Source organism: Saccoglossus kowalevskii, chromosome 18, assembly GCF_978046115.1.
Source record: "Saccoglossus kowalevskii chromosome 18, keSacKowa6.1, whole genome shotgun sequence".
Lineage (NCBI taxonomy): Eukaryota > Metazoa > Hemichordata > Enteropneusta > Harrimaniidae > Saccoglossus > Saccoglossus kowalevskii.
This window is the reverse complement of record NC_140658.1, coordinates 16,073,439-16,209,916: the sequence shown is the minus strand read 5'-3', so window position 1 is coordinate 16,209,916 and position 136,478 is coordinate 16,073,439. Positions and strand designations below refer to the sequence as shown.

General features: G+C 37.5%; 7 protein-coding genes and 1 pseudogene across 13 annotated transcripts; 2 read left to right on the top strand and 6 right to left on the bottom strand.

Annotated features, from left to right (window-relative positions):
* The first annotated feature begins 24,108 nt into the window (after positions 1-24,108).
* Positions 24,109-26,803, top strand: LOC100371002 (galactosylceramide sulfotransferase-like). The gene is made up of 2 exons (XM_002734350.2): positions 24,109-24,203; positions 25,708-26,803. The coding sequence occupies exons 1-2, from the start codon at positions 24,109-24,111 to the stop codon at positions 26,801-26,803; spliced, it is 1,191 nt and encodes a 396-aa protein (XP_002734396.2).
* A 3,505-nt stretch (positions 26,804-30,308) lies between these two features.
* Positions 30,309-38,575, bottom strand: LOC100371153 (ADP-ribose glycohydrolase OARD1-like). 3 transcript variants are annotated; one of them, XM_078008888.2, is made up of 5 exons: positions 38,461-38,575; positions 36,612-36,777; positions 35,201-35,354; positions 34,444-34,502; positions 30,309-32,333 (listed from the first exon to the last, which is right to left on the bottom strand). In XM_078008888.2, the coding sequence occupies exons 2-5, from the start codon at positions 36,759-36,761 to the stop codon at positions 32,118-32,120; spliced, it is 579 nt and encodes a 192-aa protein (XP_077865014.1). In that variant the 5' UTR covers positions 36,762-36,777; positions 38,461-38,575; the 3' UTR covers positions 30,309-32,117. The 3 variants fall into 3 exon arrangements, with proteins under 3 accessions (XP_077865014.1, XP_077865015.1, XP_002734397.1); XM_078008889.2 differs by having other exon boundaries at positions 38,465-38,575; XM_002734351.4 differs by lacking the exon at positions 38,461-38,575 and adding an exon at positions 37,581-37,886.
* A 7,877-nt stretch (positions 38,576-46,452) lies between these two features.
* LOC100371308 (tubulointerstitial nephritis antigen-like) lies at positions 46,453-65,200 on the top strand. 3 transcript variants are annotated; one of them, XM_002734352.4, is made up of 10 exons: positions 46,453-46,713; positions 54,524-54,764; positions 59,018-59,084; positions 59,210-59,314; positions 59,853-60,085; positions 60,508-60,658; positions 61,038-61,194; positions 61,670-61,715; positions 62,109-62,263; positions 63,898-65,200. In XM_002734352.4, exons 2-10 carry the CDS (start codon positions 54,533-54,535, stop codon positions 64,108-64,110), a joined length of 1,359 nt encoding a protein of 452 aa, XP_002734398.2. In that variant the 5' UTR covers positions 46,453-46,713; positions 54,524-54,532; the 3' UTR covers positions 64,111-65,200. The 3 variants fall into 3 exon arrangements, with proteins under 3 accessions (XP_002734398.2, XP_085348791.1, XP_085348790.1); XM_085492665.1 differs by lacking the exon at positions 46,453-46,713 and adding an exon at positions 46,752-46,810; XM_085492664.1 differs by lacking the exon at positions 46,453-46,713 and adding an exon at positions 51,644-51,860.
* Positions 64,930-71,672, bottom strand: LOC100370406 (IQ motif and ankyrin repeat domain-containing protein 1-like). Its single transcript, XM_002734347.3, has 5 exons — positions 71,369-71,672; positions 70,605-70,704; positions 68,864-68,998; positions 66,633-66,761; positions 64,930-66,327 (listed from the first exon to the last, which is right to left on the bottom strand). The coding sequence occupies exons 1-5, from the start codon at positions 71,481-71,483 to the stop codon at positions 66,165-66,167; spliced, it is 642 nt and encodes a 213-aa protein (XP_002734393.2). The 5' UTR covers positions 71,484-71,672; the 3' UTR covers positions 64,930-66,164.
* A 1,153-nt stretch (positions 71,673-72,825) lies between these two features.
* LOC100370553 (IQ motif and ankyrin repeat domain-containing protein 1-like) lies at positions 72,826-76,865 on the bottom strand. The gene is made up of 5 exons (XM_002734348.4): positions 76,557-76,865; positions 75,252-75,354; positions 74,268-74,402; positions 73,760-73,888; positions 72,826-73,358 (listed from the first exon to the last, which is right to left on the bottom strand). Exons 1-5 carry the CDS (start codon positions 76,663-76,665, stop codon positions 73,196-73,198), a joined length of 639 nt encoding a protein of 212 aa, XP_002734394.2. The 5' UTR covers positions 76,666-76,865; the 3' UTR covers positions 72,826-73,195.
* A 7,311-nt stretch (positions 76,866-84,176) lies between these two features.
* Positions 84,177-100,113, bottom strand: LOC102805047 (von Willebrand factor D and EGF domain-containing protein-like). 2 transcript variants are annotated; one of them, XM_085492856.1, is made up of 15 exons: positions 99,768-100,113; positions 99,158-99,357; positions 98,056-98,136; positions 97,057-97,410; positions 94,693-94,772; positions 94,209-94,272; positions 93,820-94,065; positions 91,743-91,963; positions 91,227-91,539; positions 90,928-91,086; positions 90,415-90,798; positions 89,955-90,209; positions 85,656-85,716; positions 85,345-85,435; positions 84,177-85,175 (listed from the first exon to the last, which is right to left on the bottom strand). In XM_085492856.1, exons 1-15 carry the CDS (start codon positions 100,054-100,056, stop codon positions 85,118-85,120), a joined length of 2,856 nt encoding a protein of 951 aa, XP_085348982.1. In that variant the 5' UTR covers positions 100,057-100,113; the 3' UTR covers positions 84,177-85,117. The 2 variants fall into 2 exon arrangements, with proteins under 2 accessions (XP_085348982.1, XP_085348983.1); XM_085492857.1 differs by having other exon boundaries at positions 90,415-90,783.
* Positions 100,114-103,820: 3,707 nt separating this feature from the next.
* Positions 103,821-116,284, bottom strand: LOC144350820 (von Willebrand factor D and EGF domain-containing protein-like). Its single transcript, XM_085492962.1, has 15 exons — positions 115,983-116,284; positions 115,152-115,348; positions 111,318-111,398; positions 110,368-110,721; positions 109,717-109,796; positions 109,302-109,365; positions 108,940-109,188; positions 108,310-108,530; positions 106,702-107,014; positions 106,431-106,589; positions 105,916-106,284; positions 105,393-105,647; positions 105,033-105,093; positions 104,746-104,836; positions 103,821-104,534 (listed from the first exon to the last, which is right to left on the bottom strand). The coding sequence occupies exons 1-15, from the start codon at positions 116,281-116,283 to the stop codon at positions 104,474-104,476; spliced, it is 2,856 nt and encodes a 951-aa protein (XP_085349088.1). The 5' UTR covers position 116,284; the 3' UTR covers positions 103,821-104,473.
* Positions 116,285-120,370: 4,086 nt separating this feature from the next.
* LOC146731623 (von Willebrand factor D and EGF domain-containing protein-like) lies at positions 120,371-128,912 on the bottom strand (annotated as a pseudogene). The gene is made up of 16 exons (XR_014927007.1): positions 128,618-128,912; positions 128,038-128,234; positions 126,714-126,794; positions 125,742-126,095; positions 125,115-125,194; positions 124,595-124,658; positions 124,234-124,479; positions 123,670-123,890; positions 123,284-123,554; positions 122,988-123,146; positions 122,473-122,841; positions 121,950-122,204; positions 121,586-121,646; positions 121,480-121,486; positions 121,299-121,388; positions 120,371-121,087 (listed from the first exon to the last, which is right to left on the bottom strand). The product of XR_014927007.1 is annotated as a von Willebrand factor D and EGF domain-containing protein-like (transcript).
* Positions 128,913-136,478: the final 7,566 nt, after the last annotated feature.

Sequence of the window (136,478 nt, the reverse complement as noted above, 5' to 3'; positions counted from 1 at the left end):
AAAATTATTATAAATTATGCGTTTTATCATGAGACTTACACACTAACATTTTTTCATCATGTTATTGATGCATGCGTTGTATGAAACCAATTAGATGTAACTGTTTTTTTTTTTTACATTAAGATGACGTAACTATTTTGTTGTTAAAAACTTTAAAGAAAAATATCGAAATTCCTAGCAAAATTCATATTTTGTGTATTAGTCTAATTAATATATATTTCATTTCAGAATATGGTACGTTTCCTGGTGATCGCCAAGCCAACAGGTGTCCGTAGTGAGTACGACCATCACACCAGTTTATTAGGCGAGCTTAGATCATTGCACATTCAGGTGATACGCCCTCTCTCGGGAAAATTTATGATTGCTAAGCGGAAAAATAGTGCAATATTTCGGTATTCGGCAGTGTTGTGCACGCAACGTGAAATACAATCACGCTAACAGCGAAGAACATTATTATAACATTATTATTCAGTTGTAGTTGAAACTAATAGGTGATTTTCCATACAACTGCGAGATCTCGCGAGATGCATGAAAGACGCGCGTCGAACGTCTGCTGTAAAAATCGAACGATTTGATTTTGAACTCGAATTTCTTTATTTCGTAGCTTACATTGACCGGCCGATCTTCGACATAGGAATATTGCTTCCGAATACCCTTACTTAATCGAAATTGCCTATCATCAAATGTGGACAGCACATTATTAAGCAAGGAAATGTCCCCGAAATACTTTCGCGTTTGTCGAATCCCACGCGATGTTTGACGCCACTACGACGCTATGACCTTTGTTTGTCCTGTTTTTACGTTCGATTTCACGCATAACGCGTGATTCTCGCAGTGAACGGAAAATGGTCTATTCATTCGTTTTTTTAAAAGGATTCAAAATTTACCGCGAACATTTGTGTGAACTATTCTTAATTACAACCCCACAAATATCTTTATGCAAATGAGGATCGTTCGAGCTCGCCGATGTGGTTTATTTGCCATTGGTGGCGCTGTTCCATTGCCAGACTGCTGGAATACAAATATACTATAATACACCACACTAACCACACATAACTTGCGGACATAAATACACATCCCAAGATTATGTTTATAAATGCCACGATTTTGAGAATATCAAAATGAGAATATCATGGAATCAGAAAAAGTTAAAGGTTGTCTGTTATACACGTAATATGCGAAAATATAATAACTATACAGTTTGTATGATACGATATGACGTTTGAAAATTACGACATGATGTCTGAAAGTTACAATAACCAGTTTATATGTTAAGATATGACGCTTGGAATTTATATATGGTTTTGTGTAGAACGATATAACATTCGAAAATTAGAATATGAAGTTTGCATGTTACAATATTTCGTTTGTTTGATACGACATGCCGTTTTTATGATACAATATGACGTTTGAGTGCTACGTTATGAAGTGTGTGTGTTACAATATCACGTTTGAGTATTACCATATGACGTTTAAATGTTACGATATCACGTTTGAGTGTTACCATATGACGTTTGAATGTTACAATATTACGTTTGAGTGTTACGATATGATGTTTGAATGTTACAATATTACGTTTGGGTGTTACGATATGACGTTTGGATGTTACAATATCACGTTTGGGTGTTACGATATGACGTTTGAATGTTACAACATCACGACCGGGTGTTACAATATGACGTTTGAATGTTACAATATCACGATTGGGTGTTACGATATGACGTTTGAATGTTACAATATCACGTTTCGGTGTTACGATATGACGTTTGAATGTTACAATATCACGTTTGGGTGTTACGATATGACGTTTGAAAGTTACAATACCACGATTGGGTGTTACGATATGACGTTTAAATGTTACAATATCACGATTGGGTGTTACGATATGACGTTTGAATATTACAACATCACGATTGGGTGTTACGATGTGATGTTTGAATGTTACAATATAACGATTGGGTGTTACGATATGACGTTTGAATGTTACAATATCACGTTTGGGTGTTACGATATGACGTTTGAATGTTACAATATTACGATTGGGTGTTACGATATGACGTTTGAATATTACAACATCACGATTGGGTGTTACGATATGATGTTTGAATGTTAAAATATCACGATTGGGTGTTACGATATGACGTTTGAATATTACAACATCACGATTGGGTGTTACGATATGGCGTTTGAATGTTACAATATCACGTTAGAGTGTTACGATATGACGTTTGAATTTTACAATATCACGATTGAGTGTTACGATATGACGTTTGAATGTTACAATATCCCGTTTGGGTGTTACGATATGACGTTTGAATGTTACAATATAACGATTGGGTGTTACGATATGACGTTTGAATGTCACAATATCACGTTTGGTTGTTACTATATGACGTTCGAATGTTACAAAATCACGATTGGGTGTTACGATATGACGCTTGAATGTTACAAAATCACGATTGGGTGTTACGATATGACGCTTGTTACCTGTAAAAAGCTCATTGACTGATTTTCTAAATATGCCCAACTAAATAACTAAAATAAATAATATAAAATTGAAATAATGTTCAACAAATAAATAGCACATACTATAAGCATGAGAAAAAAAACGAGTGCAGTTTGAGAAATTAGGTGAGAGAAAGTTAGGAGTGTGTGGTATGTGTTTACCCACAATTCAAAGCAATAGGTTATATACGGCAGAATAAGAGCATAGTATGAGAAGGAGAATTAATCGAGGGATCATAATAATGAATCTTTGATTTTTTGAATTTGTTAAATAATTTTCCATGCTACATTTTAAATGTGCGATTTCCAATTGATATGGGATTTTGATCCAGAAAAACTCCAACGTATTTTGTTGCGAGTATTCCCTCTAAAGGTGATAGTTCGAATATCATGTAATTTTGTTTTTAAAGCGGGAGGATCGTCACCTGCGCACGCGCGAGAATTGAGTCCCAAGCGATGATAACAACACACACTAAGAATCGTGGGCATACGCTTGTTTGTAAACAACGACACGCTAAGGCCATCTGACGCATGCGCAGGTGATGACTCCCCCGCTTCAAGTTGTAGATTCGCTGACACTGCGCCATTCACAGAATCTTTGAAAACGCTCATTTCGGGAAGGTTAATCACACTGTGTTCGATTGATTGAAACGAAGTGGCATCGTCAACAAATACACGGAAGCTGAAATAATTTGAGAAGTGCAAATGTAAACATTGAAAATGTCCCAACATATTGGCAGCGTATTCCAAGTCAGTGTAGGCTGTTGAAGAATAAGAGTCACAAACTCGTGTCTCTTGGTATTCAGTTGTATGGCAACTAGTTCAATGCTTGGCTCCAGTCGAAATTCAAACATCACTGTGGAGATACATGATGGGATCTGCCTCCCAGTGCCGTCAAACGTACCCTGAGTCACACGAGTAAAATGTTGTGAAAACTCCACCTGGGGAGAATTTCTTCTGCAAGCTTTCTTCGCTCTCTGTTCAGGTAGATGATGGTCATGGACTCCCCAGACATCTGGAGCACTGATTTAAAAGTTTGGCGAAAACATTGTGCGAGTTTGTGCCACCTTTTAGCTCTGTTCAGTGGTGTCCCAGAAAATCCCGTGTGTGCAAATCAATTATGTGTGGCTCCCACCTTTTGTTCAATGCATGGAGTGTTACATATGACACACGACCTTCCGGGCACGACCTCTCACAGGCGTGTCTACAGCACACATGAGTTGGCTCAGTGTGGACGTTGACTGCGCAGCGAACTGTCACGCATTTCCCGAGCTTGTCTGGTTTTGTATGAGAAGCGAAAGACCATTGCACATGTGTCTGTGGCCATTGGGTTACTCCTAGATTTACAACACCCTTCGTTAATTACAAACGCCAACCACGCACTGTATAGGTCCAGACAAGAGGTTAAATAAATCGGTCATCTACATGTGGGTAGAAAATGGTGTGTGGCTGAACTACCACTGCCTCGTCTCTCATCGCAAGCTTCTCTTTCTTCGACTTAACAATAAATCTGTAAATCCACATCTGCTAGAAGTGGTGCACAATTCGTGTCCATTGGAATACAATAGTCTGTTAAAATACTAATTCACAGTACTTGGGTATTATATGAGGTTATAGAAACTGTAATTTTTTAAAATCCACGTTACAGCTTGAAACAGACGATTCGGACTAATGATCACGTGATAATCAAATAAATACGTCTAATATTTCGATATTCACTATTTGGGAAGCCATCTTGAATACGGCGTGAAACTAAAGAAATGAACAAGTTGAGAAACTGGTTTTTCCGATTTCAACAAATGAGGCCGGGAAAAAATACAAAACTTCCACAGCCAAACAACAAGACAACCAAAAAATCACTTGCATACGAACACCTAATTACATGAAGAACCTAGAACATTTTCCCCGTTTTTTTTCACACCAAAATCGTCATCTAACTTAGAAGCCAAACAGCGACGGTCCTGTTTTGCTATGAAAAAAAATAACGGACTGGTACTAGTATATATCAACATGTTCTCATCAGATGAAATTCATTAAATAAATTTCATCGCTTGTAATAATTTGTTCAAATTAATGGGAGAACAATTACAAAACGCATACAGGCAAGTTTGCAAAGTTAAATCGGACATTAATCGGGAATCAAAAATAATTAAAAAAATAATATCCAGACACTACGTCACGTGACCATTACTATAGTACAAACTTTCTAAATGATACGGCCTTTTTCTTTAAAAGTAATATTTCAACAATATTAAGATTGCTACTTAATATAGGACTTTCCCATCCCCGTCACCGAGCATTTTGTTTTAGATACGAGAAAATAATCACATAGAAACAAGTGTACAAATGCCGATTTTGACCATTTCCCACGGCATATCAGACTCTTGTATCTAGAAATACTTTTTTTTCGATTTTTGTGTCTTGATGAAACACAGAAATGTCATAGTTTATATCTTTGTCAATAAAAGATAGATTACATGATGCCGAAAGTATGACGAAAATCACACATAATCCTCAATTCGGCTTCTTAGCAACTGACCACGTGACTTGCGACAATTCCCTCACAGATCATCATCGAAACCAATTTGAGTGACTAGCGCCACCTTGCGACGTGATGTGGCAGTTAAACCATTTAAACAAAGATTCATTTCAGAATCCGTGCTTTCCTTGATGTGAGACATCAGGGGCGGATCCCCCAAAATGTATTGGGGGGGGGGGTCTAGGCCTATAGGTCGAATACACGGGACCGTACGATTCGGACGATGCTATGCGTAATCCAGATGCATTTTCATGCGTTTGGAGGGGGTCATGCCCCCCTGCCCCCTGGATCCGCCACTGTGAGACATGGTGTTTTATGATTTGTGTATTTTATTTTATACCAAATAAAAGTATTTAGAGCGATACACATTGGTCTTTCAGACCGAGGTAAATGCATTGTGGGTTTTTCGTTGTCCAATATTTGTATTTGCCAGGGGGCAATTGGCACGAGAGGGCGCCATCCGATCTGAATGGAACGTTTCGACGTCAGTCGCCCGTAGCCCATCGTCAAAGCAACAACGTCCCGTTTTCAAACAGATGAAATAATTTCAGCAATTTCTTTACAGAATAATCCACAACAAAACTTAGAAACATTTCATAGACAAATACAGGTCCCAAAATTATGTCTATTGCAAAACAATTCAACCAACAACCAGTTTGACGGGTAAAGAGAAAATCTGTGCTTACTTTCAACAGTTAGCTGGAGTCCGATCGAAAACGTGTCTCAAAAAATACCTTTACATCATTTTTCCGATAATTTTTCCAGCTCGTAACGATATAATCAGTCAATTTAGAACTAACATGTATGCTATCGGAAAGCATTTTGGCACAATTTTACTGAAAAGACGAGTTTGTCATTGCTCATGAATATTAATTTGTGCAAATGAGACGAGTATTTCAACCAATCGTGTCATGCAACTCCCCCCCCGGTGTTTGCACAAAACTCCATGTGATCGTGAATACCCGCCCTATCCTCGGGGGCGGAATTCCGGGCAACCCACGGCGGTAAAAACAAAGGCCCAAAACTCGCAGAAAACGGTACTTTGGGATGACTGTTGAGACTCCTCTGAACAGTGTAACAAGATTATCCCTACGTGTGTAACATATATAAATTTGGTTGTTCGGGATTACATCAAAGTTGAGTTTGTGTTGTTTCCTCGAATTTTCACCGGCTCGACCGGCGTTCCACAGCAGCGCGCACAGAGCCTATAGAAATGCATGTACAGTGGTGCGCGTCGTAGCAACGTGGAACGTCTTGTGACGTAGCTCCGCCCTCGCATTGACGCTGCAGGTCGGCGTCTTCTACACCGATCTGACGCATATCGCGCTAGGTGTGCCGGGAGTTTGTTCGAAATTTCGAACGTTTCGAAGTCAATCGTCGATTGCCACGTATTTTACGGATATATTAAATCGTTTCAGAGACCTGTTTACTAAATAATGATAAATGAAACTTGGAAAACTTGTAAGAACAAACTGGGCCAAAATTGCGCAATAAGTTTACGCTGCTAGAGTCTGGTTCGGATGGAGTTCTACGCGTGATTTTATTGCGCTCAAGGACGTTCTATTTTCGAACTAGTTGAAACCGGAAATAACGCAACTACTTTCGAACTTCAAACACAAATTTGATTATCGTTATTATGTGTTAGTTTATGTTGTTTCAAAGATTGAATTATGCATGACAATAATATTTCACTCTATAAACAATATTTCACTAAAATATGTGATTCAAAGGCAACCCAAATTGTAAAAAGCAATATCAAGTTCCGCGTATAAACACTGTTGTAAAGAGGCGGCGGAGCGGAATTTTAGCCAAAATCGGCTAGTAAGGCGTCATCATTGACGCTGCAGGTCGGCGTTCTTTCAACACCGATCTGACGCATATCGCGCAAGGTGTGTCGGGAGTTTGTTCGAAATTTCGAATGTTTACAAGTGAATCGTCGGCCGGCACGTATTGTACGGGTATATCAAATCGTTTCAGGGGCATGTTTACTAAAAAACGATAAATAAAACTTAGAAATATTGTAAGGACATACTGGCCCCAAAATTGGACAAATTTGCAATAAGTTTACGCTGCTAATGTCTGGTTCGGAAGGCGTTCTACGTGTGATTTACTTGCGCTCAAGGACGTTCTAATTTCGAACTAGTTGAAACCGGAAATAACGCAACTACTTTCGAACTTCAAACACAAATTTTATTATCGTTATTATGTGTTAGTTTCTGTTGTTTCAAAAATTGAATTATGCATAACAATAATATTTCACTAAATAAACAATATTTCACAAAAATATGTGATTAAAAGGCAACCCAAATTGTAAAAAGCAATATCAAGTTCCGCGTATAAACACTGTTGTAAAGAGGCGGCGGAGCGGAATTTTAGCCAAAATCGGCTAGTAAGGCGTCATATGACACAGGTTTGTGCTGGAACAGCGCTTCCGGTGACGACACAACGAGGCGTCATATGACACAGGTTTGTGCTGGGACAGCGCTTCCGGTGACGACACAACGTCCGCCCTCGAGGATATGTAACCATCTGTTGACTTCAGAAAGCTATATCTCATCGAACGGATTTTCAATTTTATCGGGAATAGTCTCCACGTACATTTTACTGTCCAAGGAACCAGCGTAAACCAAGGTAGAGTCGAGAAATTTCGCGACCTCACGGACGAACAAATTAACTTAATGCTGCCAATATATATATATTTGTAATCGTGTAATAATTGGAGCTTCAATTCCAAAATAAATATCGACTTTTGACCCCCACCCTGCATGTGTACAGCGCCATCAGGCAATAGTGACAAATGCTAGCTTTAGTTTGTATTACCCTTCCAAAAAAAGTTATGTCAAAACATAAAATTCTATTTAGGAAAAAAAGTACTATCAGAACAGGTCGACCTTAAAGCGGAGGGATCGTCACCTGCGCACGCGCGAGAAGAGACGATAACAACGCGCTCTGAAAAACGCACAGGCTCTAGGCATGGGTAGACTCATGTTTGTAAATTCGCTGGTTCCCGGCGTCCTTTGCGAATGGCAGGTAGGACGCAGGTAACTAATAATCACCATATTGTTCCACTGGGCCGGTATTCCGACCCAAAGACACTTAACCCATGACGTAATTTGAAAACATACTAATATTCGCTCCTCTTAAAAAACGCCATTACCCTACAGTCTGCCAGCAATGACTTAATATTTGGGATGGTTCTGGCATTTCTCGTTGTTTCTGTACACATTGATAAGAAAAGAAACAGTTTTTAAAAGGAAACCCCTGAACGGTCACGAACGTAAGCGCTGACGTCAGGTAACCAAGAAAAATAGAACAAGCAACGGGAAAATTGATGGAGCAATCAGAATGCTGTAACCGTTACTAGTTACCGGTCTCTTGTGGCTAGGTACGCCATGACACTTAAGGCGGGAACCAGCCAAGTTTGTAAACAACGACACGCTATGGCTGTCTGGCGCATGCGCAGGAGACGACACCCCCGCTTTAAAGGGCGTTGGTCGTGCGCCACTCATACACGAGATATGGGTTGATCAACGAGTGCAAACTGAAACCTTACTAAGCTTTATCGAAGTAATTTATTTGGTGATTGCAAGGTAGCGAAGGAGTCACTGACGGTAATCAGTGCATGTTGTACCCAAGTCAAAACTCGTTCTCGTGATTTACATTAGAAGATCGCATTGGATTGTGGTAAAACCAATATTTATCAACACAGATGTCGTACTTGCGTGGCACAACATCCACCGCCCTTTAAACCAGTTAGATACCATAATTACCATAGGGAAAAGCGTGGTAATTCTCACGCACGCTAATAACCTTTCCGAACTTCAGGATCGATTTTTTGAAAGGGGTAATCTTTACATTCTTTTTGGCTAATGAAAGTAATCATACAAATGTAGACTGCAGTACTTCGAATGTAAGATTTTACATATTTTACACTGTGTATTTACAAGCTACGAAGAACCAGGAAAATGCAGCCTGAATGTTGTATTAGTATCTTTTTATTTGGATTTACATTTTATTTCGGAAGGCATGTTTATAAAAAAAAAAATGAATCACACTACTCCATGATCGCTGAATCACTATTCCATTCAGCTACAGCCGAGTTATTTCAGGGAATGTACCAGAAATGTTTGAAACGTCACATGTGTTATACACCGGCCGTGAAATTGACAACACGAGTGGGCAACAGATGGTGGACATTTAAGAATGACTAGTTGTTGACGAAATTACGTCTACCTTGCTTTCTAGTTTACATTAATTAGTGCAATCAGTGTATATGTATCCACAAACAGCTGCCGCACAAGTGATACGAAACAAAATACGATATTTACAATAAGGAGCGCCACCTTGAATGCGGCATAAAACTACCGGTAAATATATAGACAAGTTCTAAAACGCGTTTTTCAAATTCCCACAAAACAGGAAAAAAAATACAAATCTTTCACAGCTAAACGATCCGTTGGGGGGGGGGGGGTAATATCAGGCAAAAACAAAATTAAAACAAAATTCGCCCGATTTCATCGTTTTTGTGTGGAAAAAAACCCCTTGAATACGAACACCTAATTACACGAAGAACATAGAACACTTTCCCGGGGTATTTGAAACCGAAATTGTCATCTAACTGTAAGGCCGTCGATGATTGGCTGCTGAGTGGCAGTGAAAATACAATTAGTAGTCGACGAAAACATACACTACACACATCGCGATGAAAAGAAGAGAGAGCAATCAATACTATTCGTAGATAAATTTGTAAAATCTCACAGAAATAAACCGGCCAGGATAACAACAGTTTCTGTAAATTAACAAGCAAGGTATAATACCTGAAGACCCGGGTACCCGAATTCCCAACGAATGTAGAATGTCGGGCTTGGCTATGGTAGTAAATAAACCAATGTATAAATATATGTGTATGTGTCCCTATTCAATAAAAGAATCATCAGTTGTTTACAAGAAACATTCGAATGCTGGGTGACAACATTCTTTAGACAAATGACGTCACAGTGCGACGGTCTATACTTACTATATTTATCCGAAGAGACATTGTGATTAGTTAAATGCCATTTAATCCTAATTTTAAATTCAAGAATAGTTTTTTTAAAACAATCACATTTTCTTGAAAAAAGATGGCACACTTGTTCATCAAAATAAAATTAACAGTACAACAATTATCAGCAATAAAGGAAATTACAACGATCAAAAGTCAATTTTTGAATAAAATTATGTTGATTTTATTTTAATCCTCCACATTACATCATCATTATATTAAGTGAAACTATAATAGAATATAACTAAAAAGTCATTATTATTATTACGACATACCAGCCGTTGCCTCAACACAAATGCATACAAACATAAACATAGCTGAATTCAAATATTAACAAATATTTATTCTTATTACAGACTCCAAGGAACAATTCGTTATGGTGTAATTCACTCTGGTGGGAGAAAACGGAAAAGTCAAGGATAATTAAAAATGGCGACAAAGATTATGTTAATTAGTTTTTATCGACGATGACGTTTTTTTTCGGCGATAGCTACGTGAATTTAAACCAAAACGTTATCGAAAAGCCTCAGAAGACGACAGTGACAGACATCAAACGTAATTGAAGGGAAATAAACACGTGAAGCAAAAAATACCGTTTTGAGTCGTCGCGTAAAATACGAGACGACACCATTGTTGACTTTTGAGGGGAATGGAAATCGGTTAATTTGAGGGTGTCACAATAAGCGAGGAAGCAAATCGGTTTAATTCTATGAAAAAGTGAAGAACTTGAACGTACTTTTGATACTTAAGTACAATGTCATTTTTGTTTGATTACCTAACGCTTTTAGGTTTATGTGCTGCAAGTTACAGAGTACATGCCTAAGCGGCCGTTCCTCAGCAAATAATTAAGTCAAGGCATTTTCGGTGTCGAAATCGCGAAACTATATATCCGTTTTTACGCAATCTGGGAAATTCGAATGACCAAACTAAGTACAGGAAAACGAAGTTGAAATATCCAAGAACCAACACATACCAATAATTATATCTCAAAAGTGAATATTCGTGGTGTATTTTAAGTCTAACCCGACCAGAAGTGGGAGTTTGTTACTGTTTCAGTGTAATCACTGTTTCTATCGTTGTTTCGTGAGAAACTCTTTATATGTGAGTTTCTTGTGGCATATTTCTTCATGTTGTTTGATTGCAGTCTTTATTTTTAGAGCACTGACGTCATCTTCGAGTAGCTGGCAATATTTATCGTTGTAATTCATAGTTCTACATTTGTCCGCACTCTCAGATAGCTTCATACGAAATATAGATAAATCTGTATACAAATCACCATCATAATTCTGTATTTTACGCCACAGGACTGGTTGAAATGTTCGTATACTCGCGTATCGAGAGACAATCTCTCCCCAATTACTTGCCTCATTTCTTTCGTCATGGGTGGTCGTTGTATCTCGGATACTTTTTGTGAACGATATATTATATCGTCAAATGTCCAACACATCATCTTTTTCAATAGAACTAGAGATTCGTCCATATATTCTGTGATCATCCCCAAATCAAATTCTTTTTCCATTTACAACTCAACCAACGCCGATATCAACTAACAAAAAAAGCAGCATTTTTGGTCAAAATAAACATTAGTTGCCACTATTCTGGTGAAAAAGATTTTTTTTTGACAAAAAGCAATCCATAGCAACCAGTTCTTGAAATTTTGTTGGTGGGCGTGTCCCCAGCGACCACTAATGTATTCATAGCAATGACGGCCCAAACCGATCATTGTTGCTTGCATCTATTTCTTTTATTGTCTTCGATGTCTTGTGTACATGCTGCCTCAATCATACTTGTATATAGAGTGTCCTTTTTTATATGTGACACAATTATGTGTAACACTACAAAGGCACACTATCCTCCACCTCGGTCTGCTTCTCTGACAACAAATTTGAAAAACAAGGCAATGTAACAATAAATTACTCTATAAAAACTGGAATTGGCTGCATGAACTTTATGCTGATATACACCAATAATAGAAAAAGTGCAAGTTGAATCATGAGAAATACCTTCAGAAATTTCCTCATCACGAATGTGCTCTGTGAATAAACGATACAGAATATATGAAGTGATAAGCCTAATGTAACGTGGTATGTCAATAAACACCCATAATGCACCTTCCTTACAAATCGCGCAGTCTAGTGACGAACTAATTATATTGAGTATATGGATGTCAGGGAGGCTGATCAAAACGTTGATGTCGTTTTGATTTCTATTGTTGCGCGTGTAGAAGGAGTCATGTTACACTGTACACGAGAGTCAAAACAACTACTAGTATCCCAAAGTACAGTTTTCTGATTGTCAGTCGATGAAAATACCCGGATGTCCGCCCCGAGAATTCACATCTGCCAATAGTTTTAAATTCGATATGATTTGTAGACTTTATTAGACAATGTGAATTATGTTCATGATTTTTTTTCCTCGGTGAAATTCGGCCGACAATAGTGAGGTACAGCGCTGTAAAATTGATTGGCGGTACTGAGTGTCAAATTTGCTACTTTCACGATCGCGGCACGTGGCAACATTCTTAAAACCTTCGTTTTTGTAGACGGACCGCATCGGTTGCGTTCACGTTAGCCTGAGCCGTTCGGCTCGTGCCGAAATTACGCTCTCATTCTTGACATGGAAAACGATACGCATATGATGATAATAATAATAATAATAATTGCTATAATGAAATTATATTTATTTACGGTTATGATATTTATTATTAGTCATCGTGCACATGAATTGCAAAGCAGATTCGAAAAACAATTATTTTTTCACTTCGAGGTAGCATTGCAAGAAAATAGCGGTTGCAGAAGCTCATAAACACGCGTCACTGATGACGATATGTAGCTGCACTATCGCCATCTTCATGTCACACTAGTATGAATCAGTATATGTTTTCTTAAATTCACCACCGAGGGCGTGATTTTGGTTCGTGCCGAGTTTTCAGGCAGCATCGGGATCGAGATCGAGTTTCTTCGACACGGTCCGACCCGGCTCTAACCGTTTACACGCACGTTTCGGCACGAGCCGAGATCTCTAACGTGAACGCCACTAGTGTAAATCATTTGGTTGGTACGGTAACGACCATGACTTTCACTCCCTGGTGATTGCTTTCACCAAATACATCTGCACATAGTGATGACTTTCGAAACACTTATCTTTCAAAAACAGATATTTTTTTTATAAAATGCAATTTTAAAACATTACCTGTAATGCTCAGCTGCCACAGTGATGCAGATTCAGTGAACCATAGAGTGACGTGACAAAAAGTTGTTAATATTTTCTGAAATGCAGGAATTTATTCCACACATAACAATGAAGATCTGATAAATAAAAGCATTGGATTTACAGTACGAATGAACAATGAGTATGCAACATATGGTGAACATTAAAATAGTACGTATTACAAGTTACATAGTACATATGATATAATGTGCAAGGATTTTTTTTGTGGGCAATTTGATTTTGCTGATCACCAATATTACCAACTTTTCTAGCTTGTAAAACTCTTACGACTTGCCTGAAAAGATACTGTAAAACATGTTGAAAAAGCGGCATGCAATTTTACCGAATTGTGGTAAAATGACGTATTAGCGAAATGTTGATTTTGCGAATCTCTCTTGTCATTGTTGATTTCCTGTTTTCACAATACTTGTTTGTCGCATGCCAAAACAAATGCACAGTTATCATCTCAATAAAAACAAAGAAAAACTGTCAAGTGTAATTAGGAAGCGCCACAGATTTTCTATGTTCCGGATTACTGTATACAAATCTCCAAGCCTTGGCCATTTTGAATTTATAATAAAGTCATTAGCGACATCTTGAATTAGCGAATCAGTTCTCTCGCTAAATTTGCTAAAAAGACATTCTCGCGAAAAAGACATGTTTTACAGTAGTTTATTAGGTAAAACACTGTTTATGCTTGATGTGGTACTCTTTAGTGCGTCACAGCGCACAAACGTTGATACACAATTAGAAAGCGGTGAAGGCGAAGCCACGATGAAAGGGACAGAGAACATATAGTTGTAAAATCACACAGATTGGAATAAACTGGTCGGGATAGCAATAGTTTAATTAATTAACAAACATGGTGTAATAACTACAGACACAGCTACACGAATTTACAACGAATATCATGTCGTGTCGTATAGAAACAATACGACAGCCAGCAGTTGGGCATCCCGTGCCTGCGATAGACGGCTGGAGTTCATACGTTTCGGAAATTTCTCCAACTTCATTCTTCAATATATTCACATACGTTTTCAATTTAGACACCCGGTCATCTAACCGTGTACATTTTGTTTGTATTATATCTTCAGTATGTTTCATATCTTTTAGTTCCTGTCGAATTTCATAACCACTTCGTTTAATTTCAGCAAGAAAGTCACTTTTTATGTCTTGCATGGCCTTGATGATGTCTTCTTCGGGACCTGGATTTAATTCGATGTCACCGGCACACTGTAGAAAACGTGCAATAAATGGCTGCTGTTCAACATCTTCACAAATACCTAACACAGTTCTGAATGACAAGTTCATTTGAAATTCTAGTGTCATTTCATTAATGAATACACTTGTTACGTAATGCCAACTCACACAATAGAATGGCTTCATGTTCAAAGGCAAACTCATGTACCCGTACTTCTGGTGTCGATTTTACCAGTAATTTCTAGATAATACTTAATATGAGTCAAACTTTCTACCAATGCAAAACCTCCACCGATAGTGATAACACCAACAAATAGACACCATACCAATCAAATCGTTGGCTGGGGACCATCTTTTATGTTGCGCGTAGACGTCACGAAACAGATCTCCAATGTTTTGGTTGGGAAAACGTCATCAGCAGCTCTCCATACTGATTTTCGTAGTAAATCAAATTATTAAATTATTAATTTTTTTTTCATCGTTGTTTTGTATGAAACTCTCTATATTTGAGATTTTTGTGCCAGATTTCTCGATGTTGCAATTTTTGGAACCACTGGCGTCATTATCGTCATAATCGTCAAATTCTTGATCCAAGTCTGTAATATCCCGGTAAAGCATAATGGTATGAAAACCTATTAAAATAATATAAGATATCTGTATGCAAAGGATGCATTTGTGATAAAAGTGCAATGGTTATAATCTCAAATTAGTTAGGCCCATCGTATTTTACCAAAATTGACAAATTCATGCTAAATGAACGAGTCTTCGTATTCCAAATTTAATTCAAGTTATTTGCGACTCCAATTCGACCAGTAATAATGTAATTGTGCCAAATTCCACGTTTCTTCTCGTAACTACTACCCAAACCATTTCCCAAATGCAATCTATCGCAAGCTAACCACACGTGCTTACACTGATAAACTTTATTCCCATTAAATTTATCTCTCTGAATCTCATTTTCTTTAATAATTCACGTTCAGGTTTGATTTAAATATTGTGATCATTTTGTAAACGCGTTGGAATATCTCGGCCATTTTCAAGTACATGTCTGCGCAATCAGTTCAGTGCCCCATATAAGTGGCTAGTTTTTCTCAAAAATCACTGTTCTGTAAACGCGTGTCTAGTTTATTGTTCGTTAGATGTCAGGCCAGTCAGACAAGTTTCATTTATAATAATTATTTGAATTGTCGCTCTATTTACGTACAATAATCGCGATCACATTGGTATGTATGCGTGCATTGGGTGTATTGTTTGTTAATAACAGCTTCCTCGATTGGAAACATGTGGCATACATATACACAATAAATCTATATTGAAAAGAACTAGGGATGTAAATATGTTTCTATAGGACTATTGTCCAAGAAGCAACATGTGTGCTTGGCATTTTAAACGCGGAATGAATTCATGCATTTTAGACAATATCCGCGACGTGACTTTCAACCAGTCACGTCATTACGCCGAGTCCGTACTACTGTAGCATCATCACGGGTAATGTTTTACAATTGCATTTTACACAACAAAGAAAAGATGTTTCGAAAGTCATCAATATAAGCAGATGCCTTTGTTGACAGCAAGCACTACACTGTAAGCCTAGGTGTTTTAAAATATGACACATTTGTGTCCGTACTTTATTTATAATTAAACACGTTAAGTGTTTTTATTTTATACAACACTACTATTTTAAAATAAAATATTGTCACTGTTTTGTGATAAAACATTTGAAGTATCTGTAAGCTTGTATCCAATTTAAAACCACTTAACGTGTTTATAATCTGAATATAATTGCGAGAAGTGTATATTATGAAAACACTTGCAGCCTGTGTTTTTATTGCAACATTTGAGGGATGTTTTTGCACATAACACATTATGTAGTGTTTCCATTAGAAACACGTATTGAAAAGTGTTTCCATCAGGGACATGAATAAACATTTCTTATCATCACAACAATTTTAAAAAGTTATTTTACTAGACACACATTACAATACGTCGAAGAGTGTCTCAACCGAAGACATGTTTGATAAAGTGTTTACTAACACTACTCTTTGAAATGTGATTTCACTAGACGCACATTTTGAAAGAAGTTTCCATCATAAATATGTATTGAAAAAGAGTTCATCATCGCAACACTTTGAAAAGTGCTTTCTCGCAAAATATAAACTGAATATTGACAAGTACTTGTAACAGAGACACAATTTAAAATGTATTTACACCGATGGTAAAAAAAACTTATTAACATTATCATTTTTGAAGCGAAAAGATCAAGCACTTTGCACTATTGTACAGTAATCATGCATAGCATACGATGAAAAATAACATAATCTAAATTACCCAAATATAAACATTAATAAGGTAAATTCGAGTATAACATTAAAAAAACAGACATATATAGTTGTAAAAAACATTATCCATCGCATGAAGAAGATACTTGACCTGTGTACAACTGAAATTCAAAGCTTTCGTGAAACTGTAGATACAATGAACAATGACACTTCGAAACAGATGAGTAAAGAACTTAAACGAACAATAACATCTTTAAACTCTTTTCCACTGACATAAATAAAAGTGCCCAAACTCCTATGTGATATTGTTGTCTCGAATGCAGTCTCTCTGGGCACATCAAATCCCGGGAACAAAAATAGCGGAATATACAAAATCAGTAATTTCGTTTATTGCGATCCCATTCACACTCAATCCTGAAATCTGTAAAGTATAACACTATCAAAATCCAACGAGTTTAATTAGTTATCATTGTTGTTTCAGACAATGTGATATTTGAATCAGCCTGACATATGAGATGTAAAATATTATTATTGTTATAAACTAACGTGCATGTAATATGAAAACGAAAATATGACCACACACACACCATTAACACGAAATGAACTGCATTTTTCTATTAAACATTTCTATGATTTTATTTGGTAACTCATGGGGATGTCGGCAAAGACGTTATGCAGTATGAAATTCTCTGGTCCTGTAAATGTATGAACTTGCGTTTAATCAGTTATCTCGCACATAATTAAATGGAGGCCGCTGCAAATATCAATGCAGTACACAACTGCCGACGCTGGCTCTATCAATTACACTTTCCAGACGCTTCGTAACAGAGTAACAATATCATCATACCTCCAGATTTGTTTAGAAAAACTTCCAGTTTCCTTCTTTCCTCAAAAAAAATCTAGAAAGGCATCATTCGGTTCAAGTTGTTGTTGCTTCTTTAACAAATATGTCATCTGTCGCACACTCCCGATAGTATAATTCAATCATTGAATGAAAGTGCGCATTACACAAGTTACAAGTCAACATATAATAGTGTTCATCGTGAACACCGTCGTTTACGAAACGTATATTATCAAAAAGTTTGCAAAGAAGTAGTAAACTAAATAATTGTTCAATATTTGTTTTCATATAGTATTTATTGTATTAATGACATTTCTAAATAACAGTTAAATGGTTATGTATTATTAGAGACTTAGAGGAGCTTGTTTAAATTTGTGTATTTTAGGAGGTGCTTTAAAATAAAACAGTTTTGTTACTCATATGAACTTGTAAACATGTCGTGTACATAAACACTTATGAAACATGCAGAGTTGTGTGTTTTACCTTGAAACATTACATGTGTGTTTGTTTTAGGAAGGGTTTCATAAAAAACTATTTGTAAGAAAAGTGTTATAGTTACTCTTATGAACATAAATGTGCCTTATACAATAACACTTTGCGAAACATTTATAGTCTGGTGTTTTGGGTTGAAACATCGTTGGAAATTTTGTTTTTTGGAGTGTTTCAAATTGAACAGATGTCAAGAATTGTTTTTTAAAACACATGTGAGAATGCTCAGATGTGATTGAAACTACAACTACCGTTCACCAAATCCGTTAGGCCACGAGGTACTTAATTCACCACGTGTCTCGATTTCTAGTTGTACTTAGGTTGGTAAGACCAAACAGGTTGGTAAGACCATAAAAGCATACATACAATTAACTCTTCCGCAACCTGGTGCTTGACATAATATGTAAATAAATATCCGAACACATGCATACTAATCAATAGTCGACGCAAAGGCAGCCTGTACCAGTCTTGTTCTTGACTAAGATATCAAGTCTGTATTAAAATATGGTCGCTTTGTATTGAATACTGTACTGGCTTTTAGGCCAGGAAAAAAATTCTCTATTTCTCGTTTTATGGAAATTTTAAAATGAGGCGGTGAGGCGATTATTTCAACACTGAGCTAAAATGGGGGGAATTTGAGACAAGTGCTAGTACAAGAGAATTTTGGAATGCTTTAGAAAAAAAACAACGTTCGAGGCGCATATTTTAAAATGATGCGCGCGGAAAGGAGAAACATAGATATTTTTTTTCTCATCCTTAGCGAGCGAACTGATTCGCTAATTCAAGGTGTCGCTAAAGACTTTATTATAAATTCAAAATGACCAAGGCTTGTGGATTTGTATACAGTAATCCGGAACATACAAATCCGGGGCGCTTCCTTATTACATTGATAGTTTTTCTTTATGGAGGTGATAACTGCGCATTTGTTTTGGCGCGCGACAGACAAGTATTGTGAAAACAGGAAATCAACAATGACAAGAGAGATTCGCAAAATCAACATTTCGCTATTACGTCATTTTACCACAATTCACTAAAATTGCATATCGCTTTTTCAACATGTTTTACAGTACTATATAACAGCATTTAGTCCATATCACCAATACATTAATAGTCACTGCATATCATACACGCTTCAAAGTAATTATTATATATTGCGATAGTCCAACTCTACAACGCGTTAGTTTTTAAACCAACTGTCAACGCTATCTTGAAATCATTATGTGGGTAATAAATCAGCAAATCAGCGACTATGTCAGGGAAGTTTGAAAAAAAAATGGTACTTCAGAATGAGTTGTGGAATTTTGAACATGATCGGAAGAATGTAGCGACAAAACTGTTCTCAGTTGTGGTTTATAAACGGGAAAACCTGTTACCCATAATTATATTATTACAAGAACAGATGTTGCGTGTGTAGTCTTTGTCCGTTTTATATGTTATTCTAATCCGACCAGAGAAAAAAATATAAAGATTTTGAGAACAAATGTTATAACTGTTAATTATTATAAATGAAAAAAAAACAACAGTTAATTAAATCGTCATTATTTTCGTTATTTATCGTCTTTACATACAATAATCACGATCACATTGGTATGTATGCATAATATTAAATGTCTGTTTGTTAATAACAGCTTCCTGATTTTGAAGCTTATTGCACTGCATACAAACCATAATCCATATTGAAAAGACCCAAGGATGTACGTTCGGTTGTTTTGTTATCGTGGATTGTATACTTCTTTATATGTATCAGATGTTCAATCTATCGGACTATTGCGTAAGATGCAACATGTGTGCTTGGGTTGTTAAATGCGGAATATATTCATAGACTCTAGATAATATTCTAAATATTTTAGTCACGTCGTTACATGGTTCACTGAGTCTGAAGATAGCAGCATTAGAGGTAATTTGTAATATCTATAATTGACACAACATTTCAATATAATTTCGTAGGTCATCAGTATATGCAGATGCTTTTGGTGACAGCAAGCATCAAGGTTTCGGAAATACTCAACATATTAATTCCCACAAACATTATGGCTTGGCATCTCATCATCATCATCGATCGACTTACACCGAGTAGAGACTTGATTGACATAATTGACATTATTTAAGGTACTTAAAATCAAATCTCACTATTTTGGCGACATAATGTCTTTGGGTATTATTATTCGAAACTTTTGTCTTTGTCTCAACCCGCACTTTTCTCTCTGACATTACTGCACTTGTGACGTTCTCGCGTACTTTATAGACCGTGTCCTACATGGTCCGTTTATAAGTTGTCAGTGAAATTCAAGATGGCGATAACGTCAGTGTTAAGTATGGATGAAATTCATACATTTCTGTCATTATTATTGCGAGGCATGAATACGAACAACCCTATTTAACATCAAACATAATTATTTTTTTCCGGTTCATGGCATGAACAGAAAAGAATGATACTTAATATATATATATATATATTCGTAACACTATTTTAATCAGTCTGAGATCTAATAATAATACAAAAGTGGCTTTTAATGTAATTCACCATAACTTGATGAGTTCACATGTATCTCTAATATAACCATACATGATATAGCTACTTTCTATGTTTTAGCATATTTTAATAGGATTCCATCAATGAACACTTCTACTATGTTCTAATACTATTAATATAACACATAACGATTACAAAATATGAAAATCAAATAATTATATTAATAATAAAATAGTAATAATTCATTGTCAGTTGAAAATTATCAGTTGTAAGAAATTGTAAGAAGTATGTCTGTGATCGTACACTGGAATGTAGTTGTATCACCTGCATGGGGCAAGGTCACATAAAGGTCTTCCTCTTCATAAACAATTTCTAGAACAGTGTTGTTTATATTTGTCCAAGAAGCACAAGTCGAACCCTGCGATGATGACGATATCCATCCTAATTCAAATGGATGCGGAATAACTGGGATGGCTTCGCCACGATGCAAATCTCGAGTACGTGTTATTTGTACGTATCATTTGTAGGGGTATTGATTTGATGTCTGGGTTTCTCACATATAAATTGTACTTAAATTCATTCAACTTACACTGATTTTAGAAAAAACAGTTGATACTCTTATAGTGTCGTAAACTAGCTCTCTTCGAACATTATTCTACCGTTCCAGCTATATATACTCGGCTTTTCTGCTACACCAGTGGATGCCTCTATAAAACAACAATTCCCTCAACAAAGAAGAAGCTATTGATATAGCAACCACTTAGTTGTTGAGCGAGTGGGTTGACAGTGTCGTGGAAATATAGTATTTATTTTTGATAAACAATCATCTTAAATCTTCATCAGCTAGCATTCCAAAGAGATATACAGCTATCTGTGTGATATCAGTATCCGATGATCGAATGACAGTTGGCCACATCCTTTGTAAACACAGACAGCTGTATAAAGTGCGTAACAACACAAAAGTCTGCTTCGTTATGTGTGCTTGCAAGGAACCAATGGTCAATATATTAGTGTTAGGCATGTCACTGTTTTGGTCTTGATATTGTAAAGTAGTGACATTTTTTCTGTTCTCAAAGCCTCCAGCAAGAGTAAGTTTGACACCAGCGGGTAGGATGTCAGAGCTGTCTGACCAGGAATTGATGAATAGTCTGTCACAAGCTTGCTCTGTTGTTTGTTTACAAAATCATCCCGGTGTTTTACAGTCTTTCTAAAATTTACTTGAAATTCTCGTTTCTCGTTCACTTGAATTTTACAGATACAGGATTTTCATTGGAGTATTGTACATTATGAAGTCCATCATATTTGTCTGGTACTTGATGCATGTCATCACAGTAAAAGTCGCCTAGCATAACTCTAACTTCATTGTTAAACGATTCATATTTTCTGACAAGTCCCATAACATCAACAATAACACCAGTTTTGCAGTTACAATCAGATATAATGATTTGCCATTCTTGGAAATAAATAATCTTCTTTAATATACTCTGCAGAGCTGACGTATTGTCACTGCAAATTAAAGCCTCACTATTTGATCTATCTCAACCGGAGCAGGAAGGTAGTTGTACAATTCACGGTGAAACGTATCGTTTAGTTGAACTTCACCAATGCTTCCTTCCCTTTCCAGGAGAACTCTTTTAAGTACAGACGATTCTTCAGTGTTTTTGAACTGTTTCAGTGTAGGGCTCTTCATTCCCTTTTCAGCCCATCAAATGTGTGTGTACATACATTCAGCGTAGGTAAAAATTTCTAGAGCATTTCGACCAGAATGTTTATGCACCAATAAAATCTTATACTATTCATCCATCTGTTATGTTCAGCATATATTCCTTGTTTTTGTGTTAGTGAAAGAATGTATCCTTTCACCTTCACTGAATGTTCGTATTATCCTCTTTCTTGATTCAAGTTATGTTTTTTGCTGTATATTGTGTATCCTGATATCACTGATTAGCACAAACTGATCCAAGGACATTGGAAAAGAGGCGACGCTGCTGCAAAAAGTAGTTAGAAACTGCATCACAGTTCTATAGCGCCATATTTGTCCAAATATTATTAAACTTTCGTGTAGATCTCTTTACTGCGATATATCCACCTCATATTCAGATTGTACATAGGCGCATTATCTGGAATTATAATGCCGTGCTTTGCTGTATCCTGAAATGGCGCGTTCTGATTGGTCAGACAATACCATGTGAAGGCGGTATATCACGCGATATACGGCAGATCAGTTGATCGGATCATAACATAAAGCAGGCGACAATAGTCTAAACCTGCGTCACTTTCGGACGATACCACAATATGGGGGAAGGAAAGTATGCTAAAGCAAAGTTTGATCTCAAGTTTAATTAATACTGATGACTTGAGTGAGCCAGAGCCTCAGAAGACGATTAATAATTAATTGAAAGAACATTTTTAAGGCTGTCACCCAACCTTGTATATATAATAAATTTCGCTTTTCTTTAAATCCTATTTAAAAAGAATAGAGCTGTAATTCAGACATTTTGTTTTGCAAGCCAATATAATCTTGTACCAAAATCGACACTTTTACAGGGTTATCAAATTTTACATCATCAATATTTCCAATCATTAGTGATATAGAAATCAGGCTTCTCTAATCAATGCACTGTTCAACACAGACACAAATGCCCTTTGGACTTATAGATGTAAATAGTAGCGAATTTGGGAATGTAAAATATGTTCTTTGTGATAACATTCGCCCAACAATTTTGTACCAAATGACAGCCAAAATGCTATGTCTCCTGTGTTACCTAATCAATAGACAGATTATCAAATATTAAAACGTCCACAGGTTGCTGTCAAAACTAGTCATATGTGAGTCTGGGTTTTGTTGAAAATGTCAGCATTGTTAACATATACTGACTCACCCGCGCGCACTGAATTGCATTTTCTTTCAACTCAGATTCCGTGTAACAAAGAAAAGGTTTGTTGACATGAATTTCCAGTCCTTTTCCGCAGCGTTCCATTTTTGCTATGGCACTCTTCATGACAACTCTTTCGAATATTGTATTATATAGCTTCTTTGCTCTCTTTTATCATCCACTTTCCATTCTAGTTAAATCATCAAGCAAGCCGTCATTCCCACGAACCCACCCAATGCAACACAGTTTGTGTTCCTTCGAATCAAATAGAACGCACTCTAATTATTTCCCCAACATATAAGTTTTCTGTATAAACACATTTCAACAAATTCTGCACATTTTGTTGATCATATCGCAGTCTCTAGTGATGACACACTTCTGTGGAGTCAAACTTACGTGTATGGATGGAATCAATGTCGCATGTCGTTCCTATTACCAGATCTCTCAAAATCGTAATCTTCGGTGACAGGTAACTAAAAATCAAAGTGATATCGATGCTTGGATTGGTCTTTGGGTCATTCATTTGCGTCATAAAGTCGCCACGCCACTAGAGGTGCATTAAGGATGTCTATTATATACTGTTATATTACATTATATATTAGACCTAACACTTCATAGTATATTCTGTATCATTTGTCGACAGAACGCATTCGTGATGGAGAGGTTTCTGAAGTTATTGATCCTGATTCAATTGGCACTTTGTCCACTGTTGGTGTATAGAGGAATGAACTACAAGAAGTCGATTCCAGAGTAAGTTATACATTAAATACATTGTCCAAATTTATCAGCAGAGAAGCCGAGATGGTAGATGGTATTGCCTTTTTTAGTATGAGTCCGCAGAACCTAAGATAATAAGAGTCAGAAATAAATTATAGAAATTCAGAAATAATATATATTCATTATACGAAAACGATTCATTATGACGACTTGATTTTGATACCACTCTTTGTCCCTAGCCTGTTCTCTGCATAGTGTTTATTTCTGGTAAAGGGCAGTTTTTTGTCTTGTCAGCATTCATTGCCAGCATCTATGAAGAAAGTACTTTTTCTTTGTTCTCTGGCTTCGAATCAACATTTTCCAAATCAGCAAACGGTGTGGACGCTATGGGTGCATTGTTACACTACTTAATGAACTGAGCAGTTGATTTTTGATGGAATACAATATGTAGTTCACTATGATACATACATATACCAGGTGTAATATCTACAGGTTTATGACCCATTGTCTATAACAGGAATTACGTAACACGCATATTCTGTGACACACTGCCTGTAATTAAAAAAAATAAACAGTTCTCAAACAGTACTCTCAATTGGCCAATATTGTTACTTAATAGTGTTCTGTACCTTGGATAGGTGCGCAACCCGAACCCTTACCACAGAGCTCATCCCGAAATTTACTAATTTGCATTTTGCTAGCTCAGCAATAATTTAGTCAGAATAACTACTGTGTAAGATGTTAATCTGGCTTCTCAGACGTTCTGTGTCTTGCGTCCAAGAGTTTAAGCTTAGTCAACAGTTTTCGAGCTTACATATTACTTGTATATATCGTTTACTTCAAGATGGAAACAATTCAGATGATTTGCACGTGAGATTACCGCATTGTTAGTCGATTATTAGATTTTGAAATTTAGCTTGGATGGCAGTTGTTTAACTACAAACACAATGTTTATGCCGGAGATAAAAACTACAACGCCATCAACGAGCACCAATGCGACGATGATAGACATTTTTCAATCATCGTTTTCCTACATCGATGATTCGGTAGTTAAATCACGACCTTTCCGTTATTTTATTATATTATTCGGTAATTATCTGAGAGAATCACGATTAGATTTCTAGGACCCTATCCTGTTATTCCTAGTCTATTGGACATTCAGACCGAGATTATTTTTATGATGACATATATTTACTTGGGGCATAGGGTGCAACGTCTTCATCAACTTTAAAATATAATTTGTCCTTGTTGTAGGAGACTGAAATCGGTCTCTCAGTGTCTTTCGATCAACCATGAAGCAGACACACTATTGAGTTAAGATCGTGGCTTTATTCATTTCTGTAAAAGGGATACCATTTTAAAACAAAACATTCACAAGCATGGACAAATTTTATATATATTCGTATTATACATTGTACTTAAAGTGTAAAACCGAATGATATTTATGGTTCATTAACACTATATTTTATTCTGTCTCCCATTCATTCTACACATTAAACGTTTCACACGTGAATTTGCATTTTATTTCTTTTTTTAGATTAACCAATGAACAAGTCTATTCAAATGAAGGCGATTTGATTTCATTAAATAATCAAGATTATAAAGACTCATTCGAAGAAATGATCAACTACTATCAAACAAATATCAAACCGACTCACCGACGACGTGTATTCTCCAGAAAACCAAACACTTGTGAACCTTACAAATACTTCATATTTCGTAAAACTTCCAAAACAGGTAGTAGCACTGTATCATCGATATTCTTCAGATATGGCTTGTACAATGACCTCAAAGTTGCGCTTCCAAATCCCATGAGCAGCATGATGATAGGCATTGCAAATTCCACAGTGCGAGTTCACCGTACTTGCAATGATCCATCGACTGAATTCAATTTTATGGCGAATCATATATTTCGGTACGACTACAACGTGCTTAAGAACTTTATACCAAGAGCTAAGTTCATAACCATTATCCGTTCACCAATTGATTCATTCGAGTCTAAATTTTATTTCATGAACTATGATAAAAGGTATAAGTTGGATAACCAATCTAATCCACTTGAAACATTTCTATTGGATAACACTTATCAGGAATATTTAGATAGCGTGTTAGTATCTCGAGTGTCAACCTGGTTTAATGTAACGAATGGTGTTAGATTGTTGGAAATGGAAAAAGAATTTGATTTGGTGATGATCACAGAATATATGGACGAATCTCTAGTTCTATTGAAAAAGATGATGTGTTGGACATTTGACGATATAATATATCGTTCACAAAAAGTATCCGAGATACAACGACCACCCATGACGAAAGAAATGGGGCAAGTAATTGGGGAGAGATTGTCTCTCGATACGCGAGTATACGAACATTTCAACCAGTCACTGTGGCGTAAAATACAGAATTATGATGGTGATTTTTATACAGATTTATCAATATTTCGTATGAAACTATCTGAGAGTGCAGAAAAATGTAGAACTATGAAAAACAACAATGAATATTGCCAGTTGCTTGAAGATGACGTTTCTACACTCCAAAGGAAGATTGCATTCAAACAACATAAAGACTTATGCGATAAGAATCTCACAAATAAAGAGTGGCATTCCCGACAACCACTAAAACAACTGATTAAATAAAGCGGAGGGGTCGTCCCAAGCGACGGTAACAACACACGCTAAAAACGCAAAGGCTCATGGGTAGACGCTTGTTTGTAAACAATGACACTCACGCTATGGCCATCTGACGCATGCGCAGGTGATTTAAATACTAAAAAGTGACACGTAAAACCGTGTAAGTGCTGTTGTTACTGCATCTGATAAATGAAGCATGCGCAAGAAATTACTATACGTTTTCATAACGTAAATTAGTATTTGTTTGTGTGAATTAAATCATATTTACACTTCTAAACGTATACATATTCATACTGTGGGTAAAAAGTAAAAGTAAAATATTATAGATTTGCTAATGATTATTACCAATAAGACAAAAACATATTTTATTTGGCATATACGTTTGTTATCGCAGTGTCGCAACACAACTAAAATTCGCCACATTCACACAAGAAACACAATGCGTTGATCTTATTTAAATATTTACGTTCAATATTGCTGGCCAACTATTTTCACTTTGTAAATTACATTGAGCTAACTCACTTTACTGTCTTGTACAATAATTAAGTCATGTTCATCTAATTAGTATGGATAATACATTAAATGTAACAAGAAAAAAATCTGTATCGACTGGAAAAAGTATAAACTCAATTCACACCCAAATACAAATGCCCCGTTTGTTTGTATTATAAACCTCTGGTCACCAGCGTGCTTATAATCTAATGTCTTGATTAGAAACTCATTCAACAATGTTGCCATTATCCAAGCTTAAAGCGGGAGGGTCGTCACCTGCGCACGCGCGGGAATTGAGTCCCAACCGACGATAACAACACACGCTAAAACGCAAAGGCTCATGGGTAGACGCTTGTTTGTAAACAATGACACACTATGGCTATCTGACGCATGTGCAGGTGACGACTACCCCGCTGTAATCCATTGCTGAACCGCTACTGTCGTAAGTGTATGTGTACAGAGCGCTGAATCGTATGAAAAAAGACCCCCTTTTAACTGAATGTGTTTCAATGGCACGTATTTGTTTTTGTAATTTTTTTCAAATGCACGTCACCGCGACTTTCCTACAAATCTCCTTATGCATGTTCATTATTATTCTCTGTGAGTAGTACATGTGTATTTTATAATATATCTCTAGGAATTAATATGTGCATAAATTGGTCACATGACCAGCTAATATGTTATTCAAATTCATTCATTGATGTATGACATACCGAAAACAGTAACGACGTCTGATTGAACTGCAACTCCGTGTGGAGGCATCTGAATGGTAGATTGGAACAACGCCCGCTGTGCATGTCATTGTGTGAAACTGTGTGGTGACTCCCGGACCGGAGTGGGCGTGTTTCGTGTGCAGGCGAATTGTCAATGCCTGCTTGTCTGCATGTGACTGTGAAGGTATTTAAAATTCAGGGATGGGGTTTATTGTAATGAATTGTTTTGTGAGAATTCTTCATAATTTAAAACGCGGTGGTCGTCGCGCAGCACGTGTTCAAATTCGAATTTCATGTAAATAAAAAATGTATTTTACACGCGTTGTATACGTCGCTATGAGTCCCATATCGAACAGGACGCGGCGCGACGACTGCCGCCTTTTAAGGTTCAATTATATACTTATATTACGTTGCTATCTGGAATAGTTGTTATTTTGTTTGTTCATTAATGTAAACGTGTTCATTGCATCTGTGTAAGAACTGGTCTATATACTAATCTCTGATAACACTCTGTTGTACAATGTGTGTCATTCTCATTATATTATATATGCGTGCTTAGTTATGCAGTAGCCAGAACACACACTTAGGGTTAATAAAGCGGGAGGGTCGTCACCTGCGCACGCGCGGGAATTGAGTTCCAAGCAAGTTAACAACACAGGCTAAGAACACAAAAGCTCATGGGTAGACGCTTGTTTGTAAACAATGACACGCTATGGCCAACTGTCGCATGCGAAGGTGACGACCCCCCCCCCACCCGCTTTAATGTACCTGCTGATCTGCACTGGCTCGGAAGATGAATTCTGATTGGCTAAAAAAACAAAAGACTTGTGGCGTTGAATGCACGTTCATTCTCAGTAATGTTATGCAAATTAGAAATTCAAACTAGCTAATCATTTACCTTCCGAGCCAGTGCAGATTAGCCCTAATGTACTGGCAGCTTTAGTAGTTGGAACCGTTTGACATATATAAATGCATATAATTATTTAGGTCACATGATCAGCTGAATGTTTATATCAAAATATCTTCATCCATGTGCACAATAGTAAATTACCAGCTTCTAATTTAGTAAATGTGCCTGTGTTATAAATCTCTTAATGCAATATGTGCATAATTAATGAGGTCACAAGTTCAGCTTATTCAACTTCTACATCTATTACCAGTTAGTATTAAATGCAAATGTACAATGGGTTGCTAATAATCATATATGAACAGTTAATGACGTCACATGACCAGCTAATATTGTATCCAAATTGTGATATCTATGTAGTACATAATATACAGCCAGTAGAATTGTAATTAATGTCAAAGATTTAGATAAGTTCATACAAAACACAGTAACTTACATCATTCAAAAGGGTATAGCAAACGGAATACGGATATTTATCATTGGAGTAACTACCAAATGTCAACATGCCTATCAATAGATATAGTTGTTGGTTTCTTACTTACTCCAATAAGTGTATTGGAAAATTCAACAGTTAGTAACAATAATGTGAATACTGAAATATATAAGCTGAGTAGAATGAGCTATGTTTGAGGTGTTTTATCACAAATTTGTAGGAGGTACATTTGGCGTTAAGCTATCCAAAAAACAGTTTTTTGGCTGTTGCTATGGCAATGGTGGGCCAACATTTTTTTTTTCAGATTTTTCCAAATAACTAGGGGGAAGGTGCGACTTACCTGCCAAGTTTGAGCACAATTGGCCAAGCCAAAAAAACATCACAGAAGAAATAATATGTAACACACACAAACCCACAAAAGTGATTTTAAGGGCAATCCTAGCAGAGCGGATCGCCACCAAACGACATCAAATAAAGTGACAATGTAGCAAGTATAAATACAAACTGCACCATTTATGGTGACATGACAAAATCAAACTGTTTTCTGTTGGAACATTCGCTAAATAAGATTCCTATTAATTTTTCATAATTTTGAAGATAATTCCAATGTGCAACATTATAACTATGTCACCTTTTTATTAAATATATATATATACATGTATATATATATATATATATATATTATTTTTTGTTTAAGTATGCGTGATAATTGGTATAGGCAAGTCAAAAACAGCCACCAGGCGGACATTTCGAATCTGTAAAAAAATGATATGCATCAAAGTACTTAGCTTCAATAAAATCGATTGAGATTGACACCTAGAAAGGGAATGAATTTGCATTTTAGAACTAATCTGTTAAAAAAAATGACATGTAGAAAGGACACTTGATGTTCAGTGTAAGCACTAGGTTTCAACAAAATTCAATTCATACAGTATTACTCAAATTAAGACACATTTTAACACCAAATTTATTTATATAGTCAGTATTTATAGGATTATATGCCCTGTCAACAGAGTTCATTTACAGAATCGGAAATGCAGAACAAAACATCCCGAGCCTACACAAATAGATTTTTTATGTGCACCGAGGTCAGGGACATTACACAGAGTCGACAGTTTAACATCCCCTCTGAAAGCACAGCATTCTCTAAAATACAAAAGCCACAACCTGGTAATTAAGCAGAATATACTTATCCTGCATTTCTGAGTATTCAGTCAACAGTGGGAGTCACCCCCATAATCTCCCTGACGATGGACGGACACAGGTCCATAATGGACACCATTCAGCCATTTTGAATTGCATTACAAAACAAAAGTATGTGCAAATGTGACGTTATGTACGTATGAATTACTGGTAGTTTTTATATGGTCGGTAAAGACATGTCTAACACACAGACACAGACAGACAGACAGACAGACAGACAGACAGACACACAAACAGACAGACACACAAACAGACAGACACACAAACAGATAGACAAACAGACAGACAGATAGACAGACAGACAGACTGATGATTCTACAAGTGCCCATTTTAATAGTATTAAAAAAAGAAATAAAAAAAAAAAATATCAAAAATACCATAATCACAATGTCTGAATATACGGTAATCTTGTTTACTTGACATTATCAAACACAATAGCAGAATATTGGTGCACCATGAAAGATTTCTAAAGCAATATAGTGAATTTCACAAACACATGAAATATTTATAAATATTTTATGAATTACATATGATGGTCAAAAACTTGACAAAAAAAAATTACAAATGCATACATATGTATTGTAAGAGTTCTCAGTATGAGATGGATTGTATCACCAGGAAGTACAAATGCATATACTGTGGAATACTTTATTTTCGCTTGAAATTAATGTTAGCTATTTTCGCTGAAGGAATGATTCAGTGAAAATAAAATCTAGCGAATATACCTTTTTCTTATGTTTTACATTCAATTTGTCAAAAATCACTGAAAATAAATTCCATACAAAACACAAAAAAAGTCTATTCAACGAAAATTAACTTCAGCTGAAATAATGTATTTTACAGTATATAAATATATATAATATGCATACAGTAGTCACATGGTCATGTACTTGTATGCTACACTCAGTGAAAGACATTTGAGACATAGTAGAAAAAAAGACCAATTCTTTAAGTAGATGCAAGATAAATTAAAGATGACATGTCACGTTCATCATTCTTTTACTTTTATGGATTCATACCATCAGAATACCAAAAACCCAAATAACTTTGGGGTCACTGGATTATTTTTCGAGATACAAGAGTCCAAAATGTCATGTATAATGGTCAAAATAACATTTTCACATTGGTTATATACACAATTTTGCTCGATGACTTAGGAGTAAAAAGTTGTTTATTATTATTTTTGACATGAAACCTAATATTGATAAATATTTCAAAAATTGATGTAAAATTTAGTGAGTTTCCAGTGTGATAATAGTTTTCCATTATATACAATGGGAAGTTATCTCCCATAATGCATTGCATATAAGTGCAGTAACATGCTCAGTAGTGCACCTGCCTTAACCTTTTTAACCACCAGACTTTCTCGCACAAACCTTTTTGCACTTTTCTTCTAAAAAAATTCAATATTTTTGGAAACGAACCCTAATTTTGCAGCCAACAGACTAAATTTGAGTTAATTTTCAGTTTTTACTCAAAAAATTTTGCAAATTTGTGATGAAACGAGGGAACTGGTGGTGAAAATGTCAATCATATCATCGCAGCAGAAACTAAATATAAACGGTTTCATTACTAAAATGAATAAACTGAGATTGTTATATCAGTATCTTTAAACAAATCACGTAGCATTTGAGATACGCGCTTCCACTCCAATCCATCTAATCCACACCCTATCCGTGGCATGGAAAGTCCGCTCACATTGTGAGCTCTGCAGTGCTTTTTCATAACTTCTAAGCTGGACTCTAAAGACTTGTAAGTCGGTCTTTTAGAGTAAATTTCTTTTGTAACCTAGAGATATGGAAAGAAGTAGAAATAAAATTATACCCAATGCCATAATCTTATGAAAGGAAATTACAATTTAAAACTAATGAAAATTAAAAAAAATTACAGAGTGCCAAAACTTATTTCAGGAAAACACGCTATCCTACCTAACCTTAAACCACCAGACTTTCACGCCCAAATTTTCCTGCACTTTTTATAAGTCAAATAGCAAAATTTGGTTCAACTTTCAGTTTTTCCTCAAAAAAATTGGTTATTTCTGTCCCAATATTCCAAAGGAAATAAACTCCAACATATTTTGTGAATTTGTCATGAAACGAGGGAACTGGTGGTGAAAAGGTTAATATGTGGTTCCCAATGTTCAAGATCATTTCTTTAATGAAATGGTTTTTAACATAAAAGCCAAATTATTATTATGGTTGTCTGGTTGGGACATTACATTATAATATTTATTACCCAGTGTAATGCAATATGAGAGTGATGAATGTGCAATTGTTAATGACACAGTCCACGTCTAAAATTTTGTGATCTGACATATCAATTTGATGCTGATGAAGTCATTGAGATTAGATTGAAACCATTATTAGGAGATGAATTTGTAAAAAATTATGATTTAGTTCTTTAACACGAGAATTGAACATTGGGCAGTCATATTAAATCAAATTACAAAAATAATGTCCATGTTGATGTATCTATTGCTATACTGTCTTTGTACAAAATTTAAACAGAAATGTTGATTGCATTCATGGGAAAGTAGGCATGACATGCAACTATAACCCAATATGTATGATTATCATACCAGCTTTGATCCAAATTGGTCTAGTCATCTCTGAGAAGCAGCTCCAGACATGTAAAAATGACGATTTAGCGCTTTTACATGAAAATTGGGCGTCGGCCAGCCATATTGAATTGAATCACAAAAATCAAGTTGGTGCAGATGTATCTCTTGGTATACTATCTTTGTACAAAATTTAAACAGAAACAATCGTTGCATTCAAGATAAAGTAGCATGGGTACCATGAAAAACAAGATGACCGCCAGTCGGCCATATTTGTTCAAATCACGAACATGACGTGCACCTACAACCCAATATGTATAATCATCATACCAACTTTGATCCAAATCAGCCCAGTCATCCCCAAGAAACTAGTGCGGACACGTTTAGGTATCAGAAATAGCAAATTTTACATCGAAAATGGCTCCGATTATAAAGTAACTTAACGTGTATATGTAAGACATTATGTATTGTCTTCATGTAAGTTTGAATGAAATCCATCAATGGGTGTCAGAGATATAGCTCCGGATGTACGGATGGATGGACGGACGAACAGACCCAAATTAATAGTCCCCGTTTTCGGACTTCATACGACGAGTCAATACATGCAAGCTGAAACTGTGAGTACTTCAGAAATAGACGCACTTAATTAATTATGATAATAATTTTGATCAAGGCGGGTTGCCTGTATTTTTTATTTATTTACTTACCATATATATTTTATTTTAGTTATAATATTTTTAATTACTTTTTGCTGATTTTCCATTATATTATCTACATCTTATGAGTTATTTTTATGGTAACTAGTCTTTCACAATTACCAACATTAAAAAAAACTACTATTATTAAATGATAAATAAGATCTATGAAAAGTAAATAACACATCACTAAAAAGCACAAGGGAAGAATTATATAGGTGTGGCTGTTCATCAAATTCAAGTTGGCAACTTGATGTCTGTTAAGGAAAACAGTGTATTTATGAGCAGGTGACAAAATGTAGCAAAATGCTACAGACCGGTGATTTATAAACAAGAGTTTATTTACTAGGACATTTTTTCTCTGCCCTCAAACTTAACTATGTCAGTACTATGATATTCATAATTCATAATTTTCTAAACAGTAAAATGTGCACACTCACTGAATCTTACACCAGAGATGTAAGATTATAGTTCTAGGTTCGGGGAGGGGGGGGGTGTTAGTAACCATTGGCCATATATGCAATATGCAAAATATCGGTTATAGCACACATGCGAAACAAAAGCCATTTTTGCGCATGAACCAAGATGGCAGCCAAACCATTGGTATTTAATAAATAAAAAAACGCAAACTGTTATATATACTCACCATATAATATACATATCTACCATCTCTTTCAAGTACTCCACATCCACCAGTTTTAATACCTGAAGTATAAAATCAAATGATATTACATAATATGAAGTTATCATGAGAATACCAGAAAGTATGAACAAAGGCAGTACAGTGATTGTATCAAATGATCTATAGTGGAGTATCGATGCGACTAGTACTGCCTGAGTTCATAATTTTCAGTATTCTCGTAATAACATTATTATTATACATTATAAAATATTACTGTATAGCCTAAAATGACAACAAAAAACGTTTTGCGCTATGCGAACATTTGCATGAATGACAGGATTCAATTTCCATCACACTATAACATGTCAGTGTCCAACATACACAACAAAAACTGTTTGACTGCGACGTCAATAACATGGAACACATCAATGTTGGTAATGTAGTTCATCCCCATATAAGGGAAAATTTGAATGTTTGTCACTATAGGTAGATGGTCATTATATAAAAGTGTTCACTATGGGCAGGGGGTTCTTGTATGAAGGTGGTTTTTCTATAAATAATCACCAGTGTGCCGTCAAACAGGACTGATTTTGTGGGAATCCACAAAATGGATTACCCAAAATCAGGTCATGTACGTTTTGATAGACCGGAAGTGTATTGACCCCAACGATTGCGCCGCTTATGGTGGGAATGGAATAAACTTATTCTTTACAAAGAACTTGGAAATCGTCAATTCTACAGATATTGACGTATTCTACAAATCTTGTAAAGAATTTCCTACCTTGTGAGATGAGCTCATCCACTCCGCCAAATCTCTTTTTAAATTCTTTCGCGATACCTTTCCCCATCTTGCAATCTTCACTGATACAATGGGCCAAAGCATCTGTTTGAGGACATTTGAATAAATCGCCTTTTACCTCAGAAAAAACAAATCCCTGTAAATAAAGATAGCAATTTTTATTTAGTTTTTAAAAAACTTATGAACCATCAATGTTTATTCATCGTCAGTTGGACCCAGAATAACAAATATAACATGCATCTATTTAAATACTATATGCAGCATCTTTTTTGGCCAGAATTGTAGAAAAAATTAAAGAAAGAATCTGTTTTCATGAAAAATAAAAAGGTGCCTGTGCATGTCATTTTAGAAAACAAGTTACCAGTAACCAGCAGTATCTTATTTTTCATTCATTTATTTATTCTTAACTATCATGAGAGACATGTATTGAATTGATTTTTGTAATTCTCACATGAAAAATTACTTAATTAGTGTTTAATTGCTTTTAGATGTGCATATGCTCAAAACTGATCCAAACACACTGTCCCTGAAGGCAACTTGAACAACATGTACTCTCAGATACAGAGAACCAAATTTCACACCACATTTCTCATCTTTATCACACAAAGGTAAGGGTTGATTTAAAGCAAGAGAGCTGTCACCTGCGCATGCGCCACATGGCCATAGCGTGTCATTGTTTACAAACAAGCATCTACCCATGAGCCTTTGCGTTTTTAGCATGTGTTGTTATGGTCGCTTGGGACTAAATTCCCTCGCATGCTCAGGTGACACCCTCCTGCTTTAATTGCACATGAATGTAATCAACGCTATTTGGTATGGCAAGTTTGCACTTTAAATGGTTTTTACTTAATCTTTTCACCACCAACTCCCTGTTATTATCACAAATTCACAAAATAGTGGTGTTTATAGCCTGCACTGTCCTTCAGAAGTTTGGGACAAAAATAGCCAAATTTTTTGAGGACAACATAAAAATTTGCTTCAGAACTGGTGAGATGGATTTTAGCAAAAACAAAAATGTGGTATTAATTTTTCATGTGATATGTTTAAAGTGACTTCTAATTTACTGCTAATACCAGTGTAGTTGAATTGGCTCTATTTCTGAGAATATATTATTTGATTTGAAAACCTACATAAATCACTCTTTAATTTTTTTTTTTATTTTGGGTAGTTGACTTATTGACTTCAAGTGTAGCACAACTTGATTAAAATCACAGATAAGAATATGCTCAAATTTACTTTTTTTTATATTTCACTTTTTGGTGTTTGACGTTGTGCGTTTTTGATAAATATTTCTTCAAGACTATCAAGATATATATACAAGACTGTATTTTGACCAAAGACATGTTATTTATGGAAGAACATGCACTACTAATAGTTTGCTCTGGACAGTTACCTTCTTCTTGGCTTTTTCAGGCTCTGCTCCTTTTTGACTTGTTTTTGAGGTAGCTGCTGCCATAGCGCCCTCAGAGTCTTCTTCATCACTCTCATTCCAAGGTTTGAATTTTTTGCTTTTCTTTGCACTGACAATATGTGACATTGACATTTTTGTCAATAAAATACTGTGGAAAATGATAAATAAATACTATTAATTTCATACATTAAACACATTTTTGAGAGATGGCAGGAAGACTGAGGCTGGTGTGAATATTCGTTCCACGGTCTCATCTGTAAATTTTATTTTTTTGATGAAAGACATTTGCATTTTTTGAATACAAATTTATACTGAAATTTTTAAAAAATATTAAAATATGACTTAAACCATGGCTCGGGTGTATAAAAGAAAAGATGGCGACCAGACTCCAGATTTCAGTATACAATTCACGCTCCGTGGTGATATAATATCTGGAGTGTTTTCAAAATTGTTATTTTCGACACAGTCACTCTATCCCGGCTGGATAGACTGTGGCACGGAGTACTTTATTTTTCTATCACGCAAATAATGAATATTCGTAGAAGACAATTTCAACATCAAGTTTACTATGACAAGATTCAAGCGCATTTCTAAATGTTGACAAGAAGGCACCGATATGTTTTAAATAATCCTTTTTTTCCTGGAAATTCAGAATGCTTGTGTGTATCCCTAACTGACCAGCCAAATCGAAATACACTCCTTAATGTTATCGAGGGACGCAGCCGCACCAACACCAATACCTAGATCGACTGAGATAACTTTGAACTTAGCTGAATGCTGAACATGTACTAAACAATCACAACTATGACAACATAAGATGCACAGACGCGGTCCCTTTCCACGATGAACTTCCGGAATAACTTCCGAGTGCCGTTCAAAGTACGACGCATGTTTGTTTTATTCGTAACCGTGTACGAAGTAATGGAAGTTCACCCAGCTTGTTATACTCACTTATTCTCGGATATGAATTCATCTGAAAACTATCTTTAGAAATGACAATCTTCTATTCCAGTACAACTTCGAGTCACCGAGTCGTTCAGCCGGTCTTAGTCGAGGATGCGCGGTAACCCCATGAGATGAGGTCATGTTAGGTCAGAGTCGGTCACATCGACTACCCATAATTCCCTCCCCAGACTGAATCGAGCTACGAAAGGTAGCAGCACAGTCAGCTGGCGCACACGTGATAATAAAATAAATACGATATTTACTATATGGGGCCGCCATCTGGAATGACGCATAAAACTAAATAAGAGACAAGTTGTGAAACTAAAAATTGGCATTCCAGCACAGCAGCCAATCAGCGACGGCCTAACGCATAGATGACAATTTCGGTTTCAAATACCCCGGCTTAGTGTTTTAGGTTCTTCGCGTAATTAGGTGTTCGTATGCAAGGGATTTTTCCACACAAAAACGACGAATTCGGCCGAATTTTGTTATCGGTTGGCTTAATATAACCCCAACGGACCGTATTTTTGTGAAAGATTGGTATTTTTGTCCTGATTTGTAAGAATCTGAAAAACGCGTTTCATAACTTGTCTCTTATTTAGTTTTATGCGTCATTCAAGATGGCGGCCCCCATATAGTAAATATCGCATCTATTTTATTATCACGTGTGTGCCAGCTGACTGTGGGTAGCAGGGCTCATACCACTAATTGAATTTCCATAGACGACAATGTTAACATATGACGAGATTGCTATATGAAAATGACGAAGAAAGTTGAAAATATGGCTCAAAAATGGGAAATCAACATGCCAGTAATCAACCATATGAAAAAAACTAACATGTTGGCCAGCTCAAACTCTTGCAAATCTCAGGTAAACAAGACACACCTACTGTATTTGGATTGCACCAAGAGAAATCACTGGAAAAACACCAAGATTAGAACATCCATTAACACACAGAATAAACCCACAGGTACACAGCCGCTAAGTAGTAAACAAAAGACCACATGTTGGTCTCACCTCTGACCCAGGTGATTACGCCCTCAAACAGGGAGCACCTGAGAAAAATAATATTTAAAAAATTTCATTGGTTCTTGCTGGGCATTTAAATTGAGACCTAGCAGGTACATATAAACGTAGAACCGGAAGCGGCACTTGAATTGGAACTCGGTAAGCATCATGAAGCTGCAAAACAAACAACGCGTATTAAATTATTAACGCATTATCAAAATACATTCCTTGGAAAATAAGTTTTGCGTTTGGTGTTTTTTTATACTTTAATAAAATGGATTATTTTTGTACTTGGAATGGTTATTTCTTGTACTTAGATTGTGTCAGTGTTTGTGTGCATTTACCAGACGTTCGGAGCAATATACTTTTTATCAATGCTTATATATTGTGACGTCATAGCTAACATTAGCATACGATAATATTAAAGGGTGGCAGTCGTCGTGCCGCGTCCTGTTCGATATGGGACTCATAGCGACATATACAACGCGTGTCATTTTAGTAAAATACACTGTTTGTTTACATGAAATTCGAACACGCGCTGCGCGACGACCACCGCCGCGCTTTAACCTCTATTCGCGAGTAAATTCATTTCAGCAAAAATCCCCCAAATTTAACTAAACTTGTTCATTTCTGACGGTGGTAATTTATAACAACAATAATGAATCCCATAGCGTCATATTGGATTTTTAGAAAGGTCTAGACACGTCTTGCCATACACTCTTCTTTTCATTAAAGCGGGGAGTCGTCACCTGCGCATGCGTCAGATGGCCATAGCGTGGCATTGTTTACAAACAAGCGTCTACCAACGAGCCTTTGCGTTTTAGCGTGTGTTGTTATCGTCGCTTGGAACTCAACTCTCCCGCTTTAAAGTAAATAAATGTTCGACTCTACTTAATAGGACGAATATCCACAAACGTCATAATACTGACACGCCTACCTATCAACTCGTGATACGAGTACATTGACTTTTTTGGATGATATACGAGTTATTATTATTTAAAGCGCGGTGGTCATCGCGCAGCGCGTGCTCGAATTTCATGTAAATAAACAATGTATTTTACACGCGTTGTATATGAGTCCCATATCGAACAGGGCGCGACACGACGACTGTCGCCCATTAAATTTCTTCAAACTTACCCACACACCTGAGATAGGGGACATTTCTTCGTTCATTGTTTACTACTTGTTCCTAACAGTACCCAGTACTAGAAAATAATTGTTTTTTTGTTTTTTTTGTCATAGAGATCATGTTCTCACATCATCCAGGTACAATTTGCCTCTCACGATTTAAAAATAGGGAGATTTTGTTGAAGCATATGGTTCGGACCAATGATTTAAAGGTCGATGAATGGTCATTGAATGAGCTAAGTAGGTGACTTGAATGAAACGCGCGGTAGTATGACACGTACTTGAATCGGGTACGAGTTCTACAAAAGATTGTTTTATTGTCTTATTATCCATGCAAAACGAGTTACGTAACACACGTACGTTGTGACAACACACAACTAGGGAAATCTCACAGTATTAATATTACTTCATCGAAGTACGGCAACTCGAACGCTGACGGCAATTAACGGTCTGTTTGAGGTTGGGGTTTTGGTAAAATATCCTTGTTACTACGAGGTTTACTATAACCTCGAACCCAAATAGGCCGTTAACTACCGTAGTTATTTTCGCTTGCACGTTTTTTATTATTGTTATAACAATCCGCTAACTTACAGATGGGTTTCCTTAGCATTTTTTTCTGGGGAAAGTCCTCTTTCTGTGTTTTAAAGAGTACCCACTGGGCCAGTGCCGGATCTAGAGAGGGTTCTTTGGGTCCGACCCCCCGTTGAAAAATGTATTCAATTTGTTTTTGGATAGTATAAACAAATCATTAACTATGTCTGACGATTTTAAAGTTTGGACCCCTCCCCCATAAAAAAATCCTGCATCCGTCCCTGGTATCCTTTACTAATTTCTTTGTTCTCAACATTTACTAGGAAAGTAATTTTTCCTTGTTCCAAGGAGTATTCATAGTATAATAGTCTGGCACAGTCTGCTAGTGGGCGATTTATTTCTTTTCAAGGTTTAAATTAAATAAAAAAAATATCGCGAAATGGAGGTGTTAACGTGAGTTTTTTTTATTATTATTATTATAATTTATAATAAGTGAAAAAAATGCTCAGAAATATTCATTCACTAGGAATTCATATTTAGAACCCGCGAAAAGGCTAAAAAAATGCACATAAGACTCGCCAAATTCGCAGTATTACTCTTAAAGTACGGCAACTCGGATGCTAACGGCGTTTACCATCGTAACCGTCTTCGCGGCAGTTCTTTAACTACCAGTAAGAATGCGCCCTCATGGTTCCGAAACACGCCTCTTGGATGACATACTTTGAACCAATCACCTTCTCGCCCTCTCTGATCACCAGCATGTTTCGTTTCAATAATAATGAAGGTGATAATGCACAAAGACAAATGAAAATAATTGATTGTTTTAATTTCACGCTATAGAGATATCGTGTGCTGATGGAAACCTTCAACGATAACTCCAAAATGGTTTCGTCCAGCCAGTGAGAGTGACGTCACAATCACGGCATGTAGTACACCTACACCATTAACTTAACTACACTTCATATATCCCTGCCCACGCACCTGGCAGCAAAAATAGTTCCTTGATGAAGCAATGTCATCAGGTTTCCTGATATCATCATACCGCCCACATGCAATTAACCGTTTCGTATCTGGTATTTTATTTGTGTTTTCAACCCCCGTAACAAATGAAGTCATATAATTAAAGAGTAATGTTCAAAAGTGAAATCAATATTTACTTAATATTTTGGGCTATGAGGTCACGTACCACATTATTACACTGACTAAATGTCAAAACTTTAGTTTATTTTTCGTCCATTTAGGCGTTGTGTTTATTGCGTAAACTAAGGCGTAACTAAGCACGGACGCAGACCAAGTGATCATCGCGTAACACTTCTATTATAGTGTCGTTCATCACAGTCCCTCAACTGTGGGACTGTGCGTTCATGCCGATCTCTTTAAAGCGGGAGAGTCCCAAACGACGATAACAACACACGCTAAAAACGCAAAGACTCAAAGACGCTTGTTTGTAAACAATGACAAGCTATGGCCACCCGACGCATGCGCATGTGACTACTCCCCCGCTTTAACCTAGTATCTGCCCAATTTTCGGAAGCATGGCCAAATTAGTTACACTAGTGAACCAATTATTTTTTTTATTTGCACACGGTCTCATGACAATTTCAGCAAGAAAATATTTGGGTTATTTATAAAATTCCCAAAGAAATAAACAATCTTTAAGGCTGGCTCATTCTTAGAAAAAAAAAATAGCCTGAGGGAGGGGCGATGACGAAATAGCAAAAAAATGCACAGAAAAATCATGCAGGGATCTATAATAGAAATAAAATATACACACCGAAATCTTAATGAAGAAATATTTCACACAGTGGACGGAAAAAAACATAACAGCAAATTCATCATGAAAAGGAAATCAGCGCAAAACTAAGTGAAGAAAAAAAGCATCGCCCCAGCGATACTAACGGCAAATCTTTACCAAGATGGTACCGTGATGTCAGTCAGTGACGTCACAGTCTCGATACACACGGCATGTAGTTGTTTATACCACACACCTACAACATTTACTAAACTTCACTTATCCATGCCCACGCACCTGATAGCAAAAATAGTTCCTAAACGCAACAAATAATGTCATTAAATTTCCGCCTGGCATCATCTTACCGCCTACATAGAATTAACCGTCCTGTAGTTGGCAAATCATTTGTGTATTAAGCCCTCGTGACAAATGAAGTCATGTTAACTTGGGCGTAATGTTTCACAATGAAATGAGAATGTAGTTAATCGCATAGCTTTGGAGACATGTTCGCCAGTATTAGATCGGAATGTAAGAAAGTGAAGGCGATCACGTGCTGTATTCATGATATGATATACGCATGGATACATTATTATAAGTGAGTGATGCGATAGAATGTGATTTAAAGCACGATTCGATTGCATGCTATCACGTGTACCCCTGGATATCATGTTAGAAAATGGTGCCACTACTCCGCATAGCTGGCCAGAACAATGAAACTCAGTGACGCTATCGGAAATACTTGGAATAAATTGAGAAAGTAATATTTCGCTTTTATTTTTTATAATAACTGATCCTTTTTTTCGCGTGTAATAGGTTTTGGCGAATAACACCAGACTGTAAGTCTGACCATGAACACAATTTAGATAATACAATATTTGGTATACTAGTATACTAACGTTATGTCTGAATTATATACACGGAGAGAGTAATGACGAAACCGATCATTCCCCATGTAGTGTTGGTACATGATGATATTTGACATCGGCATGTCTTTACTTGCATTTCTGTCGAATCCGTGAGTAGGCAACTATAATCGGAACAAGTTGCATCGGCTTGTTGACCTCATAATAAGACAAACCGATTACGGGATCACTGGAGGTCCGAGTCGATGGATTGTATTTGTTTTGATTTGTTTGTTGTAGTATGACCGCAAAACCGTCCAATGTGAGAATAATCGACAACTCTCCTGACGCAGAAAAACAATGTTGTTTCATTATATGTATCTGAACTGAAAACACAGTTCTACGAAATAATAATCAATGAATACTTTCATTCAAAACTCGCTATACCGTTTTTTTTTTCAAAAGAAAGACCGCAAACGACACGATCTGCCAAAATGGTTTCGTCGATCGTGGTCAATTTCAAGTTCGAACGTACAGGCTTCACACCACAATTAGAATTTGTGACGATGTGTTTTTATAACAGTGAGGGGAATTTTAGCGACAACCAACGTTTTTTTAATAACGGACGTATACGTTTATGGGGGGGGGGTGGCTTAATTTCAACTTCTGCGATGATTTTTTTTTTAAATATGTATATGTATCATTTGCATCATTGGTTTTACCACAGTCCCCCTATCATAGAGGGACTGTGGTTTTACGTGCAAAATAAATCAGCCTCTGAAGTGTTCACATAGTCGTCTAAATAATGAAAACTTCGTTGATGGCACGTGAATAAATAATTAGTTAGTTATTAAAGTAAATATGGGACATAATAACTAAATACATAGTAAAATGAAATAAAACAAACTAAAGTCTTATATTAATCAGTTTGGTCGTCTAACCGACTACCGCCTCGGAACATCCCGATCCCCGACGTCTTGGATCATTCCATCAACTTGAAATCCTCTGAGTACTCCTCCGCTCTGTACGATAGCCTGGAGTGACGGCTCAATTATATCGGTTTCACTAAAGGGGTGTTTTATCTGAGCTCGATATATTCTTTGAAGGTTTCAAGAACACTGTTCCATTACTTAAGTGATCAAGAAGTAGAATTCCCATGCATTTATCCTCTTGCCTCAATCGACCTTGGACTCTTAGACCACTATTTATAAAGATTTATAAAGATTCGTTGTTTACGCGTCAGTGGTGCTACTGAACCGATAGTGACAGAATAGGCTATTACGGGGGCGGTTCGTTTCTGTTCATATTATTAATTTAGAATGTGCGTAAAATGGACTTACTACGAACATAACAGTCGCAATTGTAGTTTCAGGTGATAAAACAGGCTAAGGTGGGCAGTTGCTTCAAGGTCACCATGGTGATACTCGCTTGTCAACGATAATACTTTCATTCTATATTAAAAAACATAGTTCCCAGTGCATTGTTCCATTGTTTCGAGTTTCAACAATTGAAATCCAACGACACAATTCTAATTAATTAAACCATGTTTTTTATTTTCTCCACATTGAACTTTTTTGTGTTGAATGTCGACTTCATTTTCAGTGCACGTGCAGATCCGGTGGCTCAAAAACGGACCATATTTGGTTACACGCTTCAAGTGCCATGCAAAATGGATAAATAGGCTCAATAAAATATATTGAAGTGATGCGCTCCATTAGACTACGTCGATGCCGCCATTTGGAACAGCTTAAAGGGCGGCAGTCGTCGTGCCGCGTCCTGTTCGATATGGGACTCAAAGCGACGTATACAACGCGTGTGAAATACATTATTTATTTACATGAAATTCGAACTCGCGCTGCGCGACGACCACCGCGCTTTATACTTCGTTGCCTCTGTCAGGGTCAGGGCGTCAGCCCGTAGCCGACAAAGCAAAGTAGCTATAATAAGATTAAAATATTATTATCATCATAATAGGTGTGACAGACTGGCACCGTCACCGCTGTGCAGGAACGCAAAACGCGATTTATATACGAGTGCAGTGAAGTGCAATTGAATATTAACGATCTATTAATTGACGTAATGGCGCCCCCAGACGTGCCCCAGTTGTGGAGGTTTGAGCTGAAAGTGTCATGTTCGTCATAGTTCTATTATTATGAGTTCATGCCATAAGAATATTAAAAATTAAATACATGAGGTCACTGTACAATTTGTCGATATATCAGTTTCGGAATGTCATAGAAAAAGGTCATAATGGTCATTTTTACATTGATATCATCATAATTTTTGTTCTGTAAAGATGACTTATAATTTGGCCAGTTTCCGTCATTTTCCTTAGGTACTGCTCATTTCTTTCTAGAGTAATGGTGTTTTTGCATATACAAAAGAAGGCCATGTCTTTTTACTTCAAATTAGTAACCCCCTCCCGGCCGTGAGAAAAGGACTAGTCCCTCATAAACAATGGGTATAGCTTTACAAACATTACACCAGAGTGTTGTGTCTTGTTGGAAATGTGATCTCAATTGCACAATATAACAACATTCGTGACCCCGATCAATTTTCAGACCCATGCTGAGTTGAATCATTTTAGATTAAAACGAAGTTAATTTACAATTACGTTGTAACGTTGGAGTCCAATCATGTAATATACCCACATCGCCGCCGTCCTCGCTGTAATAAAGCCACTAAGTTAACCCTCTATATTTTCCCCTGATATAACACCAGTTTATTGGCGAATAAACGTTCGACTTATAGAACGCTTGAACTTGAAATGTGCAGTCGCTTTGTACATAAATGAGTAAATCTGATCCGGTGACGGCGCGCGTCAGTTCCGAACATCAAACGAGCCCGCAACGTTGCTGATGTAACCAAACAACAAATCACTTTACTACAGCTTGAACAATGATGAACGTACGCTGTACGGAAAATGACGAAGCATTGAAATGTAAATCCGACTTCTTTGACTTCATATGACCTCACATGACAGCGAGAACAGTACGTATTCTAATCTGGGCCCTTAGCTCAACGTTTCCCATAATCCCACTGGCCTGCAGTGATACTTATGGCGTGGTATTTTTTTCTTCGGTAGTTTTGACGAGCTGATCATAGTTTGATAACAAATATTTGTAATTCCTGAAATAAATCAGATGAATAATAAGAAATAAAAAATATATATCTAAAATTTCTGCCATTTCTCCGTATTTACACGTTGGTTTTGATAAAACACGATGGCGTAAAATGCATAACCGTCCTTACTTTCTATTTATTTTAAAGTGAAAAAACAACATATGTTGAAACCCGATTTGTGGAAAAACAAATTACTTTGTTTTTAGTTTCGACGAATAGAGCATCAAACATTAATGACTTCGATTTAGGAACGGACCATATACGTTCGCTTCGTTCCGTATACATTATTTTTGTTCTGCCACAATACGCTCATGTTCGGTGTTACTTTCTTATCTTCGCGGGGCGAGATGAACTCGAAGAATTGTTGTGTTAAAAGATCGTGTTAAGCAACTATATGAATTGTATTTTTTTAATTATCATTGCCTTATCTTCCCAGCACCGACCCCATAATGAATATTAGGTTGATCGGACCCTTGTTTAGTGCGTCATAATTTAGGTGTAGCGCCGCCGTGACCAATTCACTCATACCCATTCAACCTCTCCACCGTGTAGCTTTATCACTGGGGCACACAGCCAACGAGCTGAGACAATTGCATATAAAAAACGCAGTTATAGGCAGGGCTCATTAATTCGTTGATACCGGTGGTTAGAAACGCGATACTCGTTTATTGGTAACTTCCTTTCGACGTACGGTAGACTGCGTGACAAGTAAAGCGGCGAAACACGCGTACTAATATTAGAACAAAGTGTTTCCGAAGTTATTTCTTCGCATCGGTAAGTAATCTCGTTCCAACGTTCTTGCTCGATTTGATGACTGGTTGGTTTGCAGTCAGGATAATGATCGCGTAGCTGCCGATTTAAAGTAAACCACGTAAGTTTCCCTGGTTATACATGTGTAACAAAACAAGACCAACAGTACCAATCACCTTTGGCAGACCTATTTGTCCACCATTTCCTGTCCATTTCAAACTACGTATTGTTCCTATATGCGTACGCGAAGCACTTGTGAATTCATTGCATGGCGTGAGGGTGAGGTATTCTTGATAAACAACATTGAAGACATCGTCAGGGCGCTTTAAATTGCTACACGTACAGACAAATTAAATATGTATATTCGAAATTTTGATTGAACTGTCATCATCAGTAATTAGGATACACATAGTAGTTGTTTGATGCTTGTTTAAGGGATTTTCTAATGGTTTTTCGGCAGTGTTTCATTCTGCTTGCTAAAATTCGGCCTCCGCGTTGAAGTCCCCGAGTAGCGAATATCCGTCTTCAATTGCCCACTTATATTGGCTCTTCATCGTCAACAAATTCATCTACTTTACGCCACCCATCTAAACAATTCACAATGTACCTTCACCGACAACGTTCAGCGAACGTATTTTGTTCAAACTAAACAGTAGTGTACAATTTAATTCAATGATTAAATTTTCTCGTAGAATACCGCTTCAGGGGGCGCTTGACTCGGCACGTTCGTTGTCCGCATTCAAGAGTGGTATGCTCATTCCATAACCCCCTTTTGACTATTGTTAGTTGGCGATACTTGTGGCTTTATTAAGCTAAGACGGCAGAACAAGGGATAGTCTCCGGTAGCTTGTTTGTTTTCGAGTCTGCCAGCAGCGAAGGTGAATCGATTCCTGCTGGGTGTCAGCGCACCCATTCTGAGATGAAAACGACATCCCGCGTTCTTTCAAATTAATTACACTGCCTATCGTTATTTAAATGGTTTGTGTGAACTCGAAGATGTCGTGAACGTATCAAACGCGCTTGGATTGGGGCAAAGAATTTTATTTAAAGTATTTTGCGTCGAGTGCGCGTTTGAACACATCACATCCGGACACAGAACATCCAGTCTGTGACATGTTTGTCTTATTTTATTCGTTGAAGTAAAGACTATGTTTGAAGTCAAGAGGCTGGTTATGTCTCGTTGAAGAGGCTATTTATAGCATTTCCGTTTTGATGCGAGGTTGTTGTAGAGCAGGGACACGCAGAGGAGTGATTTCTTGTATTAAAGCAGGTCTTCAAGCTCCCATTTAATAATAAACTCATTTTCCTGCTAATATGAAATAAATTGCGCGAGCTAGCTGATTATGCTATGGGATAGATTTTGACGTCATCTTCAGTTAAGACGTCACATAAAACACGTGAGCACCGACAAAATGCTTCACTTTCAACGTCTGCGTGTCAGGAATATTTTGTTTTCAAAATGACGACGAAGTGAGGAGATGTGTTTGATGTGTTACTGTAGTGGATATTTCTCACTGATGCCTCTACCGAAAAAAAATAGGACGTGAATTCGAGTGGGACGTCCTCTAGTGGCAAAGCGTTCTATGACGTAACAGCGTCGATATCGTTTCGATTTGTAGTCGTCTGTCAATGGAGACTGTCCTATTGGGATATTCTAATATATCCTAAATTACAAGAGACTATACAGCCAATCAAAATTTTCGATTTGAACGACATGGCTTTTATTGTGACGTCACAGAATCACTCCACCACAAGAGGGCTCGACTTGTAATCCTCGCGCGAAAAAGTAAGGTTTATTAATCCAGACGCGCAGCATTTTGGTGCCACATCTCCAATAACCTCACCCCCGTCAGGTGGCATTGCCAGGATTGATTGACAATCACCTTGACTACAAATTAAAGTCAAGAGACCCACATCAAAAGTACAACTGCTACAGTACCGCGGTCCGAATTGCTCTCACGTTTGTTACATTTCGTTAAATGTTAATATGCCAAATTGAGACAAATAACGATACAGTCGTATTATTACATAAATGATTAGGGGTTTTCATCAGAATTTTTGCTGAAAATCAAACTTAAAAGCAAAAGGTTTTCCGAGGTCTGTACCTTTTGCAATCCGGGCAGAGTTTCTAGTATGATTGTGACTACGTACTGCGGCACGTAGATACCACATTTATAAGAGGGACTGCATACCTACGGTATTTGTTTCACAGACGCACCTAGATGTCGACATTTTAGTACAATGCACAGTACATACCGAAGCGTATGCCATCTTAAACAGTTTATTTATTTTGTTTTTTTACGAGTCAGTTAAATGTTACTGTTTTCTTTTCTAATCTAAAAAAATATCAAACGGAAGTGATTGACTGTTTTCACGTTAACATTTGTTACATGGTGTGGCTGTGCCATGCATATCATTCCGATACTTCCGGTGTGAAATATACATACTTGTCATGGAAGTGAGTAGCACGTATACCGGCGATTGACACCAATACGAGTGAGTGAAATGGGCACCTACCGGCGGTAAGTGAATCTCACATAACCGCGGAAATAAAAGTTGATTTCTTACGAACATATTCTTCAAACCGATGAAAAAACATAAGCAGCGTTACACTTATAATCCCCGGAGCCTGAGGCTGTGTCGTTTTATTGCAACTGTTTGGCGTCACCGCGCGCTTATTATTATATCGGACATAAAAATCAGATTAAAGTACAGTTACCTTTTCAAGCACATTCCGATTTAAGCAGCTGAATTAGAGTAAATGCTAAGTTATTTAAGATTGTGTGCGATTGGCTGCTCAACACGAACACCTGGCAGTCAGGCCAATTAGAGAGCGGCTTATTTGTTGACAGTTTTGTTTTTTTCGACGTATCTGGAGAATTATGACACTCGGCATTCTCGTAGCATCGGAATGTCCATATGACGTCACTGTCTCGATGTGTGTAGGTATGGGTTCACCGATTTGCCAGACTGTGATCTTTCGCAAAGGTCACCAAGGTGCATAAATTAATGACGACCTTTATTTGACACACCTTCGTACGTCATGATGGTTGCTATTATTCGACGTGTACTCCAAATGAAAGTTTGTACATGCTTGAAAATATTACACAAACTCATTAAGAATATATTTTTAGGCTTCTGTTCAATTTATTTGTTAAATCGATTCATACTATTCAACCCAAAACGTGCTTTGTTGATTCGAATATTACAATAAACTAAAACAAATGATATGACTGGCACATTTTAACCGATGCGCGCGATAACGAGGAACGCGTGACTTAAAGCGGGAGGGTCGTCTCCTGCGCACCGTGACGCGCAGGAAGTCCCAAGTCCCAAGCAATGATAACAACACACGCTAAAAACACAAAGGCTCATGGGTAAACGCATGCACTGGCGACGACTCCCCGCTTTAATTTATTACCCATTCATGTGTTTTAAGATTATTAGTGAAACGTCTTGCATAAATAGAACAATGAGGCTATATTTGCGATCTGATGCAAAACGAATAACCTACTCGCGCCACTATGTTACAAGTCATATGACAGTGCGGTATGGGATTTGAAATTCCTACAATTAATTTTCACTGAATTCAATAGTGATCGTCACGCACCAAAGCTAAATATTTTATTTAAAGCGAGAGAGTCGTCACCTGCGCACGCGCGGGAATTGAGTCCCAAGCGACGATCACAACACACGCTCAAAACGCAAAGGCTCATGGGTAGGCGCTTGTTTGTAAACAATGGCACGCTATGGTAATCTGTCCCGCATTAACAATTTATGTATTTATTTATCTTTTTTTACAAAAAAATACTGCGTTTTATTGCTGTTAGTTCGCAGTCCATATTCACGGAGAATAAGACCACGCATCATGGTTGACGTCCACGTCTTTTGCGTCCAGGCTTCTCATCCTCCAATCATTTGATATACCATTCTTCGCAAGCGTGACTTTTATTGGCCGGGGGAATGAAATAGAATAGAGAGTATATGCCTGCTGTAGTCTCTATTCAACACTAGCACTAGGTGTCTCTAAGTCGTATGTCACCAAATGGCTAGGCTTGTGGCGGTATTAGATCGGTGTCTTCGGAGATGTTATAGCACGATTGACAGTATTAAATCCACCTTTTCAAGGATAAACTTAACGATGCGCAATCTTACATGAATAGGCACTTTACAGAAATGAATTCGCAGTATGACAAGTATACGGGTTTTACTACAAAGAATCGTTAAATTTATAAGTTTCTAGCAATTTCTGCTGTCAGCGTATTGAAAGTGTTGGCACAGTAATTAGTGCAGCCATTCATTCTACACACTAATTAGTGGAGACCGTTATACGCGAAACAATTACATCCACTGTTTAATAGTGAAAGTCAAACGTGATTAGTGGATCAATTCGACAAAACAAAGAATTGGTAAATTGTTTTTTTGTTTTTTTTATTGGAGGGGTAAACAGACAAAGTGGAACGATTCTCGGGTGGTGACATAATGAAAATCTATTTACATGCCGGGCGTAAAGAATGAGACTGGACAATCTTACATGATATAGTTCATTTCTTGTCACGTGACAAGACATAACGTAGTTCTGGTTGATCGTCGATCCAGGGTTCCGCTGTTAACGGGTGTGATTATGTCACATAGGCAAGAAATAAACATATTTTTGCTTATCGCTGCATGTCGAAATCTGTCAGACGAAATTATGTAATTACTTACTGCCATAATGGCGAAAGCCGGGGCGATGGCGGGTTTGAATTTCAACTACGAAATGTTCGTATTCCTATAGCCGGTACTAATCCCTCAATCGACGAACTTTTCAACGCTAATAAATCAGCACGCATACATCTAAATGTATAGCCATGATGTAATATCAGGTACTCGAGGATACAACAACATAAAAATATTTTTCTTGGACGAGGACATTGATCATACTGTTAGTGTACCTTCCGCTGGAGGGCTATTTGTGTAGTAACGAGACGCCTAGTTAGGGGAGTGAGTCCGAGTGGCTTTACGTGTCAGTGAAAAAACAAAACAGCGCTGAGTCTGTTGTAGAGTGAATAGAAACGACCACAGTAACAAGTACGTATGCGAAGCCGTGATAGTTTAGCTTGGAGAAACTACGGCACAGACAAGAGGGAAAGTGAGTTTTATTCTCGAGTCAACAGGTATTCGGATCACAGGTAATCATATATTGGTTTATAGTTATGTCATCTGTGTGTTGAAAGAACAAAGTTATTCGCATTCTGAGCACGTACATTGGGCGACACCGTGAGCACAGTGCTGCTCCGTACGTACCATTTCTTGCAACTTGAAAGTTTGCAAAATTCCACAGGCTATTCTGATTCTCAAACGTCATTGTAAATAGTGACCGTAATCAGTCAGTATATTATCTAACTTAAACGACGCATAATGTAATGTAATACAATGTAATGTAATGTGATGTGATATAATATGGTGTGATATTACATAATGTCATTCTATCGTGGTGTAATGTAACGTAATATAATGTAATTAACTGCAGTATATTGCGATGTGACGCAGCTTTGTGCAATATAAAGTGATTTTTTGTAACGTAACGTATTATGAGGCACTGTGGTATAATGTAATGCACTAGAACGTGGTGTAACGTATTATAACAGTGTAACGTTACGGTAGTGTATTATGACACGAAACGTACTCCATATTTACACATTGACTATTTTCATTATCCTACAACATTGCAAAGACACATAACTGGTATAGTGTTTCACTTATAGTGACATCATTCAAACTAATATACTATTTTCCGTTCACTGCGCCAACAAGTGGGATTCGACAAATGCGAAATTATTCTGGGGATATTTCCACGATTAATAATGTGCCATACATATTAATGATGGTCACTTTCGATGAAATAAGCGTATTTCAAAGCAATATTCCCCTCTCAAATATCGGTATTTCGGCATTGAGTATGAGAAAAAAAAATTCAAGTTCAGAGTTAAATTTTGCGACAGGCGCTCGGTCCGCACCTTTCACTCATTACGCGAGATCTCGCGATGAACATATTGGGAATTGTCACCAGAATACTCTTATTCAGTGACATTCCATGAAGTATCGATTGAAGCTTGCCACTAGGTCAATGACCTTTCAACATCGGGCAAATATATGTTTCGGATGGACGACATCACGTTTCGTTGTATCCTTATATGACAATCTCAATTGAAAATATATGCTAAAAAGATGAGGTCACTTGTTTTTTAAAATAATGTTTTGTGGACGGGGTTGGTGTGGGCAAACATTTGGATGCATGGTCCAATTAACCCAACATGTTCTGGGACACGATATCACTACTGAAGTTAAATTCAAAAACATTCAAGTGAGCAATTTCAGTTCACGTCATGTGGGCTTCATCAAAGAGCGCGACTTTCACGACCAGCGCCCACTTGTTATTTAATGTTCAAAACACTTGCGATAAAATCACTCCCGTACTTCCCGTGTTAATTTGTTTTTAAGACTTTTCATTATTCGTTTTCGTGCAATACGACCCATGTGTTTATTGTTATGTTTTCGTACTGTTGCGAGCTCTTTAATGACAGGGAGTCTTGTTTAACGGACATAAACTTTACGGGCCATGGCCGTGCAGTTACTACACCAACAAAGATCCCGGTGGAAACTCGTTTTTTTTCGGCTAATCTGTAGTGTACCGGGACAACAACGTAAATGTTTTTATTTAGTTATTTCTTGCCGTTGTTATAACGGTGTAATATTTTATGTCGTCAACGTTCAGTGGTTATCACTGCTTGTTCAAACTTACCGATAGCTATTTATACGAGTACAATCATATGAGATAGCGACTTCGTCTTATTAGGAAATGCACCTTCGTATATAGGCCGGTGCATAATGACGTCATTTCCGTCACACTAAAATTAGAACTTGTATCAAGGCGCGGTACTTTCTGAAATAGGTGGCATACTTTTATTTTCAAACTATTTCATTGCACGAGATACCAAAATGGCGATTTTTTTAGCGAAAAACCAACTTGTTTTGAAATGACAAATGATACATTCAATTCAAAGTGAGTTGCCACCTGGTTCTATTTCTTGCGAGTAACATTGTGATTGTGTCTGTCTCATTTTCGAACCTTCGTCGACTGATAACAATTTTGGAAATTTTCGGTAGTAAAATCATTTTTGGTAGAAGGTTTTATTGTGTAAAATGTCCCTGCTTTTTGAAGTATATTGGAAGTTAAATTAGTAATTATATGAGATCTAAACTTGCCCTTTGTAGTTTGTAGATTGTCGTCTATGGGGTATTTGTCGTTAGAGTTGAAAACAACTGCGTCCATCATGTTACAAAATATAGATTTGTACTATTAGTAAATTACTAAATAGTAAATTAGTAAATAAATAATTATAAAATAGCTTCTTTTAACATATATTTGCCAATCGTTTTCCCAAGTAACTCCAAAATAGCTAGACAATTTGGGGAATAAATCCTTAGTAGAATCTACCTAGAATCTGCAAATGATTTTTAGAAACCAGGAGGTCACCATCTTTAAAAAAAACTAAGCCACGCGCTGCATTAGTTGTAATTCGGGCATTGAGCGTGGAGAAGTAAACTAATGTGTGTGATAACATCAACGAATCCAATATTTCCCGATCGATCTCACCAACTGTGGCCGTAGAAGATGGAGCGCGCAGGTCTTCTTTCAGACTAGCACAGTCGGACCATTTTTGTTTTATCTAATATTACATGCTTTTGACAACACACAAAAGTCTCGACCGTTCGACAGTCTAGCTTTTGACGTTAAATACCAACCCTCGTCCCAACCGTAAAACTAATGTGTATGTTTTTTTTTATCTAGTGGTACACTATGATGTCTGGTTCATGTCTGGTTATCGGTATATTGTTCCTATTGGTAGCAACGTGTTTGTCTCAGTATTGCAGTGAGCGTAGTACAGAATGCTGTCCGGGTAGGGATGACGAATGTAGCATAGAATACCGAGGCACTAAGTGTTACTGCGATACGTTCTGCAACCATACAGCAATTGACTGCTGCCCAGATTTCTGGAATCTTTGTCTAGGCGTGGAACCTCCGAGCTTCGGTAAGTGAGTGACCCCGTCATATAAAGACGTGATTAAAGATTATTGTTATTGTTTTATACTCTTTTAAAAAAAAAAAAATTAGGATACATTTGCTAACAGGTTTCCCGGCATTCGTAGGTATTTCACGTCATTACATGTGTCACGTGATTGAATATGTTTATTATTGTTTTACACTTTTCAATTAAAAAGTCAAAATTCGAATACATTTACTGACATGTTTCCCGGCATTCATTGATATTTCACGACATTACATGTGTCACGTGATTGAATATGTTTGTTATTGTTTTACACGTTTCAATTAAAAAGTCAAAATTCGAATACATTTACTGACATGTTTACCGGCATTCGTTGATATTTCACGTCATTACATGTGTCACGTGATTGGATGTCAAAATAAATCAGCCAACACATATAGCACTGGGCAAAAAAAAAATAATAAATAAAAATAGGATTTCCTTCACATCTTAAATGGGCTATGATCTCAGTATGTTCATTGCTGCCTAGGTTTTACAAATTACTAATTTTAGCGTTAATTATGTATATACTCGATCGCGGATCTGTCGTGTGAATTTGGGGGTTGACAGTAGATCCTTCCGTTTGTATTTTGAGTTGGACGTGGATCGCTCCGTATATATCGGGAATGGACGCTGATTCTTCCTTCTGTATTCGGGAGTGGACGCGAATCCTTCCGTCTGCATTCGAGGTTGTCATAGCATTGCTTTCTGTTAACGCCCAGGGGTTATCAGTGTGGCGATCGAACGGTCATGGGAGAGCTAGCACGTGACAATATCGTACAATATGGCTGTCATAGACTTCCCAAATGATGATGGAAAGCGTTTATAGAGAACTTTAGGGACGGACCAACCACATGGTATATATTCAGTCGCCTTTTAACATTTCTCGCCCTCTGAAGTAGGCGTTCTTTTCAGTGTGATCACTTGATGATTTCGAAAACTAGGTCAGGTTTCTGAAGGTCATTTAGGCCTTCCCACGTCCTACGCCAGCCCCTGCCAGAAACCATCAGAAGCTGACAGATATAACCAAAAAATTGTAATACGCAAAATTATTCCCATAAATAACAACACTCAACCACTCGGCGTACTGAGTATGACTATCGTTTGCCGGTAGTCAACTTCTAGAAAAGAAGGGTAAACAAATAACATAAGTAGCGTTCACGCACAGATAGCACGGCGTCAGTGGTCAGATACCTTAGCTCGTGCTAAGGAAACGTGAACGCTTACCACGGGCTAAGAAACCCTAAATATGGAATTAAACCTGACCCGTTTTAAGACCCGGTTCAGATCCTTAGCACGGGGTAACGAAGTGTGCTTGAACGCTTAGCTCATTGTATTCAATATTCGTTTGGAAAATTTACAATTATATTCATTTCGGTATGCCATTTCCGACATGGTAATCAATCTAGAGATATTGTTCTCAAGAAAAATGAACTGACGATGAGTCTTACTACTGGTAACCTTAGAACTAACATATATACCTTCCTAGTTACTTTACTGAGTAATGATAGTTAAAATGATCGAAGATATTTGTATATTCTTGACAAGTTTGTGCGTTTGTTTGTGCGTTAGCCCATGCTAACCATTGTTTCCCGCTGTGCGTGAACGCCATTTGATCCATCCGATATGCAATCAGAGGGATTAGCTTAAATCATGATCTTAGCCCGCACTTCGTGTAGTGTTTACCAATCACTGGTGATGGTGGTGTAGTCATTGTCGTTGTTGTCACGATTATTAATCTACAAATCCTAATCCATGATGCGTTGTAACCATTACAATGATCGATTAACGTCGGAAAAGTGCATTTTATACACTTTTCCTAAAAATCGCGCCCTCTGGCGACGAATTGCTTCTATGACGTGATGGGTGAAAAGAAGGTCGTTAAAACCGTCGATATCGTATCGTTTTGATATGTAGATATTTTTAAGAATTGTTTTTATATTCCTAATTACGAATGACTTACACCAACAAAACACAATTGTGAATCTGAACGACAGTGCTTACGTCATTTTACGTAGAGGGCGCGGTCTATTATGCCAGTATTATGAAATAAGACAAGATTCACAATAGTATATGTGATCTTCGTTTTCACTCGAAGTTTGTACATGAAATGGGTCGAAGTTACAAAAGTGAATATCCGAAATTATCGTCTGGCACAATCATATCTTTAAAAAAATAACCATAGTTTGGCAAACACGAAGAATGAAATATCGTATATTTCTCAAGAACAATATCGTCCATATTTTTTAAAACTAACTTTGAATTTTTGGGACTTGAGACATGGGCCCTAGCTACAGGTGGTTCTGTACCACAAGGAACGATGTCTTCTTTTATCGGTATTATTAATGGTGATATACGAGACGAACTGCGGGGCAAGGTAAGGTCAGCAATTAGGGATGTTTTTTTCTCGTAGCACGATCACGAAGATCGATCAGATGTTTGATCTTACCGCCCGTGTCGTCAATAACGGGTCTAATTATTTAGACTGCAGTCGAAGTTAGCATCTGTTGAAGTTTCTCTGGTCAAGTACGAGAATTTATCTCACAATCCCAAGTTGGTTACAAGTAGAAATCGCGTGACTTGATGACAAAGAAACTTAGAGAGGAAGAGATTAGGGGGGCATTAAAGGGGGAGGGCACATGTAATCAACTTCGAATGCAATTGTTATGTCACCAGTCACATACCTTGCACCGATTTCACATTTCGAGGATCAGCCAGTTCAGGCGTCAGCAACATTAATCATGTGGTCGAGGGGCTGTTAATGAATACGCACACACAAGTGTGTGACATAAGTGCCAAGTCGTAAAACGGCGTGCTTTGATAACAATATTGCCAATAGGTCGGTCGTAAAAACACACACACAAAAAAAAAACGGCGTACTTTGGCGAGAATATTGCCAATTTTAAGTAGTTTCGATGGATGTGTATGTGACAATTTGCCTCTTGAAACTACTGGTGATAAGCGAACAAATGACATTGAATGGGGATATTTACTATATAAGCTATGGTCCTCTGCTGTTGCGGCGCTAGTTACGTCCGATTTCTGCATTTGTACATACCACACAACAAAGACGTAGACACCAAATCGCAATGTGAATAGCTGCCGTTGTTTATGCGACAATGCCGACATCAAACCACGCCAGTGATGACCTGGATAAGTGTCAGGTGCGACTGAGTAGGTCGCACACAAACGAAGGTGGCATAAATACGCAGTCTATGCTAATACAAAGACGACTTTCATGGGATATGTCGTTATTTTGATTGCAAAGTTGCACTGGAATTCATACCTCAAACTACACCCTATCCAATGCACTCTACCCATGTCAGTCCGCCAGTGACTTCAATAATTCCGTTAAAGGAACCCTGACAGTGAGCGTTAAAGTCATAATGATAATCATAATATGCGCTGCCGTTATCTGTACTCAAAGAACCCACTAAATTACATGAATGTTTCATTAGAAGATGAACATGACCACAGCTCATGATCGAGCAAACAGAACAAGATAGAATTTCGTATACAGCTAACTAAGTATTTTTCACGCGTTGTTATAGATCGCGTATCGTTACGAACAGACTGTAATTTATTACTGTGACGTCATCGACTCCGAAGCCTGCGTTTTTAGATGTTTTAACCCATAAAATCAGACCCATTTCAGACTCATCTAACACAGTAAATTTTTGTTTTAAAGCGATCGTCTCCATCAGTAACTTTGCAGCCGAGTACTGCTTGGTGATTTCTCAAAAGATGATTGCCGGCGACGTATACGTCATTCCAACCAATCGCGCCCTCTCGTGCGGCTTCTAGGAAAGGCGTGTTAGATTTCTCCATTGTGAACATATCACCACCAGTGTGTTTCAGAACCTCCCAATTTGCTGATTGATTGTACATCACAGAAGTATATAATTTCAATATCACCGAACGCAAATGAAACCGAACACGCGAACCTTGAGATACATCATAAATACGATTCCGGCGTTGGTTTTAGTTATTATGAAAACAAACAAACAGGGAATTTGAAAACAGCATCGTCAAATTGAATGAGTGACCATGTGATATCGGATTGATAAAACTGGCGGTCATTTTCATGTGTCATCTTCCAATTAATGGTAGTATGCAATCAATGAGTCCGGTGTGGTAGTAGTCCCCGGCCTCACACGGGTCACTTCGTTGATGACTTTGTTACCTTATCCAGAGGGCGTCATTCTACAATAGTTAACCTTGACTATTATTGATTTCAGATGAATGTTATCACAATGGAGTTGGTTACCGAGCTGGTGCTGCGATTTACATAAACTGCAACAAATGGTAAATTTATTTATTTAGTCAATTTAATCACTTGTTCCTGTATTTAGTTAGTATAATAATTATTTCCTTAATCATTTTTTATTATTTTTATTCATCAAATGTTGTTTTATTGATTCTAATTACAGTACATGTCAGAGAGGTGTAAACGGAGATTCAGCATTCAATTGTGAAAATAAAGCGTGCACGGTTCGACCGTCTCTCATTCAAGCAATCAACCATGGGGGTTTTGGGTAAGAGCGCCCTCTATTATTAAAGCTTTATTTTTAATTTTATTTTTATTAAACTGCAGTCAGCAGGCAACAAAAAAATCATTTTCACAAAAATTACATATAGAATACAATTACAATTTAACCTGAAAAAGATTTAAAGTAGGGGAGTCGTCACCTGCGCATGCTTCAGATGGTCATAGCGTGTCACTGTTTACAAACAAGCGTCTACCCATGAGTTTTTGCGTTTTTAGCGTGTGTTGTTATCGTCGCTTGGGACTCAATTCCCGCGCGTGCGCAGGTGACTACCCTCCCGCTTTAAATACAACACTAAGAAAGCATAGATATCACTATGGAGAATATGTAGCTAAACAACTCTAAAAAACTTTAAAACGACCTAAAAAATATCAATTATTACCGCTGTTGAACGATTCTTTAAAAAAAGACAGAGCACGTGGAATGAAAGGTGAAATTCTTACATTGAGACGACATTTCATTTTGTGAAAAAAAGCAAATGTTGTCTTGTAGAAGGAGACATGAATATTTTTATTTTATACCGTAGATGGCGGGCTGCGAATTATACGACCTTCTGGGGAATGAAATTGACGGACGCGGTGAAACACAAGTTAGGTACATTGAAAGTCGAGAGAGATGTTCACACGATGACGGAGATCGACATAAAGATGAAAAAGAAAATTCCTAAAAGTTTTGATGCCAGGGATAAATGGGGTAGCATGATAACTGGTATCCTGGACCAAGGCAATTGTGCAAGTTCCTGGGCTTTTTCTACAGTCGGTTAGTTTTTGTTTTTAGTTTTTTTATGGCTTTTATTTATCTCACACAGCATCTCAACATTTGTTGTTATTTCTACGAATGCAATATCCCTATCCGTGTTTCTAATAAGCGCGCCCGGACGACAGGCTGCTGCTTACATTGACATTAGTGTTTCCAAGCGTTGGTATTCGACTTAAAAAATAGAGGCAAAATTGTATTGATTTTTTGTTTTGTTTCAAAAGTGTTATATTATTGATTTGGAACTCGGTCGCTGTTTACAAACAAGCGTCTACCCACGTGTCTTTGCGTTTTAGTAAGCGTTGTTAACATATACTAGTACCTCGTATTTCCCTACTATAACAGCCGACCTATGCATGAAGAAAAAACTGAACGAACGAATAAAAGAATGAATGAATAACCGTACGATATTTCGTTTTATACAGGGGTGGCTTCTGATCGTCTCGCTATTCAATCCAGCGGTGAAACTGGGATGACGCTGTCACCGCAACATTTACTGTCATGCAACACTAGAGGGCAGCGTGGTTGCAGTGGAGGACACATAGATAGGGCCTGGTGGTTTATGAGAAAACGAGGGTAAGTTTTATTATTATTATTCTGCTGTTTACACGGTCAGATCAAACTGATCAGATTAACCCGACGCCAAAGTTTAAGTATGTCTGATTTTTTAAAAAATCTGGTCGTATTTTGTGGTTTACACGAATCGATTTATCTGAGCGCATTAATCTGATAAGATAAATGGCGTAACCCGGTTATTTTCACACATGCGCAGTTTTAGACTCGCAGCTTAGACTCGTTGCTTGTACCATGGTTCTTTGCGCAACATCCACATGTATGTGACGTTAGGCGACAAGGGCGTAGTCTAGCCATGTATAAAACAAGTACAATTGTTCTATATTTCATAATGATGCGTTTCACGAAAGAGCGTCTTTGTATTCTATGTTTTCATACACAGAGTGGTTTCGAATGACTGTTACCCGTACACCAGTGGTGACCAGGATAAGAAGGGTGTGTGTATGATGCCCGGAAAACTGCCATCCGACTGTCCGACAGGAAGGGAACGTAATAACGAATTGCATCACAGTACACCGCCTTATAGGATTGCAGCCAACGTAAGTAACGATAATGTATACATGTACGTTTCTGTGGCATGTGATATGTCACGTGGTCAGAGTACGTCATCAAACCCACCATGTTGTTCATTAACGTCTTTCACATACGTGCATGTCACGCCATGACTTGACTGGTAAATTCTTAATCTTTAAAAGTCGCTCACCACCCCGCTAAAAACTACTCCGATCGAGCCTTCACAATGAAAGGTTGACGTAGAATCTTACAAACATGTTAGCGAAATTCACGAAAAACTTGGAACCCAAGACGATTTAATAAAGACACTTGCAATGAATACTACATTTTGCTATGCATTGATAGTATGGCTGCATACAGAGAGGCTATTGTTAGTCAGGGACACCAGACTACTGCCTCGCTTGCAATGCTATATCCGCTAACGTCCGAAATCGGATCAATATCTTTGTTAAATATCCCATGATGTTGCAGACCCATGACGCTGTGTCCTTCTGATTTCAGGAGAGAGAGATTCAAGTGGAAATCATGGAGAACGGCCCCGTGCAAGGTGAGTTAACGAGTATTTACGTTGCGACTGTAAATGTGCAACTGTCAACCAATCTCTAGTAAAGAAACAACATATAACAGTCCCATGATTGACGCCCTCTACAGACCAAGCGCTTCTATGACGTAGATGGTAGTGAGGGCGCCGTCCACATCATCGTTATTGTTTTGATCTGTGCTAGCCCGTCAATAATTCAACAATACGAACGTCTGTATATTATGTTTTTGAAAAAAAGCTTATCATCAAATCCTAATGTCTATCCTGATTGGGAAATGCTGAAAACGTGTTATCACGTGACAAATCATCTATATTTGATTACTAGTACTCTGGACTTTATCGCATCAAGACTATTGGCGACTATGTCAATTACAATGTTGTTTCATTGTTACATTTAAGCATCATTCGAAGTGAAGGAAGACTTCTTTATGTACGGTAGTGGCGTCTACCGACATACCCCTATTGCGAGTAACGATGCTGAGCAGTACCATGCCAGTGAATGGCATTCTGTGAAGTTACTGGGATGGGGAGTTGAAAACGGCATCAAATATTGGGTAAGAATCAGACAATTGTTTGGAACTGTTACAAAATGCTTTATATTTTGTTGTGAATAGAAATCAGTATTACCACGCAAACTTACGCTAACACTGGCTTCTCCTTCCATGCCTGCTAAATAATATTGTCGGAAACACCTTTGTCTTATTTGTCCTCAAAAATACTACTCCTAGCAGAGACATCCGCTAAACATCATACTTCCCGCAGTCACCCTAACATGATACGACCCCGCAAAAGACATTTTCCGATGATTAAAGCGTGGTAGTCGACGCGCAGAGCGTGTACGAATTTCATGTAAAAAAAACAAACAATGCATTCTACACGTGTTGTGTACGTCGCTATGAGTTCCATACTTATTAGGTGATTTTCCGTTCAACTGCGAGATCTCGCGAGATGCATGAAAGACGCGCGTCGAACGTCTGCCGCAAAAATCGAACGATTTGATTTTGAACTCGAATTTCTTTATTTCGTATCTCACATCGACCGGCCGATCTTCGACAGAGAGGAATATTGCTTTCGAATACCCCGACTTATTCGAAATTGTCTATCATTAAATGTGTACAGCACATTATTAAGCATGGAAATGCCCCTCAAAATATTTTCGCGTTTGTCGAATCCCACGCGATGTTTGACGCCACTACGACGCTCATTATCCTTCCCAGAGTTCCTTGCGGTTAGATCACCGAAAGTATCTCTGCCACCACATACCACCATTTTGTGGTGAAAATCCACAAGACTTTTACTACGCGTATCATTTGCGTATTTTTGTTATTAGAGGGATCTTGTGTTGATTTTTTCCTACTGATAAACAAGTTTTAAAATATTTCATTGATAGCTGATAATGATTTTTTTGTAAACGCACTTAAAACGGTGAAATACGTGTAGTTATAAATTAAAAAAAAAAAAAAAATTCTATTGCGTAATAACCGTTACCAAGGTGTTACTCGGTTCATAAAACTTCTTCAACTGTCGACTGCCAGGCGAAGAATTACAAGCTAACTTAAGAACTTCGTAGTATTGACGACTAAATCTTCCTACTGCCACACCGTTTGTGTTACAGAAAGAAAAAAAGAAGCTTCTAACTTTGAAAACAGCCAAAATCTGCAAACAACGCGTACACATTTGTCGGGTTCGAAATTCGAACACTTTCATGACAATGTTTTGGTGAAAGAAGTACCACTGTGACGCATCGACCAATCAACGACGAGCATAAGATCGCGTGGTGGCAGAGATATATTCGTGGAATAGAACTCTGCCTGGGAGATTGTACGACGCCATGACCTTTGTTTGTTCTGTTTTTACGTTCCATTTCACACATAACGCGTGATTCTCGCAGTGAGCGAAAAATGGTCTAATGACAGCGCGGTCTGGTCGGATTCTCAGTGCGTGGTAGGGATCAGCACCTGTATTCTTTTTGGCGTATGCACGCATGAAACGTGTTACACGATTCAAACAGAGACCATTCAATACATATTCGTATTGTAGTCACATAATGTAAAAACAACCATACTGTAATCGTCTCTGTTCTGGTATTCTTTAATCTGGATTTGTTCATGTTATGCCTTCCAGCAGTATACGTACACACACATATCACCACATTTAAAGTTTTTCTTTTTTTTCTTTTCCCCCTCAGCTAGGTGCAAATTCATGGGGAACTAAGTGGGGAGAAGATGGCTACTTCAAGATCCTTCGCGGCGAAAATGAATGCAACATAGAATCGTACGTTGTAGCAGTCTGGGGCAAAGTGGACACGAGTAACAAGCCCAACCACAGGGTGACTAAACGAACAGCGAACACGAGAAAAAGGCGTTCTGAACTCAATCTATTTCAATGGCTGTTTTCCTAATTCAGTTAGAGGGCGCTTAACTGCGTCAGGTAAACCGTCGACTACTTTTCAACAGTAAACGCATTCTAATTATTTTGTTTGGTCACAATACTCCTCAATAAGCGTTGGCAATCTTGTTTAGTTTTGGAGTTACCGAAAAAAATACCCTGGTTAGTGTGTCCGTAACATCAAGCTCAATTATAACAATAAATTGTGGAGACATTTATAGTAAACACATTTCACAGAATTATTGTTATTCTTCATGTATATACATATTTTTTTCAATTGGGATTCCTGTAATTTTTACTTGAAAACGAACACCCCCCCATTATTATATTTTAGGGATTATTTTATGGGTGCTGATGCATTCAATATAATAACACCTAACGTTAACTTAAAGTTTCAGATATGATCACAATAGCACTTATTTTTCAACAATTTGTTACTAGATTAGACTATTTGGTGATATTATGAGTATTTGAGACTAGTCCCAATTACGTGGGAGCCATTTTTATTTTGACGCTACAAGGCTATTTCCTATTTCGGGGGGAAATCAAAGTTTCCATCGTATACACATTTTTTAAATCGCGCCCTCTAGCGACAGCGATGCTGTGACGTCAAATGTTAATGGCTACTGCAGATCAAAAAGATGCCGACGCTTTGATTGGCCTTTGCGTCATTCATTTACGTCCTACAAGATCTTCGTCGATAGAAGGCGCGATTTATTTGAATGGTTTAATTGTAGTCATCGACTGAACTTGATGAACAACTACATCAAAACATGTCATGTTTTTCAGATTCGATTATAACCTTATCCACGACTTTTAATTAAGACAACTATTTCTCAATGTATACATTTTACTTTTGTCTGTTTTCATATTTCTTTTTACATTTTTAAATAATATAAAATTCAATTTACATCCGATTCTTTGCATCATCGTCACCAACAAAAACAAAAGCAGCAACAACAAACGCATAATATAATTGCATCGAAGAATTACTACTTCAATGCCGGCAATGTCCATATCGGAACACAGTATATATGTAAACACTTTGCATTCAATCGCTATCTAAATCACATACTTTGTAAAAATAAAATTGTTCAAATACATATTATGTGTGGTAGTGTCGTGAATTGCTAAGCAACAAAGTGGTTCCCTACACAACACAGCCAACCACAACATTAAGCTGTGTGGCGAGATCGTTTTCTCTTAGTTGCTCAGTACTGAAAGAACATTGGCGAAAGCATGGCCACGTTCAATCTACTAATCCGCAGTAATTAAAAGTCAAAAACAAACTGCCAGGCACAGCTAGCGCATTGCGAACAGTCTAGAAGCTGAGTATTTCCCGAGGTCTCGGATACCTCGACAATAACTCTAGATGGCGCGGTTTCAGTACACGAGGCAAAACATGAAGCAACGCAACAAGCAACACATGAGATGCATCGCTTATATAATATAATTGTGTCGCCAAGATGATCTTTATGTTAATTAATTAATTAATTTTATGTTAAAATTAGCCAACTAAGAATGTCTTGAAAAAACTTGATATACACATACACGTAGATTAGTCAACGCAGAATTCGATACATCGAAAAAACAAACAAAAGCTCCTCTCTGATTGGGCTTGTCTGATAGGTGTTCGGATCGGGTAGCCAATCAGAGACAATCTTGTAAAAAGCTTTGTATTGACTCAACACGTTTAAAAGGAAATGGCGAGAAATTGAAAAAGCATAACTCGTTTTTCGGACTGTGTCCAAAATTAGGTGCTCCCGTCAAGTAAACAAATGAACACTGCAAATTTAAAACGTAATCATTGCTTATCGCGTATGCAAATTTATAATCGGTTTGGAGGCCGACTTCATGACAAAGGCAATTTATGAGGCAAGGCGCCGGGTGACGCGTGCCATACAGTCACGTCGCCAAGGTGGATCAGCAAAACCATCGACAACACACCAGGAAAGGAAACTAGTTCATTCATTGCCACCAAGCTGCAGTCTGCGTTGCTCGGTGCGTTGACTTAAGAATTTAATGGTATACAACATTCCAGTTTTAAACAGCGCCTGTAGAGGGAGTTCAATTTTCCAAAATTGTTACGGTGTAGAACTTGTTTAGTAGTTCTTCTCCGGGTGAGGACATCTGCGTGACCAGCACAAAAACAAAATCATTCATATACAGGTCATTGAATTTATATTGACCATATTCCCCGCCATCGGACTCTTTCACGATTGTCAAATATCTGAAAAATAACAAATTTGCACACAATTATAATAATGGCATTTGAGAATGTTATATTCGTACAATATCATAGCATCTGGATTGTTTAATCAAGACTTAGACGCGACTTACTTAATTGGTACCGTACACTATATATATATCGACGTGTGGAAAGTAACACAGTCGTCAGACCGCGCCGCGTTCAACATTGGCCCTTGTGACGTATACAACACGTGTGAATTCGAACGTGCACTCTATTCGAAAAACTGATCAGATAAGAACATTTTTATTACAAAATTAGAATTTTTTGACAAGAAAATGACTTACTTTTCATCTTTCAATAGATCTTTTGACAGGAGGCAATCAAGAAGTCCTTTCTGAATCTCATCCATTTGTGTCTTTATATTACCGTACATATCCGATTCAATCATGTCGATCGTAAATGTTTTTCCGTGTCTGAAACGTCAACATTAACAAGTCAAGCAACGACGCACTATGCACAGATAAGATTGCGTATTTTGAATAACACTTGTAAAACTCGATAGTTGAACTCAATTTCAGTTTTGCAACGTAGCGTATTCTCAACCACATGACAGCTTTTTGTCGTTGGAAGGATGGTTTAGTGAAAATAAAATTCAGCGAATAAACTTTTTTTTATTATATTTCTTATATATACAAAACACCCAAAAAGCATTTTCAATGTAAATTAATTCCAGCTAAAATATGTAAGTATAATGTTTTCTATGGTAATCTTCGTGTTAGCTTTAAATTATATAGGACTATAACGTTCAAATTTATGTCACATGTTATATAAGTGTGGAATAATATGCATGCTGTACGCGTTGGCTTTTCCTGTTCGGCTGGTTTGAAAAACAATACTGTGTCGGGAAGGTCACTTGTAAGTTACACAAGGTTAGGGGTGGACAATTAAAAAGTATGGGGGGGGGGACGATGACGAAGAAGCTGTGCATTTTTTTTTATTAACTTACTTTCGTGCTATTTTTTCATTCCAGGATGATTTTTTCCTGCTTTGTGAAATATTTGGCGTGCAGATTTTTTTTTCTGTTATTGATCTCTGCCCGATTAATGCAATTTTTTTTACATTCGCCCCTAAATGTTTTAATGTTCAACCCCTTACGTACATTAGGCAAGTTATGTACGCCATTGTAGGTCTTCATTATGTGGTGTTTGATTGTGAATGTATCAATCGACGCGGCAAATTCATAAAATACAACTTGAATTGGTCACTCACTCACTCACTCACTCACTCACGCACTCACGCACTCACGCACTCACGCACGCACTCACTCACGCACTCACTCTCTCACTCACTCACTCACTCACTCACTCACTCACTCACTCACTCACTCACTCAATCAATCAATCAATCATGGATGAAGGAAAGCAAAAAATATTGAATTACGTAACATAGAAAAATTAAACAAAATAAGAATTAAGAACGACATTGTTGATTTGCATTGTTAATATAAGTTAGTGATTAAAGAAGGAATTTGTTTTAAATGCATATATAAACAAGTATGTACAGTGTCAAAGCTTTTTTCAATCATTACTGCGTTTATTCCATATCTTGATACCTTCATTTTAAAGCAGTGACGTTCTGCTTCCATAAACGTGAATACTGTATGTATTTCATAAGATTGAACATGTCCATTATTTGTAAAGAAACTGATAAATTTGCTTGGCAGGGAATTGTTCTCAATTTTGAACATAAATTGAGCCAAATGTATTTTTTATAAATATCCTCCAATTTCAACTAGTTACGTTTGTTAAACAGTGGTTTAGTATGAGTTCTACCATCATCTACTCGACAGATATCTCGAATATGACATTTTTGAAACACCTCTACTTTGTGATGGAATATGGATTACCCAGAGCTATGGTACAATATTTGAGATGCGGCATATAATGACATTTTTAGTACGTTTGATGGCAAGGTATATTTCAGTCTTGATACATTTAAACGGCGGTGGCCGTCGCGCAGCGCGTGTTCGAATTTCATTTGAACAAACAATGTATTTTACACGCGTTGTATACGTTGCTATGAGTCCCATATCGAACAGGACGCGGCGAGACGATCACCGCCCTCTAATGTATTTTGTCTGTATTGATTGATAATTTGTTGCTTGTGAGCCAATCACAAACCTTTTTCAGCTCGTCATTTATCACATTTAGATTATTGTATTGCGGTGTTGATATTAATATTAGAGTGGCTACAGTGGTGTCATCTGCAGAAATGCCGAATGTCATCTTATGTTAATGAGGAAAAATAGTGGCCCCAGAACCGAGCCTTGTTTGATTTCCATCATGAGTGGATTCCCCATTATCAAATAGAACACACTTTAATGAATACCAGCAGAAAGATATTTCAGTATTTGCCACCATGGCAAAAGCAGACGTCTTTGCTTGCACCCCATTTACGGTGAATCTCGCTTTGAGAAGTACACCAGCGTTATGCTGCCTCACGGATATTGGCGCACACTATGGATACGCACTCACGCAGCACCAGTGCGGGCGCCCTTCTTGTATTGTGAACTCACCTTATTGAACCAATCAAAGCCTTCCTTATTGTTTCTGGCTGCATGTCATCGGGGCTAAGAGCCTGCAGGTAATTGGTGTCTTGATAACGTAAGAACGTGCCTGCACGCCCGGAAGGATCGATAACCAATGGCCATCTAGAATTTGAAAATAACGAAAGATATGATATTGTGAGTATAGGTACCACCTCGGAATGCTGGAAAGTTGCGAAGTGACCGTGACGTAGTCCCAAACAAGTCCCTAAGGCCTAAAAAAGTTTCTGGTCAGCGTGTGGGTCGATCTTTTACTTATTTAGCCATGCACAGCGCCCCTTGTTGATGAATTGTTGAAACCTACAAATTGTGTGTTTGTCAAATATTTTAGGGGAAAAAAAGAAATAAAAAAGAAAAGAGAAACAAATCGCCTCACTGACCATTTTTTTGGAAAACATTATTTTTTTGCAAGACATAATTTTTCGCCATGTTACCTGGTTACTTATACACTGTACGTTTCAATTTAATTTGAAGTACTAGGCAACATAGTTTCTCCATCAACAAATTATGCTAGTAATTCTCACCATCTGCCGATACTTCATCATTACGACTCCACTACTTAAAAATAACTCATGAAATACACTGAAACTGTAAAATTTGCAGTGGAAAATCACAGTCATTAACACCATGGCCATAGAAAGAAAATTTGAATTATTATACACGCAAAGAAACCAATATATCAATGGTATTCGGCATCATTTTCCTCCTCGTTTATTACCCGTTCTAAGATGAGTTAATTCTCGGTAACTCGAATACAGCGCGTGTGTTCGAGTTGATACCTGATAAAACCCAGTAGAACGTCAATCAGTTCTTCAATTGCGTTGTGCAAATGTATACTATGTCGACCTTTTCCCGTGGTGCAATGCATGGAACAAAGTTTAAATGTCCCAGAGACGCGTGCATTTATATTCGAGGAACTGAGAATTGACCATGTGTGATTTGCTTTCATTAATAAGCAAATACAAACCATGTCGTTGTATTTTGTCAGAGTATGTTTAGAGTATAGAGGAGAATTACTACGGCCGGCTAGAATTATTAACCCGGATGTAAACTATGACTCGGGACACGAAGAGCGCAATAAATATCGCCTACCATGTCAGCCGATATTTGCTTAAATATTAATTTACATACCTCATACATGATTAAAATACAAGTCACTTTCATAAAGTTGTATTGTGTGCACAGCTTAATTTAAATGCCCTTTCAATTTTGGGTAAGTTACGCGATTTACACTGATCGAAAACTGAAGTAATGCACCGTGACGGGTTATTTAAGTAATTATTTGTCTTCACTGCACTGCTGTTTGAATTCTGCTTTGATTGGGCGCTAAATACGGCCGCAGAGGGTAACATTAGTCGTCATATACATTCAAATGGGAGTCACGCAAATATTATTATAAATATAATTATCATTAATATAAATACCAAAAATCGTCTGATTCATATATCTTGCTAATATCGCATTTATGTATTTACCATTACAGAAAGCAAACAACTTGAGCACAATTTTGCCGATAGTGCAACTTTAACGCTAGCTTAATTCGGCGTAACATAAACAGGTGCAGTCTACGTACTCATACTAAATAAAAACCTTAGTCGGCAATTATGTTATGTCATAAACTATGTACACGTATGATGCATTGCATATTGACGTCACAATATGTAAATATTTCACAGTGACGTCACTATATACTTAGTACTACACAACATACCTGCCTGTGTTCTTGATAGTACCGTCTCCGTCTTTCAGTATATTAACCAATTGTTTTAATGGAATAGTAACACCAACTTTAATGGGTTCTCTTTTCGGTGCTTCAAATGAAACATACGAATGACTGACAGTTGACATATACAGACTTATCTAGCATGCAATTTATGACGATCGATTTATACGTCAAGTTGCCATTCTGATGATCTAGTACTTTGGAATCAATATAATAAGTTATGTTTTAACGCGACTTAAGTTATGTGGCTGCCATTAAAACAAGCTGTATGATCAGAAATCTTTGACGGAACGTAACTTCACAGCCATGTTATGCCGTTGTTCTCAAAATCCAGATACAAGTCATATGGTTACCAAACTACTTTTCGTACAAGACACAGGCCAAAAGTGACCTTCGCAGGAATATATATAAAAAAAATATCTCGTTATTGTAGTTGTAAAATTGGTCACTTGTGTTTGTATAGAATTAACAGTATCTGATTAATACTATTTTTTTTTATGGAATAATGCTTCGACACAGGTTTCCATGGTTATATTTAACTTTTCCATGATTTTTTTTTTAAATTAAAAAAAATAGAATATGATGTTATCAATAGTTATGTGGACAGCATGTCGAGCTGCAATCCCTCGTACGTTCTTGTCTCGACATTGCGTCCATGCGAATGCCGACCTCAAAGTGAACCTACGCGAACATTCCCATCCAACACACAGCGACACGCACACATTCATATCCACTACTGCCTTCTAGCTTACCTGTAACTTTAGCAGCAGTAGATCCGGATGGCTTCTTTGCAGGTGATTTTCCCGTCTTCTTAACCGCTGGTTTACTGCTGGCTTTGGCGGCAGGTGTTGTCTTTTTCGGCGGCATATTGCAACTGGTAAGATGGTGGTGGTATCAATGACGAAGGGAGGGAGGGGGTGATTTAAAAACTTACTACAGATCCAAGGTGTAATATCAGTCAATGACGTAATTTACTCAGTCGTGTGATGTTCAATGAGAGTGGTACGATAGATAAGGCTAGGCCTTCCCATACACACGAAGCTTCACAAAATCAGCTGTGTCACAGTACGATACATACAATGAGCGTCTCACGTGACGTATCCGTTGCCATTGCGATTTGGCACAGCGCCCGCATTGTTGACCGCGGCGAAATACTAGGTCATGCACAAAGACTTTGAATAAGATAGGTCTCTATGGTCATGCACTGTTTTTCTCTTCTGTAGATCTGGTTCGAAAACTTACGTACTGCCATCTTCTTTATAATACACGGACCCCTATCAACTGGAGAGAGCGTCATTTTTCGCTGGGCTTCGACATCAATAATTTAATATCTAACCAGAAGTACTGAGTTAAAAAGTCGCAACCCGTAGTTGTTACACGGCCCCTCTATCATCACGTTCGAATAATAATAATAATAATAATATTAATTATAATTATAATAATTATAATAATAATTTTTAATGCTAATGTTTATCTTCGAACCAATTAACACAACACAACACGTCATTTTTGTTCGCCGTGACGATTGGGTTGGATTATAAACTATAAACTTTGCTTCTATGTATAGGAAATGGACCATAACAATCGTTGAGACATAAAACAGAATCAGGTTTTAGAAAACAATAGGTACACAATTCTTTTATTCCAAGAAGTTTACAGATATAAAAATAATACCATTGAAAAAAATAGCATAACAATGATTTGCAAATAAGAACTGTTAAACAATGCTCTGCAAATAAAGTGCCCACTTTGAGGAAACTATAACTGCATTTACAAGTAACTCCAACCTCAACTCGGCCTTCTTAAAGCGCACGCGCGGGGAATGAGACCTAAGCGACGATAACAACGCATGCTAAAAACGCAAAGGCTCATGGGTTGAAAACAACGACACGCTATGAACTTCTGCCACATGCGCATTTTGGGGTTCTTAGGTTCCATCACATAGATGAAGAAACACAAAGACACATCAAGAGTGCCGGAATAATGACTTAGGAATTTCCTCATAACGTAAAACCATACTTTATCGACTATTTTGATTGGATAATTAGCACAATGCATACAATTAATTTAATAATTTAAATGTATTCGGGTACTTCAAGTTTTTCTTCTTCAGAATTTAAAACAGACAATCGCAAAGACCAATTTAGAAAAGTTTCAGAAAATTACTGTTTCGTGATCATCATTAACCTACCAATGAGCATACACAAACAAGTTTCATAAAAGTCTTTATTTGCAAACACTGTACGCATAAATTATAATATACGCTAGTCATTCGTTTCAGTAGGCGTGGCGGTTCCGGGAAATCCGATAACAGAAATATTGCACCACATGTCAGTATGAATTGTCCCGTCCAAAAACTAAAAAGGTATAGATATTAGACAAAATCGGCCAGGGAATGTCTGAAAATTTGGAAAACATATACAGGTAGTTAATCGAATATTTTGAAAAGAATCCGGAAAAGAAAAGAAAATATGATTACAATTTTTTGTTTTGTTTATTGCGTCCAACCCCAAGAACTCTTATTACTAAGAAATGATAGCGTTTAGCACCCCGGTAAGGACATCACCTGCAATGCGATTTTAATTTTCCAAAACTGTAACAGTATAGAACTTGTTCAGAAGTTCTTCTCCGGGCGAAGGCATCTGAGTAACCAGTGTAAAAACAAACCCATCTATAAGCATGTCATTGAACTGATATTGACCATATTCCTCACCGTCTGACTCGTTCACTATTGACAAATATCTGAAAAATATGCAAATTTTTTATACAAATTATTAAACAATTTCATGTTCCTCGTGAAAAGTTTTTTTTTTTTCGTGCATTATGATATCACGATTCTCGTTAAGATACGACGATCGTCGCGCTGCGCGTGTCCGAATTTCACGTAAACAAACGCGTTGCCCTTTAAAAAATGTGCGTATACAGGTATGGTATGCAAACGACGTGCGTGAAGCGACCAAGTTTTCGTGTCGTGTGCAAAGTGGGTTCCATGCGACGAATACCACGCGCATAAATACATTATTTCTTTACACGAAATTCGAACGCGCACTCTGGCACTATTCGAAAATAGTGATGAAACGATGAAGAAAATCTGTTCAGTTTTTTTAAAGGAAAGCATTTTTACAAGGATAACTTAGACTTACTTTTCATCTTTTAATAGGTCTTTTGACACGAGGGAATCAAGAAGTCCTTTCTGAATCTCGTCCATCTGCGTCTTTATATTGCCGTACATATCGGATTCAATCATGTCGATCGTGAATTCTTTTCCGTATCTGAAACATCAAATACTCGATTTTAACGATGCCTTGTGCAATGGATGAGGATTTGTTTTGTAACTACATGCGTAGTATATCTCCTTAGACAACAAGTCAATCAGTCAATCAACCAATCAATCAAACAAACACACAAGCAATGAAATTTATATAGTAGAACTCACTAGACAACAAGTCAATCTTTCTAAAGGTATCTATTGTAGGTTTCTGACGCAATTATAGTGGTGAAGTGTTACATAAACGTGGAGCTGCTCGGGAAAACACATGATGCAAGTCAAATTTCACAACGTAGCGTATTATTGCAATCTTGTATATTCCCTCCTCGGCGATATGGCACACAAGTATCTCGTTGATGTGGGCACGCTTCATGTGAACTCACCTTATTGAACCAATCAAAGCCTTCCTTAGTGTTTCTGGTTGCATGTCATCGGGGCTAAGAGCCTGCAGGTAATTGGTGTATTGGTAACGTAAGAACGTGCCTGCACGTCCGGAAGGATCGATAACCAATGGCCATCTAAAATTTGGAAATAACAATGGTAACTTATATACGATATAACCATATATGGTTTCTTCAGAGCAGTGGAGGTCGATCACGTGACCAAACATAACATCACCAGATAAAGAAAATTGTAATGTTGTTCACTTTTATAACATACTCGCAAATCGAAACATTATATTCATACATTTGACATATCGAGTTTGATGAATCACACACGGATGAATTCAGATGGCGTGACGGTTGAGTTCCATCCATACTTGTGCAATAATTCATACACATACAAACAGCAAGGAATCCCAATTAGCGATGTAAATACGCCACATTTAATATTCAATAAAAAATTGAAAAACCGACAGTTTTAAATAAATAAATAAATGTTATTTCCTCCGAGAATCCTCAAAAATATGGCACGCTATCCATGTACTTCATGAGTGGACAATCGAACATTGGACACCGTGAGTGAACCACGGTGAACGTATATACTGTAAAATGACTAATTTTCACTGGGTTTAAATTTCACTGATTTACCATTTCAGACATATTCAGTGGGTTTTAAATTCACGGTTTCGTCATTTAGATAATGTGTTCTATGCTAAATTTTACATGTTTTAATTTATCGCATTTTTCCAGTCAGCGAAATAAGCTAAATTAAAACCCAGTGAATAATTACCCCCTTTACAGTACATTGCGTGATTGCGCCCAGTACTGAGAATGCAACTTATCACATTGATCCTGCATGACGATACATGTATATATTTCTCCCAATGACATACTTGGATCGTGTCAATCAACAGAACGCATTGCTTTAGTTATTTCACAAACAGAATTCGGAATGAGTGACGTCATTATTATCACGTGACATACCTGCCTGTATTCTTGATGGTGCCGTCTTTGTCTTTCAGTATATCAGCCAATTGTTTTAGTTCAATAGTAACACCAACTTTAACGGGTTCTGCTGTTTTGGGTGCTGCAAGGAAATATGCAAATATAACGACAACAATTGGAATGGAAGAGGTTAGAGTGGTGAGCGAACGTATCACATGCAAATAATTGCCCTATGTACTGTCTATGACTGAACCGATGTATTATATAATATTATAAATCCAAAAGTTCCCAATAAGTCAAAATGTGTTCGCTTGTCCGTTCTCTGTTATTGATTTATGAAATTCAAGAGAGTAATACAGCGCATGTTCGAATTTCATGTAAAGAATGCATTTTACACGCGTTGTATACGTCGCTATGAGTTACATATCGAACAGGACGCGGCACGACAACCACCGCCCTTTAAAATATATAAACGACATATAAAATAACTGAATGGAAATCGATGATGGTAGTTAAAGACGCAATGCAGGCGAAAACAATTTTCTTTCAATTATTGTTGTTCAATTCTCCTTGATGATCAATTATTTATAGTATTCGTAAGATGGAAGATGACAATAACTACTACGCATGTTCAAGTGATTGCTGTTGTGCGCACAACTTGAAGAACAATCAGCGCACAGTATTAAATAACTGTATTGAGCTGCTGTCTGTTTTATAACATTTTTTTTTATTCAAGTGGCGTGTAGCTCACGACCCTTCAATATACGCGATTAAAAATCACCCAAATCAATTTAATAACAAAGATGCATAAAAGTATATACACCAAATAGTGGGACAAGCCGTATGGCAATCTAGAATCTGGTCCGTATACATGACATTACCTCGAGCTACCAGGTAATGACGTATAGTCGACAAATAAAATATGCGTCAAACTGTTTTAAATACTTAATATATTTTTCAGTTTATTCATCTGCGCTCTGCTACATCGAAGCACTTGAGTGACAATGAACAACAGATTACATATCCCGACTGGACTAAGGTATGCAAATTACGACGATCGATTACGTCCAGTTGTCATGTCAACCATTGAAAATAAATAAATAAATCGTGATTGGTTAGTACTTTTTAATCAATAAAAAACGTCAAGTTTTAGCAAGACTTACGTACATACTGTATGTACTATGAACTAACGACGGCATATTGAGCTGTAGCCACTCGAACGATATTGTCACGACACTGTGTGCCTGTGCGTATCGACGCTGTGGGGGTTACATTGCGTGAACTGTCTTCCCCGGCGCTGTAAAGCTCGCGCGCGCGCGCACACACACACACGCCATAAAATACCTGTATCTTTGACAGCAGTGAGTGGTTTACTTCCAGGTGCCTTTCCCGTCTTCTTAACCGCTGGTTTACCGCTGGCTTTGGCGGCAGGTGTTGTCTTTTTCGGCGGCATTTTACTAACAGGTGTCGATGGTGGTGACAGCGTCAGTGTGGGAGGCGATGTGAAATCAGAACTAGTAGATGTATATCCAAGGGGTAATATCAGTCAATTACGCAATTAACACAGCCGTGCAGTGTTCGTAGAAAGTGGTACGATAGATAAGGCCTTCCCATACACACAGACCTTTATAAACAAAATCAGCTGTGTCACAGTACGACACATACAATGAGCGTCGTCACGTGACGTACCCCTTGCCATGGCGATTTGAGACAGCGCCCGCTTTGCTGACCGTGGCGAAATACTAGGTCACGAGCCGTTGTAGCGGTGCATTTAAATCTAAAAACTAAAGATGATTTTTTGATTTAGTTGAAGTCATCGCATCTGCAGTAAAATACATTTCAAATGGTAAACGTTGGTTTTATTATATCCCTGGCATTATTTGTAAGGAGAGTACTACGACAGGCCGGGCACGGTGGTGACATGTGAGAAATATTTTCATCAACGATCATACACAAATTAGTTAGGGTACTCTAAGTGTGTCTTTGTAAATTTTAAACAGACAATTACAAAATAAAAAAACTTCCACAAAGTATCAGGAAATGTCCTCCCTCAAATTAGACTTGATCGTTCTCATACTGACAGTGAGCATAGTATCGTCGCCATCTTGACAGGGGTAGTAGTTGGTTGCATCACCTCTACGTAGTATGGGATTTTCTAATCGATTCTACAGTGTATTACCGGAAATCCTACTTCTCCTACCTTGTGAAGATATATAGTAAGTGTCTGCATTATATCTGCGAGAATTGTCTTTTTTAACTTGTTTTAAGAAGAAAACTAACCTGCCGTACAGCTAAGCTTGGCTAAACTACCTTGGTTAGGGATTGCTCAGTTACTTCGGCCTAGGGGGGGGGGCGTGGGTCAGTAGGGGTGTCTTCCTGTTTTCGATATCAAGAATAGGGGGGTCACCATGTTTTCCAGAGTTCACACACGCGCTCATGCATATATTTAAAAACAATTTTATTTCATAACAAAAGATAAAAAAGTTAATCGTATAAATGTGTTCTTAATAATAACTATTACCTATATTGCCTATCCATTTGTTAGATTATACAGCTAAGTTTTAAACACATCCTAAGTCCAAGTGCTGCTGATATCAGATTTTTTTATTTAAAGTCTGAAGTCACCATTGTATAAGATATTTACTGGATTTATCCAATTATAACAGGAGACGGAAAGACAACACAGCAATTGGTACAAAGAGCAGTGACAGTTTTTGTTCAGCAAATCAAAAAAGTTAAATTTGTGAAAATGCTGATATATAGATTAAAATAAATAATTAAAAAATAAATAAATAATCAAATAGTTTTTCTGTTACTTTAACTTTTAAATATGCATATTTTTTTCTGTAAAATACCCAAATCCAACACAAATTTAAGCAAAAATCAAAGTTCCCTTTGTTTTCATAAGCACAGACTGCTTCGGGTGTAAAGCTTTCCTGGTCTATAAGATATGAAAGATATTTTAAATCCAACTTAGTTTTCAAAGAATTCAAACCGCCTAGATTCAAATCCTCTTTTCCTATCTTATAAGGGCGTTTATTAAGTGAGTACTCCACAGCTTTGCTTTTATTTACTATCTTTAGCAGCATAGATTTCCCTCCTTCCTGCAGCCTTTTCTGTAGTCGTTTTTTGGCTTTATGCTTCCCCTCCCCTCCTAAGGTCTATTAAATGCAAACACTAAAAATTATGTCAAAATTATGGCAAACCATGATATTTTCAATGCACATCTAATACATTTTGTAATCATGTCAGAGCCAAAACTGATAATGTTTGTTTGTTTGTTTGTTTGTTTGTGTGTGTGTGTGTTAGGGGAGGGGTCCAACATGTTTTAAAACACTAGTATAATGTCACCCACTTCTTTATTTGATAGGGGGTGGGTCAACTGAGATTTACAGCAGGCAAAATGGAATCTACCGACCCCCCTAGGCCGAAGTAACTGACCAATTCCTTACCTCATTAATAATTCACTAGCATCAACACCTTAATTGCGTAATCAATTATCACCGGAACGTGCCTACATGTGTTGACTGCGATAAAACAAAGAAAATACCATTGTGTAAAGAAAATGTGAAAGTTGCCGACTGGAGAGTTTGGAGACAGTTCATGGAGAAAAACAACCATCCTCAGTTAAACTGATGGAAGAATTGTCTTGTATCAGCAAGGATATTGCTGAATTAAAATCAGGACAAGGGGGCGTAGTTAATCTGTAACATTCACGAGTGACAAATTTGAAGAAATGTCGAGAGAAATTGCGCTACTCAAGAAGGCGAACGCAGAGCTAAACCAAGAGAATCACCGACTACGCAGTTACCTTTGAATATTTGTAAGAATATTTCTGATAATTTGACTAGTTTATAATTAGGGTAGGGACATGATGTTTTGACTAGCTCTTTTTGAGCTATTTATCATGTTACACACCATAATGACAAAGCATTATGTATTTAGCAAGTACCCAATTGTATTTACTTTATGGTGAAATAAAATATACAAATACAAATACAAAAATTTGGAGATTACTGGTATTCAAGAGACACGTGATGATGAAAACATAGTACTCAATGTACTAAAAAAAAATCGATCCCGAAACTATCGAGCACGATATCGATGTTACACATCGTATTGGTAAACGTGAAGATTCACAGCGGAACGATCGACCAAGACGTATCATCGTACGGTTCACCACCAGAAAGAAACGAAATGTAATCTATGACGGAAGACGTAAACTGAAAAATACTACCACGAGAAATATCGGATTTGATGTTAATAACCCAATATTCGTAAACGAAAACCTGCACCATTGCACACGACAACTACTCGGGAAATCGAATGAAGCCAGAAAGAGAGCTAAATATACTAGTAGGTATTCGTGGACAAACAACTGCCGTATATTTGTAAGAAAGGACAGTGGTTTGAGTCCTATAATTATTAATAATGAGGCTGACATCTCTAAATTACGGTAATTTTTTATATGCAATATCTAATGTCAAACACGTAAAATGATTTTCAAAACATGGACCACACATTATTTGATGACGATTTTCACGTCTCACACAATGTAGTAAACGACTCGTTTTCCCCTCTGAATTTAATGAAAAATGTAATTCAGATTCCAATAGTTTGTCCAGTGTTTCTCACATAAACATCCGTTCACTTAACAGAAATATAGATAATTTCAAACTGCTTTACGAAACTTGCCTTAATCTACAATTTAAAATAATTGGGATGTCATAAATTTGACAGTTTAATAATCCACAACTGTTACATATCCCATCATATACATTTGAACATAACATTACAAATAATGGAAGGAGAGGGGGTGTGGGTGTCTATATACACAATTCTATTGATTATCGACTTCTATACTATAATGTAAACCACGCAGAGAAAGTTTGTGGACAGAAATTAAGTCTGATAAATAGAAAATAGTTGTTGGTGTTATACACAGAAAGCCGGGTACAGATATTACAGAGTTTAAAAACAGTTTAGTTAGCGTAATGTGTAAAACTAAAATTGATATATATTCCTGTGTATTGACAGGTGATCTCAACATTGATGTCTCAAAACATAACATCCATTCTGATAATTTTTAGCAACCCTCGAAAGTTTTTATTTATACCAACTTATTAATGTTCGAAATCGTGTTACTAGTACCAACAGTGCTATTATTGATATTGATTATTGATACACATATATTCCAATATTAATACATGTTGCACACATGCTGGTACCAATACAACTGATGTAACTGATCACTTCCAAATACATGCTATTTTTGAAAATGTACTCTCTGTTAATAAGCCACACAGTACACAAATTTATTGCAGAGAATTTAAAAATTATAGGAAAAACAATTTTAAAAATGATTTGTTTATTCAATCTTGGGACAGGGTCTACAGACAACAGGATATTAACTTGGCCTACAACACATTTTACAACATTTTTAATGAGATATGTAATAATTAAAACATGCACCCATTGTGAGTAAAATGTAAAGTGTAACAATTTGAAGAAGGAAAGGCCTTGGATTACATCAGCAATTAAAAAGTCAATTAAGAAAAAACATAAATTGTACATCAAAGTTTTAAATAGTAATCACGCCTCTCATGAATTTGCCACCTATAAAATATATTGCAACATGCTTACCAGTGTATTAAGGTAGCGAGACTATTATTTGTGTTGAAAATTACGATTTCCACATTTTTTTTATTAATTGATGAAATGCATTATAAACTTTCATCTGACAAAGTCAACGTAACCTAGAATGCCATGTAAGTTAGTTAAAATGTAGATTTTCTGAAGGGAAGCAAGGCAGCTTCAGTAGTGTTTTCTAAAATCAACAACACAGGTTTAATTTGTGTGCCTATAAGTTTCAAAGATTAACTCAAGACAAAGCAATGTTAGGATGTGTTATTAGTAGCTATCTGACACACAATGAGTGTTTCCAAACATTTGAGTGGTTTGTCTCCGCCCCTGTTTATTTCACAGATTAGTCATTTGCATATGAATGTGTCAGACACAAGGTCACACAGCCACTGAAAAAAATCATTGATTTTAGTGTTTTCATTTGCCGATTTTATCGAACCATAGCTATCCCATTCCTTTATTTTTTTTGGTTTCCAATAGCCTTACACATTTGGATGCCCCTGCACATGTTAAAACAGACCTTGATCGGAAAAAAATCGCTTGTGCAGATAAACAAGCTTGAAAATCTTTGCTGTGACTTCATCGACGTTTTCTAGGAGTTTATGTTTTTCAAAATACAAGGTCTTTAACAAAAAATAACGTATATTTAATGTCGTCGGATTAACACCAAATTTTCACAGCTTTAAGGTGACAATGAGAGGAACTTGAATGTGTCCAGACAAACTATTTCATGAATTATTTACCAATGTGTTGTGGTTTGAGTTAAGGTCAATGCGACTAAAACAGAAATTAAAATTCAGGACACTACTTTTCAAAACGCGTTGCTTGAATAAAACTGCCCAGACACATTCAATTTACCAGACTATTGAACAACTAGGAAAAGTGAAAACAAAACTTCTTATCACCAGCATAAATGCGTAATTATTTTTTTTACAAAAAAAGTAATTTTTCACTTTTGATTGAATAACGCAACGTAGAATGCCGATATGGGCATGGCAAACACAAATTTGAAAAGCTTGAAATCTGGCGATTCCAAGAATATATACTTTTCTGGGTCTATTTGTAGTCGTTTGGTCCCAATTAGAAGATGAAAACAAGTATGCAAATAATAGTCCCACTACCTTAAAGAAAAGCGGAGAAAAATTATTATTCGGATCTATTTACTAAGTATCATAATAATTCTGGTAAAACTTGGGAAATTATCAATGACTTACTTGGCTCCACTGAAAATATAAAACAAACTTTACTTAAAGAACTAAAAATTAATGTTGATAACACCGATAAAATACTATCAAATCCTACTGACATTGCAGAAGGCTTCAATAACTACTTTGTTAATATTGGACTCAACCTGGCCTCAAATATTACCAATCCCCCCCAACAATTTTGATCACTATCTTAATGACCCCAGTGTGAATTCCTTCTTTCTTGCACAAACAACTACTGCATTATTTGGAGAACGAGAAAATTCTTTACAAGCATCAATACGGGTTTCGTAATAAATTCAGCACTAAGCTTTCCCTAATCAATTTAATAAACACACCACTCCTTCAAATTGACGATGGCAAGCCATCTATCGAAATATTTATCGATCTTACAAAAGCTTTTGATACTATTAATCATACAATTTTGCTGAAAGAGATGGGTGAATATGGTATACGCGGGCTTCCAAATAAGTGGTTTAAAAGTTATCTAGAAGATAGATCACAATTCATTTTTTCAAATAGTGTTTCATCTGGGCAACTTCCTATATCATGTTGGGTACCACAAGGTTCAGTACTTGGCCCTACCTTATTTCTTTTGTACATTAATGACTTCCCAAACTCTACTAATTGTTTTTAACTTCAGACTCATTGCTGATGACTTGTTTCATTCTTTTTCACCAGGGGCAGATATTGATATGTGTATCATTAACAAACATTTAAACACTGTTGTACACTGGTGTGATGCAAATAAGGTGACAATCAATTGTTCAAAAACAAATTATATGATCATCAGTGGCAGGCGTATGTGTGTGACAGTAAGAGGTGTCCTGTCCATAAAAACAACGTAGTATACGAGACTGAATCAGCAACTTTTGTAGGGATAGAAGTTGATAAATATCTGACCCGGGATAACCACATTTCAAAAATCAATAACATTGTTAGGAAAAAGACGGGTATCCTCTTAAAATTAAGACATTATGTCCCACGGCATATTCTCCTTTTGTTATACAAAACGTTGATTCAGCCTCATATCACCTATGGATTAGAAGTTTGAGGTAGCACATACCCGTCACATTTTAAAGATATACATACCACATACAAAATGATAGCCAAAATTATAACGTGTTCCGACTTTATTGCGCATGTTCCATTAATTTTTAGTAGTCTCCAAATTCATTACTTTTAAGTTTTATGTATGATATTATTCATGAGAATCTCCCACAATCAATGTCAACATATAATTTGCAGTATTTACATCATAAATATAGAACACGACAAAGATGTCGAGATGATTTATTTGTACCTAGAATGAACACAGTATTTGCAATATCTTATTTAAGGGCCAAACTTTGGAACAACAGATTAATTTCTTTAAGGTCTAAACGAAAACTTATATTCAAAAATACTATACGTGAAAATGTTATGTCAGAGTATTTGGAATAGAATTAATATTTATTATAAATGTATGTGTATATATATTATTATTTTATACTTTATATTTTGGTGTGTGACTACCTACTATCAGTCTTAACGTAAGTCATTAAAGTCATTAAAGTCATGTCATGTCATGTCATGTCATGTCAGGGATCTGACTCGACTAGCTTTTAAGCTATTTCAGATTCCATTTTACCTAGACTGCATGTACAATTTTGGGTATTGTATGAAATATTTTCTAGGTAAATAAATTATTATTAATATTACATTAGAAACCATGCAATGTACGTATACATGAAAATATACGTTAGTTATACGTCTCAGTGGACATGGCGCAACCAGGAAATGATATGCTGGAATGCTGCACGCATGTCAGAGTAACTCTGCAGGTACGACACTGATTCCGATTATGTAGCACTCCATGCTGTGAACTACGATGTGCTATTAAATAAAACAAAAACGCGAACAAAGTGTATTCTTACTCGCATGTACCGACATTGCAGCAGATTCTTTTACCAAGTGTCAGGACTGACACGTGACCATATTTATGTGTTCAGCTCATCTGATCAGCAAGTATCTTGATTATGGCGTACAAGCCACGTGAAATCCTTCATCAACTCAAATCAACAAATTTAACTGAATTCAACATCAGATCTTGAAACAGCAATAGAAAACCGCTGCATTTCGATCACAAACTCCGTGTACTTTTATTAGTGTTTGGTAAAAAACTGAGTACAATATTTAGAATGCGTATATAAATCACTCCCCAAAACAGAATATACATCACATATATTGTCATGAATCAATTTATTAAAAAAACATCACCATAACAACGTAATTTACGTCAGGTATTCATGACACAGTGTGCGCATTTCTCAGTGGACTTCGTGTAATATAGTAGCCTGGATGCCAGGTCACAGTTCTGCTGGTTACGCTTTTTTCCACTACATTCTGTCTAGTGAGTGAGCAACCATTTTTACGGTGATGATTGCGTTTTCAGACTAGTAGTACATTGACCATACCATACAATAATACACCCTAGACGCAAAATGGCCGCTGAGAACACGTTGTGAGTGAGAGAGTCACGGGGCTTTATTCTCCTCAAATACTGTTTTATTGTTTATCATGCCCGTGTTCACTGTACCCATGATCTACGTAACCATGGCATTGTAACAATGGCCGTGATGACGTGTGAGAAAACGACACTGATTAAGGGACAAAAACAAGTCTCGTTCTCTCGCCCACACCGATATATCGGCGGCCATTTTCGAATAACATTTTGATTCACACATGATGTATATTCGAGGTGTAAACTACATATACCATTCTGCACACATTTTGGAACGGTTTCCAGGTTTTAAAATTAATTTGGAGTCATTAGTTTAAGTCCGGTTAATGTGAATGTTTTCAAAATAGCAGGAGATTTTCCGTCCATGTCATATTTGTTAATTACACCCGCAGGCAGTAATGTGAGGGGTTCAAATTATCCAATTATATAACACCACAAATGGTTCTGTGTAATAACATTTCTTTCGGTAGACTTATCACGAAAATCACGCTTCACGATTTTACTGGGTTACATTTATCTGGTATCTGGTCTCAGCATTTGAGAATGGTAACTATCTAATCGTTTTTTTCGGGAACCATACCAACTTCCACCGTTGATTTCTGTTTCCCCTTCCTACAGAATAACAAAATACATATTAATTAGCTTTCACATCAGTGTTTTGTTATATATTTCTCACTTTTTTTGTCTGTATGTTCTGTAAATTCCATCAGGAGATTATGAAGTAGTGATAATAGGCTCGATGTGATACTGTAACCATGGAAATCGTTTGTGAAATTCTTACTTCTTTAAGATGAGCACAATCGTGATGATGACAACAACGTCAACCACTACAGCTGCAATCACAATAACGACAATACTCCATGTGCTATGACCTAGAATATTTAAATGAAATTCTATGTACAAACACGATGTGTTTAAACAAGATAATTTGTAGACGATATTTGGTAGTCGTTGTAACTTTCACATGATCATTTGCATGGACGCTATCTGTCACGGCAACGCATTGATTGTTGCATGAGTCGATTAATACAATTCAAATTCAAATATACAATAATTATTATAATAATGATTTACATAATATATTACAAGTACCTGACTGACATTGTGCATCACTGAGGTCACAGCAATCCCCATCAATGATACAGATATTGGTCTAAGTGAGTAAACATATTAAATAGTGATAAGTATATGGTGTTATATGGTGTAAGATTTAATTTCCTTTGAACTTTGGTGTGAAATATAGCGTTCTTAATAGTGTAAAGTAAATATCCCACACGTTACATAATTAAGGGTGGTTGTCGTCGCGCCACACATGCGCGAGGTGTATGGGTCTCATATATGCAAAGACGGCGACTTTGACGAGTACAAACTGAGACGTTACCAAGCTTCAATTAAGTAATTTTTAAGTGATTGAAAGATATGGAAGGAGTCACCGGCTGTAATTATTGCAGGTAGCGCCCAGTTCAAACCTAATACTTGTGATTTCCATTAGAAGAGCGCATTGGATTGTGGGTAAATCAATGTTTATCAACACAAATGTCGCAAATGCGCAGCACGACGACTACCGCCCTTTAAGTAATGACCCCAAGATATACCACGACATATTAGTATATGCATGAGACGCACAGCGATCTCAGACCCAAAATCTGACCTGAATACAGCTTTGGTATAACGAAGGTTTTGTGAGAGCATGCCAAACAAGTTTTGTCGTTCTGAGGTAAGTTTGTTGGTGTAATAAGATCAGATACTCGCCTCGTTTTTATGACAGGACACGTACATGATATGCCTTGTCTCAACTTCGGCCAAATCAAGGATTGTGCACGCCGTCACTCTAATACAGTGATGGGTGTACACTCAGGCTCAGAATAAATATGCAGCTTTCGAAATTACCTTCATTTCTCCCCTAATTCATTTACCCCCCAGTGGAGAATTACAATACACATATCGTCGCCGAATTTGCGTTATCCCGTGGTCTTTGAAACAGATTGCAATTAACCTGGTGCAATTTTGCCCCACTACGGGACGCTGGTTGTTATTGGTGGCATAGATATTTGCCTGTGCCTCATAGTTTTTTTTGCATTTTTCATCCTTCATTCATTCATTCTTGGGGGCACAAGCCGTGGTGGCACTTTCCTGTGCCTACCCTCCGTTCCTATTCTTTTGGCCTCCTCCGAGTAAGTGTCCAAGCCTGGGCACAGTCTATGCCCCATAACTCGTTGAGAAACTTGTTCATCTGCCTCAGCCATAATGCTCCCGGTCAGCCCAGGCCATCTCCATCGACCAGGATTCCGTGCAGACAGAATTTGGCTGGCAGGGTCATTCCCTGGGAAGTGAGCAGCATGCCCGAAGAACGCAGCTGGCAGTCACGAAACAAGCAGGTGACTCTACCCAATGATTCACCACATGGAGGTTGTCACAAAGGTGTTTAGTCTTTGCTCCAGCCCTTAGTAAGTGTTCATGCCTCACAAGAATATAGTAAGGCTGAGAGCACAAGGGACTTGAAGACTAAGACCTTTACACCTCTACTCAGATATCGTGAACGCCACACATCTTTTTTCAACGATCATATTTTGCGACCTCAGCCTCACAGCTTGTAGAGCTGCTGATCACGCTGCTGAGGTAAACAAACAAATCAGTGACATCCACGTTCCCACCCTTTGTCGAGACGGACCCGACAGATTTTTCCAAGCTGTCCCTGAATCTTGGTCTTAACCCACAACACACAGTCCAAGCAGTTCGGCCTCCACATTCGTCAAGCACTCCCACTAGAGAATCAACCAACTCGACCAACAATGCAGCATCATCTGCAAAGTCAAAATCAGTTACCTTGACACTTCCAAATAGGACAACCAGTGCTTTCCATCACACCTCTCATAATCCAGTCCATACAAGTGTTGAAAAGCATAGGAGCCAGTGTGCATCCCTGTCTGACTTCTGCCTCGACAGAAAAATAGACAGACACACCACCAGCACACTTAACAGCACTCTCTGTTCCAGAATACAGAGAGGAGATCAGGTCCACTAGAGGGTTCTCCATAGGGCCTCTCTACACACAGAGTTGAAGACCTTGCCGAAATTAATATAGGTTACTAAGAACCCTCTATTGAATTCCCGCACCAGCTCAGAAGGCGCATATAGCGCCAAGATACGGTCAATGGTGGACTGCTTTGGAGTAAAGCCAGACTGCTCAGGGCGCTGATGGAGAAGCAGCTGTTGGCAGATATGGTTCAGAGTAATCCGCACAAAGATCTTACTGGGTACCAACAGAACCCTCACTCCTCTGTAATTGCTACAGTCCTGGGCATCAACCTTTCCCTTCCAGATACGGACAATTAGTCTCGTTCTCCAGTTAGTTGGGATGACACCAGTGGAGGGTCGGTCTGGAATAGCTCCTGATAGAATTCGCCCCAGTGAGACCTAACTACAGACTCATCCATCAGCACCCGTCCATCAGCCGCCTTCACTTCAGGACAGTTTTGATTGTTTCAACCGATTACTTAGGTAGAAGCTTTCTGACACTCTCAAGACAGTGGATTTGAAGTATGACCGGAGCTGATCTGTGTTGCCAAACACACTCAGCACATCCAGCTCCCGACCAAGACCTGCTGCATACTCACCAGCCACGACAGGGTCCCTCAACTGGTGGACATCCAAACGTGGCGCCAAAGTTGTTTTTCTAGGGACCCTGAAATGAAGCCTAAGAGCAGCAACAACAAGCCTATGATTGGTGCTGAATAACTGAGTGCTTCAGAACACTCGACAGCTCATGACCATTCTCCATCTCCCATCTACAAGAACACAGTCGATCTCCTTCCTTGTGACGCCATCATAGGAATACCATCACCAGTGTCTAAGGTTGGGTCTCTGAAACCAGGAACCTGCTATTCACAACCCCTGACTCCTTGCAAAGTCTAGAAGTTGGGAAGCACTTTCGTCCTGGGTTCCAGACTCATGGGGGCCGACACATGCCTCATAACCATCCTTAATAGTACCAGTGGTAGCATTAACTGGCATCTCTCTCAGGGATGGCATCAACCACCGAATTGAGTTGGGCATAGAACGCTTTCTTCACTAAAATGTCACTACTCCCAGTTGTAGCAAACACAGCAGATAGTACACCAACAGTGTAGGTGATGCATAGCAGCATCATACGCTCATTGACAGGTGTGACCTGCGATATCATTGGGCTCAGTCTATCAGAGATAGCATAAGCAACACCCTCGGTGTGCCTACCAACAGTACGACCAGACTAGAAATAGGTGTAACCACCTACTCTGATCTCACCGTACCCGGTCTGCGCACCTTGGACAATGCTGCCATGCTTATACCGAGTCAACCAAGCTGCAATGACATCGCAGGCAAGTGAAAATCCTCTCGAAGTGATAGCACATTCCATACTCCAAGCCAGACATCCCACCTCAGATTCAGCCAAGGCCTTCAATCCCTCAATCTCATCTAGTTGGTCCCCAGTTAAACTTAAAAATCGTAATTCTTTGTTAGAGGTTCGCAATTCATTTCAAAGTCACAACACGGAGGACAAGACATGTTTTACCAGCGAACATGGCGTTTGCTTAGGTTTGTGTGTGTCGAACGATGATCACCCAACGACCGATGCTCACAACTTGAATCCCGCCAATAACAAATATTAACAATATTATGATTATAGAATTTTTCAGATATTTTCAATTTTTTCCAATATTCTTTCTAAATTCAAGCACTATATTTCCTAAAAATCAAATACTACCAATTTTATGTATTTCCGCATTGAACCTTCAGTCAATTCACGTTCCAGGGCCACTTTGTTTAGCGTATCTGTGCATTATCAGCCAATATACCCTTAATTGCATCTGCAAATTTTGTGTTTGGACCAATCAAATCAATCAATCATTCATTATTTCTTCATTCATTCATGATTCCTTCATTTATTCATTCATTCACTACTTTTGCAGTCAGAATTAAAAACTATATCATCGTCACACAGCGTCGTGTTTCATATGATTCTTATGTGACATATTTCAACACATGCTGTTAAAAGAATAAATACGATGCTTACTCCTAATACCTAGTCAACACCTTTTGACATAAAAGTGAAAATCAATAATTCAATAATATTACATATAATTACATAATAAACTAATTTATCATGGCTATGAATTATATATTATTATCTATTATTAGTAGACTGAATTCATCCACTTTGTGTTATCACTGATTGGCTGCTTTCATGACTTCAGTACTTCGCAATGGGAACTGACATGCATCAACTGACTCGTACATATGCCCCGTACACAATATATAATAGGTAAATGTTGTGATATTCACGTCAAATATCGTCATTTTAGACATGATTCACATATACGATACAAACTACTCCAACAAAACTCATCTCACCTTCCGTCTGCAAAATCCATCTGTTCCGTTACAGACATCGCAATTTTCATTGTAAATAATAACAAGAATCTGTGGACTTTCATTCGTGCCATCATTACTGACAGATATCAACGCACCAATCGGTTCAACTGGATCCGCATCTCGTCGTCGTCTTCGAGAAAGTTGATCAACTGGACATTGGATTTCTTCATATGTCTTAAAAACACTATCCTCCTTACTGGTTACGTCTTCAATTGTAAAACCCGTTTCCGATATCTTCAATAAGTTATAGAAAACGAGTAATTCATAAACTATTTTCATCCAAATTAAAACGAATAACAAAAAAGTAAACAAAAAGAAAAGTTAAATTAAACACATGGCTTGTCCGGAAAACAATATTTAAATATAACATACATCTATCATATATTCGATATTGTTAATTTAAATAAACCTTATGTATTTGTCAACATTTATGTTATACCTTAATACGTGTCACGTGACAGGTCATTGCCTCCACGAATTTATCACCAAAAATCGAGACATGGGAACAACTTTCAAAACTTGTACTACAAAGGCCATTCTTATGTCCACGATAGACATCCGGGGCTTCACTGAGCGTAACTGAGCAGTCTGTCCCTCCATACCCATCATTGCATACACATACACCGTCTGTGCAGTCGCCTTTCCCGTTACAGTCGGCTGGGCACAGGGCTCCGATAATAGCCACAGGGGGCGCTATAACACCATTGTCATTTGCCAGCCAGTGTGTTGTATCTTTGCTCACGATTTCTTCACACTGGTCTCTAAATAGTGCACTTGAGGACTGCGCTGTGTTCAAGTCATCCAATACCTTCATAAATTGGAACTAGCATATATTAATGAGTTCTGGTAAATATGATACAAAAACAGCTATGATTATTATTATAGTAATCACGCAATACATATATATTAATAAATGCAATTATGGGTAATATTTTGATTTCAATTTACTCACCTGAATATCGAGAACACAGTTCTCAATAATTATTTCAGTCTCATTCTGGAATAAGACACCTTCACATGCCTTAGCCGTCGCTGACCCTAGCACTAAGTCGTTACAATATTCGATGGCAAACTGTTCCGTTATTCCAGAAGGTGTTGGCCATTCAGGTATCTACATGTGAAATAATCTTTTCTTATAAGTCAAATACACATTCTACTGTCTATGTTAGAATCTTTCACTTATAATACGAAACAATATTTGTGTCACAAATGATTTCAAGTTCAAGATTGCGTCAAAGTACCGAAACCAACCTTTGGTTCGAAATCCTCATCATATGTGAACAATAAATCGTCGTCAATCTCTGTGTGACGTTTGCGTTTATTCGTGCCTTCATTGTTACTGTCACTATGTAAATACTCATCTGTTATGTCACAGTATCTGGCATTACATGTGTTAGGTACAATATTAGGTTTACTGGGGCGCCCATTATCTTTACCATACTGACACTGAGCATCAACACTACCCCCTTCGGCATTACACGAGCAATACACCTGTGTTGAGTTCTTGCTTTCTGTTTCCGAGTCATCAATTTCACCATAGAATAGATTGTTTCCCCTTGGGGTTCTGTGGGATAAATACAAGACACTGTCTTTATAGTTGTGTGTTATTGGAGTGTGCAGTACAGTGCAGTCTATTATAGGAAGGTTATGGAAAGGGAAGAAAAGTAAAGCGAGTCGAAGGAAAGGAAATAGAAGGGAAGTGAAGAGACACAGTGCATTGTATCACTGTATAATGTACTATCATTAATCAACATCAAGTGCACTTACCTCCATGTATCAGAAAACTCGTGTGCGTTTGATCTCGCGGGTAGATATTCTCTATTTGCTGAATTGAAAGGTCCTTTGAGAAAGTCATTGTCGTAATTTCCATCGTAGCTACCACATAGTCCACCATTGAGCCAACCATAGTCATCGGATGCAGGGGAAAGGCATATATTAATATAGTAGCCTCCACTAGCCTCGACAAATGCACCGTTTGGGAAATGTACCTGAGAGGAAAATGACTGAGTGTTATAAATCAGGCGTCTCCATCATCACGTAGCCATCGACTATGAAAACTCACAATTAGATAAGAAAAAAAATGTAAATAAAATCGAAAATCAAAATGAACCTTGATTATATTCATGCTTGTTCTCGTAACAACTATTGCAATCAAGCATTTGGTTTGTCCAATTATGGAAAAATAAACGTCACTGATAATGATATTACTTTGAATTGTCTGGGTTTGATCTATACAGAGTGCTCGTAAGTCGGAACTCACCAAAATGGGACAGCAAGAATTATACATTGTTGCCGGAAATATGGAACAGTTTAGTATGATTACTATTATTGTATCGCTTGATTATGCTACGGTGCACATTGTTATCACATTATATCGCAATACATGCGAACGTGAGAGGCAACATCACATGTACCTTTGTTGACCAATCACAGTGATATATACTCTTATCAAACCTTCTTGATCAAGTTTCCCTCTAAGTTAAAAATCCCCGTAATGTATTTCAGTCTTCTAGGTTTGTTCACATGTGTTTGAATAAACTCGCTCCAGTTAGTTTGCTCTACAACTAACACATGTATGTGTCATGTGTGTATGTGTATAGAAGTAGAAGTGGGGCCAGTGGCCCGGGTACACACCAACAAAGTTGAACCTTTAATTGTACAACTGGAGACTCACACATGGGGACTCACAATGTTTCATAATTTATATTAATATTTAATCGAATTTAAGTAAAGTTTGTGAAGCTTCGTTTAGTGAAGGGGGAAAGTATGGTTTAATTTATATTAATATTAATATAATAGTATCATACCTTCCAACGTTACTAAACCTAAGCTTCGCAAACATTTCCATGTTCAGTCACGGGATACTCAAATTGTATTTATTTAAACCTAATTAAAACGCAATTCTACGTTGTATTGCATTGTAATTGAGTTTAATTAAACTCAAATTAAAACGCAACCCTATATAGGAACGCGTTCCAATTGAGTTCATATCGCAACTATATTAAAAGTTAATCCAATGTGTGGCATTACAACTACGATAAGACCTGTATGTGTGTATGTGTATGGTTTAAAACGAATAATACGCTTAAATATACGAATTTACATACAAGGTAGTCTCGAACTATACGAATATTCTATAATTGAAATTAAGTTCATTCAGAATATTATCACCATGTTCTCATATACAAATAGTCGTATTAACATATATTTCAACACAGTGCTACCAAATCCGTGTCAACTCAGTTTAAAGAAAGAAAGGTCGTTAATCCCAGTGTTAAGTCGTTAAATGTATTAACAAACAAATCCTAAAATGATGAACACAATTTTAATATGACTTTTTTGTGTTTACTGTTTTGATTTTTAATATTGAGTTGAGATGTAGTTTATGTGATGATAATATTACAGAGTCGTCCGATTTGAAATATGTACTGACTAACTTAAAGGGCGGCAGTCGTCGTGCCGCGTCCTGTTCGATATGGGACTCATAGCGGCGTATACAACGCGTGTAAAATACATTGTTTATTTATATGAAATTCGAACACGCGCTGCGCGACGACCACCGCGCTTTAGCAGTCTACGAAGGATAAATAACAAAAATAAATATAATGACAGTTTTTTAAGGGAGGAATTCTACTATATGTTTGAAGAAATCTCCGATTCCAATTGTGCATAATACATGTACAGTGGTAGTAGGATTGTATCTGTTCAATGCAAAAGCACCCAGCCCTGATCACTCGACCCGGTGTAGGGATTGCACACAAAGTGAACGTTTGTGTTGACTAAACAAAAACAAAACGGTCAAGCTATATATTTTGTCCCTGATTACATGTGTTATGCTACTCACTTGGTAATTATATCCACTGTTTGTTCTCACTAATCTGAATCCCTGCGTCATATCACCATTTTGTATTATCTTAATCTTTAACTTGCTATACGTACGGTGGTAGAAGACTCTTTCGCCATTCCGGTAGTATACAACTTCTTCCGCTTGCACTTTGCACCGATCTACGATAATGACGTCATCGTCGGCTCTGGCGACCAATCCACAATTACAGGCTACACTTCCACACTGTGTCAGACGTGTCTGGATCTTAACAAAAAAATAAACGATGTTTAATCACGGTAACTAGAAATCGTGGTTTAATGGAAGCCAAGGAATGGAGCCTGAACACAATTATAGTGATTTAAATAATAAACAGGAGCGCATGCGCACTGAAAGTGCGTAGTTCTTACCTCGTATGGCAGAAATTCGTGTCGGTAGTACACATATTCTCCTGGCTTGTAAACATCAAAATACCTGAAATAAAAATTTTTCAAGATGAAATTGTCCAAATAAATTTGACTCTAATTAGCTACCCATAGCAACGGGTGATCCAGACGCCATAGACATGATAATAAACCATATCAAGCACCAAAATAGTTTTGAAACACCATCACAATAGTTTCCACAACGGGCTTAATGAGCCAACACAATAATGTCCATGTTATTGTGTTAGTGTTCGAGTGCACATTGGTAACCTTTGTGCTCATACATATGGTATGGTATCAGATTTGTTAATTACATTTTGTTAAATAGAAGCATGAAAAATTATCAGCATATTAATTTAGGTTTGAAATATTGTGTTTTCAGTTCTGTGCATCTTGATTTTTTTCAGTTTAATTAAACGTTTTCATTCATTCATTCATTCATTCATTCATTCATTCACTTTATACTTACGTGCCATCAAATGTGGAGTAATGAGGGTCTCCATTGCCACAACATTTTCTGCTACTTCGGTCACGGTCATATGTCCTTATCTAGTGGAATATATTAATATATTTTTTTCGTCTTTCACTACAGGAACTGCAGAGTGCATCATAACATCATATGTCACAGACAGTAGCATAAAACCGTAGCTTAGTTGCTGAACGCATGTTTATACCGGCGCTCAGTTTTATTCAAGTCAAATATTTGATTATGAATGACAGAAACGCCATGATACCCAAGAACCCAGAGCATGCGCGAGAATCTACTATAAGGTCTACGCTCCAATCACTAAATAATTACCCGTCCAAAATATAAACCCACTGTGACGTCACACACGTCATTTACATTTTGATTTTCAGTCGCAGTTAAAAGTAACAACTATTGTTGTTGTTTTTGTAATACATGTATTTGGTACAACTGGAAACATCGTAGCGCTGCCACTTATTGTGCGTGCTGACTGCAGCAAAAGTTTGTCATGTATGCGTATTGCATCGATTGTGTCCGCACCAAATAATATGTGTTTGATGATTTACATACTTTGTATTTGTAACTGAAAAATGTCTTGTATATATGAGGTGGGTGCAATTGATACCTGATGCAATAGAGACAAGAAATGACTAGTATTATAACAAAAATACAAAGCTAGTTTCAACATGCATGCAGCAGACACGCTTACGAGGGGCGTTCAATAAGTAATGGCCTGACCCATTTCCCATAGCAGGAGATTAATGAAACTTGGCACAGTTATTAGTCTTTCTCTACATAGGAACCACCCAGAGTTATACATTTCTCCCATCGTTTGATGTAACTCTGGACACCGTTTTGTAGAACACCCCAGGTTGGTCCTCCAACCACGTTGTAACTTCAGAAATCAAGGCTGCATCATCTGGGAAACGTTTTCCTTTCAAAAACAACTTCATGGCTGGGAAGAGATGAAAGTCAGAGGTTGCAAGGTCAGGAAAGTAAGGGGGATGGAAGAGGATTTCATAGCCACACACCCGTGCTTCTGATCAGGGATATGCGAGTTGTGTACTGGAGCGTTGTCCTGCAGGAGGAGGATACCTTTGCTGATCTTTCCTTCGACTGTATTGACTGGGATTTGATCTCTGGATCAAAGTGATGGACCCAAGTTTCATCCTGTGAAATCAGTCTTTTGAAAAACTTTGACTCATCTTCTTGGCACATCTCCAATTTCATTCTCGAGCACTTGACGCATTTTTGCTTCTGGAAAGATGTGAGCAGCCAGAGAATCCATCTGGCAGACACATTATGCATATGCAAATGGTAGTTTCCTCAGATCCTGTACTAATCATGGGCTATTTGGCGAACAGTAATGCGTCCATCTTCGAAAATGGCTGTCTCAACTCGATGGACAGATGCCTCATCAATGGCAGAAGTTGTGTACCGGAGCGTTGTCCTGCAGGAGGAGGATACCTTTGCTGATCTTGCCGTGCCGTGGTACCCTTTGCCAGGAAATCTGTCATCACTACTCCGTCCTGGTTTCAGAAGACTGTGAGCATGACCTTGCCAGTGCTGGGCTGCACCCTTGCCTTCTTTGGAGGTGGTGAGTTCAAGTGCTTCCACTGCATTGTCTGGGCTTTGGTCTCTGGATCAAAGCGATGGACCCAAGTTTCATCCTGTGTACCGGTAATCAGTCTTTTGAAAAACTTTGACTCATCTTCTTGGCACATCTCCAAATTCACCCTCGAGCACTTGACGCATTCTTGCTTCTGGAAAGATGTGAGCAACCAGGGAATCCATCTGGCAGACACCTTATGCATATGCAAATGGTCATGAATGATAGTTTACATAGATCCTGTACTAATCTTGGGCTATTTGGCAAACAGAAATGCGTCGATCTTCCAAAATGGCTGCCTCAACTCGATGGACAGATGCCTCATCACTGGCAGAAGAGGGACGACTAGGTATGGGAGCTGTTGCCACAGACTTCCGGCCATGTTTGAATTCACGATGCCAGCGTTTTACAAGGTCATATGATGGGGCGTCATCACCATAAGTTTCTTTCATTTCATCAAAAGTCTCCTTTGGTGTGTGCACTCAACTGGTTCCATTTCACACCTGACTCAGTTCAAACACAATTAGTTCAGAGCTGTTTTTGCAACATGACCTATAGAGATGTAAATCATTACACATGCAAAATTTCTTCTAGATCAGACAAGTGGAAGTGGGTCAGGGGCATTACTTATTGAACGCCCCTTCGTATCATGTCCATGGTTGTATTTCTATTTACACCTGTTAGCATTAATAGACAGTTGCCACACCTCTGTATTACTTCCCGTGGCACTTTGCCTAGGTCTTTAAGGTGATACCTACTGTTATCGTGTCTGTAATTGCGTAACCATTCCACAATTTCGAATTTGTCGTCTCTATCGGGAGAAAGCTCAAATAAACCTCACCATCTCCGTCACTAAAAAAATCCCTCGTGGCTTTCACCCTAACTGTTACGGGTCCGTCAGCGTTGTCCGTTGTTAGTATCGCTGCACACTGGTCTTGTATTACCGCATCAACGTAGCTTCCAAAATCAGTTCGTTTACTCACAGTGATGGGTATCTCCACTTGACATGGTGCGTTATTGTTGTTAAACGAATCACACATGAATGGTATGGTTAACTCTAGATTAAAGGATGTCGGTCCGTCATTTTCATACACATCTACAGAGTCCGGGACCTGATATAATGAAAGCATTATATTTTGATTCGTGAATTCCTGATATATAAGTAGTAATAAGTGAAGCATCACCTAAATCTACCCACAATGTTTTCATTCTACATCTTACTAAAATCGTATTATTTTTCGTAAAATAAAAATGTTTTAGCTGGACACACAGCAGTATTCGTTTGTTTTAATTTTGCGTTTCTTTTATTATTTGTACATATAGGTAGTTTTGCAATGTTTCATCGAACTGATATGCTTTCTGTCAAAACACCATTAATATTTTTATTTCACGATAAACTACACTCTACCAAGATAAAATATCAAACACAAAATTATCCCTATTGTCTCTTTAAAACTTGAATAGTTTCTAATGAGAAGCTCTCCAAAGTTCAAAGTTCACCACAATTTTTAACAAAATGGCCGCCGTTTTGGACTAAAATACCCGTCCCCCAATAAAAACAAGTCTGTAGACTCATTATTTTGTTCCACGTCCAAAACATGATATTATCGGTAGAATCACGAACTATTAAAAAACTTGGACCAACAAAAAAATTATGTTTAATTGGTTCACCGCCGGCCATTTTTTCACAAAGTATGAAATAATTTTGCTAAATGAAACAATAAAACAGTTTATTAATAGTGTATAATTTGTAATACCGTGATGCCAGCAAAGAAATCTGAACTATTTCTTCGTCCTATGTTAATACCATTTTCTATTACTCCAGCTTCGCAGCGAATCTATTTACAGACAGAATAACAAATTAATATTGTTCATTTATTCTATTATTGAAAAGTATACCTTAGATTAGGTCGACATATACAACATGTTGAGTTACTAAAGTTAAATTGAAGAAAACATCATAGCGAAGGGGTTTATTAATTAATTCTGTACTAGACAGACATTTAATAACAATTAATAGGGGAGAAATTGGTTTACTTAAATTGAGCCAATTTACTGAGCAGACTTTTCGTCAACATCTGTTTCATGTTTGTTGACTAACTTCATTGTTCCAGCACTGAAACAGCTGACAATGGTATGCTTGGGAGACAAACATACGCAATTATAAATTGAAAGCAAAGAATATACTCGGGCAAAACTTCATAATACTAATACTAATACTAATACTAATAATAATAATAATAATAATAATAATAATAATAATAATAATAATAATAATAATAATAATAATAACATAACATAACAATTAGTTATGGTAGCGTTCGGTTTGCTGGAATTGAGCCAGTTGACAGAGCAGACATCTAACGATTTATGACTTGTTGTTAGCCAATGTACCCCCTGTACCTTAGTCTATTGTTCCAGCACTCAAATACCAGACAATCGTCATCACAATAAATGAACGTGCTGTAACCATGGCTAACCAACTTTATATTTACTATCAAGTATCCCAAATTTGGAATAGCGCCAGTGAAACATACAAGTCATGCACCAGTAAACTGTGCTCTAATCTCTAAGATACCGTTGGGATAGTTATAAAATATCACACATGACCCGTAAAATACATGTCTGAGGAAACAGAATAAGAAGAATGTTATAAAGGATCTGTACCGAGTACCGAGATTTGTACAACAACAAGTCTTGTTTTTTGTTGTATGCAGAAATGTGCAAAACTTTATTGCCACTGCTATTCAGGACAACATTTGATTACATTCCCGTAATGGCAAGTATAAGTTCTTGGGGTGGCAGAATATGTTATTTTTCATTCGTTGTAAAATGCTAATATAATAGTAAACCAATTACCCGTGAGCCAAGTTTTCCCTCTAAATACGTCTGTGACATGGTAGATCTCACGGTAGATCCAACCACCTGTTCTTGAAATACTAAAGCGTCAGAGACGAACCAATCAAACTCCACGTGCACATCCGTGACATTGGCTTCATGAGTTAAGTTACAATGGAAGTTTATCTCCCTTCCGTCTACTGTATAACTTATGACAGCATCTTTAAAAAAAATATTAGGGTCAATGCAACTGCAAGCATATATACTATAATTTTGGTGTTGTGCGAAAAGGTAGGAAAAGCTGTTGTTCGAGAAAAGCGTTGTTATACCAAACAAGTTTATTGTCGTACGTGGACGTTTAAAACAATGTATCTGTTTGAGTTAAACGCCACCTCCCATGTGGCTACATATGTAACTTACCGCGGGCTAGAGAAGATTGTGGTTGATACGAGAATGCTCACAAGCATTTGACTGGCAATGTGCATGTTCATTCAGGAAAGCAACTCTCATAAGAGTCACCCAATGTAACCCTTTAAATAATGGAGGTATTATGGAGTATTTCTCAATAGAATAGATAACAATCAATGATCAGACATCATGGTTCTGTGTTAAAACGAATGTGTGTTATTACCTTCATCTGGAGGTGAACGGCAACATCCATCACCAGTATCGTGGCAAAGGCAATGATCGTAATAATAGTAGTAAGGATCTTCGCGAGTGCAAATGCTGCAGTACGGATATGTGATAATATCGTCTATGGTGCACTCATGGTCGAATTCATCGTGGTCGCGACAATCATCATCCATGTTTTCAGAATACATATAGTCACGATATATCTGGCAATTAGTTATCCAACATTTTGTCTCCACACTTCCAACTATACACACGCACAGAGACAACAAAAGCACGTATATTCGCATACTGCCTTCTCACCATCTAGTGTGGAGGGCACTGTACGTTACGTAATTATATACAGAACCCTCATGATGATGGATCGACCTGCTTTCCTGGCACACGACTTTTTAAGGTGAACAAGGGGTGTGCAGTTCTCCATCTCTCGCCTGACTGACGTTCATAGTACCACTGGGTGCAGACACTGCCATAAGTGAGCAGATATAGCCTTAATGTATCAGTTGTCCCGCGTAAACCACTACTATTTTTACACTATATTTACAGGCACTGGATCGACAGCTTTACGTACCCCTCCGAAAGGACGCCATTCTCCCAAATACGAATGTCACGAGTCTTACAAGTGGGCAGAATGTATTGTTTTGTTCTGCTGAGTGTGCAGTCAACCATGGGATTCGAACCCTACAATGTCCCTGAGGATTGGAAAGCACGCTACCCTTTTTGTCATATCAAGTATTTCACTCTCTCTTCGAATTGTATACGCTTACATGAACACTGCACTACAATATGCTACATAAAACGCCTACTGTAATCATGATTAATCTCTTATAGTTGTGTTCGCTCAGAGATCCTTGGGTGGGCTAAGAGATCAAAAAAGTATTAAAAAACGTACGTGAATGCTTATTAAGGGCAAGGAAAGGGCAAGTACTAGCTAATTTATAAATCTGACCTAGTCCTTAGCCTCGGTACTGCGCTAAGCAAATGATTAATCTAGGCACGAAAGATAGAATGTAAGGAGACAGGACGCTATTGTTCTGCCCTGTTCCATGATATCTCTTCAATTCAATGCGAATACGTGAATAAATAACATTCACTGAAAGGTCAATTCAGGTCAACTCGCAAGCAGTCAGAGTTTTAAGGAGCTCAATTCACATCAAAATCATACCAAAATCATAAAAATGACCAAATCACAGATCCTTGTAAAATATAGATATTCTCTCCAAATAACAAGTTTCCATGATCCTACTAGGGCCCTAGCTTCATATTTAACACATGAATATGACAAAACGAACTATTGCGTAAAAATCATGTTGTTTTTTCAACATCACACATCAATGCACATGTAATCACATGAGCTTATCGGAAAGTACCTGGCACAAAGCCCAACTTAGACCTTTCAATACTTCTGTCAGGAGACCGTGTTTTTATTCATTTTCAAACTGTAACAATTCTTCTACAGGAACGAAGCAGTGTATTGTCTATTCGCGTTGGAAAACAAATAAGTATTTTATTTCCGGTTGCAGGCCATGAGAATGACCTATGTATACTGCCTGTTTTCTCATGGAGTCGTGATTTTTTTTGCAGCTCTAAAGATCAGGAGTCAAACTTGTTTTGTTGAGTAAATAAGTGAAAGCAATGGCGGATTCAATTAAAAATGACAACAAGGCTTGAAACAAGAGATATAAATCAAGTTTAAAACTCATCCGCTCTCTTTACTTTTTACCTTCACATGGTCTAGACTACACACCCACTTACAAACACCACTGTATTTGTTGATTATTTGAAAAAAAGTATTATATTCATAACAATCCATTCATATTCACATAGGAGTCAATGAGCGCAGCTAAGGATTTTTTTCTCGGAGAAAATTGACTGACAATGACTCTTTACATAGTCCTTCTGAATTTGCATGTATTTATTATGTCTCTAATTGAGATATTATAACATCTTATTCACCGTTTTCTTAGTGTTTTGGGGGTAGAGCCGAATCCTTGAAAATCAATCAGTTATATTGAAAAAAGAACAAAAAAATGTGAACAAAAAGTTCTGGATACAATCATGTGTTTCAACAGAAAAAATCGTTTACGGCAAGGGTTCCTTGTCTGATACGTTTCTTACTGTAGATGCTTTAGCAATTTCCAGGTTTTTAATTTCGCTATTTTCTGGCCGTGAAAGCTTGTTTCTAAACAAATTAAAACTGACCATCGTTAATTCTTGTAGCTATACGCGACGGTGTACACGCTATTTTCTGCAATCCTGTGTAGTCAAAGTAGCACATGACACCTAGCCCAAGTTCCGTGTTGCTCAGAGTAGGTAGGTAGATTTTGTTATTTTTTTCCAGTGAATAATTTGTCAGTTTGGAACTGACAGGAACATACGGCAGTCAGCAAAGTACATGCAAACATATGAAGCATTAGTTTGTTTGACGACATTATTGCTTAATCGATAAGTGTCACAAGGTCGTTCTCGTTATTTCTTATCAGGATAGCATATTGGCCTGGGGTGGTGACCTGATGGCTGGATGGCTGAATTTAGTTGAAACCCTTTCACATCACCAATTTATTCTAGATTAAAGAATGTGTCAGTGATTCCGCCGTTTTTATAGGGATTAATTCTTCAGATCCATTTTAGCATCCAGAATGCGGCGAAGAGCCCGAGGGATTGTATAGGACTCCCACTTATTATTGGCCCAAGGACCGAGTTTGCATTATTTTTTCGAGACATTCTGGTTATTGCCTGTTAAACTCGTTTGTACCCTAGCACATATGCCAAAACCTGGAATGTTTAGGCCAATCACTGAGAAAATGCTTGTGATTGTGCTGCCTTGCTCAACAGAGAATGTCCACATTCACTTGGCTAGCATAGTGTTCTCATTCAGAAATGAACTGATTGTCTATCGGAAACAGCTAATTTAGGTTCTGAGAGCTTCTATATTTATTGTGACTGGCTCCAGGTGAGTGTCTCACTCATCTTTAAGGTTTAGCATATTCCTTTCAATTATTTTGCCCCTGGATTCCTAAACTTTGATTCTAGCCTGCTCTACTAAATCGTGTCATCAAATTTGCTTAGTGTCATTAGATTGTTGGCAATTTCGCCATGGATGGCCATAGCTTTGTCAACCTTTGGAGCTTGCAGAGGTTTAGTTGAGCATCTGAAGAATTCATTAATGGTTTTTCACCAACATCTGTGAGGGAGTCTTCCACGCACAATGACATCTGAGACTCTTAGTGTGGCAGTCGCAAAGTCTAGCGACCCTGATGCTGGTTGAGCATCAACTTTACCAGACTCTGCTTTTTTGAGGTCAGTGCATGCTTTAGAGCAGTTGCTGTTGTTTTACATGGTCTAACCAGCAAACCCCAACTCCTCTCAGATCGCCTTGCCCCACCAACTTGAGTGGCTATCGTTATCAGCTCTAGAGGTTTGCCATTATGAGTGCTTATGAGATTGAAGAATGAGAATTCCTCATCAAGATCAAATGTTGAGTACTTGTGGTAAATTTGTCTTCTTTTGGCGATGGCATAGACAAAGTTCTGTTTTAGGAGCTCTTGCCTGGCTGACTCCATAGACAATACACCTGCATCTGGAACAGCCATGTTAATGCCTCTATTTATCATAGTGTATGGCTGGTGCTGAAAACATCAAAGGCTTCGCATCAACAAAGTCTTCAATTTCATCAGTCACAATAACTGAATTATCAATGCTAAAGTCTACCATGTCAGATGTAATTTAACAGTTTTATTCCATGAATATGGTTGATTTGGTCGAAAGCATAACCCTCAAATGCATGTGCCAATCAGTCGTCATCACGACCTAAACAGCAGAGGTTGTCGGCGCTTTGAACATTTATCTCGATGTACTGATGGACGTCCAGCTTAACATTTAGGATGGCATATTAATCAGTGGACTTAGATTTACCCATGTTCTCATCTGGGGGCGGACTACATGTGGAGAAATTGAAGGAGAAATTTATCATAATTTTGAACTCCACCACTCACTCAAACTGAACAAAAGAAATTAACTAGTATCACCATGCCGTCACAGATCAAAGGCACTATTATGTAACACTTACATCCGTACGTTTTAATTGATATGTTAAGTTTATAATGTAAACATTATTTATAAAAGATTGACAGTACTGGTAAACATTGTAGCCAGTTTTTACTAATCCCCCAGCCCCCTCAAAGCCATCAGTCAGGAAACAATCCCTGAAATATCTTACTTGTACAACCCATGTTCACATCAATATCTGTATTATGTGGTCATACGTTCATGAACGCCAAGTAGTGAAACAAAATACATAAAAATGATTGTTCCACCACAAAAAAAAACAAGAAAATGTATCGAGATATCGGCGGCCATTTCTGAATAAGGTCTTGATTTACACATGACGTATATTCGAGATGTAAACTACAAATACCATTCTGCACACATTTTGGACCGGTTTCCGGGTTTTGACATTAATTTGACGTCATCAGTTTAAGTCGGATTAATATGAATGTTTTTAAATTAGCAGAAGTATGTCCATATGTTAATCATAGCTGCAGGCAGCAGTGTGAGGGTTTCAAATTATACAACACTATATAACACTACAAAATACCACGAATGTCACGGAGTAATAGCATTTCTTTCGGTAGGCTTATTTATCCAACAGAACTTATTTTACTGGGTTATATTTTCTGGTCTCATCACAGTGTTGGCGAATGGTAATTATCCTATTATTTTCTCTGGCGGCATGCCAACTTCCACGGTTGATTTCTGTTTCCCTTTCCTGCAGAATAACAACCATGCATACTAATTAACCATTAAACAAGAGTAGTTTATATTATATATTTGTCAGGTTTTTTATCTGTATATTTTGTGTTCATTGATTTTTTTTAAATCCATCAAGTGATTATGAAGTAGTGATATTAGGCTTGATGCAATACTGTAACCATGGAAATCGTTCGTCAAACTCTGTATAAATGGACATAAATACTTACTTCTTTAAGATGATAACAATCGAACCGATGACAAGAAAGGCTACCAATACAGCCCCAATCACAATAACCACAATAATCCACGTGCTAAGACCTAGAATATTTAAATGAAATTATGTATAAAACACGATGAGTTCAAACAAGGCAAATGCAATGAGTGTTGCTATGAAACACATTTACATACAAGTCGACTGTACACGAACCGAATAATATAATTTAGATTAACATTAATTCAAATACAATACATAGTACAAATTATAATAATTATTTACATAATATATTACACATACCTGACTGACATAGCGGGTCACCAAGGTCATAGCAATCCCCATCGACAATACAGATATTGGTCTAAGTAAGTAAATATATTAAATAGTGATAAACATGTTGTGAAATGGTGTAAGATTTGATTTCTTTTAAATTTTGTTATGAAATTAATCTCATGCACAGACTGACTCATAAACAACAGTCGGAATAATTTCACTAGACTATTATTTATAGATGTTTCAAAATTTCACGATCATCATAGACAGCTTCTAGTCTAATATAATTATAAACGTCGTGGTATTCATGTTAAATGTCGTTATTTTATGCGTGGCATTCACATATAACGTATACAATACAAACTACTCGAACAAAACTCATCTCACCTTCCGTCTGCAAAATCCATCTGTTCCGTTACAGACATCGCAATTATCATTGTAAATAATAACAAGAATCTGTGGACTTTCATTCGTGCCATCATTACTGACAGATATCAACGCACCAATCGGTTCCACTGGATCCGCATCTCGTCGTCGTCTTCGAGAAAGTTGATCAACTGGACATTGGATTTCTTCATATGTCTTAAATACACTATCCTCCTTACTGGCTACGTCTTCAATTGTAAAACCCGTTTCCGATATCTTCAATAAGTTAGAGAAAACGATTAATTCATAAACTATTATCATCCAAATAAAACAAAACATAACAAAAAATAAACAAACAGAAAAATTGTTTAATAAATATATATTAAAATACCATGAAAATTAAAAACACACATGGCTTGTCCAGAAAATCATATTTAAATATAGTTGCATATATTAAAATACACCCATCGTATGTTTTATATTGTTAATTCAAACTAATATGTATTAATCAACGTTTTATCTCAATATTTGTACTCTCCTATACCTTAATACGTGTCACGTGACATGTCATTGCCTCCACGAATTTATCACCAAAAATCGAGACATGGGAACAACTTTCAAAACTTGTATCGCAAAGGCCATTCTTATGTCCACGATATACATCCGGGGCTTCACTGAGCGTTACTGAGCAGTCTGTCCCTCCATACCCATCATTGCATACACATACACCCTCCGTACAGTTGCCTTTCCCGTTACAGTCGGCTGGGCACAGGGCTCCGATAATAGCCACTGGGGGCACTATAACTCCATCGTCGTTTACCAACCAGTGTGTTGTATCTTTGCTCACAATTTCTTCACACTGGTCTCTCAATAGTGCACTTGAGGACTGCGCTGTGTTTAAGTCATCCAATACCTTCATAAATTGGTAATAGCATACAATAATGAGTTCTGGTAAATATATTACCAAAACTGCTATAATTACTAATATAGTAATCATGCAATACATATATATGTTAATAAATGAAATTATGGGAACTAATTCGGATTTAATTTACTCACCTGAATATCGAGAACACAGTTCTCAATAAATGTGTCAGTCTCATTCTGAAATAAGACACCTTCACATGCTTTAGCCGCTGCTGACCCTAGCACTAAGTCGTTACAATATTCGATAGCAAACTGTTCCGTTATTCCAGATGGTGTCGGCCATTCAGGTATCTACAGGTGAAATGCAATGAAACCTTACGATTCAAATAACTGTCCGTTTCAGAATATTCGTGTCACAAATAATGTCAATATTTAGATTCAAAATTGCGGTACTAAAACCAACCTTTGGTTCAAAATCTTCATCATATGTGAACAATAAATCGTCGTCAATCCCCGTGTCACGTTTGCGTTTATTCGTGCCTTCGTTGTCACTGTCACTATGTAAATACTCATCTGTTATGTCACAGTATCTGGCATTACACGTGTTAGGTACGATATTAGGTTTACTGGGGCGTCCATTATCTTTACCATACTGACACTGAGCATCAACGCTGTCTCCTTCTGCATTACACGAGCAATACACCTGTGTCGAGTTCTTTCTATTTGATTCTGAGTCATCAATTTCACCATAGAATAGATTGTTTCCTTCCGGGGTTCTGATAAATACAAGACACGGCCCCTATATGTTGCAGTACAGTGCAGTGCAGTGCAGTGTAGTGTAGTACAGTGCAGTGCTGTGCAGTGTATGTAGTGTTGTGTGTAGTGTAGTGTAGTGTAGTGTAGTGTAGTGTAGTGTAGTGTAGTGTAGTGTAGTACAGTACAGTGCAGTGCTGTGCAGTGTATGTAGTGTTGTGTGTAGTGTAGTGTAGTGTAGTGTAGTGTAGTGTAGTGTAGTGTAGTGTAGTGTAGTGTAGTGTAGTGTAGTGTAGTGTAGTGCAGTGCAGTGCAGTGTATGTTGTGTTGTGTGTAGTGTAGTGTAGTGTAGTGTAGTGTAGTGTAGTGTAGTGTAGTGTAGTGTAGTGTAGTGGAGTGGGGTGGAGTGTAGTGGAGTGGGGTGGAGTGTAGTGTAGTGTAGTGTAGTGTAGTACAGTACAGTGCAGTGCTGTGCAGTGTATGTAGTGTTGTGTGCAGTGTATGTAGTGTAGTGTAGTGTAGTGTAGTGTAGTGTAGTGTAGTGTAGTGTAGTGTAGTGTAGTGCAGTGCAGTGCAGTGCAGTGCAGTGGAGTGGAGTGGAGTGGAGTGGAGTGGAGTGGAGTGGAGTGGAGTGGAGTGGAGTGGAGTGGAGTGGAGTGGAGTGTAGTGTAGTGTAGTGTAGTGTAGTGTAGTGGAGTGCAGTGTAGTGCAGTGTAGTGGGATGGAGTGTAGTTTAGTATAGTATAGTATAGATTAGTGTAGTTTAGTTTAGTGTAGTGTAGTGCAGTGCAGTGCAGTGTAGTTTAGTTTAGTTTAGTGCAGTGCAGTGCAGTGCAGTGCAGTGCAGTGCAGTGGAGTGGAGTGGAGTGGAGTGGAGTGGAGTGGAGTGGAGTGGAGTGGAGTGGAGTGGAGTGTAGTGTAGTGTAGTGTAGTGGAGTGCAGTGTAGTGCAGTGTAGTGGGATGGAGTGTAGTTTAGTATAGTATAGTATAGATTAGTGTAGTTTAGTTTAGTGTAGTGTAGTGCAGTGCAGTGCAGTGTAGTTTAGTTTAGTGTAGTGTAGTGTAGTGCAGTGCAGTGCAGTGTAGTTTAGTTTAGTTTAGTTTAGTGTAGTGCAGTGCAGTGCAGTGCAGTGCAGTGTAGTTTAGTGTAGTGTAGTGTAGTGTAGTGTAGTGTAGTGCAGTGTAGTTTAGTGTAGTGCAGTGCAGTGCAGTGTAGTTTAGTGTAGTGCAGTGCAGTGCAGTGCAGTTGGTAGAGAAGGAGAGAGAACAGTGCAGTGTGTCACTCTATAGTGTGCAATCAACATCAAGTGCACTAACCTCCATGTATCAGAAAACTCATGTGCGTTTGATCTCGCGGGTAGATATTCTCTGTTTGCTGAATTGAAAGGTCCTTTGAGAAAGTCATTGGCATAATTTCCATCGTAGCTACCACATAGTCCACCATTGAGCCAACCATAGTCATCGGATGCAGGGGAAAGGCATATGTCAAGATAGTAGCCTCCACTAGCCTCAACAAATGCACCGTTTGGGAAATGTACCTGAAATGAAAATGACTGAGTGTTATAACATCTTCCTCATAACGTAATCATCGACAATGAAATCTCACAATTAGAAAATAAAAAAAAAATGTGAATAAAATAGAAAATCGTCCTTTTATAATAAGTACTGGCTACTTTAAGTGGCTACGAAGGTTGAATGATACAAAGAAATATCATAATTCTGTTTTTTTTTTCAGAATTATAGTATATGTTAGAAAAAAATACAACTCGAATTGTACATATAACATGCACTGGGGTAGTGTGGTTTTATCTCTGTCACGTAAAGCATTCCCCCGTCTCCGGGGACTAGACCCATTTAGTTAATATACAAATCCTTTGTTTTAACTGAACAATAACGAAAACGGTCAAGCTATATTCTGTCTCCGATTATATGTGCTATGCTACTCACTTGGTAATTATATCCACTGTTTGTTCTCACTAATCTGAATCCAGGCGTCATATCACCATTTTGTATTATCTTGATCGTTAACTTGCTATACGTACGGTAGTAGGAGTATCTTTCGCCATTCATGTAATATACTACAACTTCTTCCTCTTGCACTTTGCACCGATCTACAATAATGACGTCGTCGTTGGCTCGGACGACCAATCCACAAGTACAGGCCACACCTCCGCACTGTGTCAGACGTGTCTGGATCTTAACAGAAAAGAAAATTGTGTTTAATGGAAGACAACAAATTAAGTATAAGTACAATTATAGTTCTAATACTGAACCGGAACGCATGCGCACTTATAGTTCGTAGTTCTTACCTCGTATGGCAGAAATTCGTGTCGGTAGTACACATATTCTCCTGGCTTGTAAACATCAAAATGCCTGAAATGAAAATATCCCAAGATGCAATTGTTCAAATAAATTTGACTATATTAGTTACTCATAGTAATGGGTGATCGTACTAGTTACTCCAGTAACACCATCACAATAGTTACCACAAGCCATCTGGTAACCTCTGTGGAGATACAGTGACGGTCGGTCGGATTTGCTTGTAACATTTCGTAAAAATAGAAGCGTGAACAATTATCTACGTATTAATTTAGGTTTTTAATATTTTGTTTTCATAATGAGTCTCATGTACTATTGATTTTCATTTTAATTAAACGTTTTCATATCATTGATTGATTGATTGATTGATTCATTCATTCATTCATTCATTCATTTTATACTTACTTGCCATCAAATGTGGAGTAATGAGGGTCTCCATTGCCACAGCATTTTCTACTGCTTCGGTCACGGTCATATGTCCGTATCTAGTGGGATATATTTAGATTAACGTATCTTGTTTTGTTTCTCACTACATTTTTGGTAACAGTTACCTAATGAACGTAATGACACCCAAGAACCCAATAATACGCATCTACTCTCGGGTCACGAAATAATTGCCAGACCAGACCGTTTTACACAATCGTACGGCAGCCAAAATATAAACTATGATATTAACTAAAATATAACTGTGACGTCGCTCACGTTATTTATATCTTGATTTCCAGCATAACTGAAAAGTAACAAATATTGTTTTATGTGTAATATTTGATACAACCGGGAACAACATAGCGTGGACGATTATACTGTACATGATGGATGCAGAAAAAGTTTGTCGTGCATGTGCTCGATTGATATTGCATTGTTCGTGCCCGCACATTCTAATATAACAAAAATACAAAGACAGTTTTTACAAGCATACAACGGACAAACTATTATGTCCTTGGTTGTATTTCTAATTGCATCTATTGGTATTAAGAGACAGTCAGTTACCATCCTGAATTTGCATAACCACGCCTACCCGTGGTACTTTACGAAGGTCTTTAAGGGGATACCTACTGTTATCGTGTCTGTAATTGCGTAACCATTCCACAATTTCGAATTTGTCGTCTCTATCGGGAGAAAGCTCAAATAAACCTCACCATCTCCGTCACTAAAAAAATCCCTCGTGGCTTTCACCCTAACTGTTACGGGTCCGTCAGCGTTGTCCGTTGTTAGTATCGCTGCACACTGGTCTTGTATTACCGCATCAACGTAGCTTCCAAAATCAGTTCGTTTACTCACAGTGATGGGTATCTCCACTTGACATGGTGCGTTATTGTTGTTAAACGAATCACACATGAATGGTATGGTTAACTCTAGATTAAAGGACGTCGGTCCGTCATTTTCATACACATCTACAGAGTCCGGGACCTGATAATGAATGCATAACATTGTGATTCATGATATCTAGTAGTAATCATAAGTAAAACAATATATCTATTCACAATTTAGATAACTTTGAGTATTTGTTGAACATTTTTCAATTAATGTTAATTAACGTATTTTTTTGTTAAATGATTTAACTTTTAAAACACGAGTTTTTTTTTTATTGCCTGTACGTTTTTTAATTTTGCAATGTTTTACCGAACTGTTGTTTTCTGTAAAAACAACATTTACGATAAGCCATCATATACTCTACCAAGAAAAACACAAAATTATCCATATTTCATTTTTAAATAGTTTCTAATAAGAAGCTATCTGGAGTTCAAAGTTCACCCAAATTTTAAACAAAATGACCGCCGTTTTTGAACTAAAATACCCGCCCTCCCATAGAAACAAGTCTGGGGACGCATTCTTTTGTCCCACGTCCAAACATAATATTATAGCTCAAATCACAAACTATTAAAAAAGTTGAACCAACACAAATCATGTTTAGTTGGTTCACCATCGCATTATTTACAAAGTATGTGACGAAATAGAAATAGTAGTGCAAAACACTTTTGGTAAATAAAATAAATATTTAATACCGTGATACCAGCAAAGAAATCTGAACTATTTCTTCGTCCTATGTTAATACCATTTTCTATTACTCCAACTTCACAGCGAATCTATTAGAATTAGACAAAACATGAATAATACTTCAAACCATACAGAAGTTTACATAGGACAGAATAAAAAAATAAATAAAATTGTTTATTTATTCCGTTATTGGACGAGTGTCCAGTGTCAGATAAGCTTATTGACACTGGACAGACAAGGTTATGTAAATAATAACAATTAGGTTGACATATATTATTACTGCGTTCACGTTATGGGATCTCGGCACGTGCCGAAATTTTTAATCCGTTGTGTTTGCAGAGGAATTTCAGCAGTTGCGTTCATGTTATTCGGGATCCACTTAGTACCGACTCGGCTCGTGCCAAAATCACGCCCTCATTCGTCGATCTGTTATTTGGCCCAAACATGGAAAACGATACGCATATGATGATAATAATAATTGCTATGCTTAAATTATTTCCATTTGTTGCTATGGTATTTATAACGAGTCATCGTGCACATGGACGGCAAAGAAGAATCGAAAATTATTTGTTTTCACGTCAATGTAGCATTGCACATAAAGATGCGTCGCTAACGACGGTTTGCATTAATTTCATTCATTACTACAGCATCTGACCCAATCTCTTTCCCATAGGCCTTTGCGCTTTACGCAATAGTGCCTCTGCCACAGGCAGCCTTCAATTTTGTGGTCAATCACCTCACTACGCACGGCCATTTTCTTCAGATCTGAAAACGTATTACAAAAAGTGGGAAAAAAACGTATGTGACATCCGAACTATTTATTAATGTCAGACTTCAGTAAAAACGTAAATACGAACCATTTTAACGCGAACTATGTTTTGAAAGGTAATGTTACTGTAGTGAAATGGCGCACGTGATACACTAAAACTTGGAAGAAAAAACGTTCTGTCATCGTATATAGTTGGGAAAGAAACATTTCACTGAAAGGAGTTTCCTAACATTTCCGTTCATCTTGTATTCTGGTGAATATTTCAATACTATTTCTGGCTTGAACGGGTTCGATTTTGCGCGTCTAACAGCAATAGAACACAAAGGTTCTAGTAAGTTTATAAAGTTATTGTAGAAACTAATGCTTTGGCATGTGGGAAAAGATTGTACTTTTCTAACGCAAGTCATGTATATTTTAATCTAATTAACAGAACATTTTATTCGGAGTCGGGGCGTGAAACGTCTTATTAAAGTGTTTAAAGTAACCAAGTGACTTACGCATAACTTTGTTAACCGACAGGGTCTTGTAGTTCGAACATATTCGAATATGCAAATGAGTTCTATGCAAAGCTGCTTTGTGCAGTCATGATAAGTAACGCGAATCGAACTGTGCTGAGTTCGCATCTGACCATATCCTCGGGGCGGAGCTACGTCACAAGACGTTCCACGTTGCTAAGACGCGCACGACTGTACATGTATTTCTATGGGCTCTGTGCGCGCTGCTGTGGAACGCCGGTTGAGCCGGTGAAAATTCGAGAAAACAACACAAACTCAACTTTGAAGTAATTCTGAACAACGAAATTTAAATATGTTACACACGCAGGGCTAATCTTGTTACACTGTTAAGGGGAGTCTCAACAACCGTCCCAAAGTACCGTTTTTGCGAGTTTTTAGTCTTTGTTCAGGCAGTGAAAATGTCCGGATGTCCGTCCCCGTGGATACTAGTATATCTACATTCCTGTCATCGTCATTTCATGCAAGTATCAATCAACTTATGTTATGTTACGTACGAGCGTTCAGGCAGCACATCTCGTGCCGAGTTTCGGTCCCGAGCATCTATCGGGACCGAAACCGAGTTTTTTTTTCGGCACGTGCCGACTTGATCCCGACTGTTTACACACAAGTTTCAGCACGTGCCGACTCGGTCTCGACCGTTTACACACAAGTTTCGGCACGTGCCGAGATCTCTAACGTGAACGCCATCATAGCAATCAGGCTTAATAATCAATTCTACTACACTGGACAGTCATTTTATAACAACTAGTTAGGGGAGCATTTACTTTACTGATTTAAGGTAGCGAGACTATTATTTGTGTTGAAAATTACGATTTTCACATTTATTTATTAATTGATGAAATGCACTATAAACTTTCATGTGATAAAGTCAACATAACATAGAATGTCATGTAAGTTGGTTAAAATGTAGATTTTCTGAAGGGAAACAAGGCAGCCTCAGTAGTGTTTTCCAAAATCAACAACACAGGTTTAATCTGTGTGCCTATAAGTTTCAAAGATAAACTCAAGACAAAGCAATGTTAGGATGTGTTATCAGTAGCTATCTGACACACAATGAGTGTTTCCAAACATTTGAGTGGTCTGGCTCCGCCCCTGTTTGTTTCACAGATTAGTCATTTGCATATGAATGTGTCAGACACAAGGTCATACAACCACTGAAAAAAATCATTGATTTTGGTGTTTTCATATGCCGAATTTATCCAATTATCGCTATTCCATTCCTTTATTTTTTTTGGTTTCCAATAGCCTTACACATTTGGATGTCCCAACACATGTTAAAACAGACCTTGATGGGGAAACAAATTGATTGTGCCGATAAACAAGCTTGAAAATTTTTGCTGTTACTTCATGGACGTTTTCTAGGAGTTTATGTTTTTCAAAATACAAGGTCTTTTACAAAAAATAACGTATACTTATTGTCGTCGGATTAACACCAAATTTTCACAGCTTTAAGGTGACAGTGAGAGGAACTTGAATGTGTCCAGACAAACTATTTCATCGATTATTTACCAACGAGTTGTGGTTTGAGTTGGGGGCAATGTGACTAAAACAGTAATTGAAATTCAGCACACTATTTTTTAAAACGCGTTGCTTGAATAAAACTGACCAGACACATTCAATTTACCAGACTATTGAACAACTAGGAAAAGTGAAAAAAATACTTCTTATCGCCAGCATAAATGCGTAATTATTTTTTTACAGAAAAAGTAATTTTTCACTTTTGATTGAGTAACGCGTCGTAGAATGCAGATACCGGCATGCAAAATACACTTGTGAAAAGCTTGAAATCTGGCGATTCTAAAAATATATACTTTCCCGGGTCTATTTGTAGTCATTTAGTCACAATTAGAAGATGAAAACAAGTATGCAAATAATAGTCCCGCTACCTTAAGCCAAGTTACTGTGCAGATGCCAAACTATTTATGACTTTTCGTCAACACTTCAAGTTGTTGAAGCTTGTTAACTGACTTCATTGTTCCAGCACTGAAACACCAGACATTCGTCATCACAATAAATATACATGTTGTAACCATGGCGAGTGACATTGTCATTTTATCCTCGGGGGGACATCCGGGCATTTTCTACCGCCTGGCAACCCTCGCGGTGAAAACAAAGACCAAAAACTCGCAGAAAACGGTACTTTGCGAAGGTTGTTGAGAGTCTCCTGAACAGTGTAACAAGATTAGCCCTACGTGTATAACATATATGAATTTGGTTGTTCAGGATTACTTCAAAGTTGAGTTTGTGTTGTTTTCTCGAGTTTTCACCGACTCCACAGGCGTTCCACAGCAGCGCACACAAAGCCCATAGAAATACGTGGTACAGTGGTGCGCGTCTTAGCAACGTAGAACGTCTGTGACGTAGCTCCGCCCCCAAGGATATGTACTATCGAGTATTCCAAAGTTGGAAACATACGCGTTAAACACCAGTGAACTGCACAGCTATTCCGTACAAGATCTTCGATTAAATTCCCGTAACATCATGGCAAAACTAAGAACAAGTCTCGGTTAGACTTCATTCGTGGCAAAATGCTAATATAATAGTAAACTACCAATTACCAGTGAGCCCAGTTTGCCTTCCAAATACGTCTGTGACATGGTAGATCTCACGGTAGATCCAGCAACCTGTTCTTGAAATACTAAATCGTCAGCGACGAACCAATCAAACTCCATGTTCACATCCGTGACATTGGTTTCATAAGTAATGTTACAATGGAAGTTTATCTCATTTCCTTCTACCGTGTAACTTAGAGCAACTTTAAAAGAGAAACAAACAAACTAGTATTAGATTCAATGCAAGCATATGCCCAATTGGTGTGCATTGTTGAAATCAAGTTCAAATTGTAATTGGACAATTCCACCAAATCACACAGGGGATATATACGAACTCTCAAAATAATTGTATTATTTTACATAATTATTCTGGTTTATATTTTTTGACATATATACGAACTGGGTAAAATAAAGTTGTTGATCCGCCCTGTACATTGTCGATATTATATTTTTATATCCTTTTTTTAAATACAAGAAACCATTTATTATTCAATTTATCCAGTATTCAATATTCAAAAAAAAAATTGCCGGTTTGAGTGGAACATAACCTCACCCCTCCCCATTTGCCTATATATGCACATGTACATGCATAGTTTGGGTGATACAAGAACGGTCACATACAAGGGGCGACGGGCAAGGTAGATGGTCATTTTCGAATCAAGCGGTACACCACACATTGTCATTATCTATTACTAAAGTGTTGATACATGCATTTAGGGGAGTAACTCCTAGTAGCCACCTTATAATTATCGCGTTATTATGGAATATTTCTCAATAGTGATCTCCATAACAATAAGCATTCTATGTTAGTTAGTTAAAACAAATGCTTGTTATTACCTTCTCCGTGAGGTGATCGGCAACATCCATCACCAGTATTGTGACAAAGGCAATAATCGGCATGAGTGTAAGGATCTCCGCAATAGCTCTCGCTGCAGTACGGTATTGTGTTAATGTCGTCTATGGTGCATTCACGGTAATAGTTGTTGTGGTAGTGGTAACATTGATCAATTGGACTGACTGTAGTATACCAATACATGTAGTAGTCATAATACCACCAGCAATCAGATACCCAACACTGTGGCTCCACACTTCCAACTACACACACACACAGAGACAACAGAAGCACATATACTCGCATAGTGCCTTCTCACCATCTAGTGTGACGGGCTCTAGACGTTACTCACTTATATACAGCTTACTGGATGACAAGTATTCCACTCTCTATTTGATTTATATATACTTATGTGAGCACAGTATTACATAAAACGCCTACCGTGATTAGTCTTGTTAAGCCCTTCTGGTGAAATCAATGAATGCATGCCAACAGTGGTGTGTAGGGAATAGTGGTCGCGTTATTAAAACACGCCTCCGCAGACACAATACGCTACTGTAACTGAAAGTTTATAATATTACTGTAACTACGCTATAACAACAATTTAAACTTCCTAAATGGTGTAAATATTTGTACTATTATAAAAATATCTCCAATAATATTGATTCAAAAATAAGCAATGCTGGATTAGATTCTAATGATAAAACAAAATAAGATTTAATATGTAAATGTGTTATTATTGAATCTTTTGGTTTAATACCTCAATAGACAACATCATATCCACGTTTTTTAAAATTAATATTTGTGGTTAGTTGTTAGAGGCAAATTTTTTTTTAAACAAGTCAAGTAGTAGGAGGAAGGTAGATCAGAATAAAAAACGATGTTCAAAGATGCATTATGAACGATAATGGTCGGTGGTCGTCGCGCCACGTACTATTTGTTGTGGGAGTCATAGCGACGTATACAAGCGTGTAGATTACATTGTTTATTTACAGCTGTTTTATGAGCTAGCAATAATACTATTATAATATTTGTTTGATGAAATTGTATACGCTTACATGAACACTGCACTACAATATGCTACATAAAACGCCTACTGTAATCATGATTAATCTCTTATAGTTGTGTTCGCTCAGAGATCCTTGGGTGGGCTAAGAGATCAAAAAAGTATTAAAAAAACGTACGTGAATGCTTATTAAGGGCAAGGAAAAGGCAAGTACTAGCTAATTTATAAATCTGACCTAGTCCTTAGCCTCGGTACTGCGCTAAGCAAACGATTAATCTAGGCACGAAAGATAGAATGTAAGGAGACAGGACGCTATTGTTCTGCCCTGTTCCACGATATCGCTTCAATTCAATGCGAATACGTGAATAAATAGCATTCACTGAAAGGTCAATTCAGGTCAACTCGCAAGCAGTCAGAGTTTTAAGGAGCTCAATTGACATCAAAATCATACCAAAATCATAAAAATGACCAAATCACAGATCCTTGTAAAATATAGATATTCTCTCCAAATAACAAGTTTCCATGATCCTACTAGGGCCCTAGCTTCATATTTAACACATGAATATGACAAAACGAACTATTGCGTAAAATTCATGTTGTTTTTCAACATCACACATCAATGCACATGTAATCGCATGAGCTTATCAGAAAGTACCTGGCACAAAGCCCAAATTAGACCTATCAATACTTCTGTCAGGAGACCGTGTTTTTATTCATTTTCAAACTGTAACAATTCTTCTACAGGAACGGAGCAGTGTATTGTCTATTCGCGTTGGAAAACAAATAAGTATTTTATTTCCGGTAGCAGGCCATGAGAATGACCTATGTATACTGCCTGTTTTCTCATGGAGTCGTGATTTTTTTTGCAGCTCTAAAGATCAGGAGTCAAACTTGTTTTGTTGAGTAAATAAGCGAAAGCAATGGCGGATTGAATTAAAAATGACAACAAGGCTTGAAACAAGAGATATAAATCAAGTTTAAAACTCATCCGCTCTCTTTACTTTTTACCTTCACATGGTTTACACACCCACTTACAAACACCACTGTATTTGTTGATTATTTGAAAAAAAGTATTATATTCATAACAATCCATTCATATTCACATAGGAGTCAATGAGCGCAGCTAAGGATTTTTTTCTCGGAGAAAATTGACTGACAATGACTCTTTACATAGTCCTTCTGAATTTGCATGTATTTATTATGTCTCTAATTGAGATATTATAACATCTTATTCACCGTTTTCTTAGTGTTTTGGGGGTAGAGCCGAATCCTTGAAAATCAATCAGTTATATTGAAAAAAGAACAAAAAAATGTGAACAAAAAGTTCTGGATACAATCATGTGTTTCAACAGAAAAAATCGTTTACGGCAAGGGTTCCTTGTCTGATACGTTTCTTACTGTAGATGCTTTAGCAATTTCCAGGTTTTTAATTTCGCTATTTTCTGGCCGTGGAAGCTTGTTTCTAAACAAATTAAAACTGACCATCGTTAATTCTTGTAGCTATACGCGACGGTGTACACGCTATTTTCTGCAATCCAGTGTAGTCAAAGTAGCACATGACACCCAGCCCAAGTTCCGTGTTGCTCAGAGTAGGTAGGTAGATTTTGTTATTCTTTTCCAGTGAATAATTTGTATTTGAATACATGATAATTTAAATTATTACACCATTACTGTCATAAAGTTTGGAACTGACAGGAACATACGGCAGTCAGCAAAGTACATGCAAACATATGAAGCATTAGTTTGTTTGACGACATTATTGCTTAATCGATAAGTGTCACAAGGTCGTTCTCGTTATTTCTTATCAGGATAGCATATTGGCCTGGGGTGGTGACCTGATAGGTTAAGCATGGGTGGCTGAATTTAGTTGAAACCCTTTCACATCACCAATTTATTCTAGATTAAAGAATGTGTCAGTGATTCCGCCGTTTTTATAGGGATTAATTCTTCAGATCCATTTTAGCATCCAGAATGTGGCGAAGAGCCCGAGGGATTGTATAGGACTCCCACTTATTATTGGCCCAAGGACCGAGTTTGCATTATTTTTTCGAGACATTCTGGTTATTGCCTGTTAAACTCGTTTGTACCCTAGCACATATGCCAAAACCTGGAATGTTTAGGCCAATCACTGAGAAGATGCTTGTGATTGTGCTGCCTTGCTCAACAGAGAATGTCCACATTCACTTGGCTAGCATAGTGTTCTCATTCAGAAATGAACTGATTGTCTATCGGAAACAGCTAATTTAGGTTCTGAGAGCGTCTATATTTATTGTGACTGGCTCCAGGTGAGTGTCTCACTCATCTTTAAGGTTTAGCATATTCCTTTCAATTATTTTTCCCCTGGATTCCTAAACTTTGATTCTAGCCTGCTCTACTAAATCGTGTCATCAAATTTGCTTAGTGTCATTAGATTGTTGGCAATTTCGCCATGGATGGCCATAGCTTTGTCAACCTTTGGAGCTTGCAGAGGTTTAGTTGAGCATCTGAAGAATTCATTAATGGTTTTTCACCAACATCTGTGAGGGAGTCTTCCACGCACAATGACATCTGAGACTCTTAGTGTGGCAGTCGCAACGTCTAGCGACCCTGATGCTGGTTGAGCATCAACTTTACCAGACTCTGCTTTTTTTGAGGTCAGTGCATGCTTTAGAGCAGTTGCTGTTGTTTTACATGGTCCAACCAGCAAACCCCAACTCCTCTCAGATCGCCTTGCCCCACCAACTTGAGTGGCTATCGTTATCAGTTCTAGAGGTTTGCCATTATGAGTGCTTATGAGATTGAAGAATGAGAATTCCTCATCAAGATCAAATGTTGAGTACTTGTGGTAAATTTGTCTTCTTTTGGCGATGGCATAGACAAAGTTCTGTTTTAGGAGCTCTTGCCTGGCTGACTCCATAGACAATACACCTGCATCTGGAACAGCCATGTTAATGCCTCCATTTATCATAGTGTATGGCTGGTGCTGAAAACATCAAAGGCTTCGCATCATCAAAGTCTTCAATTTCATCAGTCACAATAACTGAATTATCAATGCTAAAGTCTACCATGTCAGATGTAATTTAACAGTTTTATTCCATGAATATGGTTGATTTGGTCGAAAGCTTAACCCTCAAATGCATGTGCCAATCAGTCGTCATCACGACCTAAACAGCAGAGGTTGTCGGCGCTTTGAACATTTATCTCGATGTACTGATGGACGTCCAGCTTAACATTGAGGATGGCATATTAATCAGTGGACTTAGATTTACCCATGTTCTCATCTGGGGGCGGACTACATGTGGAGAAATTGAAGGAGAAATTTATCATAATTTTGAACTCCACCACTCACTCAAACTGAACAAAAGAAATTAACTAGTATCACCATGCCGTCACAGATCAAAGGCACTATTATGTAACACTTACATCCGTACGTTTTAATTGATATGTTAAGTTTATAATGTAAACATTATTTATAAAAGATTGACAGTACTGGTAAACATTGTAGCCAGTTTTTACTAATCCCTCAGCCCCCTCCAAGCCATCAGCCAGGAAACAATCCCTGAAATATCTTACTTGTACAACCCATGTTCACATCAATATCTGTATTATGTGGTGATACGTTCATGAACGCCAAGTAGTGAAATAAAATACATAAAAATGATTGTTCCACCACAAAAAAACAAAACAAGAAAATGTATAGAGATATCGACGGCCATTTCCGAATAAGGTCTTGATTTACACATGACGTATATTCGAGATGTAAACTACAAATACCATTCTGCACACATTTTGGACCGGTTTCCGGGTTTTGACATTAATTTGACGTCATCAGTTTAAGTCGGATTAATATGAATGTTTTTAAATTAGCAGAAGTATGTCCATATGTTAATCATAGCTGCAGGCAGCAGTGTGAGGGTTTCAAATTATACAACACTATATAACACTACAAAATACCACGAATGTCTCGGAGTAATAGCATTTCTTTCGGTAGGCTTATTTATCCAACAGAACTTATTTTACTGGGTTATATTTTCTGGTCTCATCACAGTGTTGGCGAATGGTAATTATCCTATTATTTTCTCTGGCGGCATGCCAACTTCCACGGTTGATTTCTGTTTCCCTTTCCTGCAGAATAACAACCATGCATACTAATTAACCATTAAACAAGAGTAGTTTATATTATATATTTGTCAGGTTTTTTATCTGTATATTTTGTGTTCATTGATTTTTTTAAAATCCATCAAGTGATTATGAAGTAGTGATATTAGGCTTGATGCAATAATGTAACCATGGAAATCGTTCGTCAAACTCTGTATAAATGGACATAAATACTTACTTCTTTAAGATGATAACAAGCGAACCGATGACAAGAAAGGCTACCAATACAACCCCAATCACAATAACCACAATAATCCACGTGCTAAGACTTAGAATATTTAAATGAAATTATGTATAAAACACGATGAGTTCAAACAAGGCAAATGCAATGAGTGTTGCTATGAAACACATTTACATACAAGTCGACTGTACACGAACCGAATAATATAATTTAGATTAACATAAATTCAAATAAAATACAAAATACATAAAATAATAATTATTTACATAATATATTACACATACCTGACTGACATAGCGGGTCACCAAGGTCATAGCAATCCCCATCGACAATACAGATATTGGTCTAAGTAAGTAAATATATTAAATAGTGATAAACATGTTGTGAAATGGTGTAAGATTTGATTTCTTTTAAATTTTGTTATGAAATTAATCTCATGCACAGACTGACTGACTCATAAACAACAGTCGGAATAATTTCACTAGACTATTATTTATAGATGTTTCAAAATTTCACGATCATCATAGACAGCTTCTAGTCTAATATAATTATAAACGTCGTGGTATTCATGTTAAATGTCGTTATTTTATGCGTGGCATTCACATATAACGTATACAATACAAACTACTCGAACAAAACCCATCTCACCTTCCGTCTGCAAAATCCATCTGTTCCGTTACAGACATCGCAATTATCATTGTAAATAATAACAAGAATCTGTGGACTTTCATTCGTGCCATCATTACTGACAGATATCAACGCACCAATCGGTTCCACTGGATCCGCATCTCGTCGTCGTCTTCGAGAAAGTTGATCAACTGGACATTGGATTTCTTCATATGTCTTAAATACACTATCCTCCTTACTGGCTACGTTTTCGATTGTAAAACCCGTTTCCGATATCTTCAATAAGTTAGAGAAAACGATTAATTCATAAACTATTATCATCCAAATAAAACAAAACATAACAAAAAATAAACAAACAGAAAAATTGTTTAATAAATGTATATTAAAATACCATGCAAATTAAAAACACACATGGCTTGTCCAGAAAATCATATTTAAATATAGTTGCATATATTAAAATACACCCATCGTATGTTTTATATTGTTAATTCAAACTAATATGTATTAATCAACGTTTTATCTCAATATTTGTACTCTCCTATACCTTAATACGTGTCACGTGACATGTCATTGCCTCCACGAATTTATCACCAAAAATCGAGACATGGGAACAACTTTCAAAACTTGTATCGCAAAGGCCATTCTTATGTCCACGATATACATCCGGGGCTTCACTGAGCGTTACTGAGCAGTCCGTCCCTCCATACCCATCATTGCATACACATACACCCTCCGTACAGTTGCCTTTCCCGTTACAGTCGGCTGGGCACAGGGCTCAGATAATAGCCACTGGGGGCACTATAACTCCATCGTCGTTTACCAACCAGTGTGTTGTATCTTTGCTCACAATTTCTTCACACTGGTCTCTCAATAGTGCACTTGAGGACTGCGCTGTGTTTAAGTCATCCAATACCTTCATAAATTGGTAATAGCATACAATAATGAGTTCTGGTAAATATATTACCAAAACTGCTATAATTACTAATATAGTAATCATGCAATACATATATATGTTAATAAATGAAATTATGGGAACTAATTCGGATTTAATTTACTCACCTGAATATCGAGAACACAGTTCTCAATAAATGTGTCAGTCTCATTCTGAAATAAGACACCTTCACATGCTTTAGCCGCTGCTGACCCTAGCACTAAGTCGTTACAATATTCGATAGCAAACTGTTCAGTTATTCCAGATGGTGTCGGCCATTCAGGTATCTACAGGTGAAATGCAATGAAACCTTACGATTCAAATAACTGTCCGTTTCAGAATATTCGTGTCACAAATGATGTCAATATTTAGATTCAAAATTGCGGTACTAAAACCAACCTTTGGTTCAAAATCTTCATCATACGTGAATCCCCGTGTCACGTTTGCGTTTATTCGTGCCTTCGTTGTCACTGTCACTATGTAAATACTCATCTGTTATGTCACAGTATCTGGCATTACACGTGTTAGGTACGATATTAGGTTTACTGGGGCGTCCATTATCTTTACCATACTGACACTGAGCATCAACGCTGTCTCCTTCTGCATTACACGAGCAATATACCTGTGTCGAGTTCTTTCTATTTGATTCTGAGTCATCAATTTCACCATAGAATAGATTGTTCCCTTCCGGGGTTCTGTGGGATAAATTTAAGACACGATCAGTGCAATGCAGGGAAGGGAAGGGAAGGGGCGGAAAGGGAAGGGGCGGAAAGCAAGCAGAAGGGAAGCGGCATGGTGCAGTGCACTCACCTCCATGTATCAGAAAACTCATGTGCGTTTGATCTCCCGGGTAGATATTCTCTATTTGCTGAATTGAAAGGTCCTTTGAGGAAGTCATTTTCGTAATTTCCGTCGTAGCTTCCGCACAGTCCACCATTGAGCCAACCATAGTCGTCGGATGCAGGGGAAAAACATATATTAATATAGTAGCCACCACTAGCCTCAACAAATGCACCGTTTGGGAAATGTACCTGAAAGGAAAATGACATCATGTCCGCGTTTGTACCATCACGTGGTCATCGACTATAGAATCTCATAATTATAAAAAAACAAATGTGTTCTGGCTACTTTAAAGGGATACGGAAAATGAATAACTTTTTTTTAGAATTCCTACTATAGGTTAGTGAAATCTTCAACTCTAATTGTACAGACTACGTGCACCGGGTAGTATGATTGTATCTCTTCAATGCAAAGCACTCCCTGTGACTCGACCCATTGAAAATAATTTAAAATGTGATATATTGTGGTAACTGAACAATAATAAAAACAGTTAAGCTATATTTTGTCCCCGGTTATATGTGTTATGCTACTTACTTGGTAAGTATATCCACTGTTTGTTCTAACTAATCTGAATCCAGGCGTCATATCACCATTTTGTATTATCTTGATCATTAACTTGCCGTATTTACGGTAGTAGGAGTATCTTTCGCCATTCCAGTAGTATACAACTTCTTCCTCTTGAACTTTGCACCGATCTACGATAATGACGTCATCGTCAGCTCGGACGACCAATCCACAATTACAGGCCACACTTCCGCACTGTGTCAGACGTGTCTGGATCTTAACAGAAAATGAAACAATGTTTAATGGAAGCCAATGTGGAAGCCAGTGTGAGCCAGAATGCAATTTTTGTGATTTAACACATGCATGCGCACTGATAGTTTGTAGTTCTTACCTCGTATGGCAGGAATTCGTGTCAGTAGTATACATATTCTCCTGGCTTGTAAACATCAAAATACCTGAAATGAAAATATCCCAAGATGCTATTGTCCAGATAGATAATATGACTATATTATTTACGCATAGCAACGGATGATCCTAATTTAAAAGCAGTAGACATGACAACAAACCATAAAAGTGTATCGAGTACCATTATAATGGTTACTTCAGAAACACGATCACCATAGTTACCACAACGGGCATAATGAGAGCCAACACAATAAAATCAATGTTATTGGGTAAGTATTGAAATAGAAACTGTATCGCACTGGTAACCGCTGTGCATATGCAGTGACGGTCGAGACAAAGTAAATTTTATCAGATTTGTTAGTTAAATTTCGGAAAAATAGAAGCGTGAACAATTATCTTCGTATTATTTAGGTTTGAAATAGTTTGTTTTCATAATGAGACTTTTAGAACAATTATTCATTTTAATTAACATTTGCATCCCACTCATTCATTCATTTTATACTTACTTGCCATCAAATGTGGAGTAATGAGGGTCTCCATTGCCACAACATTTTCTACTGCTTCGGTCACGGTCATATGTCCGTATCTAGTGGAATATATTTAGCTTAACGTATCTTTTTTCGTTTTTCACTACAATTATGGTAACAGTTACCTAATGAACGTCATGACACCCAAGAACCCACTAATACGCATCTACTCTCGGATCACGAAATAATTGCCAGACCAGACCGTTTTACACAATCGTACGGCAGCCAAAATATAAACTATCATATTAACTAAAATATAACTGTGCCGTCACACACGTCATTTATATTTTGATTTCCAGCATAACTGAAAAGTAACAAATATTGTTTTATGTGTAATATTTGATACAACCGGGAACGACATAGCGTGGCCGATTATACTGTACATGATGGATGCAGAAAAAGTTTGTCGTGCATGCGCTCGATTGATATTGCATTTTTCCTGCCCGCACAAACTAATGTAACAAAAATACAAAGACACGCTATTATGTCCCTGGTTGTATTTCTAATTGCGTCTATTGGTATTAAGAGGCAGTCAGTTACCATCCTGAATTTGCAATGCCACGCCTACCCGTGGTACTTTGCGAAGGTCTTTAAGGTGATACCTACTGTTATCGTGTCTGTAATTGCGTAACCATTTCACAATTTCGAATTTGTCGTCTCTATCGGGAGAAAGCTCAAATAAACCTCACCATCTCCGTCACTGAAAAAATCCCTCGTGGCTTTCACCCTAACTGTTACGGGTCCGTCAGCGTTGTCCGTTGTTAGTATCGCTGCACACTGGTCTTGTATTACCGCATCAACGTAGCTTCCAAAATCAGTTCGTTTACTCACAGTGATGGGTATCTCCACTTGACATGGTGCGTTATTGTTGTTAAACGAATTACACATGAATGGTATAGTTAACTCCAGATTAAAGGCCGTCGGTCCGTCATTTTCATACACATCTACAGAGTCCGGGACCTTATATAATGAATGCATAACATTATGATTCATGATATCTAGTAGTAATCATAAGTAAAACAATATATCTATTCACAATCTAGATAACTTTGCGTATTTGTTGAACATTTTTCAATTAATGTTTTCATTCTACACCTTACTGTAATCTTATTTTTTTTTGTAAAATGATTTAATTTTTAAAACACGAGTTTTTTTTTTTATTTTCTGTACGTATATTTAATTTTGCAATGTTTTACCGAACTGTTGTTTTCTGTAAAAACAACATTTAAGATAAGCCATCATATACTCTACCAAGAAAATCACAAAATTATTCATATTTCATTTTTAAATAGTTTCTAATAAGAAGTTATCTGGAGTTCAAAGTTCACCCAAATTTTAAACAAAATGACCGCCGTTTTTGAACTAAAATACCCGCCCTCCCATAGAAACAAGTCCGGAGACGCATTCTTTTGTCCCACGTCCAAACATAATATTATAGCTCAAATCACAAACTATTAAAAAAGTTGAGCCAACACAAATCATGTTAGTTGGTTCACCATCGCATTATTTACAAAGTATGTGACGAAATAGAAGTAGTAGTGCAAAACACTTTTGGTAAATAAAATAAATATTTAATACCGTGATACCAGCAAAGAAATCTGAACTATTTCTTCGTCCTATGTTAATACCATTTTCTATTACTCCAACTTCGCAGCGAATCTATTACAATTAGACAAAACATGAATAATACTTCAAACCATACAGAAGTTTACATAGGACAGAATAACAAATTAATATTGTTCATTCATTCCGTTATTGGACGAGTGTCCAGTGTCAGATAAGCTTATTGACACTGGACAGGCAAGGTTATGTAAATAACAACAATTAGGTCCACATATATATTATTACTACTTTCACGTTACGGGATCTCGGCACGTGCTGAAGTTTTTAATCCGTTGTGTTTGCAGAGGGATTTCAGCAGTTGCGTTCATGTTATTCGGGATACACTTATAGGACCGACTCGGCTCGTGCCAAAATCACGCCCTCATTCGTCAATCTGTTATTTGGCCCAAACATGGAAAACAATACGTATATTATGATAATAATTGCTATGCTTAAATTATACCCATTTGTTGCTATGGTATTTATTACGAATCATCCCGTCAATGTAGCATTGTAGATAAAGATGCGTCGCTAACGACGGTTTGCATTAATTGTATTCATTACTACAGCATCAGACCATATACTCGTATATCTGCATTCCTGTCATCGTCATTTCATACTACATCAACATACTAGTATGTTCTCTTAAATTAACCACCGAGGGCGTGATTTCGGCTCGTGCCGAGCGTTCAGCCTGAGGCAGCACATCTCGTGCCGAGTTTCGGTCCCAAGCACTATCGGGACCGAGACCGAGTTTTTTTTCGGCACGTGCCGACTCGGTCCCGACAATTCACACACAAGTTTCGGCACGTGCCGAGATCTCTAACGTGAACGCCACCATATATAACATGTTGTTAAAGTTAAATTTTAAAAAATCATAGCAATCGGGCTTAATAATCAATTCTACTACACTGGACAGTCATTTTATAACAACTTGTTAGGGGAGCATTTACTTTACTGAAATTAAGCCAAGTTACTGTGCAGATGCCAAACTATTTATGACTTTTCGTCAACACTTCAAGTTGTTGACTGACTTCATTGTTCCAGCACTCAAACACCAGACATTCGTCATCACAATAAATAAACATGTTGTAACCATGGCGAGTGACATTGTCATTTTATATTTACTATCGAGTATTCCAAAGTTGGAAACATACGCGTTAAACACCAGTGAACTGCACAGCTATTCCGTACAAGATCTTCGATTAAATTCCCGTAACATCATGGCAAAACTAAGAACAAGTCTCGGTTAGACTTCATTCGTGGCAAAATGCTAATATAATAGTAAACTACCAAGTACCAGTGAGCCCAGTTTGCCTTCCAAATACGTCTGTGACATGGTAGATCTCACGGTAGATCCAGCAACCTGTTCTTGAAATACTAAATCGTCAGCGACGAACCAATCAAACTCCATGTTCACATCCGTGACATTGGTTTCATAAGTAATGTTACAATGGAAGTTTATCTCATTTCCTTCTACCGTGTAACTTAGAGCAACTTTAAAAGAGAAACAAACAAACTAGTATTAGATTCAATGCAAGCATATGTCTTATTGGCGTGCATTGTTAAAATTTTAGTTAAAATTGTGACTGAAAAAATCCACAAAATCACAAATGGGATTAATACGAACTCCCAAAAGGATTGTATTATTTTAATACAGTCGGTACACCACACATTGTCATTATCTAGTACTAAAGTGTTGACATATGCATTTTGGGGAGTGACTCTCATAACAGAAACCCAACGTCACGGTAACACTTTTAATAATGGTGTTTCTTTGGAATATTTTCCAATATTCATGTTTATAACAATTACCAAAGAAATTATTGATCCAATATCATGAGTCTGCGTTAGTTAGTTAAATGAATGTTTGTTATTACCTTCATCGTAAACTGAACGGCAACATCTATCACCAGTATCGTGACAAAGGCAATGATCGTTATAAGTGTAAGGATCTCCGCAAAGGCTTTCGCTGCAGTATGGATATGTGTTAATGTCGTCAGTGGTGCATTCACGGTAATAGTTGTGGTAGTAGTAACACCAATCAATTGGACTGGGTGTAGTATACCAATAGTAGTCATAATACCAGCAATCAGATACCCAACACCGTGTCTCCACATTTTCAACTACACACACACACACGCACAGAGACAACAGAAGCACGTATACTCGCATATTGCCTTCTCACCATCTAGTGTGACGGGCTATAGACGTTACGCATTTATATACAGCACACTAGATGACAAGTATTCCACTCTCTATTTGATTTATATATATTTAGGTAAACACTGTATTACATAAAACGCTTACCGTGATTAATCTTGTCAAGCCCTCCGAGTAAAATGAATAAATGCATGCCAACAGCGGTGTGCAGGGGGTAAAACACATACGCAAACACACTACGCTACCATAAACTGAAAGCTCATAATATTACTGTAACTACGATACAATAACAGTTTAATAAACAGTGTAAATATTTGCGATATTAGAAACTATATAATAGTCTCCAATAATACTAATTCAAAAATAAGCAATGCTGGATTAGATTCTAATGATAAAACAAAATAAGATTTATACGTAAATGTGTAATTATTGAGTCTTTTATTTCAATACCTAAACAGACAATATCATATTTCAGGCATACGATGGTTGTTATTTTACACGTGAAAACAACCATTGACCATTACTGTCACTGCCATATTGTTACGAACACGCAGACAGCAACATTGCCAGCTAAGTTGTGGACTGGAATGTTATGTGCGCCGCCTAAAGATCGTTACGCGATTAGAAACTAATAGTCGGGACTCGGGCACGTTGACAATAAATAGAAGATCACTATACAGTTGTTATTTAATAAAAGGTAAAATTATCCAAAAAAAATGTATGTAGTATCATAGTCTGAAATTTCAGGACACAGATGCTGGTTATGTCTGGTGAGTGTTACGCAATGTTATCAACAATAAGTAAATATTAATTATGACCTGTTAACTTATTTATTCTTTAAGATGTGTATTCATCGATAACCAAGTGACCTTATATAAATGGATACTATTGTATTATTGTGTCGTTATCGCACAACACAAATCACGGAAATATTTGATGTCAGAAACTGGTGCAACAAACATAGTTTGTAACATCAACTCGTACCGAAGACAAAGAACAAGGAAGTTCTCAAGGAGATTATAGCTAGGCGGTAAAACATAATAAAAAAAAACCCACACCAGATCAATTGGTAGTCCCACTTTGAAGTGCGCACCGAGTCGTTAAAATGCAAAACCCTTGCATGCCAACACCGTGACGACGTAAGCTAAGTATGCTTTGTGTGGCGCTATTGTATATCGTTATCGCGTAGCACGGGAATGTTTGATGTCAGAAACTGGTGCCTGGCACAACAAACATTTGTAACATCATCTTGTACCGAAGACAAGGAACAAGGAAGTTCTCAAGGAGATTATAGCTAGGCGGTGAAACAAAATCCAAAAAACCCACACCAGATCAATTGGTAGTCCCACTTTGAAGTGCGCACCGAGTCGTTAAAATGCAAAACCCTTGCATGCCGACACCGTGACGACGTAAGCTAAGTATGCTTCGTGTGGCGCTATTGTATATCGTTATCGCATAGCACGGGAATGTTTGATGTCAGAAACTGGTGCCTGGCACAACAAACATGTGTAACATCATCTCGTACCGAAGACAAGGAACAAGGAAGTTCTCAAGGAGATTATAGCTAGGCGGTGAAACAAAATCCAAAAAAACCCACACCAGATCAATTGTTAGTCCCACCTTGAAGTGCGCACCGAGTCGTTAAAATGCAAAACCCTTGCATGCCGACACCGCGACGACGTAAGCTAAGTATGCTTTGTGTGGCGCTATTGTATATCGTTATCGCATAGCACGGGAATGTTTGATGTCAGAAACTGGTGCCTGGCACAACAAACATGTGTAACATCAATTTGTGCCGAAGACAAAGAGCAAGAAAATTCCCAAGAAGATTAAAGCCAAGCAGTAAAACATAATCCAATAAAAATCCAGACCAGATCAACCTGAAGTGCGGACCGACGATAACTCAATAAGACCCAAGTAAATATTTCGTTTCAGGTAAATTCGTTTAAAGGCAAAATCCTTGTATGCCGTTAATCACATCATGTACACAAAGTTGTTGCCTTCGTTCTTGAGTATACCACCGAGTTTATATAAAACACGACGTGGCACGACTAAATGTTTCTTACCGGGTCAGATAAGGAATTCATGTCGAATATGGTGAGTTTTTTTACATGAAATTCGTACACGCGCTGTGCGACTACCACCACACTTTAATTTGTTTCAAGAAAAAAAATGTGCTCCTCGTTCATACAATTGTTTCTTAACTATTAACTTGACGCATGGAGCCGGCAACAGCCACTGGTGACGCTGTATACACTATAGACCTATTTCGGCTTACCGTAGCTCATTTAAATTTCATTGTAAAACAAAAAAAGCAGTTGCTAAATTTAGTGACCAGTTTAGTATGATAGAAAGCGTTTACAGTCTTCAAATAATCACAATGGATAGTGTGGGGGTCAAGACCAAATATACGTGATTCCGGCGTTTCATACTAAATGCTTTCTATTAATAATTTCACTTTCAAATAATATTCATGAGATATGTCTACGTCATATCCTCGTTAAAGGTTATTAACATATTGTGCACGAAGTGCGCATGCTTCGGGCTCTGTTTCCGTATTCCACAACGCATGCGTCATCACATTGAGGTCATTTGAAGTTCACGTTCCATGCAACGTAACGTTCAGCGCCGCCAACTTATGGGTTTCACCACATTGATGGTGCTGACGGTTGTGTTCGTATTCGAAGCCCACACATAAGCCACACTACAAGATATATACAGCAGCTAACAAGTCACACCTACCCAGCGACAGCTGAGGATTTGTACCCACTCCTACCATACGCTGTAATATGCAATGACAATCTTGGTTTCCCCATAACTCTGGGTAATTTTGCTTATACTGTGATAGGTATTTTTGATGGTTAACAACCTTTCACTTAGGTAACCGGGATTCGGTCGTTTCCACGCTAGGCTGACAAAAGACACACACAAGCTTCGTTCATGTTCCCAAAACGATTCTCTGCCAAGTCCCTGGTTTTCACCCGAGACAGCATTAAATCAATCTTTATTTCTTGTCACCCCTTAACAAATTACAATCAGTATAAGAGACTCCAAGGCCTTGCCTTCCAACAAACAACCAATCACATGAAAGTTTTACACATCATAATCAATTAACTACTCGTCAAGCTGTCTTTCCACGCCGTATGACTTGTGTTTAGATTAACGACTTTTGAGTTCAGTTGAAGTTTATAAGCGTATATGACAGGAGTTTGATTAATAGCTTTTTACTCATTGTTTATTAGTTACCGCTTTGCAATGCTTTAACCGAGAGACGCATCCCTGGTAATCACGTGATCATGCTGTCGACTGCAGCGATTGGCTGATCGCTTGGTTACACCGCCACGCCTTAGTTTTTTTTGACCTTTTGATATAGAGTTTGTAACCTTAGTAACGGAGACAGTGCAGCGAAGGGTTACCCTCAGCGAACCTGTTTGAGAAAAGTGAGTCGTTTGGTAGCCTTTCCCTTGTTTTTGATTTATAACCGTTGATATTTGAAACTTTATAACCATTGTATTTAGACTTTATAATCATTGTACTTAATTAGTGTGTTTTACTCTTTTTGATTTATACCTTTTTTCTTAGTATTGTATTTAACCCTATGACGATGAGTGGCTGACGGTATCTTTGATTTATGAACGTGTTATGCCGAGAGGCATATTTCAGTTTGGGTGAAGGGATGTGTCATGAATTTGTTTTTGCGTATCTGTTGACCGACTTAATTAGTTGATTATTAGCGAATTGCTGTGTTATGTCTGTCATCGTGTAGGCCTATTTGAAGTTTTGGACGGAACTTGGCTCAGTGGTTTGGAACTAATTACAAGATACCGTCGCTATTCTGACATCCATAGTTATTAATGTAGTGAACGATTAATCAAAAGATATGACGTATTCAGTACTTAGTGTGATTGGCTTTATGATTGAAGGTTACGGCCTAGAGTCTTTTACTGTTTTGTAATTGGTTAGAGTTTTGAAAATGAATAAAGAGAGTTTGAGTTGGTCTTGGCGAATACTCCACGATAGACGCAGAGAGAGAGTGCAGTCCTGGGCAGTCGAGAGTCCAGTTCAGGGGCGAGCCTTGAGGCAGTCCAGTCATGGGCGAGTCTTGGTTCAGCCTTGTGAGATTCTTGGGGATTTTTCCCCAGGGCGCTGTGTCTGATAGAGTGCTCGATTGACCGACTAAGACGAGAGCTGAAACGTATTTCGTTGTGTGTGTCTTATTTGACTGTAAAGTATAAGTGACATTCCCGATCCCGTACCTCAAGGGGACGCGATAGAGAGACGAGACGAGTTTCCCCCTGACAGTGTGGAGAACCCCGTGGAAAGAAGAATTTACCCATGATAATACACCATGAGTGGCATGTTTTCAGTCCCATTATTTTTTGATTAGTCGGATGTCAGGAAGTTGTGTATTAAAATGAGGACCCGAAATGCACCATTTCTGTAAGTCCAGCGACGACGCGCTTCTGTGACGTAAATTATGAGGTTTCTAGAAAAAAACCCTGCGTATAGATTCTAAATGACGGGCTACTACCCGACCAAACATAGTTCTCGGTTTTAAATATTAATGGCATAATCTACGTCATTTATTTGACGTCACGGAAGCGCCTCGTCGCTGGAGGGAGAGTATATACGAAGTGCTGTTGATGGGTGAGATCTCGCTGGTGGTGTTGAAATGGGGGGGGGGGGGGTGGATTTTACTCAGCTGTTTGTGGTGAACATTCGTTGTTGGTGTTGAAATCTCACGGTTAGTGGTGAGATGTCGCTGGTGGTAGTGAGATTTTACTGTTGATGGTGATAACTGGTGGTTGTGAGATATCACTGGTGATGGTAGATCTCAATGTTGGTGGGGAGAAACCAATATGTCCCCTCTATGAATGGTTAACATACAATCAATCGACGATAAAGTAGCCTGCAACTGATTTCTCACCAATAATATTTGCACTGATCAGAGGTTCACTAGTGACAATGAATAATTTGTTATAATATTATAATGCTGGACATTGTCTTTAAGATGACAAAAAAATGCACAACTACTGAGCAAAGAAAAATACATATCAAATTAAAAGAGCAATTCATTGACCATTGGAACGACAAATTAACGAGATAGATGAAAATAAACTTTAATGAAAATAAACGCAATATTATGAGGTTATTACGAAGATACCTCAAAGTATGCACTCAGACAGTACGCCATCGCATCGACCGACGCGATACTTTCGCTGTACTGTCTTTTAACCTAATTATTATACATCTTTTTCTTCCAAGGATGCATCATGGGAATGCCGAAATTCAAAAAGTTTAGAACAGAATCAGCGAACTTCTTTGTTTGGAGTCTGGTCACACCCTGGTGGCAGCCACGGTTGTTTTTATTATTAGAGGACGCTTATGCGCATAATCATTCCATATTGAGAATCGCATTTCCTAATATGGTAGGATGAAAATACTCCGTAAAATACCGCAAAATTACCGCACGATGTTACTTGTGGCGTTACGGTGACAGATGTATAATAATTGTTAATATTTCTAAAGAGTAACGAAAATATTACGTGAACATTCTACTTGCTAAATTTATTAAAACAAATACTGATAAATGACAGTAACACCTCAATTAAAAATATAGAAAAAAAATATTTGATATGTTTACTCCGTATTTTTTGTTTGTATTTTATTTTGTACTGTATTTTGTTATTGTACTTTTGTTGTGTAACAGTTTTAATCCCTTCTAGGCAATTTTATTTGTTCTCAATAAACTAAAACAGTCCCAGCACATGCATGTAACCGGCGGACTAACTGAAGACTAAGTTTGCTTAGAGGGGCGGGTCTGATAATTAAACCATCGAGGCAAATATTAATCAAGTAGGCTTAGCTGACCACTTTACAATACCAACTGAGCGACTGTGTTGTTTCAAACTTTAAAACGGTTCTAGAGGTGACTGCTGTGCTGTGCAAACACATGTGAAGTCCATTACTACGTTCACGTTACGGGATCTCGGCACGTGCCGAACTTTTTAATCCGTTGTGTTTGCAGAGGGATTACAGCAGTTGTGTTCACGTTATTCAGGACCCACTTAGGACCGACTGGGCCCGTGTCGAAATCACGCTCTCATTCGTCGATCTGTTGGCCCAAACGATACGCATATGATGATAATAATAATTGTTATAGTGAAATTATATCCATTTGTTGCAATGGTGTTTATTACGAGCCATCGTGCACATGGACGGCAGAGAAGATTGGAAACACAATCATTGTTTTCATGTCAATGTAAAATGTGCACGAAAATAGAGGTTGCAGCAGCATATAAATATGCGTCGCTGACGACGGTTTGCATTCATTACTACAGCATCCGACCATATACTAGTATATCTGAATTTCCTGTCATCGTCATTTCATACTTATGTTTTTCTTAAATTTACCACCAGGGCGTGATTTCGGCTCGTGCCGACCGTTCAGACAGCAAATCTCTGCACGTTCTGAGTTTCGGTCCCAAGCATCTATCGGGACTGAGATCGAGTTCTTTTCGGCACGTGCCGACTCAGTCCCGAGTCTCGGCACGTGCCGAGATCTCAAACGTGAACGCCACTAACGTCGATGAATTAAGAATTCCATTGCATGCTGGTAATTATATTTAACGTCTACTTTGAAAGCCGATAATTATGAATTTTTGATTCGCAGATAACACAAATTATTATTATACACACAATAATATATATTATATGAATAACTCATAGCCATGAATTTGCATTAATTCCTTCACGTAGTTCAGACGTGTTCAAGTTGTTAACGGGATTACAAATCACGTGATGGTTCTCTGTGTTCATCATGTCATGCACAATTTATAAGCTACCGTTATAAATTATAGATTTTAAAATCTCCAGAAGCAGGTAATTATAAGTCATTACAATATAGAAATAAAATAGCATCAGTTCAACTTTAATAGGTTATAAATTGCATTCATACACGTAGTGCCATATATAATACTCATACGTGCAACGCTATGATGTGTCTCTAGGTTTTGTTCTACTAGTACATTTCCTTCTCTTTAAACTCATTTCATCCAAATCATTAGTTTCCATCCCAGTGGCTAATCACATCGAAGAAAAGATCACAGCTCAAAATATGCTGTAAATACATCTAAGAACATCTTTCAATGTAACTTCAACAACGCCCGCATCCGAGGAACAATCGCACTCAACAGCTTACAACAGACCACTTTCCCGGAAGTCAAAGATACGGCGTTTCGCATGCGCGCTCATGCCGCCGTTTTGGGTGTAACCATAGACCTTAGCAAACATGTTTTCTAAGGTCTATGGTGTAACATAGACTTGCACGCTTGATATTGTGCTTCTGGGTATACTAATCGACGTCACAAATATAACATTCCATCTTATGGACTATATCAACAACCTGACATGTTCCGCCACGACAAAGCAGGATTATTTTTGCACCCCAGTCTCGCTACTTCACATCCTCTTGTGATGAGACAACATACTACCCGGCTTATTAGAACTACAGAGGGCGATACACATACACTACAACTTTTTAGTTCCATTACCCGTGCGACCATGGAGTTCAAAATG

Excerpts from the sequence above, each read along its gene's own strand:
- LOC100371002 (XM_002734350.2), top strand. The coding sequence starts at position 24,109 with ATGGAGAGGTTTCTGAAGTTATTGATCCTGATTCAATTGGCACTTTGT. Across the intron at positions 24,204-25,707 it reads TACAAGAAGTCGATTCCAGA|ATTAACCAATGAACAAGTCT; the intron begins GTAAGTTATACA and ends TTCTTTTTTTAG.
- LOC100371153 (XM_078008888.2), bottom strand. The coding sequence starts at position 36,761 with ATGTCAATGTCACATATTGTCAGTGCAAAGAAAAGCAAAAAATTCAAA. Across the intron at positions 34,503-35,200 it reads GGATGAGCTCATCTCACAAG|GTATTAAAACTGGTGGATGT; the intron begins GTAGGAAATTCT and ends TTTATACTTCAG. Across the intron at positions 32,334-34,443 it reads GTAGATATGTATATTATATG|GTTACAAAAGAAATTTACTC; the intron begins GTGAGTATATAT and ends CCATATCTCTAG.
- LOC100370553 (XM_002734348.4), bottom strand. The coding sequence starts at position 76,665 with ATGCCGCCGAAAAAGACAACACCTGCCGCCAAAGCCAGCGGTAAACCA. Across the intron at positions 75,355-76,556 it reads CACTGCTGTCAAAGATACAG|CACCCAAAACAGCAGAACCC; the intron begins GTATTTTATGGC and ends ATTTCCTTGCAG. Across the intron at positions 74,403-75,251 it reads ACCATCAAGAATACAGGCAG|ATGGCCATTGGTTATCGATC; the intron begins GTATGTCACGTG and ends TCCAAATTTTAG.
- LOC144350820 (XM_085492962.1), bottom strand. The coding sequence starts at position 116,283 with ATGCGAGTATATGTGCTTCTGTTGTCTCTGTGTGTGTGTGTAGTTGGA. Across the intron at positions 115,349-115,982 it reads CCGATCACCTCACGGAGAAG|TTGCTCTAAGTTACACGGTA; the intron begins GTAATAACAAGC and ends TCTCTTTTAAAG. Across the intron at positions 104,535-104,745 it reads ATTGTTATCATCTTAAAGAA|GAAAGGGAAACAGAAATCAA; the intron begins GTAAGTATTTAT and ends GTTATTCTGCAG.
- LOC100371308 (XM_002734352.4), top strand. The coding sequence starts at position 54,533 with ATGATGTCTGGTTCATGTCTGGTTATCGGTATATTGTTCCTATTGGTA. Across the intron at positions 54,765-59,017 it reads CGTGGAACCTCCGAGCTTCG|ATGAATGTTATCACAATGGA; the intron begins GTAAGTGAGTGA and ends TATTGATTTCAG. Across the intron at positions 61,716-62,108 it reads GGAGAACGGCCCCGTGCAAG|CATCATTCGAAGTGAAGGAA; the intron begins GTGAGTTAACGA and ends GTTACATTTAAG.
- LOC100370406 (XM_002734347.3), bottom strand. The coding sequence starts at position 71,483 with ATGCCGCCGAAAAAGACAACACCTGCCGCCAAAGCCAGCAGTAAACCA. Across the intron at positions 70,705-71,368 it reads TACTGCTGCTAAAGTTACAG|CACCGAAAAGAGAACCCATT; the intron begins GTAAGCTAGAAG and ends TTTCATTTGAAG. Across the intron at positions 66,328-66,632 it reads GATCTATTGAAAGATGAAAA|ATATTTGACAATCGTGAAAG; the intron begins GTAAGTCATTTT and ends GTTATTTTTCAG.
- LOC102805047 (XM_085492856.1), bottom strand. The coding sequence starts at position 100,056 with ATGCGAATATACGTGCTTTTGTTGTCTCTGTGCGTGTGTATAGTTGGA. Across the intron at positions 94,773-97,056 it reads CAATTACAGACACGATAACA|ATAAGGACATATGACCGTGA; the intron begins GTAGGTATCACC and ends ATATTCCACTAG. Across the intron at positions 91,964-93,819 it reads ACAGTGGATATAATTACCAA|GTACATTTCCCAAACGGTGC; the intron begins GTGAGTAGCATA and ends TTTTCCTCTCAG.